Source organism: Ambystoma mexicanum, chromosome 6q, assembly GCF_040938575.1.
Source record: "Ambystoma mexicanum isolate Mex_15411 chromosome 6q, UKY_AmexF1_1, whole genome shotgun sequence".
In the NCBI taxonomy this organism is placed as follows: domain Eukaryota; kingdom Metazoa; phylum Chordata; class Amphibia; order Caudata; family Ambystomatidae; genus Ambystoma; species Ambystoma mexicanum.
In genome coordinates, this window is record NC_090937.1 from 1,560,820,557 (window position 1) to 1,560,964,735 (window position 144,179).

The following is a 144,179-nucleotide window of genomic DNA, read 5'->3' on the forward strand; positions in this document are numbered from 1 at the left end:
CTCGTGGTTGCAGGATACTTGGCTCCTGTATTCCTTTGTTCGTGAGAACTCAGGAGATCGACATGGTAGTGGCGTTTCCAGCCTCCTCTTATCCACGGTTCCCTTCGCGCCAAAACGGAGGGGACCCAATGGGAGATCCGCTCATCAACACTCACACCATACGTGGACCTATCACGGACCACGGTGGTCCCAGGCATTCACACCACCCTAGACTCTCTGGCACCCAGGATGTGTATTGGGACCAGACATCCCAGCCCACATCCTGGAGGCACACACAAGGCCTGTAGAAGCCTGCGAAAGCATCCGTGTTTCGCGGGAAAGTACATGCCCAAATAAGGAAGGCCCCGGGTCGGCTCGACCTGGGGAAGGTGAAGGGAGCAAGACGGTCAGCGGACAGGACAAAGGAGCCTCGTGGTCTGGCCATTTTGGGAGCCAGGCCACCATTTTGGGCTAAGCGCGAGAAACGCACTTAAAACGGCAAAAGGAGCTCAAAACACAAGAAACGATCGCTGCCACCATTCCCGTCCGTGATTCACTTGCACCGATCAGTTACAATCCAAAAAGAGTATCTAGGGCCTGTAGAAGGCTAGAGACCCAAGAGAGCAGTAACTTAGCTTACAGTGCCCTCTTGTGTCATGTTGCACGAAAGCCGCAACATGATAAAGAAACTACGGAAAACAGCGTTTCCCGGTACTGACTGTCTTAAGGGCATGTCAGTTTCCCCGTAAGAATGGAGCGAAAGCCCAGAGGAGTGCCGCAGAAGGCTGCACTTCTCTGGCAAAGTCTAGATCATGGTGAAAACAACAGCAAAAAGTTTAGGGGTTGCCACATGGAAGGAAAATTACCCACAATTACGAAATCTTTCCTAACACTGGTTTCCATTAAAAAGATAGAAAAAAAAGAAAACAAAGAAATTGGCCACCATGGAACGGGGTTTAGGGACTACACGTAGTACATTCTCCCTTTCCATGGTGACCGGTGAAGAAAGGAAAGCAACTCCGCGGGACTCTGCTCTCTGATCGGAGTGCAGCTGGTGAGTCTTTGTCAGCATGGTAACGACCCAGCAAGGGCCAATCAGATCGTTCATAACAATATGATTGTCCCTCGCTGGGTACCAATTGTCGATAATTGTCAAACACTAGAATTAGCAGGAAGATTAGATATATTATGAGTCACCAGCTGGGCAAGGAAGTGAGTGACATAGAACATGTGATTTAGTATACTACAAAAATAAAAAGAATCCAGACTAGCTTTCACGACAACTATAGTTTGCATAGTCGATAACACTCTCTCCGTCCCAATATTCAGAAATCATTGGGCTTTGAACAATTAGAATTTCAAACCCATGTCTGGGCCTTCATTTTCGGCACAACGTTCTGCTCAGTCGTCACTTGTCCATCTAAAGAGTGCGGATAGTGTGGATGGTACCGATGGTGTGGATGGTACCGATGGTGTGAATGGTACCAATGGTGTGGATGGCGTGGATGGCACAGATGGTTTGGATGGCACGGGTGGTGTGTACGGCATGGATGCTATGGATGCTGTTGATGACGTGGATGCTAAAGATGGCATGGATGCTATAGATGGCGTGGATGCTATGGATGGCGTGGATGCTATGGATGGCGTGGATGCTATGGATGCTGTGGATGCTATGGATGGTGTGGATACTATGGTTGGAGTGGATGCTATGGACTGAGTGGATGCTATGGACGGTGTGGATGCTATGGACGGTGTGGATGCTACTGATGGTGTGGATGGAGTTGATCGAGTGGAGGGAGTGGATGCTATGGATGGTGCAGATACTATGGATGGTGCGGATGTATGGATGGTGCGGATGCTGTGAATGGCGCGGATGCTGTGGATGTTGCGGATGCTGTGGATGGTGCGGATGCTATGGATAGTGCGGATGCTATGGATGGTGCTGATGCTGTGGATGGTGCGGATGCTGTGGACGGTGCGGATGCTGTGCTCGGTGCGGATGCTGTGGACGGTGCGGATGCTGTGGATGCCGTGGATGACGCAGTTGCTTTGGATGGCGTGGATGGTGAAGATGCCGTGGATGGCATGGAAGCTACGGAGGGTGCGGACACCATGGAGGGTGCGGACGCCATGGATGGCGTGGACGCTATGGATGGCGTGGGCGCTATGGATGGTGTGGACGCTATGGATGGTGTGGACGCCATAGATGGTGTGGACGCTATGGATGGTGTGGACGCTATGAATGGTATGGACGGTATGGATGGCACAGATGGTACGGATGGTATGGATGGTACTGATGGGATGGGTGATGGACAGAACCAATGGGGCAGAAGGAATGAACATAATTTGATGGAATTCGCCAAGACGTATATCACTGTGAACCCACCCCATTTCCCAGTCCACACCATCACCATGCTGTTGCTATATATTTGTATCCCTTATATACCCATAACCCCCTGCCTCTAAATGTCTGTCGGTCGCTGTGTTCCCACCATCTTACTACTGTGCCTAGTCTCGGGCGCTCTAAAGAGAACCACCACATCACATCACTATTCTAACTCTCTACTATACACCATCACCCAAATAGAACACAGCTATACCCCTGAGTAATTCGGCCTAGCTGTCCAGATATGAATACGAACTCATCAACACCTCATCACTCTAATAAAACGCAGCTAGCTGAGCACATTCTGGCATAGTTCCTCACATATGCGTCCTTCAGGCCCAATGCAGCCAGAGCCGAGGCTGGGTGTTCACCCACCAGACTGCACACATCCAACTGACCTCCCCAACACCACACCTAAACGCTGGCACGCAACTACCACCCAGCAATTCCACCAACTGCATACTTATCTGGTGCACCCACGCACTCTACGACACTACCTCTCTCTACTGACTAGAACTGCGGTTCCCGAGGGCGTTCAACCTTACAGCGCTTTGAAGTCATACCAATGATATATAAAGCGCTATATAAATGCCAAAGAACATAACATAATATAAATGTGAGCAAACCTCCTGGCTAGGGAGGGTCTCCTGTACGATCATCCCACGTCTGTGTTCTTCTGAGTTGTACAGTGATGTTTGTAGGTGCTGGTGTCTCGGGCACCTACAGGTTAGTATCTTTTGTCTAAAAGATCACTGGATCTGATTCATCAAACTATACTGGTACGTGTAATAATTGCATCCGTTATTTTTGTAGCACTGCCTTTTTTTATTTTACTTTTTATTTACTTTTTATAAAAATGTTTACCTGTATTTGTACTTATTGGTGGTTAGAGGACCTGAGTGGATTAATGTAGAATCCTGTCTGTGCTGTAATGACCAGTTTCACCACCCACCGTCAATAGCATGACCTGCGGTGTTGGTTGTATTCCTATATATGTTCCAGTGAATACTTATTCATCAGGTGTATGGCATATTATCTATAGGTGTCTCAGACACCCTGCTGTCACCTCTGACTGAGCTGCCCCGAGATCCCTGACTACATGTCTATGGGCTGATAAGCACATGTCCACCTTGCTACGTAACCTGATTCTCAGGAACGACAAGGTAGGCTGATGCAACAGAGGCCAGGGCAGGCGCGGGCCAGATTTAGGAACGGCTTGCTTCTCCCGGTCACGCATTATGACTGCCTCAGCGATGCTCATTGAAGCTGCCCGGAGACGATGGAACATTGTCCTGCAAGACACCTAGTGCTTGCCAACCACCCCCATACTTGGCTCGGTGGGAGAAGGGAAAATGCAGCTGTCAACATTTCAGGATGGTACCAAAAAGCGACCCTACCACCAAGGGCTGTTAAATCTGTTTGACGGAAAAATATGATTTGATGCGTCAGCTCCCGACGGATGAAAAAAGCGTCTGTTTCTCATGACGACAACTGGTTGGAACACACTGCAACAATGAGGGCTGCATTTACCCCAATAATTCCCCAAGCACAGCCATTCCTAATCAAGCAGTTGATTTTGATGACTATGTGGCAATCAACCCCCTGCCTGGCCCTTTGCATATATTTGGCACTGCAAGGGTTACTCAGCAGCCTTGGGGGTGGAGGAAGAGGCCCCCAGTTGCTTGGAGCGTCTCCTCATTAGCTCACAGCCTCCTGGCACCAGCAAGTCTGGCCACTTTGAGGTCAGGGTTGTGATGTGAGCTAAAGAGAAGGGAGGAGACGCGAGCAGCCTGCAGTCTGCTGCAAGCTCCCTGAAGTCAGGATGGGGTGCAGCCAGGTTCCAGCTCTGGTAAGTCCTGGATATCTTTGTACTGTGCGTGTAACTGTATGTGGTGGAAGGAAGGGGAGAATTCTGAATGGCTATGTTGGAGGGTTCCTCAGAAATGTGTACATAACCAAAGGCAATGGAGTTAGAAAGCATATAAGCTTTCATGGTGGTCAGCCCAGACAGCCGGGAGCACAGGATCATTTCATAGTCATCTCGCCTGGTCTCCAGCAAGTTCCTTTTTTAAAGTTTGCTTCCGAAAAGCGTTAAGAGGGGCCATAGTTTGTCAATCGCAAAAATGATCTCAAAATAAAGAGGCATCAAATATTTAACTAATATTAAAATAAGGATGCATTTGAGCAATCCGAAAGTTGGGAGAATTCTAAATGGATGGACTGTTCATGAATGGGTGTTGGGAAAGGAAGAGTAGATTTTAAAGGTTAGCTGGTCAAGAGATATTTTTTTAGAAATAGTTATGAAAAAGAAAACACTTTTGCTAAATACACTTGTGGCATGCATTAACTGTTCAGGGAACGCAGTGCCATTGGAATCAATAGGAAATGATTGATGATTGCACTTCAGTAGAGGCAGGCCTTTACATGGCAAGCAGTCCCCACTCCAGTGGCCCTTTCCCAGTGTAGGAAAATGTGCCATGGCCCCACAAACCTGACTCTCAGCCCCAGGTCTAAAGCCTGCTGCAGGCCACAGGCGGGCCCCTGCTTTCCCATCACGGTCACAGGTTTGGAGATATTTGAATAAAGTACATCATTATAAAGGCAGTGGATTTTAATACAGTGCCTCAAGGCAGAGTGCTCAGGCCCCTAAGCTCTATAACAGTAGGGCTTATTATATCACATATTATTCAATGATGATTAAATTGTAACATGCCAAGAAGTGAGGATGATTAGCAAACTCTCTCCTTACTTTGTTCCCCCCCCCACAATCCCCTGGGCAACCACGCCTTTGAAATCAACTAAATACATAGGTACATAGACATTACAAATGTAATTGCACTCAATGTAGTTAACCAGTAAGGAATAAGGGCTGAGTGGCCCTGATAAGACAACGAGCAGTAAAGCTATTAAGCTTGCTGCTTAACCCTTTCTCACACTACGTTAAAATCAAAGAGGGAGAGCGAACTTGGTCTCAGAGAAGGCTTCGATGCTACCGGCAGCCTTATTAGGGTTCTGTATCCTTCTTCCAAGGTGTATGAAAAGAGTGCAGCGCCTTGATACTGCTGGTCAGTACATCTAAGCGCTAATTACATTCTATTTGTATATGATAATGATATGTCATATGCACAATATTTCCAGAATTATTGCAGTGGAGAGCTATGAAGGGCAATCATAGGTTCTGCCCCCTCCCCATTTCCAGCCCATGTAATGTTCCTGTTCTAAGCACTTCCCAGCAGGGAACCTCAAGCCCGTATAGGTGGGAGGTCAGTAGACAAGGGAAGCTTCCTTTAAGTTGCTTCTTTTTCTAGCTAGGCTGCCCACACCAAGCTTTACATGGTAGTGCACGGCCCCACCACACATTTTTAGCCCCTGGTGCCAGTATATGAACGATATGGACTAGAAATGGGTGCACCAAGTACAAGGTACGTGTGTGTTTTCCTGGAGCTTTGTGATGTATCGAGTCAATGAATTACATTAAAAACACTTCATTGCACTTGCAGTCCTGGCCTAGGAACGTCCAAGTTCATCTCTCCTGGTCAAAGGGTTTTGTTTGGGGTCCTTTTTTCCACGGGTCAGTTTCATGTCCTGGGAAAAACAATCCTACACCTTTGCAATGTTCTTGTGGCTCGGTTACAATTCTTTGGTGTTTTGGGGTGCAGGATTCAGTATATTGCTTCAAATGAGCTCTTCTATTGACATTTTGGTGTGGGTTTTTATCACATGTTAATTAGTGTCTTGAGGCGGGCACAGCAGGGCGTGGGCCTGATCTGCAGAGCATTTTCCAAGGGGACTGCGCTATTATAAAACGCTACTGTGGATCAGGGCCAAAGGCCTAATTCATGGAACAGTTAGCACGGTGCCATCGAACTGGGCCTGATTCCCAGAGCAGTGCAAAGTGTATGTTTGCGGAGCAAATTCACTTTGCACTGCAAAAGTACTCTTTGCACCACCTAAAATGGGCCTAATTAAAACAAATAAGCACTAAGTAGCGCGGTAGCAGCAATCAGGCATCTTGTCTCTTAACCCTTAGGTGTGTCTGGAAAAAGAGGTCACTCTTTCTATGTGTAACTTTTGCTTTGGCCCTTCTAATTGACGGGAATAGTTGTGTTTCACTTGTAAGTGTGAAGTTATGTATATCACATCTACTCTGACCTTTCCTCAAGGCAAACCTTTATATTCCCGAGTTACCCTCATTCACTCTTGCACTGCTCCTAATTAAAATATGCGGCCTCCCATTGTATGGCGGGTCAGACTCTTTAGGGAATGACAATACTAACACCACGTGGTTATATAGCACTACATTCTGGATTCCTTTTGCTTCCAAGCGCTGTAATAGTAACTGTTATTGCGGTAGTCCAACCTTTATTAGGACAACCATTTTGCTGAATCACATTTTGCAGCGTTTATTTACCGCATTTTTTACAGCACAATAGGTAGGTTACGGCGGGGTGGACTGGCCTATCGGCAACTCTTGAGATTTCCCAGTAGGCCTTTGTACCCTTGGCCTCTTTTGTATGATAACCTATTTCATCACCAAATTTCCTCATAAGAAAAGGCTTGCACTTGCTGAAAATATGTAATATGGGGCCATATTGAACATTATTTCCAGGGCCTCCTTTGGTTCCCAGTATACCCCTGGGTGGTAGGTTTGGAGTAGGGATATATGAAGGAAGGTACCAGGGGGCAGTTGGCAGGGTGTGCTGCCACCCTCCTCATTTTGAGGTACAAAAATAATTCATCAAAATGTCATTTGGCCAAAAAATGTTGATGGAACTCAATGTATCGACCTTGGCAGGATGAAAGGCTTGGTCGGTCCTGCCGGATTTAAAGATGCAAAGTACAAGCTTGTTCCATGTGTAAAGGAAGCACTTAACTCCTGAGCTATCCACTCCCAGAGAAACATGCATTTGGTAACACCTGATCAGCAAAGGACCTTTCAATTTCCAAATGACACTATTGGAACAACTCCAGCTGTAACTCAACTATCAACTAATAAAGACAAAAGCATAGACAGACAGGGGTACCAGGAAACACAGGAACCGGAGCTGATCCGCCACGCATACGAGTCCTGGGGCACTTTCCCAGAAACAGGAACAACGCTGTACACAAGCGATAGCTCATGCGTTAGAACATGTAAGCCACACGCTGAACAATTGACCATTTGCCAATGACTTCATGACAATTCAGGATGTGGTCCTAACTCCATGGAAGGGGCTATAATTATCCTTAAAATTATATAGTGGGTGATTAGAAAATTGCAATAAGAAATACGCACAAATAAAGCAGCATAAACCCGTCCTGCTTTAGGATCTTACGCTGTGCGCTCATTAAAGCCGACGATGACGAGGGATTGGTGCTGATGTGAAATGGAACTAGCATGGCCTAGCCTTTCACTCATCTGAGGTTGTGGTGTACTGACAATGAGGCCACCAAGGGTTGAGAAAGAAATCAATTCTTTACCCAATCTTGCGTCACTTACGATGACCACCAATAAGGACGCCCGAAAAGGTACCGGTTTGATGAGGTCTGATTGGGCTTTGGGATCTGGTGGCATCTTTATGCATTGAGCATTTCGCCTCTTTTCTCTGCTGCAACTCTTTCAATGGTAGCATGCTGTGCTTTTACCCACGGAATGTATCATAGTGGAGTGTTTGGTTGTGACCATTTGATTACCATGATATAACAGATATGTGCATAGATGAAGGGGCGAAACAAGGGATCAAGGGGGTGGACATGGTGGGGGATAGACGGGTTATGATGGGGTCACCACATTAGAAAAAAGAAGACATTGGTTAAATGACAACTATGAAATTGGCATGATCAGTCTTATACAACTTGTGGCGGTGAAACAACGGTGAACCATTTTGACTTAAGCCTAAAATCTAATTCCTATGGTTTTCTACCTGTCCCCCTTACACATATCCTAGTTAGCACACATAATCGGCCAACAATTACAAGAATGTACAAATAAATGTGCATGACTGATCACATGTTTGTGCAAGGTGCAAGATGATGGTCAGATCAAAAATCATCAAAAGAATCATAACTGTTCCCAAAACAAAGGGAGATGATGCCTTTGAACCTGAGCAAGCTCAACGGTGGTTGCTCCCTAAAATAATTGAAATTCAGAGAACCAGAAGTCCAGCTGCGGTCACATGTGAGGGTCAGTTTGGAAAGGAAACTCTGTGTAGATATTCACATTTTGCACTCATCAGTATTCTGGGGGGTGGGATCAAAACAGTCCATCTTGAGTCCTTGACTTCTAAATACAAAGTTGGGAAGAAACAAAGGCATCCATTTGATTAAACATTAATGGATGGTGTGCATTAACAAGAAATGTTAAGTACCAAACACAATGCATAAATAACTAGGCCATTATCATTTCTCATTGTCTTACCCTTTCCAAATATTTGGTATCAGTGACTGAATCCCAGGCATGTTAATATCCTGCATCGCATCAGCAATTCTCTAATCAACGAGACATTGTCAAGTTAAAGAAGAGGAGGGTTGTCCGCCACTTCCCATTGTCCTATATGATGTAATTTGATGTCATGGCACGTAATGCAAAAGGGCCTTGTACGCTGCAATTTCTGCCATTTTGTCGGCATCCAGACGCTGATGACCGCTCTGGCGTTCTACTTTCCTTGGTTGGTCGGCATTCCTCATCGTCCTCATTGCCGTCTCCCATTATATGATCATCTTAGGCGCAGATGGCACAAAACTGGACTGAATTTGCACATAATTAGATCAAGGAGGAGAGAAGCTGTTCGTTTTTTCAAAACCAATGTTAGTATATTTGTGTTTGTCAGAAGTTTTATATTAAAAAACATTTGCTTCAAGAAGGAAACTAACCAAAGATGAAGCAACTAAACTTGGTTAACTTTAGAGCTTTTCAGAAACTTGTTAACGAATTAACTATGAAACGCAGTATCCTGATTAAAATGAAATGCTTGCAATTTTCATTTGCTTTTATATTATGCACTGTATGCATTTATTGTGAAATGTTTTTTTTCTTCATTTTATTGGTATACTCATTTAATCAATTGCATGTAAATGTCTGTGAATTGTTTTTCTATGCTTTTATGGCGCGTACTGAAATAAAGCTACAATGGATTAATTAATTGATTGATAGCGCTTTCCGCATCACCGAAATGTGCAATTAATAGCGCAACACACATAACAAGAAGGTCGAATAGGAAATTGTGAATTTGCCACATCGGTTGCTGTGGGCAGAGAGACAAAACGTGTCCTGCTGGTTGGGCACTCCTGCCATTTAGCCACGCCCCCTTGTCTGGGTACGTCCCTGTGCTGCTCCTGTGCCTTTTGCAGTTGGAAAGAGATGCTTGAACCGGTTGCACCACTTATTGGAAGATCTGAGGCTTATGTAGGCTACACTGGAGATGTTCGGAACGCAAGCAGAGATTTAAGCTGAAAGATTCAGCTGCAATGGTCTTGGACCATTGATGGGTCTGTGGCCATTAGCGAGGGCCAGAAACGAAGCTGTTCCTGGCAAGTGCCAGAGCTTCATACAAGGCATGTGGATGGAAGGGTTTGTTGGATCCACGTGGAGTCGGACGCAGCAATAATATCCAATCAGCGACCGTGGCGGCGGAATTTTCATGGATGCGTGGTTATAAAAAAAAATGTAATCTCTAAGCTGGCAGGAGGAAAATATATGATCTAAATTTAGGAAGGGAACAAAATATTAAAGATACAGGTATGTTTAATAATTGCTTCAGTTTATTTTTTGTAGTACTGCCTTTTTTTGAAAGTTTGTTTTTATTGGCATTTTCAACATGTACATGAAAGAACAATCCGCCCTCCGCTGCTTTTTTTATCTTTTATTTATCTTATATTTGTAGTTATTGGTTGTCAAGGAAAGGCAAAAGTGTTGTGGCGAGTGCAAGCGGCCAGCGGTGGCCGTCCCCTTTACCTCGTGCAAGGAATATGCAGATGGCGGGGATCTGGGTGGTGGGAGTAGGACGCGGTGAAACAACAAGGGGACAAAAGAACAAAAATACAAAAGTGGCCTATACAAGCAATGGTTTTCAGGCCTTACACCAATAGTTACTTAAATACATATTTACTGTTGTTAGGTTTATGGTTTTTGGGCAAACAGAGCAGTCTGGCGTGCACTCACCAGTGCAAGTTCCGAAATGAAGCCTTTTGTGGCACGTTGCATTCTCTTCAACCATTCTGAATGCCATCCTGTCTTGCCATCTATATGCACATCTCTCATTACTAATTGACTTGTCTGTTTTAAAGTTGTGTTGCTGTTCCGTTCGATGTGGTTTATTAATCCTCTTAGCCCTAAGGGAGAGTATGGTTGTCCGGAATCCCAATAAGTTATCCTTGTAGGCTAAGCCAACTTCCACAGTTACATGCTTGACATTTTGAACTGTGCAATTCAACTTAAATTGTCTGCTTCTAATTCTTGAAACAATCTTTTGGAAAACTTTGTCAAAAGGAACACTGGCTTAGTGAACACTAGCCTGTAGATGGTGCATGGCTTGTCCCCATAACAGGTCCACCCACGATCGAACAGAGTCTTCTTGGAATGTTGAACCTTTTGTCTGCAGCAACTTGTAAATATAACTAATGTTGGGACTTTTTAACAGGTCTGTGTGTCTCCACAGCTGTATTTTATTCACTTGACACACATTATTGATAGTTTCTTAGTTATTTACAGTTCGGTATGTATCTGCATGCGTCTGCCAGCTGGCTCAGGGTGGCCTTCTATGTAGGGTTAAGGTGTTGGGTTACTGAGCCCCCTATGCGCCCATGGCATTAAGTGAGAGTTTTGTTACCGCGTCAGACTCTTGTCTTGTGGTTGTTTTCCACACCTCTTTGGTAGGGCTTTGGTTGGTGGGCAAAGAGGCGGTAGAAATGGGTGACAAGATGAGGTCTCTGGTATGATGATGAGAGAGTCCTATCGCGCGCAGCACGCTAGCGGCTGAATGGAGACAGATTATGCAGATCTATAACTTTCTAGAAGAACTGAGATTTCTTGAAATGTAGAGACACTGATTTCAACTTTTTTCAACGAGAAAAGACAAAATTAAATTGCACAAGTGCAAAGTAAGCAGGATTTATTTATCAAAATTGAAACATAAGAAACTCCCTAATTATATGAGCAAATATAACCAACATGTCCTCGAGATTGAAAATAAGTTCCTCCAGTGTGTAGGTATGTCTAGTGTGCATGGAATTTAAGAAGCACACATCTAGCTAAATGAAGCACAGTAAGTAGGGCATATGCCCAGGGGTTATGTGTAGGGTGCTGGGCTAGCAGAGCTAGCTGGGATGGGTAGGAGGAGCGAGAGAGAGCCGGGCTCTGGAACATAGTTGTCTGGAGAGATAGGCAATTGGCAAGCTGAGATGTCCTTCACAGAGTGGAGTCTTCAGGTGCTTCCTGAACTATAGAAACATGGACGGGCAGACGGCGCAGAGAAAATGGGTGTCCAATGGCCAGAGGCCACCACAGAAGGTCATTAGGTGTCCTTCAGATTCATACACAGTCAGCTGGACACTGTTTTTAGTCATTCACACATGTCCCCATTTGCAGAAAACCTGCTAGCTAGTACCGTTGACCGATGAGGGCGGTGTAGCTTGATCTTCTGTTATACTTCTCAAGTGTGAGATGCCACTCAACTGATGGGGCGGTGGAGCTTGATCTTCTGTTATACTTCTCAAGTGTGAGATGCCACTCAATTAATGGGGCGGTGGAGCTTGATCTTCTGTTATACTTCTCAAATGTGAGATACCACTCAACTGATGGGGGCGGTGGAGCTTGATCTTCTGTTATACTTCTCAAGTGTGAGATGCCACTCAATTAATGGGGCGGTGGAGCTTGATCTTCTGTTATACTTCTCAAGTGTGAGATACCACTCAACTGATGGGCGGTGGAGCTTGATCTTCTGTTATACTTCTCAAGTGTGAGATGCCACTCAACTGATGGGGTGGTGGAGCTTGATCTTCTGTTATACTTCTCAAGTGTGAGATGCCACTCAATGAATGGGGGCGGTGGAGCTTGATCTTCTGTTATACTTCTCAAGTGTGAGATGCCACTCAATTAATGGGGCGGTGGAGCTTGATCTTCTGTTATACTTCTCAAGTGTGAGATACCACTCAACTGATGGGCGGTGGAGCTTGATCTTCTGTTATACTTCTCAAGTGTGAGATACCACTCAACTGATGGGCGGTGGAGCTTGATCTTCTGTTATACTTCTCAAGTGTGAGATGCCACTCAACTGATGGGGCGGTGGAGCTTGATCTTCTGTTATACTTCTCAAGTGTGAGATGCCACTCAATGAATGGGGGCGGTGGAGCTTGATCTTCTGTTATACTTCTCAAGTGTGAGATGCCACTCAGCTGGAGGGTGAATAAGTGACCTTCATTTGTTCATTGAATAAGGATGCTTCATTGAGACCCATTGAAAGCAAAGTTGGGGGAGTTTTTGTATCTAGATGCAACGCGCTACCAGCCCAGAACCTTTAGCCTCATTTTGTTGGGATGTGGCATAATGCATATCTGTGGACATTCACATACCCCAAGACTCTGACACAACACACCATTTCACAGTAATGGCATGATGTAAACATTACATAATCCTTCAAAAGTGCTAACAAACCTGTACACATTTTTGTATTGGTGTTTTATAAAGCACACAATTACAACATGCTATTTCACAATGAATGAAAGGAGCTTAGACAGAACCAGTAAACAGCCTGTGGGGGAAAGGGTAGGCGAGAGGGGGCCGAGTGCGTGGAGTTAAACAAAAGCGTAAGATACAGAATGCCATAAACTCCTGGTTAACCCAATACACCATTATGCAGTTTAGGGAAAGCAATTTGCATTGGAAAGTAACAATAATGTTCCTTCTAGTGATGGACAGTAAGGATGTATAAGCTTATACTATTAATCGAGCTTACAAGAGTATGTGAAATAAAGGGTTCTTACGAAACTGAACGGGGTCTTCTAGAGATTCTATTCCCACGCCTCAAAACTGCTTCCTCAACCCAGGTGAGTCTATAGAATGGGAGCAAATTCAGTCACTAACATACCTCTCTGGAAAATCCAAGAACGGGAGATATGCCCAAGCAAGACTGTTTTTTAGACAAATCCTGCAGCTACCTAACCAAGTGCTACTCCCACCCCCCCCAATACGATTTATTCTATATTTAAGATGTGAGTTGTTACCAGTATTTTCTAATAATCGGGCCTGGAGTGGTATCCCAAGGGAGAATCACCTATGTAGACTGCGCAAAAGGGACATAGAAACATGTGCTCACTATATGCTGTCTGTTGATCCCTCTATACAACAATGGCTGTGCGGAATTCCAGGAAACACGTGTCTGGTGTTGCTGCCGGTACTCTTGTTCAGAAGAGAATTGCCTGTCATTTTGGTGCTGGACTGCCCTTTGGCAGGAAAAAGACTGATATGTAGTGGACATTTCTCCTCTGTGAAAGCGATGGTGAGCTAAAGAATCTCGTTGACACTAAATCCCTGGATATCGGGATATTGGCCAGTATAGACAAACTACCAGAACCCCCTTACTTATGCATATTAGGTAGCTTTGGGTTTTCACCCTAAATTACTAGGGTATTCCAGACGTGGAACCCTTACTCACTGTTCTTAGAGAGGCACAGCTCTATACGTGTATAAAAATCCTGCCGCATGCACGTTGTTTTTTAATGGTATATGTATATTTTTACCGTATGATGTTGTTTTTATTTTGTTATTTTGGAGGACAACCTCCAAAATAAAGCTGGATACCACCATTAAACTCGAAATGTTGGGAGCTCTGAGGAATAGGATGGGCTTAAAAAAGTTGCAACGTGACATACAGTTGAGTTTTAGAATGGGTGACCGGCACGCATATAAATCCCGCCGAAATCCATTATAATTCAAATTGTGGAAAACCTATTCTTTGCAGATATCATGAAAACTTGAAGATATCATGAAAACTTGACTGGAGTTTACTATGTGGTGTTTCAACAGGCATAGCCATTCCCCAGAGAAACGCACAGCCACGGAAAGCCTATTCTTTCTGTAATGTCCCCATTATATGATATATTGCGACCCCTCTTTCCGTAACTGGATGGCAATCGACTATGAAAACTTATAGATAGTCTGCTCTGAGCTCTGCTGACATTGCATTATTTTAAGGAGCTCCTCATAAGAGCATTATGCCATTAAAACAATATAAACCCTCGGGGGGGGGGGCGCTTTACCAGTTGGGGAAAGCCCCAGGGGCGATAGTTACGAGTCCGAGCAAAGGGTAGTCCCTTCTCCCTTTCCATGGTGGCCGGTGAAGAAAGGAAAGCAACTCCGCAGGACTCAGCACTCTGATTGATCGTAGTGCAGCAGTTGAGTCTTTGTCGGCTGGGTAATGACCTGGCAAGGGTCAATCAGATCGTTTGTAACAATCTGATTGTCCCTCGCCGGGTACTAATTGTCAATAATTGTAAAGCATTAGAATTAGCAGGTAGATGTTGGATATTATGGGGCTGATTCATGGAATTATTTGCGCCAATAAACTGAGATTCGTGCGCCATTCTGCGTGCAAATCCCCATTTCTTAAACAGGAATTTGCATGCAGAATGGCGCACAAATCCAGGGACGTCATTTAGGGGTAGCCAGTGGTCGCAACGGCGACCTCTGAGGTCTCCCTTGCGACCTCTAAAAAAACACTTTTTTTTTTTTGTAGTGCAATCTCCTGGGCTGTGCCCAGAACCATGTGGCTCTTTGCTTGTGGAGTGGCTGGCTTTCCTATTCTGGCGCCTTAAAAAAAAGATGCAAAATAAGACCAGGAGTACCACAAGTCTAACACTTTCAGCACTGACCCTAAATAAGAAACAAATGAATACCAAATAATGTGTCTTTCTGGAATTCTATACAATAATTGTTAGACTGATTAAAGTTTTATTTCAGGCACACTTCAGGGGCTGAGTCACTACTGATTTAGTCTGTTCTTAAACCCCTCAACTCAGCCTTTCATCCTTCTGAGGTCGATAAATGAGTACCAACACAGGTTGGGTGATATTGGGTGTATATTTTTTCTATATAAAGCGCTTAAGCATAAGTGCTATATAATAACACATCATTATCATTTGGTCATGAAAGTCTGCTTGCAGTCACAGTAATGTGGTAATATGGGCCTATACACACTGATCTTAACGATACATATGGCGATGCATTCTGGTATGAAATGTACATCACATTATAGTGATATTGTAGCCATATTTTTCGTACTGTACAATGCTATGTGATGCCACTTCCTGTTTTGTCAATGGGTGAAAGGTTGTGTTCCATTGCTTCCCGTGATATCACTTCGGTGTGGGGTCAAATGACATATGTCATCAGGGGTCAAGGGTCGGGTGATGTCACTTCCGCTACCCCTGGCATTTTGGTGAAATGACGTCCCTGCACAAATCTCCGTTTTTCGGCGCAAATAATTCTATGAATCAGCCCTTATGAGTCACCAGCTTGGCAAGGAAGTGAATGACATTGAACATGTGATTTAGAATCTTGTCTGTGCTGTAATGACCAGTTTCACCACCCACCGTCAATAGCATGACCTGCGGTGTTGGTTGTATTCCTATATATGTTCCAGTGAATACTTATTCATCAGGTGTATGGCATATTATCTATAGGTGTCTCAGACACCCTGCTGTCACCTCTGACTGAGCTGCCCCGAGATCCCTGACTACATGTCTATGGGCTGGTAAGCACATGTCCACCTTGCTACGTAACCTGATTCTCAGGAACGACAAGGTAGGCTGATGCAACAGAGGCCAGGGCAGGCGCGGGCCAGATTTAGGAACGGCTTGCTTCTCCCGGTCACGCATTATGACTGCCTCAGCGATGCTCATTGAAGCTGCCCGGAGACGATGGAACATTGTCCTGCAAGACACCTAGTGCTTGCCAACCACCCCCATACTTGGCTCGGTGGGAGAAGGGAAAATGCAGCTGTCAACATTTCAGGATGGTACCAAAAAGCGACCCTACCACCAAGGGCTGTTAAATCTGTTTGACGAAAAAATATGATTTAATGCTTCAGCTCCCGACGGATGAGAAAAGCTTCTGTTTCTCATGACGACAACTGGTTGGAACACACTGCAACAATGAGGGCTGCATTTACCCCAATAATTCCCCAAGCACAGCCATTCCTAATCAAGCAGTTGATTTTGATGACTATGTGGCAATCAACCCCCTGCCTGGCCATATATTTGGCACTGCAAGGGTTACTCAGCAGCCTTGGGGGTGGAGGAAGAGGCCCCCAGTTGCTTGGAGCGTCTCCTCATTAGCTCGCAGCCTCCTGGCACCAGCAAGTCTGGCCACTTTGAGGTCAGGGTTGTGATGTGAGCTAAAGAGAAGGGAGGAGACGCGAGCAGCCTGCTGTCTGCTGGAAGCTCCCTGAAGTCAGGATGGGGTGCAGCCAGGTTCCAGCTCTGGTAAGTCCTGGATATCTTTGTACTGTGCGTGTAACTGTATGTGGTGGAAGGGAGGGGAGCATTCTGAATGGCTATGTTGGAGGGTTCCTCAGAAATGTGTACATAACCAAAGGCAATGGAGTTAGAAAGCATATAAGCTTTCATGGTGGTCAGCCCAGACAGCCGTGAGCACAGGATCATTTCATAGTCATCTCGCCTGGTCTCCAGCAAGTTCCTTTTTTAAAGTTTGCTTCCGAAAAGCGTTAAGAGGGGCCATAGTTTGTAAATTGCAAACTTGATCTCAAAAGAAAGAGGCATCAAATATTTAACTAATATTAAAATAAGGATGCATTTGAGCAATCCGAAAGTTGGGAGAATTCTAAATGGATGGACTGTTCATGAATGGGTGTTGGGAAAGGAAGAGTAGATTTTAAAGGTTAGCTGGTCAAGAGATATTTTTTTAGAAATAGTTATGAAAAAGAAAACACTTTTGCTAAATACACTTGTGGCATGCATTAACTGTTCAGGGATCGCAGTGCCATTGTAATCAATAGGAAATGATTGATGATTGCACTTCAGTAGAGGCAGGACTTTACATGGCAAGCAGTACCAACTCCAGTGGCCCTTTCCCAGTGTAGGAAAATGTGCCATGGCCCCACAAACCTGACTCTCAGCCCCAGGTCTAAAGCCTGCTGCAGGCCACAGGCGGGCCCCTGCTTTCCCATCACGGTCACAGGTTTGGAGATATTTGAATAAAGTACATCATTATAAAGGCAGTGGATTTTAATACAGCGCCTCAAGGCAGAGTGCTCAGGCCCCTAAGCTCTATAACAGTAGGGCTTATTATATCACATATTATTAAATATTAAATTATAATATGCCAAGAAGTGAGGCTGATCAGCAAACTCTCTCCTTACTTTGTTTCTCTCCCCCCGCCCCCTCCGCCCCACAATCCCCTGGGCAACCACGGCAAATCAACTAAAAACATAGGTACATAGACATTACAAATGTAATTGCACTCAATGTAGTTAACCAGTAAGGAATGAGGGCTGAGTCGGCCCTGAGAAGACAACGAGCAGTAAAGCTATTAAGCTTTCTGCTTAACCCTTTCTCACACTACGTTAAAATCAAAGAGGGAGAGCGAACTTGGTCTCAGAGAAGGCTTCGATGCTACCGGCAGCCTTATTAGGGTTCTGTATCCTTCTTCCAAGGTGTATGAAAAGAGTGCAGCGCCTTGATACTGCAGGTCAGTACATCTAAGCGCTAATTACATTCTCTTTGTATATTTGTATATGATAATGATATGTAATATACACAATATTTCCAGAATTATTACAGTGGAGAGCTATAAAGGGCAATCATAGGTTCTGCCCCCTCCCCATTTCCAGCCCATGTAATGTTCCTGTTCTAAGCACTTCCCTGCAGGGAACCTCAAGCCCGTATGGATGGGTGATCAGTAGACAAGGGAAGCTTCCTTTAAGTGGTTTGTTTTCTCGCCAGTTTGCCCACACGAACCTTTACATGGTAGTGCACACCCCACCAAACATTTAATACCGAGACCCAGGAGATGCCAGCCCTTAATGGTTTTTAGCCCATGATCCCAGTATATGAGCGGATAGACTGGAACTGGGTGCACCGAGTGCATGGGCAGTGTATGTTTTCCTGGAGCTTTGTGATGTATCCAGACGATGACATACATTAAATATAAAAAACATGTGATTGCACTTGCAGTCCTGGCCAAGAACCGTCCAAGTTCATCTCTCCTGGTCACAGGGTTTTGTTTGGGTCCTTTTTTCCATGGGTCAGTTTCATGTCCTGGGAAAAATAATCCTACACATTTGCAATGTCCTTGTGGCTCAGTGGTTCTCTGCTGTTTGGGGCGCGAGATTCAGTAAATTGCTTCAACTGAGCTCTTTTTTTGACATTGTGTTGTGGATGTTACTAGTGCCTTGAGACAGGCACAGCAGGGCGTGGGCCTGGTCCGCAGAGCATTTTCCATGGCAATGTGCCATTATAAAATGCTACTGTGCATCAGGTCCAAAGGGCCTAATTCATACAACGTTAGCGTGGTGCACTGCCAACTACACGTCGAACCGGGCCTGATTCACAGAGTGGTGCAAAGTGTATGTTTGCAGAGAAAATTCACTTTGCACTGTAAAAGTACCCTTTGCACCGTACTAAATAGGCCTAATTAAAAAAAAAAAATAAGCACTGAGGAGCGTGGGCTTAGTGCTTTTTTGTGAATCAGGCATCTTGTCTCTTAACCCTTAGGTGTGTCTGGAAAAAGAGGTCACTCTTTCTATGTGAAACATTTGCTTGGGCCCTTCTAATTGACGGGAATCGTTGTGTTTCACTTGTAAGTGTGAAGTTGTTTATATCACATCTACTCTGGCCTTTCCTCAAGGCATATTTATATTCCCGAGTTACCCTCATTCACTCTTGCACTGCTCCTAATTAAAATATGCGGCCTCCCATTGTATGGCGGGTCAGACTCTTTAGGGAATGACAATACTAGCACTACATTCTGGATTCCTTTTGCTTCCAAGCGCTGTAATAGTAACTGTTATTGCGGTAGTCCAACCTTTATCAGGACAACCATTTTGCTGAATCACATTTTGCAGCTTTCATTTACCGCATTTTTACAGCAAAATAGATAGGTGGTCGGTCTGGAGTAGGTTTATAGAAAGGAAGGCAGGAGTGGACCGTTGACAGGGTGCACCTCCAGACCCCTCATTTTGAGGCACAAAAATTATTTATCGAAATGTCATTTGGCCAAAATGTTTTCCAGGGAACAACATAGACTCGTCATTGTTTTTTTATTTTGAATGAAACTCAATGATCGACCTTGGAACGATGAAAGTCTCAGTCGGTCCTGCCGGATTTAAAGAAGAAAAGTACAAGCTTGCTCCATTTGTGAAGGAAGCACTTAACTCCTGAGCTATCCACTCCCAGAGTAACCTACATTTGATAACACCTGATCAGCAAAGGTCTTTTCTATTTCCAAATGACACCATTAGAACAATTCTAGTGTCAGCGGAGGCCGTCCCTTTACCTCGTGCAAGGACTATGCTGGTGGCGGGGAGCTGGGTGGTGGGACGGGAGTAGGACGCGGTGACACAACAAGGGGACAAAAGAACACAAATACTAAAGTGGCCTAAACAAACCATGGCTTTCAGGCATTGCAGCAGTAGTTACTTAAGAACATATTTACTGTTGTTAAGTTTTTGGTGTATGGGCAAACAGAGCAGCGTGGTGTGCACGCACCAGTGCAAGTTCCGAAATGAAGCCTTCTGTGGCACGCTTCATCCTCTTCATGCATTCTGAATGCCATCCTGCCTTGCCATCTATATGCTCATCTCTCATTACTAATTGACTTGTCTGTTTCACAGTTGTGTCTCTTTTCTGCTCGATGTGGGTTATTATTGCATTGGAAAGTAACAATAATGTTCCTTATAGTGATGGACAGTAAGGATGTATAGGCTTATACTATTAATCGAGCTTGCAAGAGTATGTGAAATAAAGGGTTCTTACGAAACTGAACGGGTCTTCTAGAGATTCTATTCCCACGCCTCAAAACTGCTTCCTCTACCCAGGTGAGTCTATAGAATGGGAGCAAATTCAGTCACTAACATACCTCTCTGGAAAATCCAAGAACGGGAGATATGCCCAAGCAAGACTGTTTTTTAGACAAACCCTGCAGCTACCTAACCAAGTGCTACTCCCCCCCCAATACGATTTATTCTATATTTAAGATGTGAGTTGTTACCAGTATTTTCTAATAATCGGGCCTGGAGTGGTATCCCCAAGGGAGAATCACCTATGTAGACTGCGCAAAAGGGACATAGAAACATGTGCTCACTATATGCTGTCTTTTGATCCCTATATACAACAATGGCTGTGCGGAATTCCAGGAAACACGTGTCTGGTGTTGCTGCCGGTACTCTTGTTCAGAAGAGAATTGCCTGTCATTTTGGTGCTGGACTGCCCTTTGGCAGGAAAAAGACTGATATGTAGTGGACATTTCTCCTCTGTGAAAGGGATGGTGAGCTAAAGAATCTCGTTGACACTAAAACCCTGGATATCGGCCAGTAGAGATAAACTACCAGAACACTCTTACTTATGCATATTAGGTAGCTTTAGGGTATTCCAGACGTGGAACCCTTACTCACTGTTCTTAGAGAGGCAAAGCTCTACCTCACTGACGAGGCCCAACCAGGCCGAAACATGTGTCTGGGGTTGCTGTTGGTACTCTTGTTCAGAAGAGAATTGCCTGGCATTTCGGTGATGGACTGCCCTTGGGCAGGACAAAGACTGATATGTGGTGGTCATTTCTCTTCTGTGAAAGAGATAGTGAGCTAAAGAATCTCGTTGACACTAACACTAAAACCCGGAATATCAGCCGGTAGAGAGAAACTCCCAGAACCCCCTTACTTATGTATGTGTAAAGGTTGTACTGCCAAAATGCACAATAAAGAAAATGTTAGCTACTGGGATCTTGTATGAACATCTAAGTGAACAGTGAGGAGTATTGAGGGGCTGAGTATTTTAGCTCTGTTGTTTTCTATGAGAGCAGACATACTGCAATTGGGGTTGGTTTATTCCTGAAAAAGGCATCCTGACCACTGAAAGGCCTTGCCATCTAGTCTCTGATTGGTCAGGGGTATTTACTGGTCCAATGTATCATATACTGCTGTCAGTGCCAGTCAAAGGAGGACTTTGTTCTTTTTCTCAACCATGGATTTGAGACTGGACGCCTAGATGTTGATTGCATCGCTTTCCATGCTACCGTTAGACAACAGTCAATAGTGTATGCTATGGAGAAGATTGTGAAACTCCATGTGTTCTTGGAGTTGGGCTGTGGCCAGTCCTTCAGGTGTTTTAGCCAAAGATGGCAGAATAGTTATAGGTCTGTCATTTGCCTGTACGTCCAGATTGTCTGTGATGTCTGTTGTTGCAAGTGTTAGTTTATGGCCTGTTAAAAGGCGGTACGTAGCTGATCTATTTGTAGGGAAGGGGTAGAGAGTTTTGCAAGGAAGGGTACTGCGGTTTGGTTTTAGTCTTTGATTACCCAGGTTGATTGAGAAAATTGTGGTCGGGGCTTTCATATATATGACTACTTTCAAGGGCTCTGCCTCAAAGGTTCAATAGAGATTAGTGAACATGGTGGCAAAGGAGCTAAGACGTATTGGGGAGATTCTTGTGTTGTGTTGGGGCTATTAAGGGAGTCAGGGGCTTGCTAGGGCGGATATCAGCTGTAGCGTATTGGATACATGCTATGCTTCTCCCTTCAGGCTTCTTCAAACATCATATCATTTCCAACTTTGGTTCTTAACCAAAACTCCCAAGCATGTATTGATATTACTACTATTTGCCAATATCCGTCTAGACCGCTGAAGTGGTCATTATCGCTTTGGGAAATTACCCTGGGCCATTATCCAGTGATAATGACTCCCCTCCCTCAGTCTATAAGTCTATATTAAGACACTGGGGGGAGTGGTCTAATTACAATTATATTGTGGTAGATGTACAGGCTAGCTTCAGGAAAGGCATCTCAACGATTGATCAGATTTGTACACTGTTTATTGCTCCAGAAATTGGTGGCTTTAAGAGTAGAAACATTCTACTTTGTTTTTAGAGATTTACCGTCAGTCTTTGACACAGATCCCAGAGCTCTCCAAAGGAAATAACCGTTATATCTGGTGCCCACTATTGTAACGTCCACTGCAAGTGGAATTACAGTTGGTCCTAAGAGCAAGACCACAAAACAACGTCCTTTTACACCAGGGAGTAAGACAGGGGTTAAAATCCTCTCGGGAGGATAGCTCAACGGCAGCGCGCTCGCCTTGGAAACAAATGTCGTTCTGCGCTTTGAAACTTCTGGGTATTAAGTGTGTAATAAATAACCAAGTATAATCATAATAAATATTAGCCTGCTTTCTGTTTTTATTAGATATACATTTTTTAGCATTTGGCATAAACAATTTAGAAGCTGACACCCCAAGTCTAGGGGTAAAAAAGAGCAGTGAACACATTCATGCTTCCTCCCCAGAGCACAAAACGTTCCTATGAGGTTGGAACTGGGCATTTGAGGCATAGGAGGTGGGGCTTGGCTGACACCAATGCTGTACTAGACTAAATGAGGGAGCTCTCCATTGCTAGGCATATACAAGGCAGTCATGGAAGATGTCCTCGGGTCTCAATGATCGGCAACGCTCCCATCTGAGAGATGAGTACAGCATTGGGTATGGAGTAAAATAGCTACTAAGCAGCAGTATCATAAACAATTCATATTGAGTCTATTAAACAATTCCACAAGCGAACTAACGGAATCGTACTTGTAAACGAAGAGCTGTATATGCTTGTACAAATATTTACACAAGGTGGATATTCTGGAACTAGCACAATTTACTGCGAAATGGGAAAAAAAGATATCGGAGAAAATTACTGCAAATTCTGTCTTGGCATCACAGAAAACCTTCCTATTTCTTCATATTTTGTCCGAGATACAGCTCATTGAGGAAAACCTACCTTGTACTGCTGTCCCGTAGCTGCAACATAACCCCCGCCAGAGATGCCATTTCTGTTTGCCCTTTGGATACTTGGGGGTGGTGGCTAGGAATGTCCTTCCTTATATTTTTAGGACCTGACTAATTGTATTATTCTCCAACATGTGATGCTTGAACTGGTCACTTTGAGCTGAGTTGCCCAGCTTCTGGGTGGATACGTGTATAAAAATCCTGCCGGATGCACGTTGTTTTTTAATGGTATATGTATATTTTTACCGTATGATGTTGTTTTTATTTTCTTTCTTTCTTTCCAATTATCGAATGTGTGGGCGGACCCACGCAGGCGCTTCCCCATCCAAAAGGATGATGTGCACCTACCCCACCAATATTACACACAGCCCTTACATTCTCATAACTCCTCCCACCGCCCCGTCTGCTCCATAAAATCTAGCAGCACACTGCTCCTCTCCCTGGCTCTCACCCCGACTCCTCCCAGCAAAGCCTTCCCACTCAGTTCAGCCACTCCCAGCGCAGACAACCGAACCCTCATCAACTCTCTCTCCTCAACATGCCTCTCACACGCAAGCAAAACATTTCCCACAGTCTCAGGCACCCCACACACCGCACAGTCCCTCGACTCATGCTTCCCCACTCGAAACAGACTGTCATTCAGCCCCACATGCCCTATCCTCAACCGGTTCAGCATCACCTCCTCCCTCCTCCCCCATTCCAGTTTCCCTGCATCCACCTTCACAGACACTTTCTCACGAACACCAAACATCCACCTGCCCTTCACCCCACTCTCCCACCATTATTTTGGAGGACAACCTCCAAAATAAATCTGGATACCACCACTAAACTTGAAATGTTGGGAGTTCTGAGGAATAGGATTTGCTTAAAAAAGTTGCAACGTGACATACAGTTGAGTTTTAGAATGGCTGACCGGCACGCATATAAATCCTGCCGAAATCCATTATAATTCAAATTGTGGAAAACCTATTCTTTGCAGATATCATGAAAACTTGACTGGAGTTTACTATGTGGTGTTTCAACAGGCCTAGCCATTCCCCAGATGGCCAGCCAGGCCTGAGAAACGCACAGCCACGGAAAGCCTATTCTTTCTGTAATGTCCCCATTATATGATATATTGCGACCCCTCTTTCCGTAACTGGATGGCAATCGACTATGAAAACTTATAGATAGTCTGCTCTGAGCTCTGCTGACATTGCATTATTTTAAGGAGCTCCTCATAAGAGCATTATACCATTAAAACAATATAAACCCTCGGGGGGGGGGGGGCGCTTTACCAGTTGGGTAAAGCCCCAGGGGCGATAGTTACGAGCCCGAGCGAAGGGTAGTCCCTTCTCCCTTTCCATGGTGGCCGGTGAAGAAAGGAAAGCAACTCCGCAGGACTCAGCACTCTGATTGATCGGAGTGCAGCAGTTGAGTCTTTGTCGGCTGGGTAATGACCTGGCAAGGGTCAATCAGATCGTTTGTAACAATCTGATTGTCCCTCGCCGGGTACTAATTGTCAATAATTGTAAAGCATTAGAATTAGCAGGTAGCTGTTGGATATTATGGGGCTGATTCATGGAATTATTTGCGCCAATAAACTGAGATTTGTGCGCCATTCTGCCTGCAAATCCCCATTTCTTAAACAGGAATTTGCAGGCCGAATGGCGCACAAATCCAGGGACGTCATTTAGGGGTTGCCAGTGGTCGCAACGGCGACCACTGAGTTCTCCCTTGCGACCTCTAAAAAAAAAAAAAACTTTTTTTTTTTTTTGTAGTGCAAACTCCTGGGCTGTGCCATGTGGCTCTTTGCTTGTGGAGTGGCTGGCTTTCTTATTCTGGCCCCTTAAAAAAAAAAAGAAAAATAAGACCAGGACAGGAGTGCCACAATTCTAACACTTTCAGCACTGACCCTAGATAAGAAAAAAATGAATACCAAATAATGGGCCTCATTACACGGAAGGCGGTGAGCCATGGCGCTACTAGCGCCATGGCTCATGCCGGTAAAATACCGGCACCGCCTTGGCGGAAAGGGGATTTACCGCCCCATTCCAAGGTTGGTGGGGCGGTAAATCCCCCTTCCGCCATTGCCCTTCCCCATTCCCATTTCTGCCCCATAGGGCTCTATGGGAATGGGGAAGGCGCTAATTACGGCACCGCAATTTTGCGGTGCCGTAATTAGCTCCGAGGTCCCTTAGCGGGTTGGTTTTTAACACCTGCAAAAAGCAGGCGTTAAAGCACCAACCCGCTAAGGGACCTCGTAGTAAGGCGGTAATGGTTAACGGTCACCGTTACCATTAACGGTGGCCGTTAACCATTACCGCCTTCCGTGTAATGAGGCCCAATGTGTCTTTCTGGAATTCTATACAATAATTGTTAGACTGATTAAAGTTTTATTTCAGGCACACTTCAGTTGCTGAGTCAATACTGATTTAGTCTGTTGTTTAACCCCTCAACTCAGCCTTTCATCCTTCTGAGGTCGATAAATGAGTACCAACACAGTTTGGGTGATATTGGGTGTATATTTTTTCCATATAAAGCGCTTAAGCATAAGTGCTATATAATAACACATCATTATAATTTGGTCATGAAAGTCTGCTTGCAGTCACAGTAATGTGGTAATATGGGCCTATACACACTGATCTTAACGATACATATGGCGATCCATTCTGGTATGAAATTTCTCCAGCATGGGGTCTGGCATGGATTCACATGCTCATGAATATTCCCCGTCGTCAGGCTGGGAATCCTCGGTAAAGAAAAAACCAGTATCAGTTTCGTTTCTGATCTGTCTTTCGTAGTAATAACCAATCACTGGTCTCTGCGTCATACTGACCACAGCCAATGACTGCCCTCTACCTAAGCACCGCCTCTATCAGCCATCTTCAGATTTTTACCGCACGTTCATGTGTTGGGATCCTCGTGCTATTGCTCCCGAGCGTTAGTGCTATTTTTCGCGCTTTTTCACAAAAAACTTCGATTCTTTCGGTCAAAAGAGCCTCAAGCTCCACCGATCCTACATCCGATCAACGGGGACCCGTGTCGGATTCATCTGTGCCCCTCAAGGGTGAAGATTCGTCGAGCTACACTTCGGAGGACTCCAGAAGCTTCTCAGGCCCTGTCTCGGAGATGGCCCAGGAGAAGGGAAGCTCGACGCCCGGAAAGCTGTTCAGGGTCTGCCCTGGATGCCAGCTGCAGAACGTCTTCAAGGAGGACGAACACTCTTTCTGCCTTTACTGCCTTCATGAGGACAAGACGCACGTGGAGAAGGACTGTGCGTTTTGCGGCAACATGTCGGAACGGACCATGAAGGACCGCCATCAACGTCTCGCCAACTGGCTGGAGGGTAAGAGCCCGTCTGGCGAGAAGAAGAAGAAATCCGAGCGGTCTTCTAAGACCTTTGAGGGCGCCCCGGCGACGGGGGCCCAACATAAGGCCAAGCACCGCGAGTCCGCTGGCACCGGGAGCGCCGAACGGTCGGGCTCTACGGGCGCCAGGCAGGGCGCACCCTCCCCGGCACCATCAACCACGAGCCAACGCTCTGGGTCGGGTAAGAGGAAGGCCGAGCACCCGGCGAAGCTCCTGGAGAGGCCCCGGTCGAGCTCTAAGGCAGAGGAGGAGCGTGGCAGTGCCCCCTCCCTCAAGGATAAGGCGGTGAGCGCACCTAAGGGGGTGAAGGCCTTGATCCATCCGACCAAGCCCTCTATCGAAACGGTCGCGGCGGCCCTGGCTCAGCCTGTGGTGGCTGCACCAGTGGTGGCGACCTCAGGGCCCAGAATCTCCCTGCCTCCTCGGAGGGAGTCTTCATTTGTGCCCATCGATAGGACCCCCGTGAAACCCTCCGTGGGGAAGAAGAAGGGGGGGCAGGGCGTCGTCGTAGATTCGGCCTCAACCTCAGAAGAGGAGCTGATCGAGGTCTTAAGCCACGGCCTAGGCGTGGAAGAAGGCCAGCCCGTCGGAATGGACCCCGACGCAGGTGACGACGACGACATCGTCGAGGATACCGACGGGGCCCCTGCTCGCCCGTCGGATTTCCCTCTGCCAGCGCCGCAAGACAACTCGGCGGCCATTTTGTTGGCCATACAGTCCTTATGCTCCGAGATAAGGACGAGGCTACCGTTACCGACGGAGGAACCTCTCCCGTCGGGGGATCCAGAACCGGGACCTTCTGGTGTTCCCCCTACCAAGAAAAGAAGGATCCATCCACCACCTCCTTTTCAACCGTCGCGCCCCGTCCAGCCCTCCTCCCCGTCCACCCGAGGGGATGATACGGGGACTGACACGGCAGCGATGGGTACGGACGACGAGGCATACGACGAGGATTTTCCGTCGTCGCCTCCCACCAGGGCTTCTCCGCCCGACGAGATCGGATCTTTCCACTCCATGATCTCCAGGGCTTCCGAGCTTTTCCAACTCTGCCCTGAGGAGAAGAAAAAGGAAGGCTTCCTTTATCAGCGGCGCGAGGCCAAGAGGAAGACGGTCCTCGCAGTGCCTCTGTTGGACGACATTTGGGATGAGGGCCTTTCCCTCCTCAAGAACCCTTCCACGACGCCAGCTAGAAGAGACCGGTACGAGAAAAAGTACCGGGTTCCGGACACGGCCCCCCTATGCCTCCGGGCGCAGCCTACCCCGGACTCCGTCGTCTCCGCGGCAGCCAGGAAGAAAGCGGGGGGGGGTGCGGCCTCCACATCGACTTCCCCGCCGGACGGCGAGGGAAAGAAATTGGATGCTATGGGACGTAGAGTCATCTCGTCGGCAGCGACGACGATTAAAGCGGCCAACGCCTTGGCTATCGTGGCCCGCTACGACAGGGAGCTCTGGTACAAGATAGCTCCCCTGCTGGATTTTCTGCCGGACGACAAGAGGGCGGAGGCCCTTGAGATCCTGCAGGAAGGTGAGGTGGCGTCGGACCACGCCATCACCGTGGCGACGGACATCGCCGACTCTGGGTTCCGCCAGCTGGGCAACGGCGTTTGCCTTCGACGTCGTGGATGGCTCAAAGCTACGGACTTTCGGCAGGACGTCCAGACCAGAGTCCTGGACATGCCCTTCGACGGGAACAACCTGTTTGGGAAGACTGTGGACGATTCCCTTCTGGCCATCAAGGCGGATACTGAGACGGCCCGGGCCCTTGGAGTCCTGCAGCAACGACGAACGCCCTTTCGGAGCGGCGGAGGCAAGGGCGCCTCCAAAGGTTCCGGCGGCGGTTTCGCTTCCTACCGTCAAGCGGCCCGCTCGTCGTCGCAAGAGGCCTACAGAGGACGAGGCAAGTCTAGCGGACCCCGCCGTCGTCGCCAAGGAGGTCAAGGCGGCAAGGCCGCGTCCAAGCAGGATTGAACCGGCCGTGGGGTCGGGCCCCCACCGAAGCACCCCGGTGGGAGGCCGGCTGGCGGGCTTCGTCAGCGTGTGGGAGTCCATCTCCACCGACCGTTGGGTGCTGGACGCCCTGGCCCGGGGCCACGCGCTCGAGTTTCAAAGAAGGTGCCCGCGCGTCCCCCCCGTGGCCAGGAAAGAACTTCACGTCCCTCAACTTCTCCTGGAGGTAAAGGCGATGCTCAGAAAGGGCGCCATCGAACTCGTCCCAAAGAGGCTTCGGGGCTCCGGAGTCTACTCGCGATACTTCCTCGTGAAGAAGAAGACGGGAGGATGGCGCCCCATCCTAGACCTGCGACGCCTGAACAAGTTCATCAAGGCGCAGAAGTTCCGGATGGTCACCCTCCAGCACGTCCTGGGTCAGCTGGAGGAAGGAGACTTCCTATCGTCGTTGGATTTGGAGGATGCCTACTTCCACATTCCCATCCTAAAGGGGCACCGAAAATTCCTCAGATTCGTGGTCCAAGGGCGTCATTACCAGTTCAAAGCCCTTCCCTTCGGACTACGGTCGGCACCCAGGGTATTCACCAAGTGCCTCGCACCGGTGGCGGCGCAGCTCCGCCGCGAGGGGATTCACGTCTACCCCTACCTGGACGACTGGCTCATCCGCGCCAAGACAAGGGAGCTCGCCGTGGTCCACACGGCAAGGGCCGTCCAACTCCTCACGGACCTGGGATTCTCCGTGAACTACGCCAAATCCCACCTGGTGCCCGCGCAAGTCGCACTGTTTCTGGGAGCGAGGCTCGACACAGTGTCCCTTCTGGCCTCCCCGTCGGAGGAGAGGACCAGGACCATCTTGGGCAAGGTGCAACGGATGTTGGTGGCCGACGCGGCCAAAGTGAGGTCCATCAAGTCCCTCCTCGGGATGATGTCTTCCTGCATCTACCTCATTCCCATGTGCAGGCTCCGGATGCGCCCGTTGCAAGAATTCCTGGATGCGCGCTGGATCCAGACGACGGGCAGCTTCGAGGAAAGGATCAAGCTCGACGAGAGTTTCCGACGAGCGATACGGTGGTGGGGCACCCGCGCGCATCTGACGGCGGGCATGGACTTCCAGACCCCAGCCCACCAGGAGACTGTGACCACGGATGCCTCCCTGGAAGGGTGGGGAGCGCACACCGAAAATCTGCACGCAAGGGGACTCTGGCTCCCGACGGAGAAGTCCCTGCATATCAACGTCCTGGAGCTCCGTGCAGTGTTTTGGGCCCTCAGGTCCTTCCTTCCGTCCCTCAAGGGCAAGGTGGTGAGGATCTTCACCGACAACACCACCACCATGTTTTACATCAGGAAACAGGGCGGAACCAGGTCCCCAGCGCTGTCCAAGGAGGCGCAGGACCTGTGGCATTGGGCCGTCGCCCAAGGGATTTTTCTGGTGCCGTTTCATCTGGCAGGGATAAAAAACACCATCGCCGACTCACTCAGCAGGGAGCTGCGCTCGTGCCACGAGTGGGAACTACGGCAGGACCTGGTGGATCGCCTCTTCCGACGGTGGGGCACACCCCAGATCGACCTGTTCGCGACGGCGACGAACACCAAGTGCCGGAGGTTCGCCAGCAGGTTTCCCCAGACGAGGAGCATGGGCGATGCTTTCTCGTTCCCCTGGGAGGGCCTGTTCCTCTACGCGTTCCCTCCCTTGCCTCTGCTAATCCGGCTCGTCAACCAGCTCAAGAGGTCACGGTGCAGGATGATCCTCGTCGCACCTGCGTGGCCGAGGCAGATATGGTTCCCGGACCTTCTGGACTTGTCAGCGTCCCCGCCGATCAAGCTGCCGGCGGACGCGGATCTACTCTCCAGGGAAGGAGGCGCCATCCTCCACCACGACCCGAAGTCGCTGAACTTGCAGGCTTGGCTCCTGCAGCGCTAGAGTTTGGAGGATACGACATACCGGCCGATTGCAGAGAGGTTCTTGCAAAGGCCAGGGCGTCCTCGACTCTTAAATGCTACGGACACAAATGGAAGAGGTTCTCTGTCTGGTGCCACGCACAGAAGATTAACCCTCTACGGATTACGGCTCCCCAAGTACTGCCGTACCTACTGACGCTGGCCAAAGCTGGACTGGCGCACGCGTCCATCAAGATTCATCTTGCTGCGATCTCCCGATACACCAGAACCACGGGGCGGACGTCCTTGTGGTCTCATCGTCTGGTGAAAGAGTTCATGAAGGGACTGTTCAGATCGTTCCCGCCGGTGAAGGCTCCGGCCCCGGCGTGGGAGCTCAACGTGGTGCTGACCAAGCTCATGGGACCTCCGTTCGAGCCTCTGCACTCGGCCCCGTTGAAGTTTCTATCGTGGAAAACAGCTTTTCTTGTGGCCATCACCTCCGCACGACGAGTGGGAGAGATCCAGGCCCTTTCCTGCAAGGCCCCGTACTTGACTTTCCACGACACGAGGGTAGTGCTCAGGACGCACCCCTCCTTCATGCCCAAGGTACCGTCGGACTTCCATCTCAACGAACCCTTGGTGTTACCTGTGTTCTTCCCGTCGCCTTCGTCGCCGGCTGAGAGGACTTTGCACTCGCTGGATGTAGCTAGAGCGCTGAAGTTCTACGTGGACCGCACAAAGGGTTTTCGGAAGACGTCACAACTCTTTGTGAACTTTGGACCTGTCAATCAGGGGAAGGCTCTCTCGAAGGCTTCCATCTCCAGATGGCTCTCCGGCTGTATCATGTGCTGTCACCGGTTGGCAAACCGACCGCTGCCTGGCCGTCCGAGAGCCCATTCCACCAGAGCGATCGCAGCTACCACGGCGTTCCTATCTGGTGTGCCCCTGCTGGACATATGCAGGGCTGCTACGTGGAGGTCGACGCACACCTTCACGAAATTCTACTGCGTCGACCGGGATTCCAGGGAGGAGTCCAGGGTCGGCCAAGCAGTGCTGCACAACCTGTTCGCCTGAGGTGAGCCTGGTGAGGAGGTAAGATGCTTAATGTTGAGTTGATGTGATGCTTAATGTTGAGCCTTTGCCACCTCCCGTGGTTGTGCATGTGTGTACTGCTATGTATTCTTTATTCATGAGCATGTGAATCCATGCCAGACCCCATGCTGGAGAAGGAACAAGTTACTTACCTGTAACTGTTGTTCTCCAGCATGGGTCTGGCATGGATTCACATGCGAACCCTCCCGCCTACCCCTCTGCGGCTCTTCACTTGGTCATACTGCCACTTCACGTGCTTCCAAATCTGAAGATGGCTGCCAGAGGCGGTGCTTAGGTAGAGGGCAGTCATTGGCTGTGGTCAGTATGACGCAGAGACCAGTGATTGGTTATTACTACGAAAGACAGATCATAAACGAAACTGATACTGGTTTTTTCTTTACCGAGGATTCCCAGCCTGACGACGGGGAATATTCATGAGCATGTGAATCCATGCCAGACCCATGCTGGAGAACAACAGTTACAGGTAAGTAACTTGTTCCGTACATCACATTATAGTGATATCGTAGCCATATTTTTCGTACTGTACAATGCTTTGTGATGCCACTTCCTGTTTTGTCAATGGGTGAAAGGTTGTGTTCCATCGCTTCCCGTGATATCACTTCGGGGTGGGGTCAAATGACATATGTCATCAGGGGTCAAGGGTCGTGTGATGTCACTTCCGCTACCCCTGGCATTTTGGTGAAATGACGTCCCTGCACAAATCTCCGTTTTTCGGCAAATAATTCCATGAATCAGCCCTTATGAGTCACCATCTGGGCAAGGAAGTGAATGACATTGAACATGTGATTTAGAATCTTGTCTGTGCTGTAATGACCAGTTTCACCACCCACCGTCAATAGCATGACCTGCGGTGTTGGTTGTATTCCTATATATGTTCCAGTGAATACTTATTCATCAGGTGTATGGCATATTATCTATAGGTGTCTCAGACACCCTGCTGTCACCTCTGACTGAGCCTCCCCGAGATCCCAGACTACATGTCTATGGGCTGATAATCGCATGTCCACCTTGCCTACGTAACCTGATTCTCAGGAACGACAAGGTAGGCTGATGCAACAGAGGCCAGGGCCGGCGCGGGCCAGATTTAGGAACGGCTTGCTTCTCCCGGTCACGCATTATGACTGCCTCAGCGATGCTCATTGAAGCTGCCCGGAGACGATGGAACATTGTCCTGCAAGACACCTAGTGCTTGCCAACCACCCCCATACTTGGCTCGGTGGGAGAAGGGAAAATGCAGCTGTCAACATTTCAGGATGGTACCAAAAAGCGACCCTATCACCAAGGGCTGTTAAATCTGTTTGACGGAAAAATATGATTTGATGCTTCAGCTCCCGACGGATGAAAAAAGCGTCTGTTTCTCATGACGACAACTGGTTGGAACACACTGCAACAATGAGGGCTGCATTTACCCCAATAATTCCCCAAGCACAGCCATTCCTAATCAAGCAGTTGATTTTGATGACTATGTGGCAATCAACCCCCTGCCTGGCCCTTTGCATATATTTGGCATTGCAAGGGTTACTCAGCAGCCTTGGGGGTGGAGGAAGAGGCCCCCAGTTGCTTGGAGCGTCCCCTCATTAGCTCGCAGCCTCCTGGCACCAGCAAGTCTGGCCACTTTGAGGTCAGGGTTGTGATGTGAGCTAAAGAGAAGGGAGGAGACGCGACCAGCCTGCTGTCTGCTGCAAGCTCCCTGAAGTCAGGATGGGGTGCAGCCAGGTTCCAGCTCTGGTAAGTCCTGGATATCTTTGTACTGTGCGTGTAACTGTATGTGGTGGAAGGAAGGGGAGAATTCTGAATGGCTATGTTGGAGGGTTCCTCAGAAATGTGTACATAACCAAAGGCAATGGAGTTAGAAAGCATATAAGCTTTCATGGTGGTCAGCCCAGACAGCCGCGAGCACAGGATGATTTCACAGTAATCTCGCCCTGGTCTCCATCAAGTTCCTTTTTTAAAGTTTGCTTCCGAAAAGTGTTAAGAGGGGCCATAGTTTGTAAATTGCAAACTTGATCTCAAAAGAAAGAGGCATCAAATATTTAACTAATATTAAAATAAGGATGCATTTGAGCAATCCGAAAGTTGGGAGAATTCTAAATGGATGGACTGTTCATGAATGGGTGTTGGGAAAGGAAGAGTACATTTTAAAGGTTAGCTGGTCAAGAGATATTTTTTTAGAAAGAGTTATGAAAAAGAAAACACTTTTGCTAAATACACTTGTGGCATGCATTAACTGTTCAGGGAACGCAGTGCCATTGGAATCAATAGGAAATGATTGATGATTGCACTTCAGTAGAGGCAGGACTTTAAATGGCAAGCAGTCCCCACTCCAGTGGCCCTTTCCCACTGTAGGAAAACGTGCCATGGCCCCACAAACCTGACTCTCAGCCCCAGGTCTAAAGCCTGCTGCAGGCCATCAGGCTGGCCCCTGCTTTCCCATCACGGTCACAGGTTTGGAGATATTTGAATAAAGTACATCATTATAAAGGCAGTGGATTTTAATACAGCGCCTCAAGGCAGAGTGCTCAGGCCCCTAAGCTCTATAACAGTAGGGCTTATTATATCACATATTATTAAATATTAAATTATAATATGCCAAGAAGTGAGGCTGATCAGCAAACTCTCTCCTTACTTTGTTTCTCTCCCCCCGCCCCCTCCGCCCCACAATCCCCTGGGCAACCACGCCTTTGAAATCATCTAAATACATAGGTACATAGACATTACAAATGTAATTGCACTCAATGTAGTTAACCAGTAAGGAATAAGGGCTGAGTCGGCCCTGATAAGACAACGAGCAGTAAAGCTATTAAGCTTGCTGCTTAACCCTTTCTCACACTACGTTAAAATCAAGGAGGGAGAGCGAACTTGGTCTCAGAGAAGGCTTCGATGCTACCGGCAGCCTTATTAGGGTTCTGTATCCTTCTTCCAAGGTGTATGAAAAGAGTGCAGCGCCTTGATACTGCTGGTCAGTACATCTAAGCGCTAATTACATTCTATTTGTATATTTGTATATGATAATGATATGTAATATACACAATATTTCCAGAATTATTACAGTGGAGAGCTATAAAGGGCAATCATAGGTTCTGCCCCCTCCCCATTTCCAGCCCATGTAATGTTCCTGTTCTAAGCACTTCCCTGCAGGGAACCTCAACCCCGTATGGATGGGTGATCAGTAGACAAGGGAAGCTTCCTTTAAGTGGTTTGTTTTTCTGGCCAGTTTGCCCACACGAACCTTTACATGGTAGTGCACACCCCACCAAACATTTAATACCGAGACCCAGGAGATGCCAGCCCTTAATGGTTTTTAGCCCATGATGCCAGTATATGAGCGGATAGACTGGAACTGGGTGCACCGAGTGCATGGGCAGTGTATGTTTTCCTGGAGCTGTGTGATGTATCCAGACGATGACATACATTAAATATAAAAAAAACATGTGATTGCACTTGCAGTCCTGGCCAAGAACCGTCCAAGTTCATCTCTCCTGGTCAAAGGGTTTTGTTTGGGTCCTTTTTTTGCATGGGTCAGTTTCATGTCCTGGGAAAAATAATCCTACACATTTGCAATGTTCTTGTGGCTCAGTGGTTCTCTGCTGTTTTGGGGCGCGAGATTCAGTAAATTGCTTCAACTGAGCTCTTTTTTTGACATTGTGTTGTGGATGTTACTAGTGCCTTGAGACAGGCACAGCAGGGCGTGGGCCTGGTCCGCAGAGCATTTTCCATGGCAATGTGCCATTATAAAATGCTACTGTGGATCAGGTCCAAAGGGCCTAATTCATACAACGTTAGCGTGGTGCACTGCCAATGACACGTCGAACCGGGCCTGATTCACAGAGTGGTGCAAAGTGTATGTTTGCAGAGCAAATTCACTTTGCCCTGTAAAAGTACTCTTTGCACCGTACTAAATAGGCCTAATTAAAAAAAAAAAATAAGCACAGAGGAGCGTGGGCATAGTGCTTTTTTGTGAATCAGGCATCTTGTCTCTTAACCCTTAGGTGTGTCTGGAAAAAGAGGTCACTCTTTCTAAGTGAAACTTTTGCTTGGGCCCTTCTAATTGACGGGAATAGTTGTGTTTCACTTGTAAGTGTGAAGTTGTGTATATCACATCTACTCTGACCTTTCCTCAAGGCAAACCTTTATATTTCCGAGTTACCCTCATTCACTCTTGCACTGCTCCTAATTAAAATATGCGGCCTCCCATTGTATGGCGGGTCAGACTCTTTAGGGAATGACAATACTAGCACTACATTCTGGATTCCTTTTGCTTCCAAGCCCTGTAATAGTAACTGTTATTGCGGTAGTCCAACCTTTATTAGGACAACCATTTTGCTGAATCACATTTTGCAGCTTTTATTTACCGCATTTTTACAGCAAAATAGATAGGTGGTCGGTCTGGAGTAGGTTTATAGAAAGGAAGGCAGGAGTGGACCGTTGACAGGGTGCACCTCCAGACCCCTCATTTTGAGGCACAAAAATTATTTATCGAAATGTCATTTGGCCAAAATTTTTTCCAGGGAACAACATAGACTCGTCATTGTTTTTTTATTTTGAATGAAACTCAATGTATCGACCTTGGAACGATGAAAGTCTCAGTCGGTCCTGCCGGATTTAAAGAAGAAAAGTGCAAGCTTGCTCCATTTGTGAAGGAAGCACTTAACTCCTGAGCTATCCACTCCCAGAGTAACCTACATTTGATAACACCTGATCAGCAAAGGTCTTTTCTATTTCCAAATGACACCATTAGAACAATTCTAGTGTCAGCGGAGGCCGTCCCTTTACCTCGTGCAAGGACTATGCTGGTGGCGAGGAGCTGGGTGGTGGGACGGGAGTAGGACGCGGTGACACAACAAGGGGACAAAAGAACACAAATACTAAAGTGGCCTAAACAAACCATGGCTTTCAGGCATTGCAGCAGTAGTAACTTAAGAACATATTTACTGTTGCTAAGTTTTTGGTGTATGGGCAAACAGAGCAGTGTGGTGTGCACGCACCAGTGCAAGTTCCGGAATGAAGACTTCTGTGGCACGCTTCATCCTCTTCATGCATTCTGAATGCCATCCTGCCTTGCCATCTATATGCACATCTCTCATTACTAATTGACTTGTCTGTTTCACAGTTGTGTCGCTTTTCTGCTCGATGTGGGTTATTATTGCATTGGAAAGTAACAATAATGTTCCTTATAGTGATGGACAGTAAGGATGTATAGGCTTATACTATTATCGAGCTTGCAAGAGTATGTGAAATAAAGGGTTCTTACGAAACTGAACGGGTCTTCTAGAGATTCTATTCCCACGCCTCAAAACTGCTTACTCTACCCAGGTGAGTCTATAGAATGGGAGCAAATTCAGTCACTAACATACCTCTCTGGAAAATCCAAGAACGGGAGATATGCACAAGCAAGACTGTTTTTTAGACAAACCCTGCAGCTACCTAACCAAGTGCTACTCCCACCCCCCCCCCCCCCAATACGATTTATTCTATATTTAAGATGTGAGTTGTTACCAGTATTTTCTAATAATCGGGCCTGGAGTGGTATCCCCAAGGGAGAATCACCTATGTAGACTGCGCAAAAGGGACATAGAAACATGTGCTCACTATATGCTGTCTTTTGATCCCTCTATACAACAATGGCTGTGCGGAATTCCAGGAAACACGTGTCTGGTGTTGCTGCCGGTACTCTTGTTCAGAAGAGAATTGCCTGTCATTTTGGTGCTGGACTGCCCTTTGGCAGGAAAAAGACTGATATGTAGTGGACATTTCTCCTCTGTGAAAGGGATGGTGAGCTAAAGAATCTCGTTGACACTAAAACCCTGGATATCGGCCAGTAGAGATAAACTACCAGAACACTCTTACTTATGCATATTAGGTAGCTTTAGGGTATTCCAGACGTGGAACCCTTACTCACTGTTCTTAGAGAGGCAAAGCTCTACCTCACTGACGAGGCCCAACCAGGCCGAAACATGTGTCTGGGGTTGCTGTTGGTACTCTTGTTCAGAAGAGAATTGCCTGGCATTTCGGTGATGGACTGCCCTTGGGCAGGACAAAGACTGATATGTGGTGGACATTTCTCTTCTGTGAAAGAGATAGTGAGCTAAAGAATCTCGTTGACACTAACACTAAAACCCGGAATATCAGCCGGTAGAGAGAAACTCCCAGAACCCCCTTACTTATGTATGTGTAAAGGTTGTACTGCCAAAATGCACAATAAAGAAAATGTTAGCTACTGGGATCTTGTATGAACATCTAAGTGAACAGTGAGGAGTATTGAGGGGCTGAGTATTTTAGCTCTGTTGTTTTCTATGAGAGCAGACATACTGCAATTGGGGTTGGTTTATTCCTGAAAAAGGCATCCTGACCACTGAAAGGCCTTGCCATCTAGTCTCTGATTGGTCAGGGGTATTTACTGGTCCAATGTATCATATACTGCTGTCAGTGCCAGTCAAAGGAGGACTTTGTTCTTTTTCTCAACCATGGATTTGAGACTGGACGCCTAGATGTTGATTGCATCGCTTTCCATGCTACCGTTAGACAACAGTCAATAGTGTATGCTATGGAGCGGATTGTGAAACTCCATGTGTTCTTGGAGTTGGGCTGTGGCCAGTCCTTCAGGTGTTTTAGCCAAAGATGGCAGAATAGTTATAGGTCTGTCATTTGCCTGTACGTCCAGATTGTCTGTGATGTCTGTTGTTGCAAGTGTTAGATTATGGCCTGTTAAAAGGCGGTACGTAGCTGATCTATTTGTAGGGAAGGGGTAGAGAGTTTTGCAAGGAAGGGTACTGCGGTTTGGTTTTAGTCTTTGATTACCCAGGTTGATTGAGAAAATTGTGGTCGGGGCTTTCATATATATGACTACTTTCAAGGGCTCTGCCTCAAAGGTTCAATAGAGATTAGTGAACATGGTGGCAAAGGAGCTAAAACGTATTGGGGAGATTCTTGTGTTGTGTTGGGGCTATTAAGGGAGTCAGGGGCTTGCTAGGGCGGATATCAGCTGTAGCGTATTGGATACATGCTATGCTTCTCTCTTCAGGCTTCTTCAAACATCATATCATTTCCAACTTTGGTTCTTAACCAAAACTCCCAAGCATGTATTGATATTACTACTATTTGCCAATATCCGTCTAGACCGCTGAAGTGGTCATTATCGCTTTGGGAAATTACCCTGGGCCATTATCCAGTGATAATGACTCCCCTCCCTCAGTCTATAAGTCTATATTAAGACACTGGGGGGAGTGGTCTAATTACAATTATTTTGTGGTAGATGTACAGGCTAGCTTCAGGAAAGGCATCTCAACGATTGATCAGATTTGTACACTGTTTATTGCTCCAGAAATTGGTGGCTTTAAGAGTAGAAACATTCTACTTTGTTTTTAGAGATTTACCGTCAGTCTTTGACACAGATCCCAGAGCTCTCCAAAGGAAATAACCGTTATATCTGGTGCCGACTATTGTAACGTCCACTGCAAGTGGAATTACAGTTGGTCCTAAGAGCAAGACCACAAAACAACGTCCTTTTACACCAGGGAGTAAGACAGGGGTTAAAATCCTCTCGGGAGGATAGCTCAACGGCAGCGCGCTCGCCTTGGAAACAAATGTCGTTCTGCGCTTTGAAACTTCTGGGTATTAAGTGTGTAATAAATAACCAATTATAATCATAATAAATATTAGCCTGCTTTCTGTTTTTATTAGATATACATTTTTTAGCATTTGGCATAAACAATTTAGAAGCTGACACCCCAAGTCTAGGGGTAAAAAAGAGCAGTGAACACATTCATGCTTCCTCCCCAGAGCACAAAACGTTCCTATGAGGTTGGAACTGGGCATTTGAGGCATAGGAGGTGGGGCTTGGCTGACACCAATGCTGTACTAGACTAAATGAGGGAGCTCTCCATTGCTAGGCATATACAAGGCTGTCCTCGGGTCTCAATGATCGGCAACGCTCCCATCTGAGAGATGAGTACAGCATTGGGTATGGAGTAAAATAGCTACTAAGCAGCAGTATCATAAACAATTCATATTGAGTCTATTAAACAATTCCACAAGCGAACTAACGGAATCGTACTTGTAAACGAAGAGCTGTATATGCTTGTACAAATATTTACACGAGGTGGATATTCTGGAACTAGCACAATTTACTGCGAAATGGGAAAAAAAGATATTGGAGAAAATTACTGCAAATTCTGTCTTGGCATCACAGAAAGCCTTCCTATTTCTTCATATTTTGTCCGAGATACAGCTCATTGAGGAAAACCTACCTTGTACTGCTGTCCCGTAGCTGCAACATAACCCCCGCCAGAGATGCCATTTCTGTTTGCCCTTTGGATACTTGGGGGTGGTGGCTAGGAATGTCCTTCCTTATATTTTTAGGACCTGACTAATTGTATTATTCTCCAACATGTGATGCTTGAACTGGTCACTTTGAGCTGAGTTGCCCAGCTTCTGGGTGGATACGTGTATAAAAATCCTGCCGGATGCACGTTGTTTTTTAATGGTATATGTATATTTTTACTGTATGATGTTGTTTTTATTTTCTTTTTTTCTTTCCAATTATCGAATGCGTGGGCGGACCCACGCAGGCGCTTCCCCATCCAAAAGGATGATGTGCACCTACCCCACCAATCTTACACACAGCCCGCACATTCTCATAACTCCTCCCACCGCCCCGTCTGCTCCATAAAATCTAGCAGCACACTGCTCCTCTCCCTGGCTCTCACCCCGACTCCTCCCAGCAAAGCCTTCCCACTCAGTTCAGCCACTCCCAGCGCAGACAACCGAACCCTCATCAACTCTCTCTCCTCAACATGCCTCTCACACGCAAGCAAAACATTTCCCCCAGTCTCAGGCACCCCACACACCGCACAGTCCCTCGACTCACGCTTCCCCACTCGAAACAGACTGTCATTCAGCCCCACATGCCCTATCCTCAACCGGTTCAGCATCACCTCCTCCCTCCTCCCCCATTCCAGTTTCCCTGCATCCACCTTCACAGACACTTTCTCACGAACACCAAACATCCACCTGCCCTTCACCCCACTCTCCCACCATTATTTTGGAGGACAACCTCCAAAATAAATCTGGATACCACCACTAAACTTGAAATGTTGGGAGCTCTGAGGAATAGGATTGGCTTAAAAAAGTTGCAACGTGACATACAGTTGAGTTTTAGAATGGCTGACCGGCACGCATATAAATCCTGCCGAAATCCATTATAATTCAAATTGTGGAAAACCTATTCTTTGCAGATATCATGAAAACTTGACTGGAGTTTACTATGTGGTGTTTCAACAGGCCTAGCCATTCCCCAGAGAAACGCACAGCCACGGAAAGCCTATTCTTTCTGTAATGTCCCCATTATATGATATATTGCGACCCCTCTTTCCGTAACTGGATGGCAATCGACTATGAAAACTTATAGATAGTCTGCTCTGAGCTCTGCTGACATTGCATTATTTTAAGGAGCTCCTCATAAGAGCATTATGCCATTAAAACAATATAAACCCTCGGGGGGGGGGGCGCTTTACCAGTTGGGGAAAGCCCCAGGGGCGATAGTTACGAGTCCGAGCGAAGGGTAGTGCCTTCTCCCTTTCCATGGTGGCCGGTGAAGAAAGGAAAGCAACTCCGCAGGACTCAGCACTCTGATTGATCGTAGTGCAGCAGTTGAGTCTTTGTCGGCTGGGTAATGACCTGGCAAGGGTCAATCAGATCGTTTGTAACAATCTGATTGTCCCTCGCCGGGTACTAATTGTCAATAATTGTAAAGCATTAGAATTAGCAGGTAGATGTTGGATATTATGGGGCTGATTCATGGAATTATTTGCGCCAATAAACTGAGATTCGTGCGCCATTCTGCCTGCAAATCCCCATTTCTTAAACAGGAATTTGCAGGCCGAATGGCGCACAAATCCAGGGACGTCATTTAGGGGTTGCCAGTGGTCGCAACGGCCACTGAGGTCTCCCTTGCGATCTCTAAAAAAAAACAAAAAGTTTTTTTTTTTTTTTTGTAGTGCAAACTCCTGGGCTGTGCCATGTGGCTCTTTGCTTGTGGAGTGGCTGGCTTTCTTATTCTGGCCCCTTAAAAAAAAAAGAAAAATAAGACCAGGAGTACCACAAGTCTAACACTTTCAGCACTGACCCTAAATAAGAAAAAAATGAATACCAAATAATGTGTCTTTCTGGAATTCTATACAATAATTGTTAGACTGATTAAAGTTTTATTTCAGGCACACTTCAGGGGCTGAGTCACTACTGATTTAGTCTGTTCTTTAACCCCTCAACTCAGCCTTTCATCCGTCTGAGGTCGATAAATGAGTACCAACACAGTTTGGGTGATATTGGGTGTATATTTTTTCTATATAAAGCGCTTAAGCATAAGTGCTATATAATAACACATCATTATAATTTGGTCATGAAAGTCTGCTTGCAGTCACAGTAATGTGGTAATATGGGCCTATACACACTGATCTTAACGATACATATGGCGATCCATTCTGGTATGAAATGTACATCACATTATAGTGATATCGTAGCCATATTTTTCGTACTGTACAATGCTTTGTGATGCCACTTCCTGTTTTGTCAATGGGTGAAAGGTTGTGTTCCATCGCTTCCCGTGATATCACTTCGGGGTGGGGTCAAATGACATATGTCATCAGGGGTCAAGGGTCGTGTGATGTCACTTCTGCTACCCCTGGCATTTTGGTGAAATGACGTCCCTGCACAAATCTCCGTTTTTCGGCAAATAATTCCATGAATCAGCCCTTATGAGTCACCAGCTTGGCAAGGAAGTGAATGACATTGAACATGTGATTTAGAATCTTGTCTGTGCTGTAATGACCAGTTTCACCACCCACCGTCAATAGCATGACCTGCGGTGTTGGTTGTATTCCTATATATGTTCCAGTGAATACTTATTGATCAGGTGTATGGCATATTATCTATAGGTGTCTCAGACACCCTGCTGTCACCTCTGACTGAGCCGCCCCGAGATCCCTGACTACATGTCTATTGGCTGATAAGCACATGTCCACCTTGCCTACGTAACCTGATTCTCAGGAACGACAAGGTAGGCTGATGCAACAGAGGCCAGGGCCGGCGCGGGCCAGATTTAGGAACGGCTTGCTTCTTCCCGGTCACGCATTATGACTGCCTCAGCGATGCTCATTGAAGCTGCCCGGAGACGATGGAACATTGTCCTGCAAGACACCTAGTGCTTGCCAACCACCCCCATACTTGGCTCGGTGGGAGAAGGGAAAATGCAGCTGTCAACATTTCAGGATGGTACCAAAAAGCGACCCTACCACCAAGGGCTGTTAAATCTGTTTGACGGAAAAATATGATTTGATGCTTCAGCTCCCGACGGATGAGAAAAGCGTCTGTTTCTCATGACGACAACTGGTTGGAACGCACCGCTACAATGAGGGCTGGATTTACCCCAATAATTCCCCAAGCACAGCCATTCCTAATCAAGCAGTTGATTTTGATGACTATGTGGCAATCAACCCCCTGCCTGGCCCTTTGCATATATTTGGCACTGCGAGGTTTACTCAGCAGCCTTGGGGGTGGAGGAAGAGGCCCCCAGTTGGTTGGAGCGTCCCCTCATTAGCTCGCAGCCTCCTGGCACCAGCAAGTCTGGCCACTTTGAGGTCAGGGTTGTGATGTGAGCTAAAGAGAAGGGAGGTGACGCGAGCAGCCTGCAGTCTGCTGCAAGCTCCCTGAAGTCAGGATGGGGTGCAGCCAGGTTCCAGCTCTGGTAAGTCCTGGATATCTTTGAACTGTGCGTGTAACTGTATGTGGTGGAAGGAAGGGGAGAATTCTGAATGGCTATGTTGGAGGGTTCCTCAGAAATGTGTACATAACCAAAGGCAATGGAGTTAGAAAGCATATAAGCTTTCATGGTGGTCAGCCCAGACAGCCGCGAGCACAGGATCATTTCATAGTCATCTCGCCTGGTCTCCAGCAAGTTCCCTTTTTAAAGTTTGCTTCCGAAAAGCGTTAAGAGGGGCCATAGTTTGTCAATCGCAAACTTGATCTCAAAAGAAAGAGGCATCAAATATTTAACTAATATTAAAATAAGGATGCATTTGAGCAATCCGAAAGTTGGGAGAATTCTAAATGGATGGACTGTTCATGAATGGGTGTTGGGAAAGGAAGAGTACATTTTAAAGGTTAGCTGGTCAAGAGATATTTTTTTAGAAATAGTTATGAAAAAGAAAACACTTTTGCTAAATACACTTGTGGCATGCATTAACTGTTCAGGGAACGCAGTGCCATTGGAATCAATAGGAAATGATTGATGATTGCACTTCAGTAGAGGCAGGACTTTAAATGGCAAGCAGTCCCCACTCCAGTGGCCCTTTCCCACTGTAGGAAAACGTGCCATGGCCCCACAAACCTGACTCTCAGCCCCAGGTCTAAAGCCTGCTGCAGGCCATCAGGCTGGCCCCTGCTTTCCCATCACGGTCACAGGTTTGGAGATATTTGAATAAAGTACATCATTATAAAGGCAGTGGATTTTAATACAGCGCCTCAAGGCAGAGTGCTCAGGCCCCTAAGCTCTATAACAGTAGGGGTTATTATATCACATATTATTCAATGATGATTAAATTGTAACATGCCAAGAAGTGAGGATGATTAGCAAACTCTCTCCTTACTTTGTTCCCCCCACCCACAATCCCCTGGGCAACCACGCCTTTGAAATCATCTAAATACATAGGTACATAGACATTACAAATGTAATTGCACTCAATGTAGTTAACTAGTAAGGAATAAGGGCTGAGTCGGCCCTGATAAGACAACGAGCAGTAAAGCTATTAAGCTTGCTGCTTAACCCTTTCTCACACTACGTTAAAATCAAAGAGGGAGAGCGAACTTGGTCTCAGAGAAGGCTTCGATGCTACCGGCAGCCTTATTAGGGTTCTGTATCCTTCTTCCAAGGTTTATGAAAAGAGTGCAGCGCCTTGATACTGCTGGTCAGTACATCTAAGCGCTAATTACATTCTATTTGTATATGATAATGATATGTCATATGCACAATATTTCCAGAATTATTGCAGTGGAGAGCTATGAAGGGCAATCATAGGTTCTGCCCCCTCCCCATTTCCAGCCCATTTAATGTTCCTGTTCTAAGCACTTCCCAGCAGGGAACCTCAAGCCCGTATAGGTGGGAGGTCAGTAAACAAGGGAAGCTTCCTTTAAGTTGCTTCTTTTTCTAGCTAGGCTGCCCACACCAAGCTTTACATGGTAGTGCACGGCCCCACCACACAATTTTAGCCCCTGGTGCCAGTATATGAACGATATGGACTAGAACTGGGTGCACCAAGTACAAGGTACGTGTGTGTTTTCCTGGAGCTTTGTGATGTATCCAGTCAATGAATTACATCAAATATAAAAACACTTCATTGCACTTGCAGTCCTGGCCAAGAAACGTCCAAGTTCATCTCTCCTGGTCAAAGGGTTTTGTTTGGGGTCCTTTTTTCCATGGGTCAGTTTCATGTCCTGGGAAAAACAATCCTACACCTTTGCAATGTTCTTGTGGTCGGTTACAATTCTTTGCCGTTTTGGGGTGCGGGATTCAGTATATTGCTTCAAATGAGCTCTTCTTTTGACATTTTGGTGTGGGTTTTTATCACATGTTAATTAGTGTCTTGAGGCGGGCACAGCAGGGCGTGGGCCGGATCCGCAGAGCATTTTCCAAGGGGACTGCGCTATTATAAAACGCTACTGTGGATCAGGGCCAAAGGCCTAATTCATGGAACAGTTAGCACGGTGCCATCGAACTGGGCCTGATTCACAGAGCGGTGCAAAGTGTATGTTTGCGGAGCAAATTCACTTTGCACTGTAAAAGTACTCTTTGCAGCGCCTAAAATGGGCCTAATTAAAACAAATAAGCACTAAGTAGCGCGGTAGCAGCAATCAGGCATCTTGTCTCTTAACGCTTAGGTGTGTCGAGTAAAAGAGGTCACTCTTTCTATGTTTAACATTTGCTTGGGCCCTTCTAATTGACGGGAATAGTTGTGTTTCACTTGTAAGTGTGAAGTTGTGTATATCACATCTCCTCTGGCCTTTCCCAAAGGCAAACCTTTATATTCCCGAGTTACCCTCATTCACTCTTGCACTGCTCCTAATTAAAATATGCGGCCTCCCATTGTATGGCGTGTCAGACTCTTTAGGGAATGACAATACTAACACCACGTGGTTATATAGCACTACATTCTGGATTCCTTTTGCTTCCAAGCGCTGTAATAGTAACTGTTATTGCGGTAGTCCAACCTTTAATAGGACAACCATTTTGCTGAATCACATTTTGCAGCGTCTATTTACCGCATTTTTTACAGCAAAATAGGTAGGTTACGGCTGGGGTGGACTGGCCTATCGGCAACTCTTGAGATTTCCCAGTAGGCCTTTGTACCCTTGGCCTCTTTTGTATGATAACCTATTTTATTACCAAATTTCCTCATAAGAAAAGGCTTGCACTTGCTGAAAATATGTAATATGGGGGCCACATTGAACATTATTTCCAGGGCCTCCTTTGGTTCCCAGTATACCCCTGGGTGGTAGGTTTGGAGTAGGGATATATGAAGGAAGGTACCAGGGGGCAGTTGGCAGGGTGTGCTGCCACCCTCCTCATTTTGAGGTACAAAAATAATTCATCGAAATGTTATTTGGCCAAAAAATGTCGATGGAACTCAATGTATCGACCTTGGCAGGATGAAAGGCTAGGTCGGTCCTGCCGGATTTAAAGATGCAAAGTACAAGCTTGTTCCATGTGTGAATGAAGCACTTAACTCCTGAGCTATCCACTCCCAGAGAAACCTGCATTTGGTAACACCTGATCAGCAAAGGACCTTTCAATTTACAAATGACACTATTGGAACAACTCCAGCTGTAACTCAACTATCAACTAATACAGACAAAAGCATAGAAAGACAGGGGTACCAGGAAACACAGGAACCGGAGCTGATCCGCCACGCATACGAGTCCTGGGGCACTTTCCCAGAAACAGGAACAACGCTGTACACAAGCGATAGCTCATGCGTTAAGCCACACGCTAAACAATTGACCATTTGCCAATGACTTCATGACAATTCAGGATGTGGTCCTAACTCCATGGAAGGGGCTATAATTACCCTTGCAATTATATAGTGGGTGATTAGAAAATTGCAATAAGAAATACGTACAAAAAAAGCAGCATAAACCCGTCCTGCTTTAGGATCTTACGCTGTGCGCTCATTAAAGCCGACGATGACGAGGGATTGGTGCTGATGTGAAATGGAACTAGCATGGCCTAGCCTTTCACTCATCTGAGGTTGTGGTGTACTGACAATGAGGCCATCAAGGGTTGAGAAAGAAATCAATTCTTTACCCAATCTTGCGTCACTTACGATGACCACCAATAAGGACGCCCGAAAAGGGACCGGTTTGATGAGGTCTGATTGGGCTTTGGGATCTGGTGACATCTTTATGCATTGAGCATGTCGCCTCTTTTCTCTGCTGCAACTCTTTCAATGGTAGCATGCTGTGCTTTTACCCACGGAATTTATCATAGTGGAGTGTTTGGTTGTGACCATTTGATTACCATGATGTAACAGATATGTGCATAGATAAAGGGGCGAAACAAGGGATCAAGGGGGTGGGCATGGGGGGGATAGACGGGTTATGATGGGGTCACCACATTAGAAAAAAGAAGACATTGGTAAATGACAACTATGAAATTGGCATGATCAGTCTTATACAACTTGTGGCGGTGAAACAACAGAGAACCATTTTGACTTAAGCCTAAAATCTAATTCCTATGGTTTTCTACCTGTCCCCCTTACACATATCCTAGTTAGCACACATAATCGGCCAACAATTACAAGAATGTACAAATAAATGTGCATGACTGATCACATGTTTGTGCAAGGTGCAAGATGATGGTCAGATCAAAAATCATCAAAAGAATCATAACTGTTCCCAAAACAAAGGGAGATGATGCCTTTGAACCTGAGCCTCCTCAACGGTGGTTGCTCCCTAAAATAATTGAAATTCAGAGAACCAGAAGTCCAGCTGCGGTCACATGTGAGGGTCACTTTGGAAAGGAAACTCTGTGTAGATATTCACATTTTGCACTCATCAATATTCTGGGGGGTGGGATCAAAACAGTCCATCTTGAGTCCTTGACTTCTAAATACAAAGTTGGGAAGAAGCAAAGGCATCCATTTGATTAAACATTAATGGATGGTGTGCATTAACAAGAAATGTTAAGTACCAAACACAATGCATAAATAACTAAGCCACTATCATTTCTCATTGTCTTACCCTTTCCAAATATTTGGTATCAGTGACTGAATCCCAGGCATGTTAATATCCTGCATCTCATCGGCAATTCTCTAATCCACAAGACATTATCAAGTTAAAGAAGAGGAGGGTTGTCCGCCACTTCCCATTGTCCTATATAATGTAATTTGATGTCATGCCACGTAATGGAAAAGGGCCTTGTACGCTGCAATTTCTGCCATTTTGTCGGCATCCAGACGCTGATGACCGCTCTGGCGTTCTACTTTCCTTGGTTGGTCGGCATTCCTCATCGTCCTCATTGCCGTCTCACATTATATGATCATCTTAGGCGCAGATGGCACAAACCTGGACTGAATTTGCACATAATTAGATCAAGGAGAGAAGCTGTTCGTTTTTTCAAGACCAATGGTAGTTAATTTGTGTTTGTCAGAAGTGTTATATTAAAAAACATTTGCTTCAAGAAGGAAACTAACCAAAGATAAAGCAACTAAACTTGGTTAACTTTAGAGCTTTTCAGAAACTTGTTAACGAATTAACTATGAAACGCAGTATCCTGATTAAAATGAAATGCTTGCACTTTTCATTTGCTTTTATATTATGCACTGTATGCATTTATTGTGAAATGGTTTTTTTCTTCATTTTATTGGTATACTCATTTAATCAATTGCATTTAAATGTCTGTGAATTGTTTTTCTATGCTTTTATGGCGCGTACTGAAATAAAGCTACAATGGATTAATTAATTGATTGATAGCGCTTTCCGCATCACCAAAATGTGCAATTAATAGCGCAACACACATAACAAGAAGGTCGAATAGGAAATTGTGAATTTGCCACATCGGTCGCTGTGGGCGGAGAGACAAAACATGTCCTGCTGGTTGGGCACTCCTGCCATTTAGCCACGCCTCCTTGTCTGGGTAAGTCCCTGTGCTGCTCCTGTGCCTTTTCCAGTTGGAAAGAGATGCTTGAACCGGTTGCACCACTTATTGGAAGATCTGAGGCTTATGTAGGCTACACTGGAGATGTTCGGAACGCAAGCAGAGATTTAAGCTGAAAGATTCAGCTGCAATGGTCTTGGACCATTGATGGGTCTGTGGCCATTAGCGAGGGCCAGAAACGAAGCTGATCCTGGCAAGTGCCAGAGCTACATACAAGGCATGTGGATGGAAGGGTTTGTTGGATCCACGTGGAGTCGGACGCAGCAATAATATCCAATCAGCGACCGTGGCGGCGGAATTTTCATGGATGCGTGGTTATAAAAAAAAAATGTAATCTCTAAGCTGGCAGGAGGAAAATATATGATCTGAATTTAGGAAGGAAAGAGGGAACAAAGGATTAAAGATACAGGTATGTTTAATAATTGCTTCAGTTTATTTTTTGTAGTACTGCCTTTTTTTAAAGTTTGTTTTTATTGGCATTTTCAACATGTACATGAAAGAACAATCCCCCCTCCGCTGCCTTTTTTATCTTTTATTTATCTTATATTTGTAGTTATTGGTTGTCAAGGAAAGGCAAAAGTGTTGTGGCGAGTGCAAGCGGCCAGCGGTGGCCGTCCCCTTTACCTCGTGCAAGGAATATGCAGGTGGCGGGGATCTGGGTGGTGGGAGTAGGACGCGGTGACACAACAAGGGGACAAAAGAACAAAAATACAAAAGTGGCCTATACAAGCAATGGTTTTCAGGCCTTGCGCCAATAGTTACTTAAATACATATTTACTGTTGTTAGGTTTATGGTTTTTGGGCTAACAGAGCAGTCTGGCATGCGCTCACCAGTGCAAGTTCCGAAATGAAGCCTTCTGTGGCACGCTTCATCCTCTTCATGCATTCTGAATGCCATCCTGTCTTGCCATCTATATGCACATCTCTCATTACTAATTGACTTGTCTGTTTTAAAGTTGTATTGCTGTTCCGTTCGATGTGGTTTATTAATCCTCTTAGCCCTAAGGGAGAGTATGGTCGTCCGGAATCCCCATAAGTTATCCTTGTAGGCTAAGCCAACGTCCACAGTTACATGCTTGACATTTTGAACTGTGCAATTCAACTTAAATTGTCTGCTTCTAATTCTTGAAACAATCTTTTGGAAAACTTGTAACACTGGCTTAGTGAACACTAGCCTGTAGATGGTGCATGGCTTGTCCCCATAACAGGTCCACCCACGATCGAACAGAGTCTTCTTGGAATTGTGAACCTTTTGTCTGCAGCAACTTGTAAATATAACTAATGTTGGGACTTTTTAACAGGTCTGTGTGTCTCCACAGCTGTATTATATTCACTTGACACACATTATTGATAGTTTCTTAGTTATTTACAGCTCGGTATGTATCTGCATGCGTCTGCCAGCTGGCTCAGGGTGGCCTTCTATGTAGGGTTAAGGTATCGGGGTACTGAGCCCCCTATGCACCCATGGCATCAAGTGAGAGTTTTGTTACCGCGTCTGACTCTTGTCTTGTGGTTGTTTTCCACACCTCTTTGGTAGGGCTTTGGTTGGTGGGCAAAGAGGCGGTAGAAATGGTTGACAAGGTGAGGTCTCTGGTATGATGGTGAGAGAGTCCTATCGCGCGCGGCACGGTAGCGGCTGAATGGAGACATATAATGCAGATCTATAACTTTCTAGAAGAACTGAGATTTCTTGAGGTGTAGAGACACTATTTCAACTTTTTTCAACAGGAAAAGAGAAAATTCAATTGCACAAGTAAGCAGGATTTATTCATCAAAACTGAAACGTAAGAAACTCCCCAAATATATGAGCAAAAATAACCAACATGTCCTCGAGATTGAAAATAAGTTCCTCCGGTGTGTAGGTATGTCTAGTGTGCATGGAATTTAAGAAGCCCACACCTAGCTAAATGAAGCACATTAAGTAGGGCATATGCCCAGGGGTTAAGTGTAGGGTGCTGAGCTAGCAGAGTTAGCTGGGATGGGTAGGAGGTGCGAGAGAGAGCCGGGCTCTGCAATGTAGTTGTCTGGAGAGATAAGCAATTGGTAAGCTGAGATGTTCTTTACAGAGTGGAGTCTTCCGGTGCTTCCTGAACTACAGAATCAAGGCTGGGGCAACGGTGCAGAGAAACGCGGTGTCCAATGGCCAGAGGCCACCACAGAAGCTCATTAGGTTGTCCTTCAGATTCATACACATAGTCAGCTGGACACTGTTTTTAGTCATTCTCACAAGTCCCCATTTGCAGAAAACCTACTAGGTCGTGCCGTTGACTGATGGGGCGGTGGAGCTATCTCTTCTATTACCTATCTCAATTGTGATAAGCCACTCAACTGATGGGGGCGGTGGAGCTTGATCTTCTGTTATACTTCTCAAGTGTGAGATGCCACTCAACTGATGGGGGCGGTGGAGCTTGATCTTCTGTTATACTTCTCAAGTGTGAGATGCCACTCAACTGATGGGGTGGTGGAGCTTGCTCTTCTGTTATACTTCTCAAGTGTGAGATGCCACTCAACTGGATGGTGAGTGAATAAGTGACTTTCATTTGTTCATTGAGTAAGGAGGCATCATTGAGACAAATTCAAAGCAAATTTGGGGGTGTTTAACTACCAGCCCAGAACTTTTAGCCCCATTTTGTTGGGATGTGGCATAGTGCATATCTGTGGACATTCACATACCCTAAGACTCTGACCCAACACAATATCACAGTATGGCATGAAGTAAACATTACATAATCCTTCAAAAGTAAAAGTTCTAACAAACAAGTACACATTTTCGTATTGGTGTTTTATAAAGCACACAATGACAGCATGCTATTTCACAATGAATTAAAGGCGCATAGACTGAACCAGTAACCAACCTGTGGGGTAAAAGGTAGGAGAGATGGGGCGCAGTGCATGCAGTCAAACAAAAGCGTAAGATACAGAATGCCAGAAACTCCTGGTTAACCCAATACAGCGTTATGCAGTTTAGGGAAAGCAACTTGCATTAGATAGTAACAATAATGTTCCTTATAGTGATGGACAGTAAGGATGTATAAGCTTATACTATTAATCGAGCTTGCAAGAGTATGTGAAAAAAAGGGTTCTTACGAAACCCACGGGGTCTTCTAGAGATTCTATTCCCACGCCTCAAAACTGCTTCCTCTCCCCTGGTGAGTCTGCAAGCCTGTTAGCTTAGAGGGGAATTCCTTTTTTGGGGCAGGGAATAAGATGATATGGGCAGCAAGGTCCACAAATGAGAAGGCTGGGTCAGTTATGTAGTGATAGGCAAGATTTCTTTTGAGGAGGGGGGTATTAGAAGCACTGGAATCTGGATCAGCTGAACTTCTATCTCATCAATTTGGGGAGCCCATTCCAGCATTTGGTGGAATTAACTGTGATGGACTGATCCGGGTGATGGAATCTCCTGACTTTCTGAGGAGTAAGGAAGTCTTTGTTTAACAACCTAAAAGTCCTATTGTGGCTAAAAGGACTGAGGTTCTCTTCACTCCCAACTGCCTTATTAGGACCCAGATTTGTTTAATGAGTCATCCACAGAACTTTGAATGGTGAGCAGTGGGTGATGGGAAGCCACCAAAGGTATTGTAGATCAAGAGTGATCGGGGTGCATGTTTTGACGTCCAGGGTACTTGGTAAATAAAAGATGGCTGAGTTCAAAATAAGTGTAAAGCATCCTAACTAGGTTGGGAGTAATTTAGCACAGACTAATCCTTTTCGAATGTCCATCTAGGTTGTGCATGCCGCTATCCCAATAGGCACGCTTGGTGATGGTGTGCGTACTAATGAAGCACCATTGACTTTTTAAAATAGAGTAGGCTTTTTGGGAATTTTATTTCGCGTTAACCTCATGAATGATCACACCTTCCAGTTTGTTATATTTATTTTTTGCATTTGGAAACGCAAGAACAGAGAAAGAAGGTGTGCATAGCGCTCCGCAAAAGAAACATATACAATAATAAAACAATATAGATTGTAAAAAAATATGTTAAAAACAGTAATAAACAAGCAGCGCCGTACCCACCCCGACCCTCTGCCAATGCTTTAAACACAAAAAAGAGCGAAGCAAAAAACAAAGGAAACAACATTTGCGTACGTGATATTATTGTATAGCGTATTATTCCAGACCAAACTAAACTTCGAAAAACTGTAAATATTTTTAGAAAGAACTGATAATTGATAATATGTCCAACACAACAATGGAAATTGGATTTTAAATTAAAACATACAATTCTTGAGAAAGAGAATTATTAAGAAGAATCCATTAAACATATGATAAAAAAGACAGACAAAACTTATAAAGCATTTAAACCAATAAAATCTGTACAATATGAATCGGAGCAAAATAGATCAGGAAGATATATTTTCCTCGTAATAACTTGGCCAGAATAATAATGAAACTAAGTGCTTCCATGTGTCCAGCTTCCATAAGCAGCACTGAAGTGGATGACCAGCAGCCAATGCTGCACTTCAATAACATTAGACTCAACCACTTGCATCTCAAATAAATGTGCACCCTAATAGGATTTGTGGGCCATTCTCCAGATCCACAGTACTTCCAGCTTACTTCTGCATGCCTAAACCCTAGACCCAATCTCAATAGATTCAGACAAAAAGAGGTCGCAAATTATCTTAACGAAGGCGATCTCATGCCACGTAAATAATCTTCCCCAAAGGCATCGTTAAATCCAGCAAACAGTTATGTGAGAAGCCCTTTCCAAATCCTGACGCTGCCCCTCATGATCAACTGCAGAGCAAATCCTTCTCTGGAGATCCTCGCCAAGCAGACATCCTCAATGCTTGAAGAAGGTTAGAGAAGTCCCCTTTTAAAAAATGAAAACCATTGATAATTACCTTTAGCTTTTGTATTTATTGGGTATTTGAAAAGGTGCACTATACAGCGAAAAGTTCTTCCAGGTGCCACCTTTGTTACTCAGAACCTCTTCCCAAAAGGTTATAACATTTGGATTAACAGAAATGCCCACCAAATTTCTTCGCAAACAAACCGAAACGGCTTTCTTCAACCAAATTGCATTATTCCTTGTACTCTTATTGTATCCTTAGCGCCGGCGAGTTTGGCGGTAACGCTATTAGCCCTGGAGGTATCCCAGCAGTAATACCACCGGGATAACGCCCAACTCGTGATGAGGCCCTTAGTATGAAAACGCAGAAAACGTAGCATTGATTTATTAATACTCATTTTGTGCACATTCCAAAGTTTTTAGAAAGGTGATGATCAGGTTATCATTTCGTTTTAATGGGCTTGCCTCTGTTACAAAGCGACACAATCGGCCTCATCACGAGTTTGGCAGTAACTCTTAAATGCAGTGGTAACGCTATTACCGCTGCATTTAAGGGTCTGCAAAATCACGGGTTTGGCTGCATTTACCCACAATCAGAGCTGGGGGTAAATGCAAAAGTAATTTGCTAATTTTCTGTGAAATTACCGCGCGAGAATACCGCTGATGGTAGTTGCGCTGAAAATTCCCTTTTGGGTTCAATGGGTAATTCCCGAATGGGCCCAATGGGGAATGTGGAATTACTGTTCCACCAAACCTGTGATCCGGCGCTAATAGCGCCGGGTGATTGGCGGTAGCGCTATTAGCCCTGGCAGTATCCCGGCGGTAATACCACTGGGATACCGCCAAACTCGTGATGAGGCCCATTGTCTAAAATCGGTGACCTTTGTTTTGATCAAATCTAATACTAACTGGTCTATCCTAAAGTAATCGCCCTCATTACTCTGTTCTGTAGGCCACCAGCATGAAATCTAACATCGCTGTATCGTTCACATATATCAAAAGACCTATAACTAATGCCTTTCATCTCAGGTGGGATCATCAAAATGTTGTGATAGCATCGGGGCTGATGAGCACCCCTCCCTCATGCCTTTATTTGCTTTTACAAAACTCAGTAACACCACTGCCACACAGATTTCTGCTTTGGAATTACAGCTATATGCCAGCCACATTAGTGTTAGACCACACAGCATTCCCATTTTATCTCACATAGCACAGAGAATGTCTCCACTTAGCGAATTGAATGTCTGGTTCAGATGCCACATACACATTAGCTCCCCTGAATCGAACTTATCTCTCAATGTTATTCAATAATTCCATTCAATGATCAATTGTTGGGAATCCCGATTTAAAACATCCCTGAGCTGGCGGTATAACATTGTAAGCACTCCTCTAAAATATTCAACAGAGTAATTGCGTGATAACAGTTAGGATCTGAGTTTTTTTTCTTTTTTAAGAACAAGAGCAATAACACCTTTTACCCAAAAAAATGTCTGAGTAATTATCTTGATAACTGCATTGAAAAGGTGCAAGCCCAGGCAACCACCCACTTTACCTGATTTAAAGGTTTATGGCAACAGACTTTCACATCTGATGTGGGAGCTACAATTTCAACCCCCTCTGTTGCCATTTTCTAGGACTCCACATTGGGTTTCGAGGATTATCTTAGTTCTTGAGACTAATGTTCCTTTGTCTACAATGTCACAGAACGCTTCTTCCTAACTATTTCTGCTTACAATTTGTGATTGATCGTTCAACTTTAGTAGATGCCTACATGCTGTCTTCAAACTAGAAACACTTGTGTACAGGTACGTTATAAATGACATATCATATCACACTGAGGGTCAGCTTGTTTGACAATATCTTTGCCTTGATGGCTGCATAGAATGTATACATTGCTGCACGATGCTCTTGCAAACCAAGGTACTGCAGATCTTTCATTGAGATTTTCTATACGAGTAACAGATTATTCACATTGCAGGAAGGCCGCAAGACTTTTTATAACACTGTGGAGTTCCTCTGAGTTTTCCACCATAGATTTATCTAGCAGGGGCTGTGTACAGCAATCCACCTACTGCAAAATATCACATATGTTTTGCCTAGACCACAAATACTTATGGGAAACTCTTTCCCCTCTAACCATCAAATCCTCTTGCTCCTCAGGTTGGGTTAACTTGTGGGGTTTTCCTTCTAACTGACTGATATTGTGTAAAAGTCTCTCTTGGGAAAGCCACTCACCTCAAAGTGACAACTTTATTCTCATAAGTAAACCTCTGCAACTAAGATGTCAATCATTGACTCCGCATACTAGAAATGAAATCAAATGTTTGCAGGTTTATCCTCAGGGAAGGGTGCATTTAGCTATTACTTGGAATTTCTTGACATTATAGAGGCTAGCTGTTTACTACGAGTCAACCTGTTTATGTTAAATATATGATTCGCATTAAACCCACCTAAAAAAAACGGAAACACAATTTTAAACTAGTTCTAAACTAGGGCTTCTTGTCAGTTTGGTGTCAAATAAATATTTATCAGCGAGGTCTAATTCCCTATGTCACTCAACCTCTTTATGATGTAGCCTACCACTTGTTTTGTCAGTTGACAGTCTATAACCATTTTGATCCTTGTCAATAGCTGTCCTGACTTTTAACCTTTTCTACCCCTCCAAGAATAGACCAATCAAAATCTTCCCAGGCCTCCTGTAGACAAATAGAATCATATTCTTTAACAAATGTTTCCCAATCTAATTGTCTTCAATGTTTCCTGGCAAGCCTGCAGATTTTCAATGCGTTCCTTTCAATACGTTGCTGGATAAACCGACATGTTGCCAGATCTAGTAACGCCTATTGTGGGGCTCTGCTGTCCTTTGCTCTACACAGCCATGTATCGATTCTTTTGCATCCACAGCCAGTTCTGTTATCCTGCCCACCGGATGTCCTACAACCAGTTCCAGCGCTCCTGGATTTAAATTCAAGATAGATTCCTCTTGCCTAGGATCTGTTAACTCTTCCAAACTAAATGATTCATAGGTGTGAGACCTTCTCTGTTCTTCAATTGCGGCATCCCTTTTGGTAAATATCAAGCATGCTGTGGATGACAGTTTGTGGCTGATTTATCAAGGTGTATTCCCACACCGGCTAGAGCAAAGATATCTCTTTTGCCCCACAACATCCCCGAATAATTCAATCAGCAAAGAACATTCAGCCACTACACCCTCCTCCACAATACATACAGTCAGACAGAATTAATTGGCCAGGCACCACGTTATATTTTCGGAAGGATAGCTCAGGGGAAACACGCTCACCTTGCAAGCAAGATGATATGGAGCAACACAGATTCGATCCCTGAGTCCGTGCTTAGAAACCTATGGGTAGTAAGTGCATAATAAATAACCAATTATAAATTGCAGAAGCCTAGGACTTCTGCTACAGACCCATCACAACTGCCCCCTTCCTCCTGAAAATACTAGACAGAGTGGCTTACCTCCAAATACAACAACATTTGGAAGATAATAATCTCTTAGGACTGCGACAATCCGGCTTAAGACCTAGACATGGGAACAAAACAGCCCTTATTGGATCTAAAAATCCAAATGTATGAAGCTAAAGACAAGGGCAAAATGCCCATCCTGCTCTTGTTGGATTTGTCTGCAGCCTTAGACCTGGTCGACCATCAGATTCTGACCAATCACCTCTCTTCAGCTACCGCATTCTCCCAGAATGCCACGAACTGGATCCGGTCCTTCCTCTCTGACAGAACGACCAGGGTCTTTGCCCCTTCAGCCGCGGCTGACCCAGTCCCAATTCAATGTGGAGTCCCACAAGGGTCTTGTATTTCCCCAACACTTTACAACATCTTTACGAAGCTCCTCTTTGACCACCCTGACGACCTGACGACCTGGGACATATACTAACTATGATGACGACACCCAGGTCCTCATCACACTCACCGGATGCTACGAGAAAGATGTTGCAAAACTAAATGAAATCTATCTTGAAATCCAAGCCTGGCTGGCTACCCACAGCCTTTGTTTAAACGAGGACAAGACGGAACTGCTGATAGTAGGATCCCAAGCCCGTCTCAACAAACTGGACCCCCGGTACCAGTCTTTTACAATTGACGGTAACATCATAACAGTCTCAAAAGAAGTTGAAACATTAGGAGTGTATCTTGACTCTCTCAAAAGACAAATCAACGCCACTATCTCATCCACTGCTTACACTAATAAATTAATCAATGCCTGTAAACCATTTTTATCCACCAACAGCCGCCTTACACTAGCGAGAGCCCTGATCCTGTCCAGATTGGATTATTGTAACACTCTCTTTCTTGGTACCACTAATCACAATTTGAACAGATTACAGGTTCTCCAGAATAACGCCCTTAGATGTGCCCTCAACCTTCCCCGCAAAGTCCGCATCTCTACCTTTAGAAAAGAAGCCCATTGGCTCCCGATCCGAGACAGAATCAAACTACGATCACTTGTTATCATACACAAATGCCTCTCCCTGACAGCCTCATGCTACCTATCGGACAAATTCCCTAGACACAGCACGGTCAGACCTACCAGAACACCATACCTACACCAACTAAACATTCCCAAGATCAACTTGAAATCCACAGGGGGTGCAAGCTTCCCTGTGCTAGCGGCGAACTGTGAGAACGCCCTTCTCACAGAAATCAGAGCTGACGTATCATTTTGGTCCTTTAGAGCCAAGGTGAAGGCGCTACTCAGGACTCTGCAACTATAATATGTCTCTAGCCTTCTGTAGCACCTCCTAGGAAATTGCCTGACACAATTCTAGCCCACACCGCAACTGTGCCCATCTCACAATGCTAACGCCTCTTGTATATTCGGACCACAGTGTAACCCGGTCCAGTATGTTATTCCACTTTTGCTTTTTATCATTGTCATTGATATTTATGATTGTGTAACCTTTGCAACCTTATGTTATATAAGACTAATGCGCCCAGTTACCTCAGGGTTTGGCCACGCTATACAAACAAATAAACTAACCTAAACTAAACTAGATGTTTTGTTAACCTCTGTCTGTAGATGTTTTTATTTCCATGAAGGCACCATTGTAATGTGAAAATCAGATCCGTCAAACTTCAAATTGAAAGTATCCCCAGTGTCTATCCAGGCCACTCCGGGTCCCTTCTTCCGCTTTCTATTATTGAAATAGCCTGGACGGACACTGCATTACACTCTCTATTTGTGGAAACATTGACTTGACAAATGGAAGTTTGCACATTTTCCTGGGTTTGTTTCCCAGCGTTACTTTGATCTTCCTTTTTGACCAACTCATAAGCTTTTCCTCCAACATATCTTTAATTACATCAAGGCTTTTCCCAAAATAATTAATTCTTGTGTCCTTCGTTCACTAAGAAGAAAACAACATCACTGTTTAAATTCCTCAGAACTCCTGCCAATCTTATTGGCTCTAAGTGGAGTGCTCCCTGGGAATCTGGCGCTGATAGGCCTTTTGCATAGATGTGCTGTTCTCCTGCGCTTCGGCCATGTGCCCAAATATTGTACTTTTGCCATCACTTCCTACTTCCTGATCCTTTTCCTCCTTGCAAAAGGGTCCCACCATACTTTATTTTGACTAGTAAAACTATCAGTTGGTTTTTGAAGGCTGTCTGGCACCTGTATACTTGTATTTGGTTTTATTTAAAGAACAGACATGTCAAGTTCAACTTACAATGACATACAATAACACATTTACAGATGGCTGAGCCATTCCCCGGAAGGATTCTTACAATAGCACAAAGATGAGAATGCGTGGTGAAGCTGTGAAAATGTTTGGGAGATAAACTAGGGATGTAAACAAAGTTCCTGTTCAGAGGGGCAAGTAGGGAGAAAGAGCAGGAGCTACAAGAGGAACTTGGGGGTGTGGGACAGTGAGGTTAAGTGCAGAGGGAGAGTAGATGGAATAAGATGTTAATGTTAATGTTAAAGGATATTTGTACCGCGCACTATCACCACTGGAGTGGTCTCCTGGCGCTCTGGCGGCTCTGAAAGAAAAGGGGAGGGGTGGGGAGTTAGTGGAATGAGCCGGAGAAGTGCAAGAGAGCAGCGATGAGGGTTTGGGGTGTTATACTGTTGGGAGACGTTGTATTCTGTTGTGGTGGTTCATGTGTGTTTTGTTTTGTTGTTGCAGTGTAGTGAAGTTTGTGCGGATTGTTTTGTTGTAGGTGTGTGTTTGTGTTTGGTTAAAGTTTGAGAGGCGTATGCAGAGGGTGAAGTTGTCAGTGGATTGGTTAATTGGCATTGTTGTCTAGAAGTGAGGTGCTACATTTCCCCATTTCTAATTCGGTGGGGTGTATGAGTGTCACCGTGTCTGCATCCAGAACAGGGTTGTGCGACGCTCACGGTCTCTTTTCCATATGGCATCCGTTCATACGCATAACTTTGTCCAAGTTGTGTACTGGCCGTCTACGTGCCCCCTCTTTGTGTGCGGGGCGGGCAAACGTTTGTGCCTCCCTTGTAGTCTGGCCCAAAGAGTATTCCTAATCTATTCTAGTAGGAGGGTGGCATTGGTAAACCCGGGTTTGCTCCTTCCTCGGCTTCACCCTCTTATTTGGTTGCTCATTCATGTTACCGCTACTACCCCCTTTGGAATGTGGCAATGCTAGCGCTTTGCAATTATCACCATGCGCGGGGTCTGCCTTCATTCAAGACTCTCTTCATCCATGGTCCTGCCAATATCTTGAGCTTAGTTGGTGTGGCAGGTGCTAACGCTCACCCAACTTTATTCAGGTATGAACTATAGTATAATTTTTCGCATGGGTGATGTTTGTTTGCTGGGAGTTGGCTAAGGATGTTGGCTCTGTCCTCATGGGTGTCATTTCTGTCGTATTAGATTTAGTTTTGTCTCTCTTGTTATAGTAAGAGTTTCTTTATTCGGTTTTGGATGTTGTCATTGTCGTCCTAGATTGTCAACCTTTTCATTGTTTTCCAGTTTGGTTTTTCAGTTTGAGTCTGTGATGTTGAATAGCCAGGTTTTAAGTAGTTTTCTGAATTGTAGGTGGTCTTTGGTGTTTCTTATTTCTTTCGGGATGTTTTTCCAGGTTTTTTCGGCTAAGTGGGAGAAGGAGGAGCCTCCAAGTTTTTTCTTGAGGTATGGTTTTTCTTCCAGACACATTTCGTTGCTTGATCTGAGGAGTCTTGATGGCTTGCAGATTGTTAATTTCTTTTTCAGGAATTCGGCTCCTTGTCCACTGATTGCCCTGTGTGTTATGCACATTGTTTTGAAGGTGATGCGATATTTGACTGGGAGCTAGTACAATGTTTTTAGGGCTGGAGTGATGTGGTCTCTTCTGGATAGTTTGAGGAGGAGTCTGGCTGCTGCATTTTGGATCCATTGTAGTTTCTTCAAGAGGTATTCTGGTATCCCGAGATAGAGGCTGTTAGTATAATCGATTCTTAACATGATGAGGGTGACGATTGTGAGTGTTTTGTGGGTGAAGGAGAGAAAGGGTAAGATTATTCTTGCTGTGTGAAGGAGGAAGAAGCATTTCTTGATAATTGCATTTATTTGTGGTTCTAAGGTTAGGGTGTTGTCCATCAGGACTCACAAGTTTTTTACTACCTTAGATGGAATTGGTGTGGTTGCCATTTCCGTTGGACATGGAATATAGCTGTTGTTCTCTTGATTTTTGGATATAATCATGATTTCTGTCTTTCCTGGGTTGATTTTCAAGTTGTTGGCATTCATCTAGTTAAAGACTTCTTTTAGACATTCGATTAGGGTTGAGTGATCGGCTTGAGTGTCTTCTATTTTGTAGATGATTTGAGTGTCATCTGCGTAGTTGTAGCATATCATTTTGTATTTTTTGAAGATTCTGATTAGTGCAGTTTGGTAGATGTTTAAGTACAGTGGTGATAATGAGGACCCTTGTAGTACTCCACAGTCGTTGACTTGTGGTGTGGAGTTGAAGGGCTTTAACCAAACGGTTTCTGTCCTGTCTGCTAGGAAAGATTTAGTCCAGAGTAGGGCCGTGTCTGTTATGCCTATGTCTTCTAGTCTTTTGGTTAGGGTGTCATGGCTAACTGTGTCAAAGGCTGCTGAGAGGTCGAGGAGAATCAGAGCTGATGTTGTGTCGGAGTCCGCGTTTGTTTTTAGGTCGTCCCAGATGGATAGTAGAGCTGTTTATTTTCCTCTTGCGGGTCTGAAGCCGACTTGTGCTTGGTCCAATAGGTGGTGTTTTTCTACCTGTTCTTGGGCTCATTTGTATATGGAGGTTTCCAGGAGTTTTGCTGGGTAGGGAATGTTTGAGATGGGCCTGTAGTTGGAAAGGTCTTCCACGTCTCCACTTGTGTTTTTTACGAGTGGTTTGATATATGCTGATTTGAAGGATTTTGGTACGGTTCCTGTTGCTACTGAGTTATTTAGGAGGTAACTGTAATATTCTGATGGTGCTCCTTGTGCAAGGATTGATTTGTAGATGTCAGGTGGGCATGGATCCATGGGTGAACCTGATTTCTTGCTGTGTTTCACCAGCAAGTCGAAAGCCTCTGCTGATATTTCAGGATAGTTTTGGAGTTTATGCTGTGGTTCTGTGTTAGATTTGGTTGGTTGGATGTTATGGTTGGTTGGTCTGTTTAGTATGATTTGTCGGATGTCGTTGATTTTGTTCTTGAAGTGGTCTGCCAGGTCTCTGAGGGGGTTGGGGTGATGTTGCAGTCTGGTGGGTTTCTCATTTCTTTAATAATTTAAATTAATAATGTTTAACATTTCTTTCTGTGAGTTTGTCACGTTGGTGATTCTGTCGTCATAATGCCTTCTCTTTGCCTTTAGTATTTCCTTCTTGTATGCTCTGATTTGTTTCTGGAACAGTTTTCTTTTTTCTGGATTGTATTCTTTCCTCTATTCCATCTCTGATTTCTTGTTGTCCTTTTTCATGGTGCTTAGTAGTGGGATGAACCATTTTGCCATTGATCTTTTTTTTGATGGGGTGAATGGTTTTTCTGGGGGGATCTTTTTCGATTGTTCAGCAATCCATTTGTGTAGCAGCTCTGCTTTCCCGTCTAGGTCAGCCAGCTCTAGTTCTGTAATCAAGGGTTTGGTTGTCTCTAGTTGTTCGAACAGGTTGCTTGTTTTGACAGTTTTCCAGTTTCTTTTTGTGGTGGTTGTTGATTTTGGGGTCTGGATGCAGAGTGGAGTAGGTAGTCTGATGATGAAAGGGATGATGAGATAGTCGCACCATAGTATTTGTATCGGTGGTGCCGCAGTGATAAGTTTTTCCTGGGCGAAGATGGCATTGAGGGTGTGTCCTGCCGAGTGTGTTGCTCCTTTGACTAGCTGTTGTAGTTTCATGGTTTCAAGTTGTCCAGTCAGTGAATTGTGGGAGTTTGCGTGACTTGTTTCAAACCAGATGTTGAAATCCCTCAGGATAATCTGATTTCCTTGCTTGATGGCTATGTTGATGATTGATTCTATGAACTTATCAACAAAGGTTGCATCATAAGACGGTGGTCTGTACACCAGAATGAATGTGACTTTGGTTTTTGGGTTCACTGATAGGTGTATGAGCATGGTTTCGCAATTGATGATGTTGAGGGGGTCATCTGTTTTTATTTTTAGGTGTTCTTTGAATGCTATTGCAAGATTGCCTTCTTTTTTATTTTTCCTGTTTATTTGGAGGCATTTGATGGCAGGCAGTTTTGCAGTGTGATTTTGTAGTTTTCGTCCAGCCATGTTTCTGTGATGAATAGGATGTCAATGCCATTGTCGTTGAGAAGGTCGAAGATCTCTGTTGAATGTTTTGACATGGATCTTGCGTTTAATAGATTGCAGCGAAGTTTAGAGGTGTGGTTTGGTTTGGGATTTATTGTTGTGGTCATCTTCTGATCAGTTTTGGGGTTTCCTTCGAGGTTGATCTCTAGTTGAGGTGTTGGTACAGGCGTGTTTGATGATGATGATGAATAGAAAGATATACAGTCAGCCAGGCAATGAAACGCCAGACCATTGATAGCTTTGTAGAATAGGAGGAGGGACTTGAAAAGGGAGTGGCTGTGAATGGAGAGCCTGGTGTGCATGATGTCTGTAGGAAGAAGTGGGGAAGTGTCTAGGTAGGTGGTAGAGACTGTGGGTAGCAAAGCTGAGGACTTTGTCTAGAGGGAGGAAGGAAAAGAGAGTAAGGCCAAGGATTAGTATTGACCAGTAATTGAGTTTACAGAGCACAAGGGTGGAGATTCCAATTTTCGTATAGAGTGGTGAGTCCGAAATTGATGAATTTTCCAGTCCAGTTGTTGAGAAGGTTACTACATGTGGTAGTTCTAATGTTAGTTAAAAGCTGATGCAGTCCGAGGTCGCTATCAAAGAGGACTCGCAGGATGTGAACATTGGGTGAAGGAGCAAGAAGGTCACACAGAAAGGAGTTAGGAGTTGAATGGAAGGGATAGCTTTGGAAGTTGGGAAAAGGATTACTTCCATTTTTGAATAGTTGAGTATGAAGCAGCAGAGAGCCATCCATTGACGGATTGCAGTAAGACAGCTGGGAATCAGTTCTGGCTTGGGTGAAGAAGGGAATGGAGATACATATTTGAGTGTTGCCAGCAAAGAGATGTTAGTAAATGCCAAAGACTGAGAGGAGTCTTCCATAGGCAGATATATAGTGTATGAAGAGCAGAGGCCCAAGGACTAATCCCTGGTGGATGCCGATAGGGTGGGGTTTGGAGGTCAGAGGTTCAGGAGATTTTTAACAAGCATCCTTCAAGGTAAGACTAAATCCAGGCTTGAGCAGATTTGCGAAAGCGGAGGTCCTGGAGAGCGTGAGGGAGAGAGGAAGGTCGCCAGTGTCAAAAGCAGCAGTGAGGTCCAAAATGATGAGTGCAGATGAGAGTTTGGAGTGCTGAGCATTCGAGTCACGGTGTGGGCATGCATGACTGCAGTCTCACTGGAGTGGTTACTATTGAAGCCTGATTGAATTGAATTTGTATTTTATTGAATTTGTATAGTGCTTTTGCCAATGCGCTGAATAATACTAAAGGCGGCTCAACAAAATTTAGACTGACAGTAATACAACATTAGGAAATGAAAGTAAATGATTTTTCAGCGCAAAACAGAAAGGTGAAAAGAGATATCAGAGTGGATAGAGAGAGAAAGGAATTTACAGTCAGGGAAAACAACAGAAACGGGATGAGACATATGGGGGCTTGAGACAGAGAGAAGTTGAAGGTGTCCAGAATGGAGTGGATGGGTTGGGGTGTAGAGAGAGACAAGTGAGGCAAGATAGGATGGGGCGAGTCCATGAAGACATTTATAGACCATGGAGAGAATGCAAAATAGAAGTCAGTTATTAGATGAAAGAAGGGAAGCCGAGCAAAGATGAGGGGGTAGTAGAGGCACGTGCGGGCAGATAGAAGATAAAGCGAAGACCGAGCAGAGAGGAGCCAGATGGGAGTCTGGAAGAATGACCAGAAGAGAGAAACTGTATTCAAGAAAGGAACAGACAAGAGAGAAAACAAGAAGTTTAGTAGCATGGGGGATACAGGAAGGGACAGGCACGACAAATGTTATAAATGTGATAGCGGCAGGTGCGGCAGTAGTTGCGATGTGAATAGTGAAAGAGAGGAAATAGTCAAAGATGACATCCAGTAGGCCCAAGAGACTGAAAAGGAGCGATTGGAAAGATAAGAGGTGAACCAACGAAGGACAGTACCAGAGATGAGGGGAGGGGACCGAACAGTGAAGAAGTAGGGTGACCACGATGCAGGTAGTTAACGGTATCTGAGTCTGAGAGTATATGAAAAGAGGAGAGAGCGGATTCCAAATGTGAGGTGGGAAAGACAGGCTGAATCAGAGAATGAGGAGCAGAGTTTGGCAATTTTAGAGATGAAGAAGTCCACAAACTGAGTTGCGAAAAAGGGAGAGGAAAGGGAGGGATTAGGCAGTTTGGGAAAGAGAATTTCAATCAGCAGCTGTCAAAGGTGATGTGGATGATAAGAAAAGGAGGCGATCAAGGAGGAAAATCATGGTCTTTTGGCATCAAGCAAGAGAGGGTCATAGCAAGAGTGGAGAGGGCGTAGAGAATGAAGATATGTGGGGACGTGGGATTTTTTCCAAAGCCATTCGGCCTGGCAGAGTGGGGATATCAGAGAGAACAAAAGAGGGTGACAGCCAGGTTTGAGTGGTTCGCTGTGATGGCAGAAAAGAACGAGGAGGATAGTGATAACCAAGAGAAGATAGGAGGTTACTATGCAGACCGGTGGTGTCCTGTTCAGGGGAGAACGTATGCAAAATGTCAATAGATGGGAGAGAAAATATGGGGTTAGAGAGAAGAGTAGGGCAGTTAAAAGACAACAAGTTGCGTCATAAAAAGGTGATTGGTGTAGAGACTGGCAGGGGAGACGAAGTGCGTTATGTGAAAAGGAAAGCAAGAAATGATCCAAAACATTAATGGGATGAATAGAGACTGTAGTCTCAGAAGCGAATGAGGAAAAGATAAGATCTAGGGAGGAGCCTGAGGTTCTGGACGAGGGGGGAGGCATTTGAGAGAGATGATAAGAATCAAGATGAGAGAGTAGAGGACAGAAAGAAGAAGTGGGAGAAAGATACGTATTGAAACCCCCAAGAATCAGAAGGGGAGAATTAGTAGGGAGTATAGTTGAGATCTTCATAGATTGTGAGGATGAGAAAAGAGATAGGGAGAAGTTTGAAAAAAGTAAGAGGAAAGCTGTGTCAACTGGGATGGAGGAGTCTATCTACCTCTACCATGCTTGTGGGGAGTGTGTAAACATTGTTTATATGGGGAGGAGAGAACAGCAGGATTAAACGTATTGTAAGAGGTGAGCCTGGTTTCAGTAATATATAAGGAATGAAGATTGAATCAAGCAGCTAGATTGAGAATGTAACGTGCCTTAGTGCAAATGGAACAAGAGTTCCATACGCCTATAAAAATGGAAGGAAGGGGGCAGGTGAAAAATGGAGGATAGATAAGATTATTGGGGTTACGCTACCGAGAAGTAGAGTTAGAAGAACGATAAGATGGATAGTAGGAGGGTATGGAGGGGGCCATGAATTAGGCTGTGGGAGAGGTGATAGTGGGAGGATAGATGGAGGCCTATAGTGTAGAGAGAGATATAAGGAAAAGGTGAGCATATGTATGGAAATACATGAATGTAACCTTGAAATGCAACGGCACAAGATGTGGTTGCGAAATGGCAGGTAGCGTGCCCCGTGCACAAAGAGGGGAAAGCAGGGTTAAACACGGCCCTTAAATGGGTCACCCTTATGTCGGGACACCCAGGGTAAATGTTAAATGTTAAATGTTAAAGGTATTCGTACCACGCACCGTCACCAACGGAGTTGGTCCCCAGGCGCTAGGGCACAGGATCCCTAATTTGACCATTCCAAATGGATGGCGCCAGCACCAGTGGCATCAACAGTGCTAGGAGGTTGGAGCAGGGATGTAACAGGTGGCAGACCTGCAGATAAAAGGAAGGATAAAAGGATTCATCTGGGGGCGGCAACCCCCAGATGAATCCATTCCCTGTGCTGGCTCAGAGTTGGTTCACAAAAATCAGTACAGTAGCGGTCACATGATCCCTCGCATGACCACGCTGGATGGAGGGCGGCATCAACAGTGTCATTGCCGCTAGGAGGAGGGAGTAGAGGCGGTCGATGAGGCAGAACAACAAATGAAGAGAGGCTCTCAGGTGGCAAGCCCCAGGTGAGTCTCTGTCCTGCGTTGGCTTGCAGTAATCTGTATAGTAGTGGTCACGGAATCCCCGCAGGACTGCGCAGGATGGAGGGCGGCAGTTCCAGCGGCGTCAATGATGCAAGGAGGAGGGAGCAGGTGAAGGTCATGCGGCAGAGGATCAGACGAAGAGAGGACCTTGGCTGGAAAGCCCTCGGTGAGTCTGTGTCCTGTGCTGATTGAAGTGGATCTTCAAGTCAATTATTCTCATGTAACTTAAAGATCCAGTTGAAAAGCACCCGGTCAGGTGCCTATGAATAATGACATATTAGGAAAACTGGATGATGCTTGGAAAGAAGATTGGTTTGGAAAAGAGTTTCTACAAAAGAAGTAGGCCATTTGTGTGCTTCAAGGAGGAAAAGAAGTGTCTGGCAGAGAGATAGAGAGAGGTTTAAGGCTCAGAGATATGAGGGCAGACAATTGGGGCTAAGTGTTTGACCTTTTGAGGAGAAAAGATGTTGATTGGAGAGCAAGATGAGTGGTGCTGCGATGGGGGAGTGCTGACTTGGCAGGAGAGTTAGAGGAGATGTAGTCAAGAGTAGAATGGATAGGGGTACAGGTGGTGGATAACAGGAGGATGGGAAGGGAGAGAGATAGGAGGATTGTGAGAGTTTTATGATCTTTAGAGATTTTAGAGGATATATTCAAAACAGGCCTTTCTTGGGCTCATGATGTGGTGAGATGAATATCTTCTTCAGATATTAGCCAATAGTTGAGCAAGTCTTGTTTTCAAACTTCTCCACATCAACATGCTCCTCCTATTCCATCATAGAGCTGCTTGCTAATTCAGAGTTCACAGAGGACCATAAAATAGTTGGGTCAGACATCATTATTGACCTCTCCCCAGCAGACCTGAGATCCTAGTTTTTTATTGGCTTGTTTTCACGGGGGTCCGGTATCCAGGCTATATTCCCCACTACTGGGTATCGCAGGGCTCGCATTTACTTTGTCTGACGGTATTTTCCAGTTAAGTACGAGATCCTTCTTTCTTTCAGAAATTGGCTTTTGTATTTCATTACATTTGGTCTGAAAGGTGTAAACTCAATCATTGCGGTCGTCCCTATCAGCCCTGATGTATTTCTTCTCCAAATTCAGGTGTTTACAAAAACCAATTCTTAAAGCAATTCTAACTTTGAGGGTCCATCCAACCTCTCCATATTTGAGTTTATTGCAACTTACTTAATTGTAACATGCTGCCCCCCTAAACCCATCACAGTAGGGTTTGATCACCCCCTTTGTTGACTCTGTGAGGGTTCTTTTTGTTACTAGAGATGGCACTTACTTTGGATTTTCCCATTTCAGGGAACCACTTTATTCATGTTTTCTTAATCCGAAATGTAGTAGTTTAATGGAGGTTTAATTTAGTTTTCTATGTACTTATTCGTAGCAGAGACCATACGATTCCATGCTATTCATGCAGCCTTTACAAATCCTTTCAGTGAAGGGTCATACAATGGCACCCTAATCTGGTTCTGCAAAGAAATGTGTTACTTTTGCACCATTCACTGAAATGATTTAAATATTCATGGACTGCGTTGTACGTGAGTGATGTTGGTGGTCCCCTCCGTTCAATTAGCTCTTTCAGTGAAAATTATCCACACAAGGTTTAAGCTAAATAAGGAAAATATACGACAACATTCCAGAGCACCCTCTCATTTTATGAAGTTGTCGAGCTCTGCTAACTTCAACACAAGACCACACTGGGTGGTGCTGCATTTTACTGTTATTGGAAGACATTGGTCAAGGGTTGTACGATCAGTGTCTGAATGCGTTGCGATTGTGAAGTCACTCAACACTATTGCTAACGTTATTACAAATTATACACAAACGTATCAAAAACACCACTCAATGCTAGTTATTGCTGTTAGCTAATTCTGAATCTTCAAGGCCTAAGAATGACGATGATATCCCCTTGTTCCCTTCCAGCCTTGAAGCACTTTGAAGCACTTCACTTATGTATAAGTGCTTACAAATAAATAATTAGAATTACAATTACTCTTTTTAGAGACTATTGAGCTAAGTCTGAGAGCTCCTTTAAAGTATTATAGGACACTGCTGATGTTTCCATGAATGCTCTCGGTGGACCATGTGCAGAGGCCTAGGAGTGTCAAACACACATCCCACGAGAACCCACAAAATGTGCAGCTGTGCCAGGTGGAGGGGCAGTCACCATAGATTGAACATTATAGTAAATAAGCTAATGATGTTGCAAAGCTTAGTGGACCGCACCACCCTTGCTTGAATTGATGTAATGTAATGTGTCATTTGTATATCCCCATTTCCTATTGGTAAGGCCTAAAGGCGCAGTAGGGGAACGCCATCAGGGGGCCGAAGTCCAGGATATGGGAAATTCATCAGTGGTAGATTGGAATACGTGTGTGCTAATAGCGCCATGGTTACCGCCTACCCTGTAATGAGGCCCTTTTTGTTGCCTCAACTTGGCTAAACCTTTTGCCAACTTCTTCTGTTTCTCCATCATTTTTAAACTTCATTTTGTTTTTCTGATGACTTACTTGATTTCCAATTACAGTATTTTAATATAAGTATATGTTTGTCAACTAGCACTTTGCGCTCACCATACTTCACTTGTGCTGAGACAAAAGTAAATTACAAGGTCTACTACACTGTTAGTAATTGTATTGAAATAACTCAAACTGCAGTCTTGCCGTGGACATTTTTACACAAATGATAGCATTTTTCATAAACATAATTGTTTACCATCAGCTAACAGTGCCTTGCTTGTTAGCTTCAACTCAAGATTGTTTTCACTTTTACAATATCAACAACCATTTGTAGTCACTTTCAATCGTAAAAAGATATATGAATTTCCGGTATTTTCAACAGCCTGACATCATACTTTTACAATACATCAATACACATACATATGTTTTCATTTGTAAAACAGACAGCAGCAGACACGTGTTTCGACCTGTCGCCGTTCTCAAGGCTGACTCTTAATCTCTTATTATAATGTGAGGATAAGTTACCAATAAGTCTGTACTTGTTGGTCATGCAATGAATCAATGAAGAGTCAGAACAATATATAAAAATACAAATGGAAGAAGAAACAGCACAAGGACAAACATGTAGAAAAAGAAAAGAAAAAAGAAAAAATAATATTAACCATTCTACAAAAAACAATAAGTACATGTCAATTATTTGTTTTAGCACCCTCTTGTCACCTCAATTTGTGACTTATGGCAAAGCAACCAAAATGCATAGCTCACAGATACACTCTGTTGCCTTGTCCCCCTGTATTGGAGAATCTTCAATTCCAAAATCACCCATGCACTGTATCAATGTTGTGTTCCATTCAAATAGTATTTGTGATCATTGAGTGTGCAGTATCATCCCTAAATTTGGCCAGTTAGCATATGGTTATCAGCATGCCAGATAGTGGTCCCGATAACCCAATGTACCAATTCTGTCTATCCACTCTTTTGATCATCCATATGGAATGCATCACTGAAGTTTGACAATGGAACCCCCTACCACACTGATCCTGTGGCTATGTTCCAGTCATCAAATCTTAGATTAAGCATCTAGTGTGAAAACTCATCCGAAAATATAATAGTAAGGCCTTAGACATTTGAAGATCATTTACCCTGTATGCCATACAGTACCATGATGGGTTGTTAACATACCCTATATCTCGAAAATATATTCCAAATCGTCTGAGTACACTCTGTGTTATAGTTTCCTTATATTGTATTTCAATCTAATATCTCCACACCTTATATCATGTTTGCTAAAAATAATATCGAAATTGAGAAAGTATGTCTACTACTATTGTAGCCATAAACAGCCTATTGGTAACACCACAAACAAAACCAAGGCCTAACCAGTCCTCCTAATCTCTCACCAAATATCATTGGTTCCACATAATGTTCTAACCTGCATACCTTGAGTATTGGTCAGCAGCATAACAGGTACATTCTGATGTTATGCTGGTTTGCAGAGTTATTAATTCACCATCAAATATCCCAGCATAGTGCAAAAGAATTATTAGCATAGCCACTCATCCTACATGTGTTCACATCACCAATAATGACTTACTAATAACATTAGTGCTTGGTGCATCCTCTTAAGAGTGACCCAATGTGCTGTTTGAGCTGAATCTATTTTCATGCCCCATATCCAATTTAGAATAACTGTAGTCCCTCCGTTTGAATCCAATTAAGAAAAACCCTGTTTAAACTTACCATATAATTCTGTTCAGGATGGTCTGTAAGACATCATCCTTTTGAGTTGGTGTCCTGCGTGTGAATCCACGCAGGTACCATTGTGTTTGTTTATAATATGCTAATTATCGTGTGATGTCACATGTATGCAGCATCTGACATCACGTTCATCACCATGATGGTGATGAAGCGGGGTAAAGCGTAGAGATGCGCCTTGGCACCCCTGTCCCGATATCTTCAGATATTCTAGTTATGAACATTTAAGTATTGTTGGTCCAATACCATAAATCAATTTCCACATATTTGCCAGTTTTTCCCTATAATATCATAGATACATATCATCGCCATGGATGCCATGGATGCCCTCTTGCCACCATGTTCTTTTAGGTCAACCAATTATGGTGGACACCAAGGCATTGAGTCCACCTCTACCTTGTAGCTTATCTCCAAAAGACCACAGTGCCTGATTAGCATACGGTAGCGAGACGCGTAGAGGGGATTTCTGTTGAATTCTCTCTGGTAGTGGCTAGTATCATTGCTGACTTTCAATATTGTATTCCTCCCAACACCCAAACCAGTACTATTGCACACAGTACATATAGTATAAATTACTGTTTTCTTTCTCTTTCTACAGATCCCGAAGAGCCGCCTGATGATGGCCACTGCACCGTATCTCTCTGTGTTCTAGATATCGCTCTGTCAATTATTCCACTTTGAGTGGGGCATAATGGCTGCTGAATACATATCCATCTGATGCACACGACCATAGTGGAAGTACTAGCCAATCAGCATCAAGCCGTAGAACGCTGGGCACAAAGACTGGGCGAATTACCTACAGGCTCCACTCGGGTTGTGCCTCCACCGGTTAAAACCCACAAACAGATGCTGTTTTACGCTTCATTGAAAATTGCAGAAGGTGGAAAGTAGGATCCAGGAGGACGCACCGGGAAATACGTGCGCCTGAGAGCGAGGTGCAATTAGAGGCATTACGTATCAAACAGTAGCATGGGGGTTCTTCATTGATGCCACTGGTTGTGACAACGTTATTAAAGATTGAGGAATTTTACAGCATAACATTTATGCTGATCGTGCCCTTCAGTTCTCGCGACCAAGGACGGGCTCTACTCCTCATTTAGAAGCATTGGTTTGGACCCCAGCATGATCATGGTCCGACAGAACCCAATAAGTGATCAGCACTTCATTTTCAAACACGTGCAGAGATTCGTGAACCGGAAAGATTACCCTTGACACATTGAAGGCAGTCAGCACTGCTCGGGTTACTCAGCAGCCTCCACAGGAGGTCCGCGGCATCCAGTTGCTTGGAGCGCGCCCTCATTAGGTCACATCCTTCTGGCACCTGTAAGTCTGGCCACTTTAGTCTAGGGACTGTGATGTGAGTTAAAGAGAAGGGGAGAGAAAAGACTGTGGCGGCCTCTGGTTCACTGAAGTTGCGATGGCTTGTCAGCGGCTCCCAGACCTGGTACGTAGCGATTGTGTTTTATTGTACATTATTTGTATATCTTTGAAAGAAATTGAGAATTCAATTGTATTATATATATCCACAGTCTGTATGCCATCACTGTTCTCATTATATCTGTAACCAGAACCTAGATGTCCAAGGGCTTTGCATATATATATATATATATCTTTCCAAGAAAGCTCGAGTAACCCCCCTGTTGCCAGAGATGCGCTATTTGAAAATATACAAATTGTTAAATGCATTCCAAAGTAGATTTAAGCCTGTTAACTTGTAATAATTCTCCACCACTGTGTGCCTGCAATCCCTTTTTTTACAAATGGCGGTCTTTAAAGGCTCTCAGATGGATATTTATACATATTCCGCAAACCTTGATTAGAAAGAAATATTACAACATTCATGCATTATCAGGAATGCATAGAAGCAAGACCCATGCGTAACACCACCTCGCAGATCCCAGAAACTAGGAAAGACCATTAAAGGAAATCAGAATATGGTTATGGGGGTGGGAGAATAGTTCGTTTTGTCTTGGAAACACAACAGCTTTGCATAACAGGGGTTCGTATCCCAGTTCCTCCCTTTAGAGACCGGTCTCCGTTATTAAGCGTGTTTATAAAAATATAATGAACGCCTGACTGCTGACTGTTTCAGGCCTGTAGAATACTTTCTTTCAACTCAAGAAAAAATTGTCTTCTCATAACTTCATACTTAAGGTAAAAGCAATTCGAAAGACGGATTTTAACAAAGAAAGAACTAATAAGGCAATTTAAATAATTTACAAATCGTTTATAAAGTGTGCTTTTTTGGTCTAAAATATAAACACATATCTTTGTTCCGACAAGTGCCACTTCCAGAGAGGGTCCAATTAGGAGCTTTGCATAAACAATGCAGCGTTTCAGTGCCTTTCAGCCAATGATTACTCTCCAGCGCACTTTAATAGGGTAGAGAGAGCACAATGGAGATCAATCACAGATTTCAGAAAAAGAAACCATGTGATCATTTCTTCTTAAAATATCTTTCTCAATTATTATTTCTCAATTTTCTTTTGGAATAATTGTGTTATTGCTTTTTCTGCACTAGTTTTGAAACTAATGGTTTGGGATAGCGGGGTACACTTTTGGCTCATTTTAAGTAATGCAAATCAAATGTCCTGATTCCCTTTTAATGTGTGCCCCTTCTTTGAGTTCATTGTGCTCTCAGGTTGTTTGATGTTGTTCATTTTTTGTTTTACTTTGTTATTTCTTGTTGGGTGGACACCATTCGCCCCTGAAACCTCCCTTCAGCATCTCCTCCGTGTTTAAAAATTGACTTTTGATATAGAGAAGTGAAGACATTTTCCAAATAAACATTCTTTGTAAAGAGCAAGTATTTCTCAGCAGCAATGTCAGGCCCAGAACAGGGCAATACATGAATAAACCGCAGCAGGATGACTGACAAGCTCTCTTAATCCCCATCATCCATCATCATTTACTGTGGTGACTAAGGCAGATGGGAATTGTAGTCCAACACATCTGGAGGGCCAAAGGTGGCAGATGCCAGATCCAGGACAAGTTTTGCACTCAGGTATGTCTATACTTGGTTTCAATTACAAACAGATTTGGTGAGCCTGTGTTATATGTTAATATGTTGATAGGAGCTGCATACCCAGATTTGAGGCAAATGTCTGAACAACATAGCTAAGAAAGTGAAACGGAAATATGGCTAGTGATAAAACAGGCATTACAGGACAATGAAATAGACAATAGAACAGGCAAGAGAATGTGGCAGCAGAAAGTGATCAGCCCTTTCATGAATAAGGCGTCTGGAGTTTGACTTGGTGGCTTAAGCATAACGAGTATAAGCAAACAGAACAACTCTCTGGGTTTCTCCATTTAACGGTCTGCTGTGTGGTATGTGCCTTCTGTGTGAGATAAATTAATGTCACAACAACAATATCATGACAAAAAAAGCTTGGCAAAATGATTAACAAAGTGCTTAACCCCTCAGCCACACAATTTGCAATGACTCTTACACTACGCAAAGTAGTGGTAGAAGTGCGCAAAAAAAAAGTAGTGGAAGTGAGCCCCGGCGGGGGACATAGAAGGCAGGAAGGGAGCAATGCACAAAACATTTTTCAAGGGTTACAGCCATGCTGGTTGACCACCAATTAACTTGAAACAGATTTCACTTTAGCTGTAACTGCTATCTGATGGTAAAGTGAAGAAGTGTGCTTTAACTTCACAAAGAACAGAATGGACAAAATGATTACAAAGAGTAGTGGAACTGTTCAAAGTACAAAGAAAAAGGAGTGGAACGTCGCTCCCGACCGCTTCCACTCACTCCAACCATTGACACATAGCACACTTTCTACAGATACATTTAGTCATATCCATGTCTGTATCCAGACAAAATAATTGACCCATGAAATACAGCACTTAAGAGATACACCTCCAGCCGAAGAGCGTATTAGAACATTTAAATCACTTGAGAATAGGCAGTTTGCTGGGCTGGTGCTGGCTTGCAGCTGCTATGGCTCTCCGGCAATTCCCTGCCCACTAGATAGTCTCAAGAAAACGCCTCATATACCGATTATTGCAAACAAACTCATTGAGCAATTCGCTGGAGACTGGTATGGTGTCTAACCCACCTATACTCCCCCACCTGCGTAAAAATCCATCAGCATATCAGTTTGATCTATCGAACCTCGGGCCTATCCCATTTTTGGCATAAACTGGTGAATTGCTTGAGAGAGCGTTGGTGATACAGCGGAAACCTTTTGTAGAAAATAATCAGCTTCTGGAACAGTTACGGTCCAGTTTCCATCCTATGCATGAGACTGAGTCCTCGTTACAGCTATTCTTCCTGATTTGAGAAGAGATGTGGATAATGGTGGTGTGGAGGCCAAGTATTGTGGGACCGATCAGTGCCCTTCAAACATGTCGACCACGCACCCCTGCTTTCTCATATTATCTCATGATTGCCTTATATCCTTCCTCATGGAAAGAAAACAAAGAGTCTCAGCTTCTCGGTCTCGTACATACTCTCTAAATTACGGACTCATAGAGGGTTCCTGAATCGTGTCCATTACTTCCAGTAGTCACCTTGCGGCTTCAGTTCAACTGAGCCAAACATCTGGGGTAGGAATATCTATTTACGCTGATGATACAGTTAAAATCCACAATACAGGCTATTTAACTCAACCGGCAGCCAATCTCAGGCCGTGGATACAGAAACAGGCCAATGGGTGACCTCCAATAGCGTAACGATCAAGCCACCCGAGACGGAACCAATGCAGGTTATTTATTAAGAGATTTATAAACTTAAAAATGTTAAGGAGCGTCTTCCCAGTCCAATATCTCCTTAATTGCGTTCAGGCAGGAAGGATCCTGCAACTGTCCCAAATGCACAATGATAAAAGTGTTTATCCCGGTCCCTGGCAAAGCCTAATCTGCAGACTTCAGAGAATCCAGAATGCAGCAGCCAGATTCCCGCTATGAATGGGCAGGTTTACTCCCAACCTCAGAACCCGGCATTGACTGCTGGGCAAGGAGCACGTAGAGTTCCCGGCATGGCCCTTACTCTTATTAAAGTCCCAGGTTCGCCACAGAACAGTTCAAACGCTAAACACCAACTTGTGCTCGGTGACAAGTTACAATACAAATATACAAAGAAAGAAATGAGGCTTATGTAGCAAACAGTCATTCATTACGAGGCTGGCGGTAGCCGTGCCTGTAGAACAGGCACGGCTTCCGCTGGTATTAATTTTTTTCCAGGTGCCCAGAAATGGGCAATTACCGGGTCATTACGGCCTTGCCGGGCCTGGTATTTGCCCATTCCTGGCTGTGGAAAAAATTCTTCCCCATTCCCATTTGAGCCCCACAGGGCTCATAGGAATGGGGAGGTCGGATGCACCGGCACCGTTATAACGGTGCCGCTGCATCCGACATGCTGTGCTCGGGGGTGCCTTTCATTCCGCCAGTTCAGACCGGGCGGAATGAAAGGCACCCGCGAGCACAACTCGGAGTTTGCCGGTCCGGATACAACGGTACCGGCAAGCTTGTAATGAGGCCCATTAAGTTTGAGAAGATCAACCTCACTTTCGGTCCTCCTGCAATCTAGGAAATGATCTGTTACGTTATCGGTACTTAAATATCAACACGTGGGCCAAATTAAAAGCAAGTTCCTGTACTACTATGGACTATTTGATCAAGCCATAACATTGACATATTAAGTCATGCATTTATTTAAATGTGACAAATGAATAGCTAGAGGGGTCTGCAACGTGTGGATCTCCTACTGTTTTGGACTACAACTCCCATCAGCCCTAGCCAGAATAATCAATGATGAGGGAACATGGGAATCGTAGTCCACAACATCTGCAGAGCCGCAGGTTGCTGACCCATGGTTTAATTTATTGAATCATTTTTTATAACGTGCCTAATACCATACTTGCGTTTGGTTTCTAAGTGCGGGTCCTGTTGCTCTGCGTGGTCTTGCTTCCAAGACCAGCGCGTTGCCCCTGTGCTATCCTCCGTTCACTATTAATATTAATATTAATAGGATAGCAGATAAAATGCTCCGTCCTGTAATTGACACAGTCTAGTCAGATCGAATGTAGCTATAATCTTTTAAACTCATCTCAGATTAGTACTTCGCTCCAACCATTGCATACAGCGTGAAGCCTTCCACATGCAAAGTAGTTCATTGCAGATTAATGCAATGAGAGAAAGGGCACTGGAGCCCTAAAGCATTTTTGTGCTTTCGAACCCACCTTCACTCTACCCAGCCAACGAAATACATGCCCAAGCATTTGATTACAATCCATGGTAATGCAGTGAGCCCCTGGGCATGTGATTACATAAGCTGGGAATAGTGTGAATATGTGAGCCCATGATAGCAATAGCTGGTATATCGTACGCTAGGTGGGCAATTGAAAGATGGATTGATGCCAGTCATATACTTTAAATAGTTTCCTGAGGCCTGTTTTTTTTTACCTTGTCTGGCCCCCCGACCGCAGCTGCTTTAGTTTCAAGTTTATGGATGATTGAAAACTTGTATTTCAACTCCCAGCAAGCAATACTCCTCCTTTCAGTCTCTTCATCTGGGATGCCCGGGAACTGAGATTGCAGTTCCTAGCAAGCAGTGGTATTCCTTAAAGTCTCTTTATTAAAGCAGACTGGTAACTTAAGATTTGATTATTAGGTGGTATTATTTTCCAACTCAGTCTCTTGTCATAGGAATCTGGAATCTTAGCCTTTGTTTTCCAGTGTGCATTGGTTCTCCACTCAGTCTCTTGTCATAGGAATCTGGAATCTTAGTCTTTGTTTTCCAGTGTGCATTGGTTCTCCACTCAGTCTCTTGTCATAGGAATCTGGAATCTTAGCCTTTGTTTTCCAGTGTGCATTGGTTCTCCACTCAGTCTCTTGTCATAGGAATCTGGAATCTTAGTCTTTGTTTTCCAGTGTGCATTGGTTCTCCACTCAGTCTCTTGTCATAGGAATCTGGAATCTTAGTCTTTGTTTTCCAGTGTGCATTGGTTCTCCACTCAGTCTCTTGTCATAGGAATCTGGAATCTTAGCCTTTGTTTTCCAGTGTGCATTGGTTCTCCACTCAGTCTCTTGTCATAGGAATCTGGAATCTTAGTCTTTGTTTTCCAGTGTGCATTGGTTCTCCACTCAGTCTCTTGTCATAGGAATCTGGAATCTTAGTCTTTGTTTTCCAGTGTGCATTGGTTCTCCACTCAGTCTCTTGTCATAGGAATCTGGAATCTTAGTCTTTGTTTTCCAGTGTGCATTGGTTCTCCACTCAGTCTCTTGTCATAGGAATCTGGAATCTTAGTCTTTGTTTTCCAGTGTGCATTGGTTCTCCACTCAGCCTCATGCTAATGGGAATTTGTAATCTAAGACTTTGTTTCCCAGTGTGGATTGAATCTCTACTCTGACTTTTGTTCATAGGAATTGTTGAAGTTAGCCTTTGATTCCCAATGTGCATTGGTTCTACACTCAGTCTCTTTCTCAGAGGATTGCCAAATTCGGGTACTCTTTCAGTTCTTCTGGCATTCTGTGGTCAGATATGCCGGGGTCTGATGGGGGCCGGTATTCTAGCTTTACTGGCCTCTGCCTATCCTCTGTTACCTCGTGCGTTTTATCAAAATATTCCAATGGATTGGCTTTCCAGGCAAAGAAAGAGTTAGCATCTTTCGGTTTTGCCACCGGTGTTGATGTATGACATATTTCTTTTGTATTTAAATCTTTGTGGTTTTGATCTTGCTCAACTGATAATTCGTGTGAAGTCATTAATGAGTTTAGTCCCATCATGTCCAGTGACAGGCGAGCTGCTCTAAAGGGTTTTTCTTGCTCAATTTCATGTGTATGAGAAGTTTTTCCCATTTTCTTTTCTTGAATTTGCACCCATAATGCTCTTGCACGTATAGCCTTCGCTTTCCTTTGGCTTGAAATTTCGTTTACGGACATTTTTGTTATATGTTTCACACTTTGATCTTGTTTTCTAGTTCCAGTAGAGAGTTCCGGAGTAATCGCTGCTTCACATGCCACTTCCACGTCGTGGCAAAGTGACTGCGGGTCTTTTCCTTGCTTTAGCACCAGAGGAGGAGGATGCCATTCCTCATCAGCGGCACCAGAGGGCAGTGTCTACAGAGCTTTCGAAATCTGTGGATCATCCGGGTCTGTTGTCCGATCTTCAACGCTCAGAAAGGGCATCCCCACAGCGCCCCCTCAGCCACCAGTCTCTCCCCCATCGGGAGTGGCTGCAGCCACGGGGGGCCCAGCAGCCGGGGGGGTATCCACCTGCACCCCGACTCCAACAGGGACCACAGCAGACATTAACGGACAGGGCCGCGGCGGGACCGCCGAGCAACACCACCGTGCAGGGGGCACCGAGCTGCCGCCAGGTAGGAGGGGGGTGAGGGGGGTACTCCGGGTTAGCACATGGATTATACGACGGGGAATTGGTATTAGATGTCAGTTCCAGAGAGGAACTGGTTGGGGGTGGCGTATTACTTGTATTTTTCAGATCCTTGCGCCTACTGTAAGGGAGAGGTTCAAAGACCGCAATTGTTGCATTAAGGCTGCTTACCTTCTTTTCCCGCGTCGCAATGTCCACATTGCTCTTGGTACGAAGTAAGTGTTGAGTCGTGCTTTTTTCTTTGGATAATGTTGCAAAGGCTTGTGCAATGGAAGGTTGTTTCTTGTTAGGTGTCATATCAGAATAGATATTCGGTTCAGTTTTTCCTCTCAACCGGGTCCTGGGTCTAGAGCAGTGGGCATAAGGGGAGACTGTTTCGATTCGCCACCGTTTTTCTTCTGACTCATACTGTTTCAGTAAAGAAGAAAGGTTGTGACTTTATTCCAGTATTGTACATCCGATCATTTTTCTTTCTGACCCAACATTTCTTCGTGCTAAACTAAACCGTTACGTTCTCTCACAGGTTTTGCAATCAGCTTCTTAAAACCTTTTGGATGTCCCGGGCTTTCATAAGACACGGGCTGGAAGGTGATCTATTTTCTGTTCTGGCTCCATCTCTGTGGACCTCTCATCCTGGTCACTTGGAGGGATCTCTGGCCAACTCCAGTACCAAATAAGTTTGAAAACATTTCTGTTTTGAATCCTGGCATGGTTATAGGGACTTGCTTGTTGTCTGTCAACGCCCAGATGCCTTTGGGCTTTGATTTGTGCTTAAAAAAATACAGTTACTTACATACATACAAACAACTGCATTACTGTATAAAATGCCAAGCCCAATTCTGGCACAATTCTGGGGTACAAGTACCAGCCCAGTAGAACTCCCCTGCACCACCAAACTGCATTTTCAGCAGTTACAAGAAGAATGGCTGCACTGGCTCTGGGGAGCACATATTCACCTGCATCACCAAAACTGTGTTTTAGCAATTGCAAAAGTAAAGCCTGCGCTGGCTCTGCTGAGCGCATATGGGGCGAGATGGAACATAGAACACTCCGAGAATGGCTGCATTTATTTTCTTCATGTGCACTAAAAAAAGAGAATTCAAAAGCAGCCTGGCACAGCGCTGCTATGCTGCCAGCTCAAGACTTCCAACTGAAAGAGAAAATGTTTTGTGTTTTAAAATGGCTTTGCATTGGTGCTGTTTCCATCTTTTCAACATTACACAGTTTGATTCCAGTAAAACATATCCATGCCCAGCTATCTTCAGGAGGAACACCATCAAAGGAACGTCATTCCTCCCAGAAAGGCATTGTGGAAAGTAGAAACTGTGAAAAAGCAGTGAAATTTGTTTCAGGCCACACGGCAAGCGTTTACTCTTGCAACAAAGTAACACAGGAAAAATCCTTCACAAGAAGCTCTCTCTCTCCCTTTGCTTATGTCAGTTTCAAAGAACCCTTATTTTGAACTGATTCCTGTGTATTAAAAATTGACCAGAGCTATGGAAATGTTCAGAATAAACATGCGAGGAAAATCACATTCATAAATGACCAGGGAAAGTCAAATGAACCTGTGTTGCACTGCTCTGCAAAGCAGTGAGTGGATATTGTACAAACACAATGGAAATAATACTGTAACATGCCCTGAAACAGAATTATATATGTTGGGCAAAGCTGGCAAAATATAGGTATATTTATGTTTATGTTAATGTTTATTGTGTTTATATAGCGCTTTACGCCAAAGTGCTTTACATTATAACAAGGATACAATAAAAACAAGAGAAGCAATAACAAAATATGAATCAAACCAGTAATACAGCAAGTAGAACAATTTGCCAATGAAGATAAACGAGGGAAGAGGGGGTGGAGAAAGTGAAGGAAGTGGGAAACAGGAAGTGGAATAAGCTGAGGGCGAGAGAGGAGGAGAGGGGACTTAAGAGGAACGGAGCAGGGAGAGAGAGGTAAGAAGAGGAGGTTAAAAAGGGGGGAGAGGGGAAGGTAAACTTAAAGGAAGGTAAATTTAACTCTGTGTATTTTATTTTCTTCTCAAAAAGAACTTCAACAGCCTGATTAAAGAGGCATTACTGTTAGACCAGTTTTAGCTTAAAGGCCAAATGTCGCACTCCCCCATGATCTCCTACCTCCAGAGCAGGAACCCTGGTCTTTGGACTGCCAAGTGTCATAATTACAGGGTGCCTCAGACTGCATGGCAGAGATGCTCCCAAGAACAAAGAGGGACCTCAAACCATGTGTTTCCCTCAGAAGTGTGAATCCTCTGCATTCAAACTAAGGACTTCAAAGGAGTAGCCCTGGCAACCTCTGTGTCAGCTGACTAAGGAAAGACATTTTGCTAGTGGGTTGAAACGAGTGCCCACTTTTGGGAACAAAGCTGGCCCATATGATTGAAAAAACATTTCATGTAAAGACATTTATGTCAGTAATCTAAGGAAGCAGTAATGTAAAATTTTGACAGCTTGAATGTACTTTTTTCACCATTAAAATAAGACGATGTGGATATTCCGAGCATGTGGGGGACTCAAATGCCATTAAAATGGCATTTCTGGGAAAATCATCCATGGTACAGTTATGAAACTTGTTGCAAATATGTCCGCCATTGATAAGCTTCAGTGTACCCATTTGTAGATTTTTAGGGGAAATATTTGCCATAGAAATTGCGAAAGATTGCCAGAAGAACTAAACAGCATCGTACAAACTTGAGGTTTGGAATCGTATGCTCCATGTGAAATCTGGTATTTGGCTATCTAATTTTTATAAGGGTGACATTTATAAATATGAGTGTTTTGTTTCTTAACTGATTTTGGAAAAAGTAACTGTGGTATAACAAAGCCCCTCATAAAAACACACACACTAAAACTGAGTCACTTCCTCCACTCCAATCTGCTTACAGGGAGGCTGCAACATTCACAGGCTGACCTATCCCATCTTAGAGGTGTGTCCAGCTTAGTTTTGCCCACATAGTAAAAATCCTCTGATGTCATCCGGCCTATATAAGGAAGAGACATTCAAAATTCAGGACATTCAAAAAAAATCCAGCATTCAAAATCCAACCCACAGCATCCAGAAATCCAGACATTCCACATTCACCCTGCAAGATTCCAGATTCCAGTGCCAGGCCAGGAGTCGCTGATCCTGATCCATGCAGTACCTCCTATCCAGGCAGAACCACTATCCAGAATTAAAACCTACAAAAATACCAATAATTCAGGGAGAAAGGGGGAAAGGCTGCTGAACCCTTTTGGGATTATCCAAGTCACCAGACCTGCTTGGCCCCACTACCTGCTTTGCCCAGCTGATGCACCCCATTGTCCACTGAGACCAGACCCTGGTTGCCTCACTGTGTCCCTAGAGGAGAGCCACCACTGTGCAGTGACCAGACCCCTATCCCATTGTCTAAAGACCAGGCTGGCAGTCCCAACTATTCGATTCAAATGGTTTTGTGAGTATCACCCTTCCCCAGTAACCAACAAGCTGCATCCATTGCTGTGATACCTTGCAATTTGTCCATACACAATTTTTCCAACCTCATAAGAAACCCTATAAGAAATTCTATAAGTATCCTACTAACTTCTTATCTCTTCCTCTGTGTATCCTGTCCTTAGGAAAATCCATGTTATTCTCCATGTGTTAGCGCAATTCTTTTGAATTCATTTCAATCCGTTGTATAAATCCTTAGTACTATTTGGAATAGATTAATTCCCATATAAAGAGGCACATGACATGAATGGGTTAACATTGCAAATTAACCTTTTTGCAGGCAGTGTCTCTCTTTTATAATCCATCCACTAAAAAACATGGTCTCAGTAGAACCTGTCAGTAACTGCTTTCATTATAAATCTGAGTTTTCCCTTCCTACAAAGAATCCCATACTGTTACCCATCCAAGGTCACCCTTTCACTTTCATATCATGCCTGTTATGTGCCTTTGTACCTTTGCATTAAAACCCGATTTCCTATTATCATTTTCCAAGCTGTTTTGCTATTTTAAACCCGTGAAACGAAGCAATTACAATTTTGCCACGTGTGATTCTTGCAGCACTATCTTTTCCTTCCAAAGTCGCTTTTCTAACCTGTATGCCTGTTGTTAGTACATTGCCTTGTAGCTTGTAGGTTTTCTTGCCTCTTTAGTACAGCCACACACATTCTTGCCTTATCGGTTCAACCGCACATGTAAAATAACTATTTTGTAATTCCGAGTGTCATTTTGCTCATTTTTCAAGGGATCTTAATCAGTTTTGGCCTCCCATTCAGGGGTGGTAGGTTGAATTTGCATTCAGATATTTGCCTAGTATACCTGACTCCTTCCTACTCCACTCCACCCACACAACAAGGTCTTGAGGGGGTGTTGCAGGGGAATGCCTAACTGTGTTGCTATCTGAAAATACTACCCGAAAAGTAATCTTGCTTTCATTCATTTGTGCATTGTGTGTCTTATGTTAGAAGGTAAAACGAAGTGTAGCCTATCACTTTATTGTGTAATTATCACCCCACTGGTGTTTGATTTTTATTAAAAATTAAAAATAAATAAAATATTTCATTATTACACACCGGCCTGGTTCATGGTCAATTGCAACACGGGGTGTACGTTAAGGGGTGTGAGATGGGTTAGCTGCCTTCTCAAAAATTGAATCTGAATATAATAAACTTAAAAACATTTTTAATTGTGCGCTGCATCCCTAGCCAGTAGAAAGAGTCCTGGTCTGGTGTCCATTGCATCTTTAAAATCCTTAACACAATCCTGTTGTAAAGTACTCAGCTGTTCTTGAATTGTGCTACACGCTTTAAAATAAAAATCAAATATAGATACACTCATTCAGGGTTATGTACCAGATGTGGGTGTTGTGGGTGAAGACCTAGTTTTAGATCACTCTGAAATTGGCTTTACCGAGTAGTGGTGCCACATGCACTGGTACGGCCCTGGTGGGAGTGGTCAGCTTTTCGGGGCGATATTGATTGGCTGCGCCAATGAAAGTCTCATATGATGACCTAATAGAAGTGCTGAGGTTGAACATGAGAGCCATGTGGGTGATGGTTGAGGAGGTCACTGTTAGGGCAGATAACCCACCTGGCACGATGACCAGCATCTGGAGGGGCTAGAGTAATGTTGACTTTCTTGTTGGGTAAGTATCAGCACATCAAGAATGTAAGTAAGAGCAAGTAGCAGAGTCAAGTCTGAGGTTTCCAGAGGGTGGAGAGTGGGAGAGAGGAATAGTAAATGCTTGGGTTTCAAAGGACATTGTTGACAATTGAGAACTGGACGTCCACATATTTAAAACATGTAAACTTCTATTGTGAGCTCTTTCCGGCATAGGTAGGTGGCACCATGTAAGTATAAGGGTGGTATTAACAAGACTCAAGTAACTTTGAGGGTGCATGACCTGCATGAGGTATGATGGTGAATGGAGGCTTTTGAATGCAAGGCATGGTACCAACCAGACCAGTGCTATCCATGCACACTACAAGTGGTGTTCTGCTTACATTCTGGCCCTTTCTCATGAGCATTCCTTGCAGGAATAGAGAGAGTAGGTACCGGTTTCTTTGGGGCTAATTATGAGAAAATGTGACATTGACTGAATTGTAAGTTTACACACATGTTCAATAAAGATGGGGGGTGGCACCAGCAAAAAGAAAGAGGCGATGGCAGAGAGGTTTAGAATGTAATGGGCCTAGAGTCATTCGGTACTGGCTTGGCAGGCAAATAACGATGGAGTGGAGGGTTGCCCAGAGAAGTCTCCAGAGGTTTAAGATTAGATCTAAAACTTCCAGCCATCACCTCTTTGTTGTGCTTTGTCACCCCGAGAGGGATGGGTATGCCCAGACGTGGGCCCCATGCCTACTGGACCTAGAGACACAAGCTACTCCTCACTGATCACGTCCAATGAGGACAGAACATATCTGGGGATGCTTCTGGTCTCGTGCAGAAGGGATGTGACCAAGCATTGTGCGCTGCACTGACCCTCTGGGGGTGGGATCCAGCCTGATTTGCATACAGTATTTCCCCTTTCTGTAATTGCTTAGTAGGTGAAGAACGATGGTCTTTGGGATGCCAAGCAATTGCCAGAGGTTTATGATTACTTCTAAATCTTCCGGCTGTCACCTTTTTGTTTTGCTTTGTCACCCCGAGTGGGACGGGGATGCACAGACATGGGTCTATGCCTGCTTGGCCTAGAGACCAAAGCTTCTCCTTACCGATGATGCCCAATAAGGCCGACACATGTCTGAGGATGTTTGTGGTCTTGTGCAGAAAGGAATGTGACCTATGAGTTTAGACTGGACTGCCCCTTTGGGGGTGGGACCAAGCCTGATTTGCATATGGTCTTTCCCCTTCTGTAATGGCTTGGCAGGCAAAGGATGCTGGTCTGGAGGGTTTCATAGAAGAATGCCAGAGGTTTAAGATTAATTCTAAATCTTCCAGCTATCATCATTGTGTTTTGCTTTGTTACCCCGAGTGGGACGGGGATGCCCAAGCATGGTTCTCGTGCCTGCTGGGTCAAGAGACCCAAGCTTCTCATGCAGAAGGCATGTGACCTAGCAGTTTGGGCTGGACTGCCCCTTTGGGACCAAGCCTGATTTGCATATGATTTGCATATGATCTTTCCCCTTCTGTAATGGCTTGGCAGTTGACGAACGATGCTCTGGAGGGTTTCCCAGAGCAATTGCCATAGGTTTAAGATGAAATCTAAACCTTCCAGTCATTTGTTTTGCTTTGTCACACTGAGTGGGACAGACATGCCCAGTGTCTGCTGGGCCTAAAGACCGAAGCTACTCCTCACTGACGATGCCCAATGAGGCTGAAGCCTGTCTGATGATGCTCGTGGTCTCGTTCAGAAGGGATGTGGCCTAGCCGTTCGGGCTGGCCTGGCCCTTAGATGGTGGTATCAAGCCTGAATTTGCATATGGTTTCTCCCCTTTCTGTAATGGCTTGGCGATGAACCATTTATTTATTTATTTATTTTTAATCCACTGAAAGCCTGCTGGCATCCGGGCGCAAATGATCTGGATTTATGACATAGATTTGAGATTAATTCTAAACCTTCCAGCCATCACCTCTTTGTTTTGCTTTGGGGTGGCACCAGGTCACATAATGTTTCTTTGCCATTGGAGTTGGTGGGGATTTTGAGGCAAGGGAATGGAATGTTCAGAAGGGCTCTGTGGGTAAGGGCACTAATGTCAGTTAGGGTGGAGGTGCTGTTTCGACGGCTGGAACTTCACACGTTCAGTCAAGAAGAGAAGCTTCTGGGGGACAGTTTTAAAAAAAGGTATTCCATTCAGAGTACAGGATCTCTATGAGTGCTGTGGTGGGTTGGGCTAAACAGAATGGCTAAGTAAAGGCCAGAGATGGAGAGGGTAAAGATGGGAAAGGGCGTGCAGGCGTGGGGGAGATTCACATAATTGGCCCATTTACAACTGAGTCTTGGGAACTTGTGATAGTGACAACTCTGGGGTGGGGTGAAAGAGGGAAGGGGGGGAGCCACCTCTGATGTATCATTTGTTGTAGCCGAAATGCCACGTATTGAATGAATGGATGGCACAGTAGAGTCACAGAGTATGGTGGTGCATGCCATTATAGGGCAGGCGGCCATGGTTTGAAATTGGGGGCATGAAACCAAGATGAAAAAGTGTAATGTGGAGGTAGCCTTTTGCTAATGCTCAATCCATCGTGAGGAGTCTTGGTGGCGTGGGATGCAGTTTTGGGATGACATGCACCTGCTCAGTGTTCTCTGTTTGAGGTTTTTAGCACGTTTTTGGAGTTGGTGGTCTTTGAATGATGGCCTGATTGTAAGGAAGAAAGAGGTAGCATATGAATGCTGAACATGGTTTGGAGACAGGGGATAGCAGAGGATTTCTGTGGTTTCATTGGCCCCAGAAAAGTTGGAAGGACTGAAAGTATGTCTTTATGTTTCCGGCGATCGAGTTGGGGTGGTACAGATTTGTTTACAGGTGTTATTGGCTTTAATGGGGGAGGTAGTGTAATGCCAAAAAATGCCACCCAAGAAGATGCTGGTTCTGCGGTTCCATTTGAATTTTGTGCAAGACAGTGCTTGCAGCCAAGACATTGGGCCTCATTACGAGTTTTGCAGTAACCGAGCCGGAAAAACCAGCAGGTTACCGCCGGACTCGTATTACCATTCTGCCTCTGTGATTCCAGAATAATTCCGGGACATTACAACGCCGGTGACCCGGGAATTCCGGAGGCGGAATTCGGTAAATCCCCATTCCCATGGAGTGCCATAGGACTCCATGGGAATGGGGAAGTAGAAACACCGGCACCATCTCGTGATGGTGCCGGTGTTTCCACGTCCTCCTGCAGGCGGGTGGTTTTAAACCCGCAAGGTCAGGCTTGGCGGGAATGACACCTCCCGCCTGCAGAACTCGAGATCACCCGGTCTGGAAACAACGGTGGCGGCGAGTTTATTGCCACTGTTATTTCCAGACCGGGTGACTCGTAATGAGGCCCACTGTGTCGGAACATCTGCCAGGAGAGATAAGTGGCATCATTCCCCCACCACTAAGCATGGGGGAAACTATTCAGACATAAGCAGAAATTGACGTTGATCAATCGAGTTTTCCTGAACATTATCAGTGGCCGGGGCAGAATATTTCAGGTCGTTCATGCTGGAATAGAATAACGCAGACGCGTGTTATTCCAGTAAAGCATCAGTCTTGTTAGGCAGAAGTAGGAGTTTGCTAGAGCAATTGATGGTCTAGGCTTTAGTAGAGGGAAATGTGTTACATTAATAGTGATGAGTTGAAGAAAAGGTAGAAGATTAAAATAGGTTTTAGTTAATGGGAAATAGAGAGGAGTCAGTGGAGGTATTGATAATGATATGATATGATAGGTTATTTATAACACTCTTAATACCCAGAGGTTTCTAAGCGCAGCCCCGTGGATCAAACCTGTGTTGCTCTGTGAAGTCTTGCTTCCAAGGCGAACACGTTGCTGCTGAGCTATCCTCCCGAGACTGAACACAATAAAGTAGGATTTAGCTAAGATAGAAGCAGGACATAGAAATAAAATAAGCCATATTTATGAAACTACTACTTACTCTACTACTACATCCCAGGACATACACACGTGTGACTTTTCTTCTCGGAATGAGGAGAAGAACACCACCGATTGCTTGGAGGCAGGAAGTTATATTTCATTCAATGGCTATAAACCAGCATGTTACCTTTAGTAGCCGGACCAAATACTTGTTGCTTGGGAAGTTGCGAAAAGCAAACGTTTGAATTCTTTTGTGTACAAAGAGTGCCTTGAGTAGCTATAATTGAGTATGCAATTTTTAAAGGCCAGACCAAAAACTAGTTGCAAAGAAAAAGTCTTGTAAGGCTCATTCGGCAGGAGGGGATTTTTTTTTAGTGTCTGTAGCTAAGGAAGATGATAGCACATGTAGAGGGGGATATGCGGGAAGAGCAGATCTATGCATATGCCTTTGTACAGGGAGTACTACAAACGGTATTAGGTAATAATATCCCAATATATATGGTCGCCGTAAATATCGTCGGGAAAATGTTGTGGCGATATTATTTGAGTGACCATATATATGGGGACAGGGGCAAAAAAAAAATTTAAAAAAGAAAAAAAAAAGTTTGGGGGTTGCGGGGGTGTCCCCGGCATGGTCCATGCAATAATGTCGCCACAAAAAAAGGACATTTTTCGGCGATGTTTTTGCATGGCGAGATTTTTGTGGTGACATTATGACATGGAACCCTACAAACAGCCTGTCATATGTGAAATCCAAAGCATCAGTGTGCACAGCCACTGTACCTATTCAGCCACCGCCACCAGCAGCTTCCCGGCCAGAAGAGCATCGGAGGCAGGTCTTCTTGCTCCACCACTTTCACTCTGTACAGTAAAACTGTGCCAGGAAAGTATGGGACGGATGTGGCTTCCACATCTTTCTGGTGCACATGATGTGGTGCTGTATGGCCAGGACCCGGAAACTCTCCACTGTGCCCCCTGGTTTATTGATCAAAAGAAATGGCGTTATGAACTACTACATGACAAATTATGTATTTGTTTTGTGTAATTTTAGCATTGAGTATGACTGAGTAGTTGATGAAGTATTTGGTATGACTGAATATATGTTTGGAAATCTTTTTTGATACTAGAAATATTTTTTCATTTTTTAGTTTTCTTCTGCTAAATGGTGGGATGCCCATTGAATTGAGAATTGCATCTTGTGCCTTGAATTAAGTGTACGATTTACTTTCTATTAAAACATCACATAAATGTTTCTTTGATAACATAAGACCTAGATGCTTCTTCTGTTGTTCTCACATAACTGTCTCTGTTTCTACGTTTAGCAATACCTGCTTTTCTGTTTGTCTAGTTTAAAACACGGAACAACTAGGGTGAGTTCGTCAGAGGAGCAGAATAAGCGTCAGTGCTGTTTCTTTGTGATGCAATGGTTCAAGTACATGGGAGCTTTATTGTAGATTCATCAGAGCACTATAGTCAAGGTTTTGAAGTCAATCCGTGCTTTTATTGGTAGCCAATGGACTTCTCGTCGAGTTACAGAAATGTTGTCCGATTTGTAGAAGCCCAGAGCTACCCGGAGGGCTTTGTTTTGAAGCAGCAGTATCTTAGCTCGATTGGACGCGAATTACAATAGTCTAGTTTGCTCAGGATAATGGCTCTGGAGAGCGTGAGGCAGGCAGTTGTTGGGGATCAGGAATTGTCTGCTTAATGAGATAAGTTTGGCGGTGTGCGAGGTTGAGGATGCCAGAGCATTGACATACCTCATCATGGTTAATTCCGAAACGAGGTAAACTCCCAGGGTTTTGGCATGTTTGAGTACAGGGATGGTAGAGCCGTCAATGGTGAAGGAGGCATATGTGGGTTTAGAGCTTTGAGGGGAGCGGGAGAGCCTACAATGATTAATTTTGTCTTCTCAAAATTGAGGCAAAGGTTATGGGTAGCCATCCAAGACTAAATGATGCAGAAGACTTTGTTAATAGTGTTACAGTCATTAGTGTAGTTGCCAGAGGGGGGGATGAGAATTTGCGTGTCATCCGCAAAGTTGGTGTAGGTGATGCCTAGAGTGCCAAGTATGTCATATAGGGGTTTAGTGTAGATGTTGTAGAGGGTTGGAGAAAGGCAAGAGCCTTGTGGGACACCAAGAAGGACAGGGATAGGTTCGGCTGAGTGGTTGTCAATGAATACTCTGGAGGTAAGGTCACTTAGGAGGGAAGAGAAGTGGAAGATCCCAGAAAGGTTTTGGCAGAGTAGGTCATGGACCACAAGATCAAATGCTGTGGAGAGGTCTAGGAAGAGTAGGATGGCAGCATTGCCAGCATCACTAATACTGTCAAGTTAAGTTTTTAGATCGATAAGGGCCATTTCAGTAGTGTGTTTTTCGGTCGGAAACCAGATTGTTTGACGCCAAGGAGAGAGCGTTGTTCTAGGAATTGTTGGCATTGTAAGTAAGCGATGTGGTCTAGGATTTTGAGCTGAAAGGGTACTGTGGTAATGGGCCTGTAGTTGGTATGTACTTTCAGGTCCAGGGATGTTTTTTATAGTAGGGGGTGACCCAGGCTGCTTTAATAGTAGTAGGTATTATGCATGAATTGAATGAGGAGTTAACACATTATGTAATGATGGGAGTAAGTCTGGGGGTGCAGAACTTTATGATGTTGGCAGGGCCGGTATCTCCTTTTCAATTGGAGGTTTTGAGGGCCTGGATGGTCTTCAGAACAGATACTTGGGATACAGGTCGAAAGGAAAAGTTAGGGACTGGCTCCGGAGGTAAGGTTGGGGGGCTAGGCGTTGGTGGTATTATGATGGACTGGTGTGTAGGTTTGGCAGTAAATAGGGCTTTCATAGTCTTTATTTTGTTACAGAGTAAATTGATTTTGGTAGTTAGAGCAGTTTGAACAGAGGTGCACCAGTCTTTGTCAGGCTGAACTAAGGAGGTTTGTGCACAAGTGTTTTCTAATTCGCGCAAGATTGCAAAGAGTTCCTTGGTGTTGGAGCTTGCCGTGCTAATTTTGTTGTCACAGGAGGCAGGTTTAGTCGCAGAAATAGTGGCCTTGTAAGTCTTGCAAGTGGTGGCGAGTAGGGCACCATTCTTGGGGGTGGGGTGTTTCTTGTTTAGATGCTCAATGGCTCTTTTCCGTCTGCAGAGCAGAACTAGTTTATCTGTGTACCAGATGTTAGTGGGTTTGAAAGGTTTCAGAGATTTGCTTTTCAAGAGAGCCTGTTGATATAGCAAGTCTAGCATGTCTAGGAGACTTTCGTGGGTGTGGTTTGCGAGAGCCACAGGGGTCTTGCAGTTGGGAGGCCGTGTTTCAATGAGAGTAACCAAGGTGGCTTTGAGAGTTTCATGAGTGAGCTTCCGAGTGCTTCTCGCTATGATTTGGATGGGATGTGGTTGGGTGTTGTTGTTCGGGGGTTTCGAGTGATGTAGTTTAAATTCAGTCAGATGGTGATTGGACAATGGGACTGGGCTGATGAGAGATATGTCAATGGTAGAATTAGTTGTAAGTATCCAGTCGAGGGTGCATCCTTTCATGTGGGTAGGGGCATAGACAACTTTTGAGAAGTTCATGTTGTGGAGGGCTTGGACCATGTAAGGAAAGGTGCAACGGCTGTCGTCGTCGAAGACTGCCACGGTGAGGGCCATCAAGTCGTTACTGGGAATGAGGTCATCCAGCATCTACTTTGTCTATCTCTGCAGGTTGCAGATGCATCCCCTAAAGGAGTTCCTGGATGCCCGCTGGATACAGGTGTCAGGCAGCTTCACGGACAAGATCTATCTCAACAGAGAGTCATGTCGGGCGATAGAATGATGGGACGTCCGCTACAAAATCGCCCAAGGGACAGTGTTTCAAAAACCCCATAACAGGAGACGGTCACCACGGACTCCTCCCTGGAGGGGTGGGTGAGCACACCAGACGTCTGCACGCCAGAGGCCTGTGGTTGCTGGAAGAGAAGGACATTCATATCAAACACCCAGAGCTACGGGTAGTGGTTTGGGCCCTCAAGTCGTTCCTCCCGTCTTTGAAAGGCAAGGTGGTGATGATCTATACAGACAACATCACCACCATGTTTTACATTAGGATGTAGGGGGGCACTCGATCCCTGGCACTCTCCAAGGAAGCACAGGACTTGTGGTGCTGGGCCATCAGACAGGGGATGTTCGTCATCCCTCTCCACCTGGCGGGAGTCAAGAACACCACTGCAGACTTGCTCAGCAGGGAACTGCCCTCTTGCCATAAGTGGGAGTTTCGTCAGGCTCAGAGGGACTGCCTGTTCGTCAAATGGGGAAGACCCCAGATTGATCTGTTCACTACGCTGGCAAACCACAAATGCCAGATGTTTGCCAGCAGATCGTTCTCCTTTCTGTGGGAAGGGATGATTCTGTACGTGTTTCCTCTGTTCCCTCTCCAGCTACGATTCATCAACATACTCAGACAGTGTCAATGTAAGATGATACTCATCGCCTCAGCATGGTCAAGGCAGATTTAGTATCTGGACATTCTCTGACTGTCAGCGTCGCCTCCGGTCAACCTGTCAGTGGTTCGTATCTTCTCAACAGAGAAGGAGGTGCAATCCTTCATCACAACCCACGATCGCTGAACCCGAAGGCTTGGCACCTGCAGCCCTAGAGTCTGGAGGTTATGGGTCACGAGTGGACTGTAGGGAGTTCCTCACCAAGGCCAGGGTGTCGTCGACCTTGAAGTCACAAGTGGAATATTTTCGCTATGTGGTGCCGGTCACAGAAGATTACCCCTCTGAGGGTCACGGTCCCCAGATCTTTCCATACCATACTTGCTATCCTTGGTGAAGGCTGGACTGGCGCCCGCATCCATCAAAGTACATCTGGCGGCTTATCTCCTTCTACACCAGGTTCCCAGGAAGATCTTCACTTTGGTCCTACCAACTCATCAAGGAGTTTCTCAAAGGACTTTTCCGATCTTTCCTGCCCATGAAGGCTCCTGCCCCGGCGTGGGAGCTCAATGCGGTTTTGACAAGGCTCATGGGGGCCCCCTTCGAGTCTATGCATCAGCCCCCACTCAAGTTTCTCTCATGGAAAATGGCTTTCCTTGTGGCCATCACCTCTGCCAGAAGGGGAGGTGAGATCTAGGCCCTATTCTGCAGGCAACCATACCTGACTTTCCACAAATAGAGGGTGGTGCTGCATACACACCCCTCTTTCATGCCGAAGGTTCAGTCAGAATTCCACGTCAATGAGCCTGCTTGCCTGTTTTTTTCCCAAAACCTTTGTCGCGGTGCAAAGGGCCTTGCACTGGCTGGAAAGTGCCAATGCCCTGAAGTTCTACATGACACGCACAAAGCGTTTTTGGAAGACTTTATAACTGTTAATTGCTTCTGTTGAGCCTTGCCACCTCCCGTGGTTGTGTAATGTTGTATTGCTATGTATTCATTATTCCTGAGCATGCAAACCCATGGCAGACCCCATGCTGGAGAAGGTTTAAGTTACTTACCTGTAACTATTGTTCTCCATCATGGGTCTGGCATGGATTCACATGTGAACCCTCCCTCCGACTCCTCTGTGGCTCTTCTTGGTCATACTGCCACTTAACGTGCTTACCAAATCTGAAGATGGCTACAAGCGGAGGGGCTTAGGGAGAGGACTCTCATTGGATGGGGGCAGAATGACCCAGAGGATAGTGATTGGTTTAGAGGAGAAATACAGTTTATAAGTGAACGTGAAACTGTTTTTTCTTTTACCAAGGATTCCCAGCCAGACGACAGGGAATTTTCGTGAACATGTGAATCCCTGCCAGACTCATGCTGGAGAACAATAGTTACACACACGTAACTTAAACCTTCCTGTGGTAGCATCTAGTCTGTAATATCACTTCTGTCACCCCTGGCATTTTGGTGAATCGACGTCCCTGGACCACACTTCATTTCCTAGAAATAAGTGGGAGACCTCTTAAAACTTACATGAAAATGCAGTTTGGGCGAACTCCCAAAGTTTTTCCAAAAAGCTGTGATTGGTCCACATAGGACAAGCCAACTCCAGCACTGCCACCTACCTTCTTGGTTATCCGACCCATGAAGCGTGTGTCACTTGAGGCTTTCGCTGCCACTTTCTCACCCCCTCTTCCCCCTTTGGCTGACTCACAATCCTGCTGCAGTCTCTACCTCTCCTGTCCCCTCCCAGCCCCTCTCCATGGCCCTGGCTTCTCATTTCACCTCTAAAACTCAGGACATCCTGTCCTCTCTCCCTTCCTCTCACCCTGCCCCCTCAACACGCTACTCTTCCTCTGGCCCTTCTTCGACCACCTCTCCTCCCTCCTTCTCTTCCTTTCCCCTGTTCTCCCCAGCCGAGGTTTCTAGATAAGTCTGATCTGTGAACGTTTTGTCAAAACAAGTCCACTCCTGTTCCTCCAAAACCATCAAGGACCACATTGACACCTTGGCCCTTGCTGTGGCTGACTTCTGCAACCACTCCTTCGCCACTGGGATCTTCCCTTCCCCCCTGAAGCACTCCTTTGTGCACCCTATTCTGAAACCCTCTGCTGCCGTATCCTGCCCAGCTAACTATCACCCAAACTCCATCACTCCTTTCCTGGGCAAACTCCTGGAACAGCTGGCCATCTCCTGGCTTAATCTTCACATTGAATCTGTTGGTTATCTCCATGACCATCAGTCTGGCTTCAGAGCCGCCAGAAGCACGGAAACTGCTCTCCTCAACATCGGTGAAGACATGCTCTCCAACCTTGATTCCAATGCCCCGTTTCCTCGTCTTACTTGATCTCTCATCTGCCTTTGACACGGTCAACCATGCCATCCTGCTCAACCGTCTCTGTGATAACCTGGGTCACACCGATCAGGCCCTGGCTTGGCTGACCTCTTTCCTCTCTGATCGACCCTCCCAGGTCTAACTTGGGTCCTTCCTTTCCTGTATCTCACTCTCTACATGTGGTGTTCCCCAGTGGTCTAACCTCTCTCCCTGGCTGTCCAACCAATACCTGGCACTTTTTGCCCACCACATTGCCACCCTCTGCCCCAACTTTCAGTGCCATGCGGATGACACTCAACTCATTTTCAGGCTCCCGTTTGCCACTTCTTCTCCATCTCTCATCTCTGACTGTTTGTCTGCTATCCAGGAGTGGTGTGCCGCCAACGATCTCTGCCTCAATGCCAGTAAAACTGCGATTCTCCTCATCGGCACACCTGCGCCCTCCTTTCCTGTCGCTCTCTGGCTGGCCTCTCTTGGCCCTCTTCCTGCTCCCACCTGTGAGGCTAAAAACCTCGGGGTCATCTTCGACTCCACACTCTCCTTCTCTCCTCACATCGCTGACGTTCTAAGAAATCACACTACCAGCTGAATCTCGTCAGAGGTATTCTTCCTTTCCTCTCCTTCCTCCAGAAGCTCACTGTCTCCAGAGCACTGGTTCTCTCTAGGCTGGACTACTGTAACAGCCTCTTTTTAAATCTGCCTGCTTCTAATCTCTGCCCTCTGCAACTCATCCCGAACAGGATTGCGAGACTTGTCCTTGGCCTCAAGCTCAGGGATCGTATCTCTCCAGGACTAAAATCTCTGCATTGGTTCCCAGTGACTGTGAGGATTAAGTTCAAGACCCTGTGCATTGTCCACAAGGTCTTCTGGGGTCTGGGGCCTCAATACCTTCAACTCTCTCTTCCTAAATATCTTCCTTCTGGAGCTCTTCGCTCATCCGCCTCCAACTCCCTCGGTGACAGTCGCTTCTCCAAGCAACAAGTTGGTGGTAGACCTCTGTCTTCGGCCGGGGCCTCCCTCTTCCCTGCCCCCCCCTGAAACTAGAAGAGAACCATCTCTGGTTCCGGAAGCACCTCAAAACCTTCCTCTTTGCTTCTGCTTTCTCTCCTCCTCTCCCCTGCTGAACTCCTGGCTGAAACTGAAACTGCACTGGTTGCCTGGCCACCCTCTGATCTCGAGCCCAGGTCCCCTCCCCCGCCAATTGCACACCAGCACTGCCTCCCTGGAAACCCCTGCACTTGTGTACGGTTTCTGTAACCCTACAGTCCACTACCTGCACTTGACACCTGATGTCTGCACCTTCTACTTATGGCTTTCTATTTATTCTATATTTTCAACTGTTGATCTCATGTACTGCACCAACCCCTCCCGCTCCCCCCAGAACTTTTTTCCTTCCTCCCTCCCCTGCACTTGCGCGATCTCGATTTCACCAGGCCTAGTAGGATCGCTGTCTCTGTCTTACCTCTGTTCCCCCTCCCTTGCCTCGTAGCGCCTTGAAACACTTGTGTATAGGCGCGTTATAAATGCCATATCATATCATATATCACTCATGCCGACTTGCATGCTATCCTTTCATGCTATGTAATAGAAATGAGATAATACAAAAACACAACATACCAAGGAGCGTGCCAATGTAGAAGCTTATTGAGGCAAGCACTGCACTTATGAATATTCAGTGCATTGTGCTGCTTAATTATATCTTACATATGCAAATGTCTGAAAAGTGCTTATGTTCACATTATTTTGTTTAGTAACTAAAGGGGCTATGACTGGCGTGTCTATTTTTCTGGCACATTATTGTCTTCAACTATGGAGGACGAAGGAGGTCTCGGTGAGTATGGTAGCTATGCTCACTGGCGTAGACTATGTAGCTCAACCGCAGTCAAAATTTTCTGTGTAGAAGCACGGGCGGAAATGTAAGCATGGTAGGATGAAGTTTTGAAACACGTCCCTCTTCGTGTACTCTCTTGTTTGTCCCAGTGGCATTCTTCTTATTGATTGCGTTGTTGAGTTGACCGTAGACTACACTTCCTTCAGCGCGTGCAATAACCTTTCCCTGCTCCGCTGGTAAAGTTCAGCCGGTTCAGTTGACCATGTGAAAGCAGCGAGGGCACAGTGGGCACCGACCTGTACGCTGGCATTCTCGGCTTCGACCATATGTCCAAAGTAAGACGCGGCGACAGCATCAGCGGCGGGGTTCGCGGCAGTGCATTTGTGTTGGAAAGGTTAAATGTGCATTCAAATCGTTATGTCTTGCCTTTTTACCTTCAATGAACAAAGGGATTTTTTTTTCATCTCCGCCCATCCAGTGGGCTTTCTTCACCTTGCGCTTGAAGGCGGAAGCAGTGACCTTTCTGACTGCGTATGGCGGTGGCTCCTTGTCAGCATGGATAACGATTTTTTGTTATCAAACATGACTCAAGTGGGTTGTGACAAATGCATGTCCTAGATTCTTGGTCTTCTTTGGTGGCACGCGTCTTCGGTCTCCCTCAGTGGCTCAATTAAGCCCCCCCCCCCTACCAGAAATGCACAACGGGGATCCACACTCAAACGTGAGGTGTTAGAAATCTAATTTACTGGTGTGGAGGATTAGTGCAGACTGCAGACAAAGTAGATTCCATGGACAAAGAAACAGGACAGGATCTAGGTCAGAGGATACGCTTATCTTAAAAAGTTTACAGTCAGACATGCCAAAGTTTCATTGGGAAAACAAGCATTGGCAGTGCCAACAGTTTAGGTTTTTATGTAGGTGTGGGTGAGGCTCTTGCCAGGCACTGCCATAGTGGTATTAAATGGCCATCGATGGTAGCAGCTGCAAAATGATGCAGCTACCCGCACATCTAATATCAGTACCTGTCATATGACAAATACTCATGCACAAGCAAAAACTGTTGGCTGTGCCAATGCTTATTTTTCACAGCACCTCTGTGAAGGGTACTCATAGTGCTCATAAATTGAGTGTCTGAAGGCAGGCCTGGTAAAGATATTTGTATCACACCAGGATCGTGATTACAGCTCCAATTAAGTCATTACATCTCAGAAGACTGCTTTGAAAAAACCCTGGCAGGCACTTTGAGTGCAAAGTTTGATGGTAAAGTGCACTGAAAGAGTTCCCATGAGGAGGTGTTTTAGGCGGGGAGGGGCAGGAAATGGGTGGGAATGGCCATGGGGATTAGCATGTCTACAGGCAGTCAATGGGTGGGGAAATAACAAAACAAACCGTCACAAGCTTTGTGTCCATCCTCATATGCCATTTCTCCCTATCTGTATACTAGTGTAATAGTTTCGGCTTATAGGTGGCGCAAGTACCACGTAATAGCGCAAAATGAATAATGTTGGGAAAGGACATACATGGGTAAGTCGAGGAGGGGCGTTAAAAAATTATACAAGGGAGGAAACATGGCTAGACAGGTGTAAAATGTGAGAAGGGAGGTGTGTGTGAGGGGCTAGGAAAGGTAGATGTGCGGGTACAATTTCCATTTGTAAAAAAAAGGCAAACTAATGAATTCTCAAAAAAGAACAACAAAATAAAGTGCCAGTGCACTGTTTTTATGCTCCTAGAAAATATTTGTGTAGCCCCTGATTTATGGCCCTGCTCCAGGGCAAGCGTGTGGACCTCCCTTGCCTCAGGTCTGGAGTAGTACCCAAAGGTACCAGCCTTCCCCATTGCAGCTGGACAGGGAGGGGCTCTGGGCCTGCAAATAGAATTGCTGTTAAACAGGAGATGGGCTACACCCTGAGTCCTTTCCTTACTATATTCAAGAGACCCAGGCACCAAGGTGACATGTTTTAGGGATCACAATGGGGATCCCTCTTTATTTATAAAAACCATGTACACTTTCTTATTAACATTCCTGCCATCAATCCCCTTCCAAATGTCTGAGTGTGAGTTATTGCTAAAGGGATCTGCCCCTTCAGCCCACCTGCCCTTAGAGATGTTAGTGGGGGACCCATAGGGCGATACTAATGGAGCAAGCCCCTGAACTACACCTTGCTACACCAAGTGTAGTAGGAGGCCAGAGGCTGACCTCAGTGGGTGTTCCTGCCCACTATGCAGCCTCTAGCAGGTCGTCACGTTCCCTAACTTTCTCATGCCACGGTAGCACATAACCCCTTTTCTCCTTCTTCCCACCTTGTACCCTTATATACCCTATGTAGATTCCGCTACTTAAGACCCTACTCAAATACAAACATGCACTACACATAACTGTAAACATGCATCTAAATATAGACGTACATATACATGAACAATAACATATAAAACACATATTATATCACATAGGTGTGACTGATGCAGCTAGCCCTGGTCAGTACATTTGGCCATTAGTGCTGTCTCTGGTCCTTGATGCAGGGTCTCCCCCTGATGTCAATGGAACTGGCCCCCAGTCTGTTCTTCTGGGTAGCCATGTCTACCACGTGGGGCCCCCCAATCTCCCCATGCCCACAAAACTGTCCTATGTCTGGGTGGGGATTCTCTATACCACGAAACCACCACTCCCACGGCCATGTTCTTATCTTCTGGGTGGACCAATGCGCTGGGACGCTGCCGCCATCAACCACCATGTCCAGGCACTGGGTCCGGCCTTGCAGCTCCGCCCCCGCCATTGCATTGGCGTGACGCAGAGGGCGGGCCACGGGCTTATTGAGTTCCAACGTGCCGGAGCTCACTTCTTCACCCGGGCCACAATGACAGAGCGGCCCTGGACTTCTCGTCACCTGGGCCACGCTAGGCAGCCCAGGGCTTCCTTTCACTGTACCTCCTGGTGAAAGTGGGGTGTACTTTCTCCATCTCCCTGTTCACCTCCTGGGCCTCCCTGGCAACACGGCCTGAGAAGGCTTTTCTCTTCTGGGCATGGGGTGAGCCGACAGAGGGCACGGCCACCCAGCTCCTTTCGGGCTGAAGAGTCCACGCGGCTCGGGCAGAGTGGTTTCTTCTTCTCCCTCAGGCCGCTCATTGCATCACGCCCCCATGGGTGTCCCGGCTGCACTGCACACTAAACCTGGGTCCACACTACAGACGCTGGGTCGCCCTACCCCCATTGACCCAGAAAACCCCTAATCACTACTTCTTCCCTTCAACTCTTCCTCAACGATTCTTTCACCGTTTATTCTTTCTTGGGTAGGATAGTTCTGCCTTTTATTCATCTCCAGCATTCCATCTAGCCCCTATGATAGGCTGGGTAGTTTAGTCCAGTACAATCAACATAACCACTTAGACCCACTAAAACACGAGTTCAAGTATCTTTTCTGGTGTCCTTGTCTACATTCTAGATTCCCCTAAGAGGATAAGCATTTAGCCCTGTCAAGCTGACCCAATTTGGTTCCACATGCTACATACACATGGTTCTTATGGGAGTTATGGTGTAAGTCTACTGATGACCATGGTTAACATTGATAATTACGCATGGTAAATAGCTCCCAGATAGAGCATGGATAAACCACTGCCTAATGCTGCTCATGGCTGTCCCTGATCCCAAAGAGTTAGATGTTCTTGCATGTTTGCTCATCCCTTGTTCATTTGACCTGTGGATTAGAACTAAGGCTTTCTTGATTTCTGTTCTCACTTCATTTTTACACATAAATGCAGAAATCAGTGTTTCCTTTCAGTATCCAGCAATGGAAACCCCCCAGAAATGCAGGTTAAGTCTATGAGTTGTTAATCATGTAGTGTAGGCCAATGGGTGTACAAAGGAACACAACAGAATACATTCATTTCCTTTTTATGTTCTTTTACTGTCTGCAAATATGCATGCTTTGAGCTGTTGTACAAGAAAGCAGCTGTTTAAAACTTCCATTGCAGGAATCCAGGTGCTCAAAAATGTTTTACAGCTATATCAATGTATTTAGTTATTTGCGTTTTTTACATTTATATGCTGTTTTAAAGTGCTCACACAGCCCCGGGGCATCGAGGGGCTGCTACAGGAATCTGTCTTAGTTGCGTATTTATAACGCGCTTAATACCCAGAGGTTTCTAAGCGCGGACCCAGGGATCGAACTTGTGTTGCTTCGTGGCAGCTTGTTTCCAAGGCGAGCACGTTGCCGTTGAGCTATCCTCCTGGGACAATGTACAAAGATACCTGTTACAATTTGATATTTACATACATGAAAAAAGCGGTTAATTGCAGATAAAATGACCAAAATATAACTATGGATAAAATACACATAGAAAAATGGAAAAAATAAATACCATAAGACTCGTAGCCTTAATTATAAGCACTGAGGGCAGCACTCCAGACACAGTTAGTAGTGCTTATAATCCACCAATACCTGCAAGCGAGAGATCATTACAATCCTCAGAAGGAAACCATTGAAAGTGTGTTCCTATTTACAGCCTCTGTTAATTGTGCTGGTGAGATGGTGAGTGAGTCAGGCCACCGGCCCAGGCCGTCTCCGCCAGTTGCCCACATCTGTAGGCTTGCAGAAGAACAAATGTAAACAACAAGGATATGCTGTTCCAGGGTGTTCCAGCGACGCTGGTTATACATCAAGTTTGTAACTTGTCTACAAGGTCCCTTTGACCCCAATGTGAAATGCACCGTTTTATTCATACTGACCAACTATATGTTGTGCATTGCCCGACTGTTCTTCCCACCTCTCAGCACCATGATACCTTCGGATAACCGTGCGCTTTACAAGTTTTCTTAACATAACATAACATTGCCAACCCTACCTGCCCTGCCCCTAATTTGCTCCTTTCTTACTCCCTATAAAATGTATATGGTTCTTTTTCTTCCCCTTCCTAGTATTTACCCTGGGTGACTTCCATCAGAACATTTGCCAATTTGACCAATTTATTATTATTATATTTCATTGTCGTGGCAGAAATGACCACTCACGATTCTGGTGGATTGATTAACAATTTATTAGTAAAGCAATAGCAGACACATAACCAACGGCAACACAAGACTTTGGCATAAGTGAACACCTCCCCCTCCTCAGGGCCATTCTCTTATACCCACATGAATGCATGAGTTTCAATGGCAGGAGGTGGTCCTAGAGGGACAAGGTCACACCTTGCAGCATTATTGCTGACAGAGAACATTATACAAGCCTTTGATACCAGCTGCACTCTGCCGTGGTCCTTAGGGTTATCAGCGAGGGCAGCATAGTGTAATGCATTTTACCAAGGTGAATATACTCCCTAACGCTTCGCACCCGGTCTGTGGCAGCCGAGCGTCCTTGTAATATGATGACTTCCGCCAGCTAAAGCCACCTTTCAGCAGGAAAGCAAGAGCATAAACCACGCTTTCCTGTGCCAAACGGGCTCTATGTCAGATGTGAGAATAGGTAAAGCCAGCATTGTTTTGGGATAGGCAAAGCGCTTCTCTAACTGTGACATGAGCTATACAGTTTAGCATCTCGCCTCATACAGGCTAGTGACAGTGGCTAGTTTAAACATGGCCTGTGGCAACCAGAATATAGTGGTACACAGTGACATTATGACGGGGGTATATAAATAAGTATTACTTATTTCATTTTCTATTGTATCTTTTATGTCTGTCTATTAATTGGAATGAGGGGGTTCAATTGAAAGGAGACCTAGAAGGGATAGTCTCATAGTACATGCTAGTATGTCTCCTGAGGTGCTCCAACTTTCTTTCTTTCTTTCTTTCTTTCTTTCTTTCTTTCTTTCTTTCTTTCTTTCTTTCTTTCTTTCTTTCTTTCTTTCTTTCCTTCTTTCTGAAAATGCTTTGATGAAGATATTGTTGCATATCCTGACAACACTTTTGTTCATAATAACATTGATAAAAAAGCACTAAGCAAGGGTAGGCACACCAGACCCAGCTGGTAGTTAGCATTTATAATCCACACTTCCACCAATACCTCTTAATAAGGGCTCATAACAATTTTCAGAAGGAGACAATTCAGGGTGTTCCCATTTTCAACTTCTTTTAATTGTGATGGTGTTTGAGTGAGGCCCCCGTCTTAGACTGTCTCCGCCACTTGATCACATCTATAGGATTTCAGGAGAACAACTGTAAACAACAGGGATATACTGTTCAAGGTGTTCCAGGCGTGTTAAGTATGTAACATAAGCTGTCTATAATGTCCCTTTTACCCCTGATGTGAATGCACCATTGTATTGAAAGGTGTCAATACATATGTTGGCATTGCCAACCCTGCATGATCCACTCTTACTGTGTTCCTTTCCTACTCCCTGCAAATGGACTAAACGTGCAGCATATTGAGATGGAAGGAATGAGCAAACCACAAACATTACAGTGATTGTTGAATGAAAACGAGTGTCCTGCCACACTCCACCCCTCCAAACAAATGCCAAACAGGATGTACGTCAGAATTTTGGGATTGTGTGATGAATCCCAGGGTATTCCAAAGGGGGAGCCCCTTTCCATGAGGCCAGGTAGGTGAGGCCACTAACCAATAGTTCCCCTGGGGGTGGTACTCAGGGGGAGGATCTCATGGGGAGGGAAACTCCCTACGACTATTGTGGGAGAGTGCAGTATTCCCACCAAGCACATGACCCTGGTGCCCCATTCCAGAGGTACCCCACCTTCCCTTGCTTTCCTCATTCCTCTTCACACCGACCCTCCTACCCTGTCTACTTTGCTAAGGCAACTCAAGTAGAGAGAAATGAGATGAGGAGGAGTACTAGTGGGTTACCGTCTCAATAGTCACTTGGTACTGAGACGAGGAGGGAATGTGGAGCAATATCGAGTACGCATGGGAACCACTTTCCCTAGTCTAGTGGTTCATGAACAGTGATTGACAGAAGCAAGATAAAAAACAATGAAGAACTTGACAAAGTGTGAAGCCCTCCCTCTGGAAACCGCGAGAGCCAGGACAAGCCCGACGTGCAGACAGACGCTGACCGGGACACCACAAAGATGGAGAGAGAGAAGGAGCGAGAGTCCAGGGCCGGTCCAGGACGTAAGGAATGTGCTGCCCAGAAGCAGACTCCAGGCACTCCAGGGACCAGGCGACTGCAAAGGTGCTCCAGAAACCTGCAGAGCCGCTACAAGGCAAAGGAAGATCTGGAAAGTTACCTAAGTGCTGCGATTGAGCCCAGCAGCCTCAAGGGAGCCAATGCTCGCTTAAGCCATAACACATGGTACACAAGAAGCCACAGGGGCTTGGAAACCTCAAGGAAGATTTTGCAAAACCAGGAAAGGTGAGTCTGGGACTTGCACCGAAATCATACATGGACTTTTACTACATATTGGTAGGAGAGTGAGCCAAGTCTACAGCAGGGAAGGATAAGCCAGAATTGCGTGTCTAGGTACACACAGTACTTGGTAGGTTAGTGTACCAAGTCTGTCTGGTCCAACGCTTCTTCAGTGCATCACTTGGTGAGAGGGATCCAGGTCTGCACCCAAGGGTGAGGGACCCATACAGCTTGGAGAGAGAATCCAGGAAATGCTTCTTCAGTGCATCACTTGGTGAGAGGGATCCAGGTCTGCACCCAAGGGTGAGGGACCCATACAGCTTGGAGAGAGCATCCAGGAAATGCTTCTCCAGTGCAGCACTTGGTGAAAGGGATCCAGGTCTGCACCCAAAGGTGAGGGACCCATACAGCTTGGAGAGAGCATCCAGGAAATGCTTCTCCAGTGCAGCACTTGGTGAAAGGGATCCAGGTCTGCACCCAAGGGTGAGGGACCCACACAGCTTGAAGAGAGCATCCAGGCAACGCTTCTGTAGCGCAGCACTTGGTGAGAGGGATCCAGGTCTGCACCCACGGTCATGGACACATGACAGCTTGGAACGAATATCCAGACTGTTCTTCAGCGCAGTAGCTGGCAAGAGTAAGGCAAAGCTACTAACCAGGATCTGGGAGACCAAATAACTAATTTTGAAGACTGAGTAAGACTGGGGAAAGAAAGACATTTCTCTGACAGCCAAGGGGTGGCTGTAGTTAGATGAAAAGAACCTGAACAAGACAAGAGCTGCATTGTGTCTTGGGGAAGAGAGTCACCCCTCTGTATTGAGAAGACATCTTATTTGATATAGTTAGCATAGTGTGTAATGGACAGAGTTAGGATTTTGACACTGGACAGTGGGACTTCTACATTGAACATTCTGACACTAGTTATTTCCGTTGAGGCAGTGGTACCCCTCTTAGAGTTAGGGTGAGTTAGGGTTTTCTTTTCCTTTTGAACCTTTGAATAAAGGTTTATAGCCAACACCATGACCCCTCTGTGTCAGAGTATTACTTCTGCACCCTTACAATAGGCAAAGCACTTCTCTAACTGTGACATGCACAATACACTTTACCATCTCTTCTGATACAAGCTCGAGACAGTGGTTTAAAGATGGCCTGTGGCAAACATAGTATAATGGTACACATTGAACTTTATGACAGGGGCTACATAAATGAGTATGTTTTGTTACATATTTTCCTCCACAGTCCCCTCCTATGTGACTTTCACTCCAGTCTCATTAAACACATCTCTAATAGAGCACACATCACATCCGGGCATATCATAGAAAATCGTGTTGTCAGTAACCTGACAGTAAAGCACTTGTGCAGTTTGGGAAACATCGAACACTTACTGATTGCACATAGACAGGGGCATTTACAGACCATTGACAAACAGGACAAAACTAAGATTAGCTATGAGTATCATCTGACCAATGGATGCGGCTAACAGTCTGAGCCACCGTTCAATCGAGAACCCAGATGGCCAGCAGGTCTCAGTAATACTGTGTAGAACGGCTATGGTATGTCAAATGTGAGTAACAATGTCAGTGATATTGCTTGCTTAATTTAGTACAAAAGCAAAGCACTCACTTTTTACGACTACAAGGTAACCCCCACCCCAGACCCCCATGAAACTAGGATGATAACCAGAGCTATGCGGTTCTGGAGTACCATAGTTCGGATGGCCAACCCTTTGCGGGACAACAAGGATAATGTCCTCGACTAGCCGAGATAATTGGGTCAGTCGGTCTCTGTTTATTTTTACACTGAGGGCTAGTATCAGATACCCTACTCTAACTGTGACATGCACAAAACACTTTACCATCTCGCCTCATACAAGCTAGAAGCAGTAGTTTAAACATGGCAAACAGAATATAATGGTACACAGTGACATTATTGATATTGATATTTTATTTCTATCGCGCTTGTACACAAGTGTTTCAGAGCGCGACAAGGCAAGGGAGGGGAACAGGGGAGAACAAAACAGCGATCTTACTAGGCCCAGTGACATTGAGAACGCACAAGTGCATGGGAGAGGGGGAGCGGAAAAGTGCATGGAAGGGGGGAGAAGTGGAAAGTGCGAAGCAGAGGAGAAACAGATAAATAGCAATACATAAATAATAAAGGCAACAAACAGTGGTAGTGCAGCCAGCAATTTGTAAGTGCTGGGTTTAAGGCAGCAGACAGGATAGGTCTGATAAGTCCAGGAAGAAAAAGGAGGGGCTGTATGGGTACAGATACAGACCCCAGTGCAAGGGGTGGCCCGGAGGTAGTGCGGGAGGGTGGCAGTGTGAGCAGGTAACTGAGGCCGGAGGACAGAGGATGGCCAGGTGCACGATGCCAAGAGAGAACAGATCAGCATGGGAGAGGGGGAGCGAAGGCAGAAGAAAAGAGGAAGGTCTTGAGGTGCTTCTGGAACCGGAGAGGGTTCTCCTCAAGTTTTGGAGTGGCAGGGAGGCTGTTCCAGAGGGAGGCCCCAGCCGAAGACAGAGATCTACCCCCAGCTTGTTTCTTTGAAAAACGACTAACCCTGAGGGAGTTGGAGGTAGAGGAGCGAAGAGCTCGAGAGGGGAGGTAATTGCGGAGGGATAGCTGAAGGTATTTTGGACCCAGGCCCCAGAAAGCCTTGTGGACAATGCTAGGGTTTTGAATTCAATCCTTGCATACACTGGGAGCCAATGGAGAGATTTCAGAGATGGAGAGATACGATCCCAGGACTTGAGGCCAAGGACAAGTCTCGCAATCCTATTCTGGATTAGTTGCAGAGGGCGGAGAGTAGAGGCAGGTAGATTTAGAAAGAGGCTACAATAGTCCAAGCTAGAGAGAACCAGAGCTTGGGATACCATGAGCTTCTGGGGGAAGGAGAGGAAAGGCAGAGTACCTCTGAGGAGGTGCAGTTGGAAATTTGACTTTTTAGAGACCTCTGAGATGTGGGCGGAGAAGGAAAGGGTGGAGTCAAAGATGACCCCCAGGTTCTTAGCCTCGCAGGTGGGGGTAGGAGGAGGGCCAAGGGAGGCCGGCCAGAGAGTGTGGGGAAAGGATGGTGAAGGTATGCCGATGAGGAGGATCTCCGTCTTGCTGGCATTCAGACAAAGATCATTGGCGGCACACCAATCTTGAATGGCAGTTAGGCAGTCAGAGGTGAGAGAGGGAGAGGAGGTGGCAGAGGGCATCCTGAAAATGAGTTGAGTGTCGTCAGCGTAGCACTGGAAATTTAACCAGAAAGTGTCAATGAAGTGGGTGAGAGTTGCCAGGTATTGGTTGAAAAGCCAGGCCGAGATGTTAGACCCCTGGGGAACACCACAGGTACAGAGGAAGATAGATGAAAGGAAGGACCCAAGTTGGACCTGGGAGGGTCGATCTGAGAGGAAAGAGGTCAGCCAGGCCAGAGCCTGATCAGTGATACCCAGGTTTTCATAGAGACGGTTGAGCAGGATGTTATGGTTGACCATGCCGAAGGCAGAAGAGAGATCAAGCAGGATGAGGACAGAGGGAATGTTAGAATCAAGGTTGGAGAGCAGATCTTCACGGATGTTCAGGAGAGCAGTTTCTGTGCTTCTGGCAGCTCTGAAGCCAGACTGGTGGTCATGGAGACAGCCAACAGAATTGGAATGAAGGTTAAACTGAGAGATGGCAAACTTTTCCAGGAGTTTGCCAAGAAAGGGAGTAATGGAAATTGGGCGATAGTTAGCTGGACAAGAAGGATCAGCTATGGGTTTCTTGAGAAGAGGATGCACAAAGGAGTGCTTCAGAGGGGAGGGGAAGGATCCCGAGGCAAAGGAGTGGTTGCAAAAATCAGCAAGGGCCGGAGCGAGGGTATCAATGTGGTCCTTGATGCTTTTAGAGGAACAGGGATGAACCTGATGAATTATGGCGGGGTACACAAAGTAGTATGTTTTCTTATTTTCTTCCACACCATATATGTCTGCTAAATTCTAGTTCATATTATGACTAAACTATACAACGCTAGTGATCATTAGAAATGAACATTGTAAAATGTTATGAAGAGCCGGTTTACAGTTTTAGTACAATAACATATTTTCCTGTCTTTGTTTGTGTATTAGCTTCTTTTGAAAAAAAAACACAGACGCTGCCTTGTCTCAAGATATCTGTTGTTATATTGTTATCCCCTGGTCACACAGCTTGCAAATGTGCACCTCATCCACCCACCTCACCCATGTAGAAAGAAACAGAGCTCTACAGGGAGATAGAGAGAGGCAAGGAGAGTTGACAGGCGGAGAGAGAGAGAGAGAGGGAAAGACTGTGAGAGAAAGTGCTAGATCAGCATATGAAATGCTGTGCACAGTTCTCAAACATATATGATATTATCAACATTAGGATCCTTAAAATAGAACACCTACCACACATCTGGTGATGCAAAGCATGGAGAAAGCCACACATCTTTAATCGGATTACAAAGTACCCAAAATAACCAAAGTCTGCAACCCCTGGAGAAGCACAGTGAGAGCAGTAGACATGGCAGAAGAATGAGGCTACAAAACAACAATGTATAGAAAGTGGAGCCAGCGTAAGATGTACCCAGGGGAGGTCTAGGGAACATTCCTGTGGCACCCTTCCTCGGTTTCTGGAACATGGAAGGGAATGGTAAGAGAACCATCTTAAATGCATCCCCTCCCCACTGGAGCTCTTTCTAGACAGACCCAAACCCTTGAAGGGAGATCCATGAACACCTCCCTTTTATCAGAGCCTGTGTCATTCTTTTGCTATTAATAACCCTTGTTATGATATGGTGTAACTTAAACCAATGGAATGAGAACATTTATTCAAAAGCACAGCAAGAGGGCCTCCGACTTTCGAAGGTCAGTCTTGATATAATGTTTCAAGACTGTAGGATACTCTGTGAGCTCCGGGATTCCCATATTTGATACAAACATGCACTTATGGAAAAAATTACAAGTTCATTGTTCCCTGGCAGGGCGATCACTTTTCAAGCGTACAATGTAAAAAATCCACCGCTAACCAGACATTCCTGTATATTCAGGAGTCTTTGGCTTCCCAAGAGCTACCATCACACTGTAGGAATAAGAGCCGAGAGCGGAACCCTGCATATGCCAATGTGATTAAAACCTGGATGATGGAAAGCAAGCTTCAGCTCAGCCCAAATAAATCATAGTTATGGTGCTTGGCCCAAACCATCTGCTCAAGAATTATCTAGACTCCAATGTTTGCCTGAAAATAGTTGATACAGAAACCCTCTTCTCTAGTAAGGAGAAACATCTTGGTTGTATATGGCAAGCCTCACTGGATTATAACGCTCAGGTTTCGGAAGTTGTGAATGTTTCTTTTGAATCAACTTAGACTTTTGAAACCCATTTTGCCATGTATACCTAAAACTGAACGCGTAGGAGTTGTAGTGGCATTGGTGAATTCTAGGTATGGCTATGCCGGCATTCTCCTCCTGGGAGACCTAGAGACTCAAATACATCGCCTTCAGGTAGCCCAGAACGCTGCCGTTAGATTGATTTTTAATTTATCCAAGAGAGCCCCCATCTCTGTTCTTCGAAGAGGATTGCATTGGCTCCCAGTGAGGAGAAGAATTGAGTTTCAAACACTGTGTCTGGTACATAAATGTATTCAGACTTCAGCACCCAAGTATCTGGCATCAAATATTCAACCGTACCAGCCTGCCCGACCTCTGTGATCATCTAGTATAACCTTGTTTCTTGTCCCCTCATCCCAGTATGCTACCCGGGGAGATTGCTGCTTTTCCATTAAGGGCCCTCGCTTATGGAACCTATTCCCAGCTGATTTGCGAAACAACACCTCATTTGCTATGTTTTGCTCTAAGCTAAAAACACATCTGATTAATTACATCTGGAACTGTTAAGGAGGCCACCTGAGCATGCAAAGTTATCATCAGCGCCTGGATGCAGTGCCTGCTGCTTGGTTTTACAAGGATATCCGCATACTAAAATCACAATATAAATATCAAGGATCAAAGGAAAGGGTCAGAAGGTTAGGATTGGGATCCAAGATGGTGGAAAGGAAGAATTAAGGTTTGGCCGACCCCCCGAGATCCAAAGTGAGGCCTGGTGCATCCAGCAGCAGCCAATCCCAACCCTACCTCAGTTCCCAAACACAGGTGCAGCCACTCACTGAGAGCTCTAACCAGGGAGAGCACTACAAACCCCAGGCAGCCCAGTCAACCAATGTGGGTTGTTGGAGAAGGTTTTAGCAGGAATCTGGAGAGTGATATGAGGAGCACGGGTGGACTGGGAACCAAAAGAGGCCCTGAAAATATTTATTAAAATAGCCCCATATTACACATTTTCAGAAAGCCAAACCCATTTCCTATAAGAAAATATGGAAATAAAATAAATTACCACGCAAAAGAGGTGGGATTCATTTCACCCCTGATGATGAGCATTGAGAGTTGTCAGAGATAAGAGTGGAGAAGGCAGAGGGGGAGGTGGTAACAGCAGAGGAGCAGATGGGTAGTAGGAGGAAGTGAAAGGAGGAACAGAGGAGTCGGAGGAGACAATAGTATATGAAGAGAAGGTGGTGAAAGGAGGAGTGGAGGAGTAGGAGGAGGGAATAGGATCTGAGACATTGGTGGAAAATAGGAGCCCAGGAGCCATGGGAGGGGTGAGTCAGATCTAAGGAGGAGGTTTTGAAGGGAGAAACTTAGGTGAAGGAGGGGCACGATTATTTATCCACACAGCAAACAATGTTTCCAGTAGGTCAGGACAGCCAGAGATAAATGCAGAATGTGCAAGAAGGAGCAAGACCTAAGTAAGAATGTCAGATGAAAAACAGTCCTGGCAACCAAGGGGGTGAACGTGCAGTTTGTTGAAAGACGGGAGTAAGGTTTTGTGAATTATGTGTTCCTCGGTAGTTAAGGTTTTGTGAATTATTTGTTCCTGAAGACAGGAGTCTTATTATTTTCAATCGACTCAAAATAAACAATTGTTTGAAGAATTTACATGAAGATGAGATTGAGACCCATGAAAAAGACCTCTGTTTTGCTATTTTTCTTGAGAAGTGGAGGGGACTTTTTCTGGCTCCAATCCCCCCCTCGACATTTGTACCACCAGTTGATCAACCTAAACAAATGACTAATCCATATGAGCTTGAACAAGGACTGGCAACTGGGTTTGGGGTCCAAGGGAAACCCACAATGGCCTGAGAGACTTTAAAGGGTTCAGGATGCTGTGGGAAACCTGCAACACCTCAGGGAGGTGAGACATTCTCACGCAAAGTGTAAAATACTTGGTTTTGGGTTCACCATTAACCTGTTGCTTGCACCCCGGTTTGTTAATTTCTATATCAATAAAGGCCTGTAAACTAGCCTGTCTTTTGTGCATCCTTTATGGGTCCCCTGACAACTAGCAGTGCGTGTGGGTATAACAGTCAAACACAATGGCCCTCATTACGACCCTGGCGGAGTGGGTTTACGCCAGCGTTATTCGCGGCGGACCCGTCCGCCCTACTACGAGTTCCCGTAGCGCCATGGAGCCTTTCTCCGCCTGGTTTTTCCGGGCGGAGAAATCCATGGCGCTACGGGACCTTGTTGTTAATTACGCCACCGTATTTTACGGTGGCGTCATTAACGCCTTCCCCACTCCCATTATACCCTATGGGGCAAAAATGGGAATGAGGAAGGGTAAAATGGGGGATGGGGATTTACCGCCCCGCCAAGGTCGGCATGGGGCGGAAAATCCGCCAACCCCCATGGCGCTATCGGCAGCTTTCCGCCGTGCTCCGCGGTGCATTTAGCACCGCGATTTCCGCCAGGGTCGTAATGAGGGCCAATGACAATACTGTTAAGGAATAAGCAACTATAAATACCTTTCAACAAAATGCATTGTCCTGCAATACACCTTTGTAGCTATCCTTTGCTGACCTTTCACAGTCATTCGACAAAGTTAATAGACTTTCTTTATGGAATAAACTGGCCTCTGCTTTGTGTCCTGTCTCTCTGATTAACATTATAGAACCCATTCACTGGGATACCTTTGTAAGGAAACGTTTTGATGCGAATGGTGCCCCTGTTTCCACATTTTGTTGCGTCCATCAAGGCTGTATCCTGGCTCCTGCTCTTGTTCACTTTTGCATTTCCGATTTGAGCACATTTATCCCTAACAAACTAGGCTTTCCAATGACATTGGGACACTCTCATATTAACTACTTGGCATATGCAGATGATATTGTTCTGATAGATCGCACTCCGGTGGGGCTCCAGATATTGTCCAACACTCTCACTAAGTATTTGCGTATCCTTGATTTAGAGCTGAATTCTTCTGAGACCTCTTATGTGAACATCGACTGGGCAAAAATAGAGTGTAACATTTGGAAACGTGCCCTCAATCTACCTCTAGGTGCACCTATGGCAGCCCTTAGATTCGAACTCGGTTTGCAATCCGTCCATGGAATTGTTGATAAGCAATCGCTGTTGATAATTAATAAAAGAATGAGTCCTGTAACATGTTCCCTCCTTAGTATTCTTAAGGAGGTATAACAAACAATCCCATTTTAAACAAGTGGGCATTTAAATATGCTAGTATTTTATCAAAATTGGAAATGACTACAGAAGGAAAACATAGGATTGCCACCCTAGAGAAAGCTAATACTAAACATATTAAGTGCTGCTTGAGTATCGAAAAACCTTTGTACACTGTCCTACCTTATATGTCCAAATTTCCTAGCCAGCCGCTGAGGTATCAATTTTTGAGACTATGCCTCAACTTACTATCTGCCAATGAGGTGATGGGTGGCCATAATAAAACCTCAAGACACTTTAGAGTCTGTCAAGACACCTCTGTTACTAAGATATTGGAGCATAGTTTCATTGATTGTCTTAATGCCAATGATGTTTGTTGTTTTTACTTTTCTCGTTATGTACATAATTGTGTTATTCTCTTGTCCCCCCACTTTTGGCTGCAAATCCTTAGTGGGAAGAAAATGTCCCTAACAATTTAGGCACTGACTTTTATTTCTACTCTCCTGGGTAATCCTTGATTTCAAAATTGTGTAAATCTATTTGGTTTCTTAGTGCTTTTGTTAGAAATGTAAATCTGTATTTTTGTATTTTTGTGTATTTATTTCGTTTGTATTCTATGTCTAAGTGAAAAATTATTTTTTAACCAATTCACTAAAATAAAAAATAAATAAACTCAAAACACTTATAGCAAATAGAGTGGAATATAGCATTAGTAGCTACCTTCAAATGTTAGAATGAAAACAGGACACAATCCTCAAATGGGCATTGCTGAAAGATATTGGGTGTAACAAGGAAAAAAAGGGGCCTTTGTCTCACCTGATTCCAGTTTATCCGATCCTCGCCAAAGTGCTCCATCCATTCCCTTGCACGGGAGTAAGGGAATAAAGAAAGGGGACTCAAATGGCCAGAATATGGTCGATCCTTATGAGCTCACACCAGTCTGAGATGTGTACAGTGCAGGCACCACCCAAACTGGCTTCTATAGCCCAGAAACTTGAATTATTCAAGTAATCCACATTGATTGTCACTCCCCATAATCCAATAGTAATGGAGTAAGCCATTATAAACCTTTACGCTGCTCACCTTTAAACCTGTTAGGCGTTTAAGTAATATCTGACTGGGTGGCAAAATCATATCTGGGATCCATTGCTAACATTATGAGCAAAAGGTCAGAACATGAACCATTCCTTCAGGATGTTAGAAGCTGCTGTTGATAAATTTATTGCAACAAGCAGAGTTTTGCCAACATTTATTTATCTATATCATTATTTATTTGAGGACACCGGCAATGAATGTAAGATAAGACTGTAAAGGGGCAGAGGGAAGCTGGGCTAATATAATTGAGGGTATCATCATGATTTCAATGTTTCTCTAAAGGCAAGTCATGGATGGCAGCAGAGAAAGAATTCCAGATGATGCACACCTGGACTGAAAAGGCACACGCACCTATTCTTGTGAGACATAATTTAGGTGGGATAAGGAGTCTCTTCTTGTTAGATGTCAGAGATCTTTCTAGTGTGTATTTGTTGACTGTCTCCAGGAGGAAACTGGGGGCAACGCCACAGCATAACCTTCTGTGGAATGGGGAGTGGGTGAACGGATAGTCGGGGAGACGTAGGCATGGCAAAGAAAGTCTAATACGAGGTGAGCAGTTGCGTTCTGAGTTAGTTAGAAACTGTGGATTTAGAAACTGGATTTAGATTTAGAAACTGGGAATGCCTAGGTAAATGCCATTGCATTAGAAGCTTACAAAATCACTGCAGCAGAATTCGAAAAAGAGGACTTAACAGCAAAAAAGCAGGTGTTGAATGATAGCATCATCCATGCCAAATCAGATTGCAAGGAGGTGTTTAAAATTTTAAAAGAACAAACTCACACTCCAGGACCTATACCAGCTCTGATCATCAAAAATAAGGCATGATGCACAGAAATCCAATTAGCCATGTCCAACAAAAAAGATAAAATCAAAAAAAGTATAGAGATTAAACAACTTTCTTTGAATATATCGGATCAGCAAGATAAGGTTTTCCGCCCTCTAGTCAAGGATAAAGATCGACCCACATTCAGATTTACGCCTATTTCTGAAGAGGAACTAGCCGAAACTATTAGCCAACTCAAAAGCATAAGTTGTAAAGGAGACCCATGCTCCGCCATTATAATCAAGGAATTTCTACCTAGCCTAATACCTGCTCTCACGAAATTTGTTAATGCCTCATTTCAGTCAAAGTAGTGCCTGCCAACTTGAAAAATGCATGGATCACTCCTCTCTTAAAAAAAAACAAACTTGTGCCCGCTAACATCTTCTAATTTCAGGCCTATCACTTATACCACCTTTCTTCTAAAACTTTTAGATCAAGTTGCGTACAATCAGATTTCTATATTTCTGGAACAAAATCAAATTTTGCACAACTACCAATCAGGCTTTTGTGCCAATCATGGTACGGAGACAGCTCTTCTTGCCCTCAAATCTCATCTTATCCAAGGTATGGATAAGGGCCAGATTGCCCTATTGATGATTCTAGATCTTACCGCGGCCTTTGACCTGGTGGACCACTCCATCTTGTCCACCAGGCTAAGAGAGAATGCGCGTTTTTCTGAAGAGGCAATACAATGGATATCATCATTCCTGAAGGATAGGCAAATTAGAGTGGCCAGCGAATTGGCAGAAGCCGATCCCATGCTATTATTGTATGGAGTTCCACAGGGAGCTTGTGTGTCACCATGTTTTTACAACATTTTTATGATCCCTTCTTTCAGATGTTGGAAGAGGAGGGGATCGTATTAGCTAACTATGCGGATGACACGCAATGCATTCTACCCATCTCAGGAACACATAAAAAGGATGAAGCATTCATCAATCAAATCTCCTCGAAAATCCAAAATTGCATGGTCTCCAATGTCCTGGCCCTGAGCAGTGCCAAAACCGAGTTTCTCCTCGTAGGCTGTCCAAGTAAACTGGACAAACTAGGAGCTGACTATAAGAATTTCAATTTGGATAACTGTGTTATCGAAATCCTGAATAAGGTCAAGACTCTGGACGTGTACCTGGATAAACACCTGCACATGAAGACACAGGTAAATAGTCTTATCACCTCGGCATCTTATTTTCTTAAACTCTTCCGTCATCTTCGTCCGCTTATTTCTGAAAAAAAATCAGAAGCCTTGGCAAGAGCTATCATTGGCTCTAAACTAGATTATGGGTGCAGCCTATTGGTGGGCATCCCACAGACAGAGATCCTTTGCCTTCAGGTGATCCAGAATGGGGCGGTGAGAGTAGTGAAGGACCTAAGCAAAAGAGATCATGTATCCGAAGCCAGAAGGAGCCTCCATTGGCTCCCGATTGGAGAAAGAATTCGGTTTAGGCTTCTTCTTATTACCCATAAATGTATTATGGGCCAAATGCCATCTTACCTGAAGGAAGCCATCATCCTGAAAGACAATGTAAGGACACTCAGATCAGATAACTCCAATTTACTCAAAGTTCCCCGGAGTAACACCAACAAAACAAGACAGGGGTCATTTGAAGTAGCAGCTCCACCGCTTGGAATGCCCTCCTAACCTTATTAAGAATGATGGCCTCAACAGAACTCTTTAAGAAGAAGCTGAAGACCTTGCTATTCTCCTAGAGATCTGCCTGTAGACACTCCTGCTATGTAATACTCTGTGATGTGTTGTGTCGTAGTTTTATGACTTTTTGTCTGTGAGTCTGCGCCCATCAGTCTTCGGGTACCAGGAGCGCATTACAAATCCCATAACATTACATAACATAACATAACATTAGTCAAGATGTGAAGAGATGAAGGCGTGCAAGCTCAACAAACTCAGCACATTCAGTCTTAACACTCTGGATGGAGGATGCAATGATTCTTGTTTTGAGAATAATTGTTGAATCACATCCACAAGCAGCTGGTTTCAGGTTAGCCTCTGTTACTGGGTTCGAGGATTACAGGCCAACTTGGTAGGTCAAGAATGTTTGCTGCAATTGACCGAGATCAAGGGGAAAGTAGCGGTCTGTGTTCAATGCCTGGTCACTTTGCTGTGTTAAATGGGATTTGTATTCCAAATAGTTGTCTGCAGTTTCATTGGTTAATATTCTCTCAATTGAGTTAAAAAGAAATGTAGTTGAACAGGCGGATCACTTCTCATCAAGCTTTTTGGCATCTGTGAATTCATTTTGAGACAAGGACCAGGGAAAAAAGAAAATTTGCTCGGGTGGTTCTCACAGCAGTCTTTATTAGAGGTTACAAGACACTACTGAAAAAACACACACCAACATTTTGCCTTCAACCTGTTTATATAGGCTTTTTGGATGATGCAACATACTCATGCAAATTACTACTTTCTTTGAGCATGTATCTAATACGTCCTTTTAGCAAGAGAAAAAGCCTCCTTTTCCTCTGATTGGATGACTTAACTGAAGCACACCAAGCTCACATCAGTCATACTTGGCATTAACACTTGCTGTCTAACACATAGACAGATAGGCTATTTTAGACCCGGATGAACACAATTACATCATTCTTCACCTTTTAGCAAGAACAATTTTATCACATCACTTTCAATCCCTTATCTACTCTTCGAGGTTCTGCCAAGTTTAGTTAGTGTTTCATAGAATGGAGAAATAAATAACCTCTTATTATGTGATGCCAAATACTGCTATTGTCTGTCAAATTGGTCTTCAGAAAGTACATCATGCCCTTCTCATTATGAATCTTTTCTGGTTTTCCTGCCAAATTCCAAATGTAAGCTTGCAGACGTAATTATCTCACAGCGAGATGCTGCCAAAGACCATTCCTTATCAGTATAAATCAGGGCATTCACACTAGACACCATTTTGCTCAAGGTATCCATTTTGCAATATATCCCAGTATGCCATTGTGTAACCCTTCAGGGAGCCATTATTTAATTATTTAAACATTTCTGACTTTGTATCTCTTTTTCGGAATATATTTTATATATTCATGATATATGTGTGATCCTTAAAGCACCCTTCAGTTCCTGGGTCATTTTAACCCAAATATGCGCTGCACCATGTACACTTTTTACCTTAAAATATAGGCACTACAATCCTAATTTCTGTAATAATGGAACCATTGATCCGCCTATCATGTTATCTATACTCTGTTGAAGGGGGCATGGGGAGGCACCCCTCTACACAGTCATCAGACTGTTAACAGGTCTTGCATCCACATTAAATATATACATAAATAATATTTTTTATGCCATGTAGACCTAGACAGGGTTCATTATTGTCAGATAATCACTCTAACTGAAAGTTATCAAAAGGTAATTGTCCTAAGTGATAACGGCCCTTCCTGAGGTACATAAGGCTTTTACCACCTACATAGTAGTAATAGAAATATAACTTTTGGCGTTGTGGTGGTTATGTGTAAAACATTATTTCAATAGTAAGTCAATTATTACTATTTATTGCATGATTTTTTAATGGTGCTACTTTTTCACTTTTTTTCCTAATATCTATACATGTCTTTGCATTCATTTTTGTTATTTGTGAAAAGGTACAATGTTGAACTATAACAGAATTTTAAAAAAAAAATAGTGAGTAAATTAAATATAATATATAGACAAAACGTGGTAAGCTTAACATGATTGTATATTGTACAGGCACACAATAAATGCCATATCATATCATACCATATTGATGCATTTAAATGACATGTATTTTTTTATAAGATAAGCATTGCATTTGTAAGATTATTTACAACTGTTTTAAGGTGCGCATGTATTAGGTCTAATGTAAAAGTAAATGGTTACTCTATACGAAAGTGAGAGCATTTTCCATGCATTTTTGAATGTTGCAAGTCATGTTGAAGACACAGTGAAAAAAGTTCCTTCCAAAGTTTTGTTGAAAGAAATATTGATAGAAAATTGCTTTTTTTGTGCAGGGAAATGCTTTTTGGTGTTTTCCTGTCTGCCTCTGAAGCCAGAATGTTTGGAATGCAGGTAGCACAAGTAGTTATTAGTATTTGACTGAATGCTGATCATTCTAATTGGCTGAGAGGAGGTCAGTATTGACATGACATACATGTGCTAATTTAGCAGTAATGCCCACAGCTGGGGGCTGCAATGACTTGTAACAGTCCAGGCCCCAAGTTATAAGCCTGAGCAAAGTGAGTGCCTTAACACCACGCCTTAGTGCTGTTACCAGCTACTCCTGCTGACCAATGTGGTTAATATTGTTATTAACACCCCTGGGCCAATCCCAGATGTGCTAATACTCTTTTTTTATATAAAAATGAATGGCCCCACATCTGGGTCAGCAGTTATAGAAATGGAAGATGGCCTCAAGACAGAACCTGTCTTCAATTCTATTTCTTTGAAGGCTTCTAAGAAGGCTTCTGCAAAGAACCAGGAGGGGAGAACAAAGGAGAGGTTAGAGAATGAGGATTTAGGGAGGAAGAAAGAGGGAGATAAGGAGGGTGAGGTAAGGCTGTTGATGAACCAAAGTGGGTGAGATGGTGGGCAAGGACGCTAGGAGGCAGCAGCACATGGCAGACATGGGGGAAAGGTGCCAGTCTCTGGAAGGAACATAATCTTCTAATGTTAGATTCAGACCACATTCCTGACATTCTTACTGACTGGAGCCTTCTGCCTGGTTGCTCATATTAGTTAATGTTAACCAATTAATATGCCATCTAGTGCACAAGTACCAGGTTTCACAATGGCTAATATTTAAATGTATCCTTTAATTTGTACAGTATTAAGTGTAAAAAAACTTCTGGTTGTCTTACTTTAAATATAGACAGATTGGAGTATCACTCAACTTGTCAATAATTTATGATCTGTTTTATGTTAAGGCTTTTGATGTTTCAGGCAAAGTATGTACACCAGGACAAATGAAACTAACGAGATAGTATTCCTGAAACATAAGCTGAACTGCGTTGTGGTTAGAGACTCTAATGAATACAATTCTGGTCTTACATCACAGGGTGCAGATCTGAAAAGGCTGGATCAATTGTTACATTGTTTTGCAAAACAATGCTTCACCCACCAATATTAGGGTGATTAGAGAAAGTATAAGGGAGGTGGTAATAAAACTGGATATTTTACAGCTCATTCGGCCAAAGGAGCAATTGTGTCAAAAGTATTTATTCTGGGCGGATAGTCAGATGGCATTTTGAAATCTGCATATTGGCCTTCATCTTGGGATCATAATAATCAACCACAACTTAGGAGATTTCTTCGAGGTACAGGGATTAAGTATGTTTCTCTGAAGTACTATATAAATGTTTCCATGCAATCGGACAATGAAGTTACGATAATTATTGTTTTACATTTCTACTGACATCATAGGTGATAGCATTATTTACTACTATTGTCTTTTCTTTTATTACAGATCAAAAACCGTTCAATTCATCAAAGATGGGCAGGAAATGAAACGAAGGAAGACTGAGCAGAGAGAAAGAATGGATTGGTGCCTTGCAGAACTATTAGATGGCCTTTTGTCTTCTGAGGATAACGCTTATCTGCTCCTGAGATCCTATCAAGACTATGTCCAAATGCGGTTGCTCTGTACTTGGGACAGTAGATGGCCTCTGGAGTTATATTTATAGAGACAGTGTTCACAAATAATGGGGTATTTATGTGGGGGAGACTGTGTTTCAACATACTTCATTTGCATACTTGCTCAGTATTGATAATGGTTGATTAGAAATAAAAGAATAATATGCATAATATGAGCCTTCATGTCTTCAATAAAATCTTCCCTTTCTTGCAGCTAAAGCTAAACATCTCTCCATATCAACATTAGAGACATTGCTGTTCACATATGATAAGTGCTGTATACATGTATGCATCCGCTTCCACATTTTAATGGTGCCACCATAGAAATCATTTTTTTCCATCAATGAGGAAGTCTCTTGTCTGGGAATGTCAGGACAGTTTGGGGTAAATTGACCAGCCGGGGTTTTGTGGAACATTGCAAATGTGACATTAGGGTGACCAGGGGCATCAGTACTACGATGGCTGAAAGGGGATGCAAAGCTCTAATGACTTGGATATTGGAGGGTGGTGCGCTAGGTTAGGCCTCCTAGGAAGCAGAAGGAAGACTTGATTGCACTGTGCATTTAGAAGTCTGTTGAATTGTTTTCTGATTTCAGTGCGCCCTCTGTAAAGAAGATCATTGGTTCCAACAAGTTCCAAAATCTTGCCTGCGTACACCCATCACTGCACTTACGATTTTCGAAACTGGGACATCCATATCTTGATAGGATATCAACAGGCTCTAGTCTGATGTGCATAACAATTAGAACAACCATCTGTTAGGGATATGGGAAATAAAATGGAAAAGAATTTGGAAGTTTTGGGATAACTGGAGATAGATAAAAAGGGAGATATTTAGAAGGTCTAATCAGGGCAAACTAGTGATTCTCAGGTCTACAACAAGCAGTTGCAAGAAGGTCCCCAAGGTGATGCATTAGTTGATTACACCTAGAAGAGGAATGCACTTTTGGGTCAATGTAAAGTTTCTTTACAAGCAGAACAACATGAACATGTTTGCCAGACAAGGCTGTTACGGTGTGCCTTGGTTAGTGTGTTTCCTGTGAATATTTTCTTTTAAAGGATTATTGTTGAAGGACTTTACTTCTGACTTCTTAGCCTCAGGATTCACGTTTATTTGGGCTTTTCACTTTTCCCCTTATTTACTCCTTCTTGGTTCCTGTATTTCCATTGACGACATTAACCCTTCCACCCTCCCACCCAGGTGCCATTCACCCCCGTTCTCTGACCATTGTCCCTTGCATCCCTGCTTCGGATGCTTTGCCGAGCTCTACGGCTCCTCCCTCTCCTGTGCTCTTTTTGTAACAGGTTCGTCATTCGTCATATTCCACCCAGACTGTCACCCTGCTAATCACTGATGTTCTGTGTAGCTTGGCACTCCACAGCGCTGCCATTCAGAGTTCTCCACTCTTCGACCTAGGTCCCAGAATCCCGGCATCATCTGTTGAGGAGTCATACCAGACCACACAAGAAGGGCTCCACCTCCTATCACTAGTATGTCGACTCCCTATGTTACCACCTGCTGTTCTTGTTACTTTTCTTCTGATTTCAGCCTTTACCTGTTCCCTGTCAATCCTAACAGAGCACATATTTCTCAACATTTTTGTCTTAAGGGGTGAATATCTTTTCCTCTACCCACTGCGAGAGGTTTTTATTGCAGTCCGTGAGTTCCCTTCCAGTGATATGGGAGGCGTCTAATAATGAGGACTATCGTTATTAGAACAGCACTTGGGGATTCATAGGAAAGTTAGCTGGCATGTGACAGACATTAATTGTCTCTTTGTCTTCTTGGGGACCAGTTTTGGTCAGGCCTTTCTTGGGGATTTGTTCACCTTTTTTCCCAGTGAGATCTTCCAATCTCTATATAGTACAGGTTGAGATAAGGGGAGGCAGTTACCTGTGTCCTACATTCCTCAATATCTCGGATTCAGGCTTTGGCACAATTATCTACTGTTCATAGCTTGGCATTTAAAGACTCAAAATAAATCTTGAAAGTTAGCTTAGCTTGCAGTCTGGGGTGGTTTTTGTAAATCACTTTTGGGATGGTTCGTCAATTGTGAAATTTGGTGCGGAACCAGACAGGGTCATGGATTTTCTTGATGTCAGTTTGATCCAGGGCATGTTTTGCCTACATCGTTTTGCTTCTGACCAGACTAAGAGAAGGCTTAGATTGAGAAACTGTCAGGACTAGCCTTATCTTGAGTTATGTCACTGATTCAGTCCCATATTTGGTTTTGGATAATTATGTGACCTTGTTGTAATTGTAATTTGTTATTTATAACACGCTTAATACCCAGAGGTGTCTAAGCGCAGACCCGGTGATCGAACCTCTGTTGCTCCGCCTTGCTTTCAAGGTGAGCGTGTTGCCCCTGAGCTATTCTCCGGAGACAATGTTGGTGTTGGCAATGTTTGAGCAGATGCTCTATCACCTGATATTGATTTGCCTGCTGAGAGGGCAGAAAGGGGAAACAGCTTTTGTGAAATCTAGAAAGGGTGTTGTGGATAATAAGAGTCATTCGTTCCATCACTAGTTAACCACAGTATTTTTGGTGGAACTTCTGGCTTTTCCTACAAGGAGACAATGGAATATTTGGCTGCAACTAAGACTTTGCATACAAATTTTGCAAATTTCCACCACATGTCTAAAATTCAAAATCACCAAATATAGGCTTAATTGTAACTGAACCCCCTCTATTTTGATGTGATTTGATTTTGATGACCTATCCATTATCGATTGCGTCTCAAAATGGAAATCCCTATTATCTCTCTCTCCACCATTTCCCTGAGAAAGTGTATCTCCCAAAGTATTCCTGATTCTGATTGGAAGCATCCACGGACCCCCCACAGTAAAGAACTGCTCTACCTCCTTGACTTCCCTTGTGGCACCTCGCCCTCCCTGTGCTTCCGCTCTCTTCCGCTCTTTCTCTTTTCTTGCTCCTCTTGCATGGAACTGCTACTTCCACCCTATTAGACTACTCACCAGTATTGGTATTTTTGTAAAGTCCAGTAGTTAGTCTATGTTGATCAGCCTTAAGGAGCTGTGTCTCCTGATAAAATGGTATTTATGGCTATGGCTGGGATTTCTGCAGTCTAAAACCTTTATTAGACATTCTTACGCCACACACATTCAGCAACTACAATATTAGCCATAACTACATAATGCGACAAATATTACGTGGACATGTGTAGCCGCATTAATAAACTGAACAACCCCTCCCCCCCAAAACTGGTTTCTACCAAAGCGATCCCAAGATTTTTAATTTTGGCCTGCTGCTTTCCCCATGCTGTAGTCTCCCCCATATGCAAAGCTGGTAATCCAATGTTCTGTCTCCTCCTTTCTATCCGCCAACGAAAACCCATGCCCCACCCTCCAGTGATTTAGCATGAACTTGATCACCCTCTTCAAATGCGGAAAGCAGCTAAGATCAAACTCTTTTACCCACACTCGTGCCTTGAAAACACTTTATTTATTTATTTATTTATTTTTTACATTTATAAAGCGCTCACACAGCCCGCAGGCATCGAGGCGCTGTTACAGGAATTGTTTGTTTTTCTTAGTTGCGAAATTGCGTTTTTTTTTTTTTTTTCTTAGTTACGTATTTATAACGTATTTATAACGCGCTTAAACACCCGGAGGTTTCTATACTTGTGTATAGGCACGTTATAAATGCCATATCATGTATATCATATCACACTCCAAGTTTCCCTGCAAACCATCTAACCCTTAAGCAGCAGGATGCCCCTTGAGTAGTATACCCATTCTGAATAATTTGAAAAGATATATTGTAAATAGCCATATGTTACAATAGGGTCAGTAACAAAATGCCAACTTCAAACCATCAGCCAAAATAAGTTCCTAACACCATTCTGTCAACATATCAACAATCTTCTTCATCCATATTTGTAAACCCGTCACCTGAATGTAGAGAACAACTTAATGTATGTTTTATGATAATGTACTGCAATTAGAATGCCATTCCTTGCTGACACTCCTGGGACGGCCCTCAAGAACTTGATTCACTCTCCCTATGTTATGAGGATGGTCAGGGCAAGTCGGAGAATCCTTTGATAAGAATTAGACATTTGCCCTTTGTAAAGACAGATAGCTCTCATTCTCCCAATTGAAATTGTTAAGACGAACGGAAAAGTGCAGCTATATCTCAAATCTCTCCATGACAACTGTGGGATCATGATTACCGAGTCCAAAGTTGCTTAATCACCCACCACCATTGTGGCAGCCTCTAACAGGTGCAAAGCCCTCTTTGAAGTAGTAAAGCAGTGTACCCAACCCTTACCCGATTCCAAGGTTCCAGCAACTCAGGATAAATGCAATGGAATCAACTGATTTGTTATTGAAAAAATAGACAAAATCTGGGAGACCAATGAATAAACCTCCCACAGTATTTACGCCCACGGCACCTCGGTGCACAAACTGCCCTTGTGGACCGAAATCTCCCCTATCTCTTTACTGAATCTCCTAAAATGAGTTGCCTCCCTCAAACCTACTTCTTACTCTGATGATATTATTCCGGTCTCCATCATCTTGGAAAAAGTAATTGTTAGACAACTACTTGCCAGAACCGAAAAACTTCACCTCCTAAATAAATATCAGTCAGGGGCCTTGCCCAAGTTTAGCATCGAGACATCCACCATCTAGGTGGTGAATGATGCTCACCAAATCATGCATAAGGACATCCTCCTTGACCTCTCGCTTGAATTCCACACTGTCGGCCACCAAATCCTCTTCTCCCTCCTTGCCGACAGGATGGGATTTTCTGGCACTGTACTGAATTAATTTACCTCCTACCTCTAGGACAGGCACCTGGCCGTCCAGAAGAACTTGTTGTGTTCTAACCGACGCCAGGTCTCATACAGAGTCCCACAAGGCTCCATCCTCTCACCAATCCATTTTGGCGAGATACTTTGTAATGGGGAATGTTATGACAACATTGTTGTGAAGGGTTGTTGTGTGCTCTTCAGTGGCTAATACAGAAACATAGTTATGAGTTCTGATTATGTTGGATGAAATACGTATAGGAAAGGAGTTGGAATAATGTTAAGGTGGAAAGTCTCCAATGTGACCCCAAAAAGATGATTTACATTGAATAAGCAAGTCAATGTGGAAAACACATCTATAGGGCACTGGCCTGAAGTACATATGTGGGTAGGGTATGATCAAGAGCTTGAAACAAATAAGTATTAATAAGGAGCTATGCCATTTCTATGCAGATGGCATGATAGTTCCTAAAATGGACCCTCTACATCATCCAAAAGGCTTTCTGGGGCCTGGGACACCGCTACATCCAACTCTCTCTCTCTAAATTCGTCCCTGCTAGATCCATTTGGTCTTCTAGTTCCAGCTCTCTGAGATCAGTCCCTTCTCTAAGCAGAGATTTTGGGTAGATCTCTCTCCTCTGCAGGAGCCTCCCTCTGGAATGGCCTCCCTGCCCCTCTCAGGCCTGAGCGGATCTCCTTAAGTTCCGAGAGCTCCTCATGATGCTCTTTTTCTCTTTTTCCCCGCTCCCCTGCTAACACCCCCGTTTTCTGCAGTGACTGGCTGCCTGATTCCCTCTGAGTTCTACAGGGCCCAGGGCCCAGCCCACCCCCTCCTCCCACTTAGCGTGTGGACCCTCACCCCATGCAATCCCTGGCACTTGCCCTCCTGGCCTGCCCTTAGCACTCACCCAGCCCCTGTGGCCCTTTCCCTCATGCCCCACCCCTCATTTCACTTGCACTCTCGCCTCTTTACCCTGCACTTCCCTTCCCACCGTAGCACTTCGCAATTCGCACAGACCGGCACTCCCTCCCCCTCTCCCTCTCCCTCGCACAGACCGGCACTCCCTCCCCCTCTCCCTCTCCCTCGCACAGACCGGCACTCCCTCCCCCTCTCCCTCTCCCTCGCACAGACCGGCACTCCCTCCCCCTCTCCCTCTCCCTCGCACAGACCGGCACTCCCTCCCCCTCTCCCTCTCCCTCGCACAGACCGGCACTCCCTCCCCCTCTCCCTCTCCCTCGCACAGACCGGCACTCCCTCCCCCTCTCCCTCTCCCTCGCACAGACCGGCACTCCCTCCCCCTCTCCCTCGCACTTCTTGGTACTGTACTTGCATGATCTGAATGTCACAATGGCTCAAAGGACCATTATTGTTTTCTTTCTCCCTTATCCCCTGTCTTGTGGTGCCTTGAAACCATTTGTTGTATAAATGATATGATTGGTTATTTATAGCGCGCTTAATACCCAGAGATCGAACCTGTGTTGTTCCGTGTCGTCTTGCTTCCAAGGCGAGCACATTGCCTCTGAACTATCCTCCCGAGATGCCTTACACATATCCAATAAATAAATACTTACGAATATGGGTTTCAGATTTCCGGTTTGGCCAGCATTAAGCTTCTAGATTTAAGTTACTAATATTGCATGATCTAGGTCATAATGAAAGAGGGAATTGGATAAGGTCAGTGGAGCAAAAATTGTCCCCCACATTGATTTGCATAGTTGACCTATGAATGTTCTGAAAGATGTGCCCTGTGCAAGCAAAAAGGCTCACGAGTGGTGGAGCTGGAGCTCCCAACTTCCAAAGCCCTTCGATTAGGTTCATGCAATGGGGATAAACACATGCTTTCAATTCTAAGCCCTGTCTGCTTCCGGCTCCAGGCTCTTATGAATTATAAATAACTTCGATGATCCTAAAAGGCACCATTGGGAATCACAATTCAGGTCACTTCTTTCGGCGTGCTAAAAATATCCAATGTATTAAAAAACAATGAGCACTCTTTTCCAGAATGAGAACACACCATCTTTCTAATCCAACTCCTTATTTAATACCTTAAAGTGATATTCCTGAATCATTCCTAAATACGGTTCTTTAGTAGAGTTTGACGGTAATGCTAAAATAAGTGGTATTTGAAACCTCTGCCTGTTTTAACGCTGGGCCTGATTTAAGGTCTGGAAACCCAAACCCAGTAAAATCCCCTGCTTGTGAGTGGTGGTAGAAGAGTCAGACATTGTGGCAGTAAGGACTGGCGGTATTGGTGCAGGTAGTAACACTGCCTTTCCCAATGGAGTCCAGAGAATAGGACCTGAAATAGGAGGGTAATCCTAACTCCAAAATAGTGGGTAATAGGAAGATACCACCTGCGGTAAATCTAGTGTGGCCATATTACTGTGGTAATATCGCGTAACATATTTTCGAAAATCTTGAAAATGGGCGACCATCTCTCAAGATCTGAAGGAAATAGATCTGGAAATGAAGAATTGGAGACATTTTGTGTCGCTTCTGATTACATTCATGACAAGACTCGCCCCAAGGGCAGCGCACCCCGCAGAATTCTCGTTAGTACAGTCGCGTATCATTGAAAATGTATAAAATCAATTTAACCAAAAAAAGTCATCTCCCAGGGGGCGCAGACAGACTTCACTTAAAGGTGTGATCCCAGCTGGTGGGAGCCAGACAGTGGACCTGAAAAGCTGACTGGGGAATATGACAGCTCAAACCTAAGGGACAAAAAGCAATTTATAAAATGGAAGCTTCTGGCAGGCATGTGTTCCAGGGAGGTCTGGCAAGCGCAGGCTTCCTGTTCCAGTGTCTACCAGATCAAGATCCCATAAGAATAGGAGACACTTTGGACATCTGGCAGAGAGGTGTGTTCACCAACGCTATTGTTCTCACTGTCAACAGAACCAGCCCTGAATGGCGGGCTTCTCCACCAAGGCTGCTAATGGACATTAATATCCGGAATGCACTGGCCACTGGTTCAGCCACTTCAACAATGGTGAAAAGACAACACCAAATAAAGCCACTTTTTAAGAAAATGAAGCATCAAGGAGCTACTTTTTCATGTATGTGCTAAACTGTCGTAGTGAACACCACGAAGGAGTTATCAATACTGCTGTGCTGCCATCAATTTGCTCGTGTGCATGTGTTCTAGGGAGCCCAAAAACCGCACTGCCCCCCCCTCCCGCCCCCCGAAAATATGCTGGGTAACTTGCAGATAACAGCGCATCGCGATGGCTGATTTCCAATGACAGTTTTTTTGTTTTTTTTTAACATGTTGCCCATACAAATGTTGGCATGTATTCTAGCGGTCAGTAAAGTGGCAGGATTGTGCACCCTCTTTGCTGCACCTGTACGATGCAGCTCGTGTTACTTCTGCAAACGGATACATTTGAAAAACTGAACTTCAATTGTCATATGAAGATTTTTCTTAGAATATATGATTTTACATATTTTTTAACTTGTTTTTATTGCTTTTCAAGATATTTATACAAATAATGCCCACCCCTCTATACCCCCATCCAACCCCTGTCCCCCCACTTTCCACCCCTCCCCCATTCAATATAGATTGCATGTACATAGTTTGTTACGTTTTGAAATATCATCTTTCTACATAATGTCCAACATTTTCAAATTCTGGGGGCACCATGAATCACAGTGTAAACAATAATGACAATTGTTTAATGTATTGTATTGCTTATAGCACAAACCTAGCCCAAGAGCAGCAGAGGACTTTACCAGAATAGTAATAAATAAAGAATAAAGCGCTTTTTGTACCACTTCGCCCAATCAAGTTGTCAAGTTGACTTTTGGCATAGGACTGTTTTAAGGTGTCACGCGATGTGAAATTGTCATGTGTGTGGGGGGGGGGGGGCATAATACCGGGCTGCCAGGCTTGTATCCCTGCTGATGGAGGTGAAATACCTGGGCTCGCGGACTCTGAAAGCGTGTCTTTCAAAGGAACAAACACAGAATGGAACATCAGTGGAAGGTTACGGCAGCAGAGGCCCCACAGGTACTATCCTCGGGTATTAACCAGACGACGGCCGGTTCCATCCTGGGAAGGACATGTCAGAAGCTGCACTTACAGTCGACAAGCTTCACTGCTTCTGGCAGAGGCGGGAAAATTGCCCGGGACACCTGAAGTGCCCTTCCAGAAAACAAAAACTCTTCAATTGAGGGATAATCGTAAAGAGAAGTGCAATGGCAATGCTATAAATGAATGACCGATTTAAGATTAATTATTAGGATTGCATTGAAGGAACTGAAAGAAATCTATTCAAGCGCTTAATGATGGCCGAGTGCCTTCCTTTATCAGGGCACTAAATGGCATACAATGCACATAAACCATGAAGGCACATTTTACACATCTGCTCTGAAACTACGATGGTTGTGACTTGCCTTAAATAAAATAAAGATAACATGAGGGGCAGGCGGGTTGCTCAGGGGCAACGCGTTTGTCTTGGAAGGAAGATATAAACATGACATAAGGGGCGGGCGGGTAGCTCAGGGGCAATGCATTTGTCTTGGAAGGAAGATATAAACATAACATAAGAGGCGGGCAGGTACCTCAGGGGCAACGCGCTTGTCTTGGAATGAAGATATAAACATAACATAAGGGGCGGGCGGGTAGCTCAGGGGCAACGCGTTTGTCTTGGAAGGAAGATATAAACATGACATAAGGGGCGGGCGGGTAGCTCAGGGGCAAAGCGTTTGTCTTGGAAGGAAGATATAAAGATAACATAAGGGGCGGGCGGGTAGATCAGGGGCAACTCATTTGTCTTGAAAGGAAGATATAAACATGATATAAGGGGCGGGCGGGTAGCTCAGGGGCAACGCATTTGTCTTGGAAGGAAGATATAAACATAACATAAGAGGCGGGCAGGTACCTCAGGGGCAACGCGCTTGTCTTGGAATGAAGATATAAACATAACATAAGGGGCGGGCGGGTAGCTCAGGGGCAACGTGTTTGTCTTGGAAAGAAGATACACAGCGTAACACATGTTCGGATCCCAGTCCTACACTTAGAGACTGGTGTCCGGGAATGTGGCGTGTTATAAAAGATTAACTAATCAATGAACAACATCACATCAATGCTGTTTTGGAATGAGATCTCCAAACATAGTGGGGAAAACGGATCAGCAAATTGTCTCTTTGCAGTTCCCCACTCAATGCAGTCAATCTGGCTGCGTCTCCACCTAGATGACCAATCTGATGAGCCCAGGTTGGCAGAGATCCCTGAGAACTGGGCCTGCCCTTTTGGTCGGCAAAGAGATGATGCAGTCCTCGGGCATCCGTGGTAATGGCAACCACCATATATTTTCACAGGGACCATCAATATGGATCTTTTATTAATTTTGTTCCATTTTCCACTCTTGATCTTCGCTCTCCAGCTAAAACCTTCCGGGCTTCCCATGAACCCCTGCAGCTATATTTAACTCCAGATCTTCTGTGTTGTTGCACCTCCCTTGTCAGGCCGAATGATGCCAGACAAGCATTAATTGATCTTAAACTTCTCGTTACATTTTTCTTATGACTTTACTGTGCTTCCTGCTAAAAAGAATACTACTCTCATTTTATGCAATCACTTCCCCCATCCTTGCCGTTTCTTTGAACTTTTGAATCCCATTCTGGCTCCCCCATCTACACTGCTTCCTACTCCTCTCTTTCCCCTATTGATGTTGCTCAGTTTTTACTGGTCTGGGTGGGGAGGACAGCAATGACTCTATTCCAGAAAAGCCCTACCATTCTTCTTGTTTAGCATAGCACACCAAGGTTAGCCAGCTGGTAATTCGTTTCCCACTCACTGTTGTGTACCAATTTCTAGTTGGTTCTCATTTTACTGCTGTGTCTCCAATCTAGGCATTTTCCCCTCTTCCCAGGTACCTCAAATCTAGGTGTGTTTGCATTTACTGTTATGTCTCCAACTAGCGTTCTTCCCTCATCCCAGATACCTCAAATTCAGCTGGATTTTGAATTTACTGTTTTGTCTCCAATCTACGCATGTTCCCTCTTCCCAGGTATCTGAAATCTAAGTGTTTTTGCAGGTACTGTTATGTCTCCAATCTAGGCGTTTTTCCAAACTAGGGCATCAATTAGCCTACCTGTGCCAGGTAGCAGTTTCCTGCTTTTAGCCTAACTGTGCCAAGTAGCAATCGTTCTGCAAGAAAAGAGCCACCTGAATAGCAGGGAGAACTAGATAAACCCTTCCCTATAGAGTGGCAAACAGGAAACAGGGGAGAGATCTGGGCGTGACTTCATTGAAACACTGATATAGGGCCTTAGAGGAAAAAAGGGGAGTGCTTCACACTCCTGGAGGAGCCTGTGGGGGTGGTGGTTGCCACTCACCAGGGGATGACAAGGGGGAGGGGACGTGGGTAGCACTTGGTCTGAACACTGTGGGTGGAAAAAGTACTGCCACCGAATGGCCTATTGAGGACCCACTCTTCTGCACACAACATAGAAGTGGTAAGTGTAGCACACCAGAATGTACGACAATGGAAGTGACACACGGCCACAGTCAATCAAAACAGAGGGGGTAGGACAGGGAATGCCACAAACCAACCCTACTAAAAAAACTCTCCCTTCTGCATACACTTCCCAAACTCTGAGCTAAACACAACCATAATGCTACAGCACAACAAACTGCATTCACTTCACTACGCCACAACAATGAAACAAACCGCACATAGCCCCGCTCAATAGCACCTGGCAACTACCAACTGAAAAACTCACCTACGCTCAGTGAACGTTGTCAATCAAACTGAAGCTGCCAACAGCACATCACAACTCTCTTGCTCTTTTCTCCGGATCAGTCCTACTAACATATCCCTAACCACCTTACTTTACAGATCCGCCAGAGTGCGTGGTATAAGAACCTTTAACATAAGATAACATACATTTTCCAATCTTTGCTCTTCTATTCTATCTGCTTCTCCTTCCTCTTTTCTCATCTTTATGAATCTGATATCACATGTTATCTGTTTTGTAGCCATCTGCCTCCCTCACCTCTTGATCCTGTTCATTACTCTCTAATTCCTAAAGTTTTACCTCACCTCCTCTTTTTTCTGACAGCCATCATTCATTCTTCCCTTTCTACATCCGTTTTCCCTACTGGCTTTAAGTGCCGTTATTCTTCCTACTCTAAAATGCCATCCTGTGATACTTCAATTTCTGCAAATTCCTGTCCAAATTTACTTTGCCTTACTGGTCCTTACTGGTCTAAAACACTTGAACATTAGCCTATACCCAAGACTTTATCTATATTGATCATTATTCTCTTCTGTCCCCTTACCAGTCTGGGTTCCATCCTCTCCATTCCAATGAAACCGCTCTTCGGAGAGTAACAAATTTGCTTCTCTATTCTTGTCACTCCGAACACTCTTCAATTCTAATTGTTCTTGACGGCTCAGTTGCTTTCGACAGTGTTGTTCATCTTACACTACTTGTTACCCACTCTTCCTGAGGTTTTCTTGTTCTGTCATTCAATTATTTTAGTCTTAGCTATCTAATTATTATTGTTTTCCATTTGTTGGGCTGTCCCCTATTTTTCCTTTGCATATTAGTGTTCTCCAATAGTCTGTTCTTGGTCCTCTTCTTTAACCATTCTACGCATCCCTCTTGCTTCTATTGTCATTTCCATCGGTCTTCCTTGCCACTTATATATTGACGACAACCAGATATTTGTCTCCTTTTCTTATTTTGGGGATTCTCATGGCTTGGCTCCATCCTATTTTTACCATCATCATCATCACATAACTTCATTCGGCAATGAGCCATCAAAGTTTATACAACCATGTAGAATTACCAATTATTATACTTTTAAAACATCACAAATACAATCTATATGGCACATGAATGGTTCAATTTATAGTAAAAGTAACTTGGGATGGAACACAATAATTACCTAATGCTCTTAGTGGACCAAGTGCCTTAGAGTTCCAGGCCGAAGGGCATCACCTTGGGCCCTATTTCCTAGAGGGACAGCATTTGCTCCGAGAGCACAGTCCCTCTGCAGCAGGTTTTCACAGGGTGAGGGGCTTAATTCAATGGAGCTATTTGACGGCGGGTGACATCTCCTGTTAAAGCTTAGTAGGACCCTATCTACCCCTGGATTTCTAAAATCGATTCTTTTGGAATCGTGTGAGCTACCCTCTGGCTATAGATCCGGGTACAGGGTGATATTTGCTCCTGAGATATGAAGAAACAGCCTCTAAATGCCTGGATCCAGTGAGTGCACTTATTTAGCCTCACCGGGCTCATAATGATAATGACTCCCCTCTCTACTCTGGTCCTACCGCCTTTGACAGCTAAAATTGAAGGCGGACAATCCAGCCTACTTTTTACTTTGGCTAAACTTTTGTATTCGCCCTGGGTACCCTGACTGCCTAGTGACCGACGGACTGAGCTAAAGAAAGAACAGCAGGATACTGGATGTTCCATGGTCGCCCATATTTAAGTCCTTTTTGGGTAGAGCTCCACTTTCGCAGATGCAATTACTGGAAGGGTACTTGCTACAGTCTCCTTGGTTGGGCCTCTGTCACCCTGCATAGCACTGTAGTTATTGGTACCTTTTCTAAGCCCAGGCAACCCAACTGCCTGTTTGTTACCTAAGGTCCTCCCCTCATCCTGTTTACCACTCAGAGACCCCTCCCTGGGCATACCACTGCCAGCTACCTCAATCAAACATATAACTAGATTCTTGAGCAGCAAAACTTCGGCTAGCACAATGCCACATTGGCAATCATTTGACACTTGTCCCCTCCAAGGAACTGGGTCAGAACCGAATTTTCCGCTTGTCCACAAAAGGATGAAGAACCACAATGACCATTATCTGATGCAGAGTCACTAGATACCCCCAAAAGTGAAACTTGCCCCACCTTTTCCACATTTCCCCTAGTCTCGATTTCTGGGATTTCTTCACCCGGCAATGGGTCGTTGGAAAACCCCTGTGGAGCATGATGGTTCATCGAGAGCAGACTTCTCAGGATATGCTGTCTTTTCCCCCTTAACACAGCAGATGACACAAGCGTGAAGCGGGGAGTGGGAATAAGAAACCCAGGTTCAAGGCCAGTAACATCACCTGGCAGCATCAAGGAGCAAAATTCAAGGCATTGTTCGGCAGTGGTCGATTGAGGCACAGATTCCATGCCTTGGATGGTCGGGCACACACTTGCGCTTTCTTCAGACTTGGCGAGGGTGGCTGTGTTTTGCACAGCACTTCCCACCATGGATCCATGCTAGTCTTGTTGACAGGGGTGCCGAAGGATCCCAGGAACTGATTAATCTCACTTATTAGTAAGAAAGCTTCAACCGATGACTTTACAGAGATGACCGGGATGGGCGTGGTTGTCCGGCCTGCTTTAGCCACTGACACTAGTTATGTCAGAACTCACAAAGTAATTTTCTTGGTGGACATTGGCTCTCACCTTAAGCAGCATGATCTTGGCCCTTAGTCTTGTATATCCCCTGGCTCCAGGCCCTCACAGTGCACACAAGACTTCCTCAGTAATCAGGAGCCAACATTAAACTTTTTCACGGGTGAGCAGCTCCTTCCCGCTGGTCAAAGCTCTGTGTGTCGTGGCTGTCGCCAAGACGCGAACACCCAGCAAATACAAACACCCCCGCCTTTTACACCGCGCGCTTCACCCTCACGGGTGTACCAGCATTGATCGGGGGGCGGGGGGTGGTGGTATTTGGGTCTCACGCAAATGGTAAACAGCAGCAAGAACAGATTGGGAAAATACCCAGCAGGCGTAAACACGCTCACCCTTGCCTTCTGCGGGCTTCTATTTTTACTTTTTGCTTCAGTTTATGGCCCAGCTTGCACTTGACATTCTCAGACTCTCTTTCTCTTGTCAGTTCAATCTCGTTTCAGGTCGTTTTCACGTCTTGCACCAAAAACCTGGAACCTCTCATCTCTTGCCATTAGATTGTCTCCTACTCTTTCTATATTCCACTCTAGTCTCTTCTCTTCTGTAATTGATTTATTTCATGAATTTGTCAGTATTCTGTATAATATTGGACCAGTTTATTTCATTTCACCGCGTTTGTGAAATCGCTTTATAAACAAATAAATACAAATACAAGATACAAAAATAGATCAACTCTTTGGGCAGATGCATTACGACATTGACCCTGCTGGAATATCCACATGTATCAGATTGTAGCACGGAAAACCAGGTCCATCCCACGTGGATCATCAGAAGAATGCAGTGGAGTAGACTTCCTGATTTTCCTGTGCATTCAAAATGAGGCCCTACTTATAATATTTATTTTTAATGTGTGTATTTATTGGGCACAGACTTAGCTTTGAGAAGCAGCTTGTGCTGCTCACCAATGAGTTAAGTTAAGTGGCCACAAGCTATAGGTGGGCTGTGTTCCATGGTCTGGTGGGGTGAGCTGGCAGGCTGGATAATGGATGAAATTGCATGAGGGTGGATGCCAATCTTATTGCTAATGGTTATAAGGATCTGCAGCCTCGGGGTGTAGATCAGAATGTATGATTTTGTTTTGTCAAGAGACCTGTAAGGAGGGGAGGGGGCAATGCCCTGGATTTTAGAAGAAGGGGGGGTATGAATAAATCAAGAGTGCGTGAGAGTATAGAGAAATCATTTGCAGTATTTTACATGGCTTAAAGAGCATGAAAAACCTGTTAAAATACAGACACTTACCCATTTTTCTCTGTGTTTTAAAGGCGATGGCATGTTGTCTGTTGGCACAAATGGAAACTGCAGCTGCACGCTTCGCATCGCAAACCCAGCTGGAGGTACGGCTGCTTGCGTAGACAATATTTGGCCCTGTGGACTGAATGCATACAGGCAGTTGCCTCCAGCCTTGCGAGGTGTGTGCAGTTTCTCTACCCTTCATGTGGCCATCCTTGTGATCCCTGAAGAACCTCTGATTTTGGCCCGTTCAATGCCTGTGCTCTATTTGTCCCCTGTGCCCCTTGCGTCCTTTTCACCACCTTATCTGGCTAAATTAAAGACTATGATTGAGGGCGAAAATCATGAACAATTGCAACACAGCAGATCAGACTACCTTTCAGCAGCATCATCACAGGCTTTAGCAGAAATTTCTGATCAATACTAGCTGATTAGCCACACATGGGTTTTCTTTGCCGCACTCCTGGAACCTGGCGCCCAAGTAACGGCCAATGCCAAATGGCTCCAGGTGACCAAGTATGAACTCCTACTCTTTATGAACGCATCTGAGTCAGCGATCACTGCCATTAAGGAAGTATTAAGGGCACTCAGGCTTATGACTCTGCAAAACCAGTATATACTCAACCTCCTAAAAGCATTGGAAGGTGAGGTAATCCGGAAGTTAGGGAATGCCTGTTGCATGTCTGTGCCTCCCAACTATACTGAAAATGGGACACTTACCAGAAGTATTGCTGTCCTGCATGAACTGAAAGCGATCATGGAAACAGAAACTGGGATCTCCAACGACGCATGGATCAACTCTTGGTTCTTTTGGGTGCCTTCTTGGTTGAGCCTTCCTGCAAAAATCATCTTACTTATTTGTGTCTTTTTTCTCATTCTTTTTTATTCTTGTCAATTGCTCCTACGTTGTTGCTCTGCCCAGGTACCAACAGTTGCTGCCATGATGAGTGTAACCTTGTCCAATGCTAGGGCCACCAGGATTTCATTCAATATCGGTAATCAAACTGAAGGTGTCTTGTGTCCTCCACTAAATTGGCATGGTTGTGTGGAGCAGCAGGTAGAATGTGGAAATGGTGGGGGATGAGTTGGGTTTGGTCAATGGAGTATGCCCATATTGTGACCCGTGTGAGAGATGGTTGTGGGGTTGTTCCCCAAAAAGATGATTATGATTAGTTAAAGTATTAACTAAAGGGGGGGAATGTTGGGGTGGTCAGGAATGTCCCTGTGATTACACAGGGTTCATGTTGTGCACACCATGATGCTAACTGCGGGTGGAGGTGAGCTGGGCGCCATGTTGCAATTTTATAGGTATCAAAGTGTATTTCATTATGGATGGGATATGTAACTTTAGTGTTACTTTTGGCCTAGCGATTGATACAGATTAGATTGCACGCGAGCAGAAAGATGAAATGTTAAACCAACCAAATGTAAAAAGCATTCATATTCAATAAGCCAGTCAAATAACACAGCAAGTAGAGCGCTCACTTTGACATCAGTGCAGAGCCTGACAACACAGGTTCGAATCCGGCAAGGCCAAACTCAGCCTTTCATCCTTCCAAGATCGATAAATGAGCACCACACACCATGGGTAATAATAAGCTGCGCTCAGATGCCTGAGGGTTTGTAGCGCTATATAAATACAAAATTGTTATTATTATTATTATTATTATTATTATTATTATTATTATTATTATTAATAATATTATTATTAAACAAATATATGGGGAATTCATGAATCTCACAAATGAATCAGAAATGCGGCAGTCAAGGGCTGTTTTGCAAAGTGAACTTTGAAACTGGTTCTGTGAGGTTTTACAAGCCAGGGAATAGGTGAATAAGGAACTTCATAACCTTTGCGGTCAGTACAGCTGTTGAAAATAGCCATGAGCTTTTATGGTCTGATAAGTATTGTAGATATTAGATGTAATCTCCTGATGCCTGAGAGCGTGACATAAGGAGTTTCGTTATGTATTTTGGTCAGTAGTAAAAAGCAGGTTTATACAGTGCCTAATGCTATTCAGGAGTTTCAATTGTGTGATGAAGGGGGAGTTTTATATATTGGAAAGTTTCAATGTAACAGGGACCTGGGGAATGACATAGAATTGCTAGCTCAAAAAGAAATAATTCACCCAGCCTTCCTGGGTGTGTTATGAATATGATCTGAAGATGTCTATTAAGATAACACGGGCCAATGAAAGCATAGGAATTGGAAAAAGATGGGATTTCTTTGAAGATGGTTATGTCTAATCATGTTTGGGGGTGGATTGCAATACAGTATTTGGGAGTGGTTTAACTGTTGCAAAACTGTAAAAAAAGATGTGAACTGATGTGGTTTGTTGAGAATTGTGTTACTTTGGTCCAGCAACACCATCTAACTGCCCCCAGAATATTGTGCAATAAACTTGCTTTATGTACAACTGTCTACTCACTTCTTAAGTGGTGGACCTGTTTGGGCTAAGGTGATTAAAGGCCCATCCGCACAATGGGTGTCATCAGTGAGGAGTAGCCTAGGTCTGTAGGCCCAGCAGGTTTTGCTAGGGGTGATGTTGTGGATCTGCTGCTGCTGTTTACATTTTAAAATAAAAAAAACCTGCTAGTACTGTGACTTGCACCACATCTATCCCCTCTCTCTCCAATGTAACAAAAAATAAACAGTGGGTTTCTTAATAAATAAGCAAAACAAAGGTATGGCTGGAAAATTTCAAAGCATTCATAACCACTGGCACAGCTCTGGGCATCCCTTCTGCACATTTTTGTGTTTAGACTAGTGTTGGTCATTTGCTGTTTCCAGTCTGTGACCAGACACTTGGGCATTGTAAGGAACTCATGGTGGCAACAGTAAAGTCAGGCACTAGTGATCACAATTCAACGGTGTTCATTAAACTGCATCGGTAGGTTGGAAAAACACCTAATCTAAATCTAAACCTAAATCTAAGATGTGAGCAAACTACGACCATCAAATAATAATAAGGCAGTCCTAGTGGCGTTTTGTCAAATAAAAGGGCCTATACAAAAAAAAACGATTGCCAATCCTTACAACTAAATACAAAAAGAGTGTGGGATAGGGTTCATAAGAAAGAAAGAAGTGGTCACAAATGATAAGTCAGGATGTGGTAGCTGGGGGTCTCCCTTCTCCACTTTTTGAGTACGAGACAAGGCGTCCCTGAGCACAGCACACTCTTGAGCTTTCCCAGCCCGAGACTACAGTTTCATTCTCAGGTATCAAGATCTTTGGTGGGTAAGTCTCTTTTATGCAAAAAGCAAAAAGCACCTGATGTGTTCAAAATAACCAAACAAAACGTTCCTTTCTGTATGTACATTGGATGATGACTTTTTACCCTGGCATCCCCCTCTTCTGGGTTCAGACCCTTCTCGAATGTTACCCTCCCTCCGTCGGGTTCACTATGGATTTTTCATAAACAATTTCACCTGTTGCATTCACAAGTCGTAATGTCCTTTTAGACAATCCACTGTGGACATCCCTCTTTCGGGTGCACTCTTGTGAACACAATGTTCATTGGGGCATCATGCTTTGCCCCATTCTGCAGGTATCCCTCCGTCGGGTTCACATTTGCCAGCCCCACTGTTCCTTCTACTTTCTCACTATGCGTGATCCACTTCCGTTCGTCTTCCAATTCATTGTCGGTCAAAGACTTTTGACTGCACAGGGGGTTTTGCTGGACACCTGAATGATCACTTGCACCTTTTCCTTATGGCTCCCCTAAGGCCTTCTGGTATCAGTAGTTTCAACAATAGGGGAATCAACCAGAGTCTCTCGAGTGAGCACCCATGTGGTGCCGGACCCCTAGGCAGCTTGTTTTCCCATGAGGTGTTAACAGTTATTTTATTTTCCCTTAATTTGCCATTCATAAATTTCGTTCAACACAGTGCAGTTTCTTATCGGTTCTTCTTTTGACTCACCGGCTGTGATGAACCGCTTGGCTTTTCTTGTCTTTGGAGTCAAGGATGGTACCACAGTAGCAAGCTTCTCCCCCTGTCCTGGTTATCAGTGTAGGAGGGTTCTGTGTACCGTTGACGTCTGTTGCAACACACGCTGGCTATTTTTTGCAGTCTTATAATTTCTTTCATGGAGGCTTTGTGGGTCTGGCTCGAAAAAGGTCAAGGTTGCTTACCTCCTTGTCGCCCCTTCAGTTATCGCCGCTTTTCTCTTTCTCTTGACCTGCCACCGTGGGATAGCCGTTTCGTAGTGCGGTCTGCCTTGCTCATAGTATGGTCTTGTGCTCCACCCTTTATCCCTCTGGGGAAAGGAAAGGGCCATCAGGTGTGTGTGGTTCTGGTCAATTGCCTGACTTTGCCTGACCCTTGTGTTGGGACATGTTAGGTAAAAGGCTCTGGTGTTAGTCCATTGTCTTTTGCTTCGTGAAAAAGTGTTTGTGTTGGGAAAGAGGCGGGTAGAGTTTCTGAGTATCATACGTGGTAGAATGGGGAAAAGGTGTTATAAGAAGGGGATATGCTGCGTCACACCTGTCGGTGTCCCGCTTTCAGTCCCTGAGGACCCCCCATCCAGGTGATCCTCCCACACTGGTCCACCCCTGTCACGACCCACGCCCAAAACTCCCTCTGGCAAACCCATTGGCCAGGTGGAGTCAGGACTCGGGCCTCTAGAGCCTGGCATCCTCTTCAAAAGCCCTCATGGGGCCAGTCCTGGCGCCTATGGCACCAGGCTCATACACCATGAACAACAATGTGCTTGGGAACTACTTTATTGTATTGTCAGCCAACATGGAGGCATCCACATAGCTTGGTTCTTAAGAACCAAGCTATGTGGTCTAGTGTTTTGGGTGTGGCAGGCCTGGAACTACTTTCCCTGGTACTACGTTACCTGGGCTATATAAACCACACCCTGATTGCAGAACATACTTCGTGTTACTTTGCAGCTTGCAACGTGATGCTCATCGTGTCCAGCTATTCCCTTGAACCTCAGAGAAGCAGAACCTGCAAGGAGACAAAAGGAACATCATTAGCAGCAGCATTTTACCTGCAGTCTTCATCTTTGAACACTCGCAGCTACTGAGAACAGCTTCCTGGAATCTGCATGCCTCCCGGACAGAATGACCTGAAAGAGGAAGATAGAGGCAACATTAAACAAAGCTGTAGAGACATTTACAAATTACGAACTGCTCAAAAGGCTTACCTGGCTGGTCGCCTCTCGGCTGGCACCACTCCGGACATTCCACTCGCGCTGAAGAACACAGCGACCTACAAGGAAGGAAAACAAAGGTTAGCAAATGGCAAGACTTCGCAGCGCTGCGCATATCGCTTACTTACCGCATCATAGCGCTTTTAATGCGCCATCATTTATCAGCGGGCCTCAACCAAGCCAGTTCGCTGCGCTGAAGCTCTGCATACCTAAGGGAAAAAAAAGAGACATTTTAAACAAAGAAAGGCATGCAGGATAGCAACAAAACTAAAGAACAGCAATAAGACCTACCTGAACAATATCAAACGGGCCGGCGTCAGTGAAGTAACTGGACTGCACTCGTCCATGAAAGACAACGTGCCCCTGCAAAGAAGGCAGGACGGAGAGCACGCCTAATTCTACCACAAGGTGAGGAGAGGGCGCCAGAGGGACTGAAAGCATACGGGGGTGGAGGGAGGTTACTTACCCCAGTCAGTCAGTCTTGAACACAGTTCTCCTGTATTTTCAGGCAGAACCTTCCCTGCAGACCACATCAGGGCAAAGCTGAGAAGCATACCAGCGAGTAACCCAGCTGGGTGGCTTCCCTGTGGATACCAGGTGAGCGTAACAGAACATGAAGACTACCATAACAAATCCACCTCGGCGCCATGGAGACATCAGAAATGGACCAATTGGCCCAATTACTAGGAGAGCTTCGTGCTGAGGTTCATTCTGCCCGACAAGAGACTAATGCCCTCCGGAGAGACCTAATAGTGACCAAAGAACGCACTGAAAAGATTAGCAGGCAATACTTACAATCACAGGCAGGACAGACGCCTCTACCTGGAAGCAATCCATCGATGCAAAACCCTGCCATACCACCCACTCTGGTACAGATCACGTTACCTGGAACAGTGCCCCTGGCACCACCAGAAAGGTTCTCAGGTGACCCACGGAAGTTTGCGGCATACATCAATCTGTGCCGCCTTCCTTTTCTTTGTAGGCCTGGATCATTTCCAAACGACCAAGCTCGGGTAGCTTTTGTCTTATCATACCTGAGTGGTAGTGCAGCAGATTGGTCAGTGCCATTGGTAACCCATGACGATTCTCTATTGCATGACTTTGGGGGGTTTCAGAGAGAAATGGAAAAACGTTTTGCTCGCCATACCCAGGAACAAGCAGTAGACAATGAACTCTTGTCCCTCCGACAGGGGAATCAGGACTTGTTAACGTACATTGCACCCTTCAACAGACTGGTTGCCGAAACAAGGTGGCCAGAAAACAAAAGAACTATATTATTCCATCGAGACTTACGAGGCAATTTAAAGGATGCCTTAGCCCAGGTGGTTGATCCACCCAGAGACTGTGCAGAATTCATAAATCTGGTCGTGCAGCTAGACCGTTCAGGCAGACCGTTCTAAGACGGACCCTCGGACCGTGTATGTTCGACCAAGGGAAAACCCACCCTGTGTACCTGAAAATGCTGTACAACCCATGCAGATAAGAGGGATACGGCCTCCATTAACAAAACAAGAGCGGGACAAAAGAAGACAACAACAGCTTTGTTTGTATTGTGGGAAACCAGAAACCAGCAACGCTACGTCTCCAGGCTCCATGGTCACCCAGACTGACTCAGCATCTTGTTTCCAGCTGCTGCAACCCATTGTTAGCAACACGCGGTGAAGTGCTCGCCGCCCACAACCACTGCAGAAGGAGTTTCCCTGCACTACATGACCAAGCCTTAATAGAGTTTGATTTCAGCCTCCATTTTGAGGAGCACTCCGGGACCAGTACCTTCGGATGGTCGCCTTTACACGTGTCTAGGGTTTACTAAACCACTTAGCACTCCATGCCCATACAGCCCCCATCCTGATGAAGGCCGTGATAGACAAGAGGCTCATCAAGCCCACACAGACGGCCTGAAACACCCCGCTGTAGACGCACCTTTTAGTTACAGTGCATTGTCACTGCTAGTGTGAAAGAACATTTTGTCATTTGTTTTGTTGTCCTTGTGAAAAATGTCCATTTGTTTTTTAAACCTAGCAGCGTGTGTTCCATTTATTACTGTTGACACACAATTTAGGAAGATCAACCAGTGTTGATATTGTTGTGTTTTATTTTTCTGTATGAGTGTTATGCACAATTTGTATTTTCATTCATCAAATGCACAATTGTCAAAATTATAAAAATCAAGAACCTACCCAGACTGGGTAGCCTAATTAGAGTGTCTTGTACGTTCATTTTTTGTTACAGGAATCAGAAGGGAGTGCAAAAAGTGTTTTCTGTCTTTTTGACCTATTCCAGTGTGTTCTTTGCTGTTGTGGGAAACCAGGACATTTCCTGAAGGACTGTCCAGTAAAACCCCCAAGAAGAACAGTCGGGGCACAGAGAAGGATGAAGCTAAGGAATCGGGAAACTACCAAGCTCGACAAACGTAGAGGTCAGTTTGTCAAGTGAGAAGAAAGAGTTGCTGACCTCGCACTTTGCAATACAAGTGATCTTAATTAACCACCAACAGTCGTCAAGAATGCATGCCGTTGAAGCATACATCGATAGCGGAGCAGTTGGAAATTATATTGATCAAGAACTGTCAGCAGAGATGGGGCTTCCTTTGTGTTCTAAGCCAACTATGGACAAGGTAACCACCGTGGATGGGACAGAAATCGGTCCCGGACCAGTAACCAAGTGCATAGCCTGGGTAATCTTGCTGTGTCAGGACGGACATCGGGAGTCTATTTCATTCGATCTCATCAAGGCACCTAAGTTCAGGCTAATACTAGGGATGCCATGGTTGGTTGCTCACAACCCTTTGATACACTGGTGGGCACGAAAATTAACCTTCCCC

The 144,179-nt window shown here is 44.9% G+C and overlaps 1 long non-coding RNA gene across 3 annotated transcripts; it reads left to right on the forward strand.

The window, feature by feature from the left end:
• The first annotated feature begins 9,704 nt into the window (after positions 1 to 9,704).
• Positions 9,705 to 120,933, forward strand: LOC138516838 (uncharacterized). Of its 3 annotated transcripts, none has more exons than XR_011282316.1 (3): positions 9,705 to 10,082; positions 72,145 to 72,990; positions 120,596 to 120,933. It is a non-coding gene; the product is annotated as an uncharacterized lncRNA (long non-coding RNA). The 3 variants fall into 3 exon arrangements; XR_011282314.1 differs by lacking the exon at positions 9,705 to 10,082 and adding an exon at positions 43,212 to 43,366; XR_011282315.1 differs by lacking the exon at positions 9,705 to 10,082 and adding an exon at positions 48,853 to 49,238.
• The last annotated feature ends 23,246 nt before the right edge of the window (positions 120,934 to 144,179 follow it).